This window comes from Ahaetulla prasina, chromosome 2 (genome assembly GCF_028640845.1).
Source record: "Ahaetulla prasina isolate Xishuangbanna chromosome 2, ASM2864084v1, whole genome shotgun sequence".
In the NCBI taxonomy this organism is placed as follows: domain Eukaryota; kingdom Metazoa; phylum Chordata; class Lepidosauria; order Squamata; family Colubridae; genus Ahaetulla; species Ahaetulla prasina.
The window spans coordinates 164,815,619-164,959,797 of NC_080540.1; the positions used below are offsets into that span (position 1 = coordinate 164,815,619).

At 42.8% G+C, this 144,179-nt stretch overlaps 4 protein-coding genes across 8 annotated transcripts in view; 2 read left to right on the forward strand and 2 right to left on the reverse strand.

Moving 5' to 3' along the window:
- Nucleotides 1-8,355: 8,355 nt before the first annotated feature.
- LOC131189914 (nuclear receptor subfamily 1 group D member 2-like) lies at nt 8,356-54,663 on the reverse strand. 2 transcript variants are annotated; one of them, XM_058166544.1, is made up of 8 exons: nt 54,071-54,663; nt 22,451-22,741; nt 21,344-21,432; nt 18,449-18,593; nt 16,659-17,179; nt 15,107-15,292; nt 14,119-14,329; nt 8,356-11,578 (listed from the first exon to the last, which is right to left on the reverse strand). In XM_058166544.1, exons 1-8 carry the CDS (start codon nt 54,084-54,086, stop codon nt 11,382-11,384), a joined length of 1,656 nt encoding a protein of 551 aa, XP_058022527.1. In that variant the 5' UTR covers nt 54,087-54,663; the 3' UTR covers nt 8,356-11,381. The 2 variants fall into 2 exon arrangements, with proteins under 2 accessions (XP_058022527.1, XP_058022525.1); XM_058166542.1 differs by lacking the exons at nt 21,344-21,432; nt 22,451-22,741; nt 54,071-54,663 and adding an exon at nt 20,443-20,577.
- Nucleotides 54,664-55,012: 349 nt separating this feature from the next.
- Nucleotides 55,013-114,054, forward strand: MFSD5 (major facilitator superfamily domain containing 5). Of its 4 annotated transcripts, none has more exons than XM_058166539.1 (2): nt 55,013-55,188; nt 112,125-114,054. In XM_058166539.1, the coding sequence occupies exon 2, from the start codon at nt 112,174-112,176 to the stop codon at nt 113,527-113,529; it is 1,356 nt and encodes a 451-aa protein (XP_058022522.1). In that variant the 5' UTR covers nt 55,013-55,188; nt 112,125-112,173; the 3' UTR covers nt 113,530-114,054. The 4 variants fall into 4 exon arrangements, with proteins under 4 accessions (XP_058022522.1, XP_058022524.1, XP_058022523.1 ...); XM_058166541.1 differs by lacking the exon at nt 55,013-55,188 and adding an exon at nt 78,150-78,431; XM_058166540.1 differs by lacking the exon at nt 55,013-55,188 and adding an exon at nt 99,102-99,182.
- A 4,909-nt stretch (nt 114,055-118,963) lies between these two features.
- Nucleotides 118,964-120,615, reverse strand: LOC131191723 (pseudouridine-5'-phosphatase-like). The gene has a single exon (XM_058170149.1). It carries the CDS (start codon nt 120,349-120,351, stop codon nt 119,419-119,421), a length of 933 nt encoding a protein of 310 aa, XP_058026132.1. The 5' UTR covers nt 120,352-120,615; the 3' UTR covers nt 118,964-119,418.
- Nucleotides 120,616-123,218: 2,603 nt separating this feature from the next.
- The window catches only part of ESPL1 (extra spindle pole bodies like 1, separase), a 57,201-nt gene continuing 36,240 nt past the window's right edge, over nt 123,219-144,179 (forward strand). Inside the window, exons 1-10 of the mRNA XM_058174163.1 lie at nt 123,219-123,320; nt 125,437-125,525; nt 129,853-130,968; nt 131,480-131,584; nt 132,916-133,036; nt 135,340-135,470; nt 137,552-137,739; nt 139,511-139,753; nt 140,411-140,555; nt 142,717-142,873. Of these exons, the coding sequence (XP_058030146.1) occupies nt 125,445-125,525; nt 129,853-130,968; nt 131,480-131,584; nt 132,916-133,036; nt 135,340-135,470; nt 137,552-137,739; nt 139,511-139,753; nt 140,411-140,555; nt 142,717-142,873 (2,287 nt within the window). The 5' untranslated portion in view covers nt 123,219-123,320; nt 125,437-125,444. The remainder of the gene's footprint in view (nt 123,321-125,436; nt 125,526-129,852; nt 130,969-131,479; nt 131,585-132,915; nt 133,037-135,339; nt 135,471-137,551; nt 137,740-139,510; nt 139,754-140,410; nt 140,556-142,716; nt 142,874-144,179) is intronic.

Sequence of the window (144,179 nt, forward strand, 5' to 3'; positions counted from 1 at the left end):
ATAGGAACCCAGGTCATACCTTAAGAGTATGTACTGCAATAACAGAAGGAAGAAAAACTGTTTTCTTTTAACTGTAAAAGGCACGGCTCAATTTCTAGGATGCCAATATTTCGTTCGCTCTTTGCAAGGATTCGAGACAACCTCACCCAACTTGGATTCCTCTATATGTTTTGGTCTGTGTTACAGATCACCCCAGTAATATGTCCAGTGAAGATGGGAGCTATAGGCCAGCACATCTGGAAGAAGGAAAGCAAAGCTAGTCCTAAGGCAAAAGCAAATTAGGAGTGTATTAGCACCTACCAAACAGAGTGTTAGTTCTGTGCAACTGCACGGCAAGTCCATTTAAACCAAGAAAGAAAATCAAGTTCTGAGTGTTTCTGATTCTATCCTCAATCTGAATTACAGGCTCCCTGCTGATTTTGCAGGACTATACTTTTTGTGGGGTCCTTGAGATGCTTCCTGAGCTTGGTTGTTTGCTTCCAGACATTTCATTACCAAACTAGGTAACTTCATCAACGCTGCATGAAACAAACTCAGAGAGCACCCAGACCCCACAATTCAACCTTGAGCAACAAATATTCTGTTCGATCAGCTATATTTATTCCTTGTTCTTATTATTTTAGAGGAGTGGACAGCACTGTTTTGTCTTTATTACCACCATTTTGTGTGCTATTTCCAGGACACACTTACTTGCTCCCTTATATCCTTTTTAAATTTGTAATATGTAGGAGCTGGAATGAATTGGATAAGGGCTTTTTCTGATTCTCCTTGTAGCTCAAGTGGATAAGAACAGAACCGAATAACCAAGTTGGAAGGAACCTCGGAGGTCTTCTAGTCCAACCTCCTGCTCAAGCAGGAAACCCTATAGCATTTCAGACAAATGGTTATCCAATCCCTATTTAAAAACCTCCAATGTTGGAACATCCACAACTTCTGGAGGCAAGTCATTCCACTGATTAATTGTTCTAACTGTCAGGAAATTTCTCCTTAGTTCTAGGTTACTTCTCTCCTTGATTAGTTTCCATCTACTGCACGGTTGTCAAACGTGCATCGTCACAGCATCGTCATGTGATGTATCGTGACTTTTTTCCCCTTGTCTAAACCGGGCATGGGCGTGGCCAGCACATGACGCATCCGGCCTGCGGACCACAAGTTTGACAGCCCTGATCTGTTGCTTCTTGTCCTGACTTCAGGTGCTTTGGAGAATAGCTTGACTCCCTCTTCTTTGTGGCAGCCCCTTAGAGTTTGGAACACTGATATCCTGTCACCCTTAGTCCTTCTTTTCATTAAACTAGACATTCCCAATTCCTGCAACCGTTCTTATATGTTTTAGCCTCCACCCCACTAATCATTCTTGTTGCTCTTCTCTGCACTCTTTCTAGAGTCTCAGCATCTTTTCTATATTACGGCAACCAAAACTGAATGCAATATTCCAAGTGTGGCCTTACCAAGGCATTATAAAGTGGTATTAATACTTCGTATGATCTTGATTCTGCACCGCTGTTAATGCAGCCTAGGATTGCATTGGCTTTTTTGGAAGAAGCAGCACACTTTGGCTGATAGTTAAGTGATTGTCCATTAGGACTCTAAGATCTCTTTTGCAGTTACTACTAATGTTAGGTTCGGGAAGTAATGAGGCTGGAGACCAGGGTAGTGACAACAGCTCTTTAATATAGGGTGAACCCAGCAACAGGCTGGGGGAAAAACCTCTCCTTTTATACAGTTCTGCTGGAGGCTTCGTCCAATCAGCAACGTGCTGATTTCCCGCTCAAATATTTAAAGGCACAACTGTTAATACATAACACTCCTCCCCTCCCAGAAAACACTTGGTCTTATTTACATATTTATTTACATGTTATTTTTCGACGTAGTCACGCAAATAACCTGGGCGTCTCCTAGTTCTTTCTGACCTGCGCGGTTCAGTTCTGGTGGTGTTTTGAGCTGGTCGGAGGGGCTGTTTTCCTCCCAGCTCTTTCTCTGGGCCATCGGGCTCTGGATTATTGGCCGACTCTTTTCTTGGCCATCCGCCTTGGATTAATTTTGGAATTTTCCTGCTGCTTCCCTCGGGACCTGATGGCGCCGCTGGAACTCTGGGACCTCAGCTAAGTCTTGCGCCTCCCGGTCATTGTCAGCTGTGGATTCAAAGTGGTATTGGTCATTACCTGTCTCTGTTGGTTTGGGTTGGTCAGTTATTCGCTTCCTTAACTGATCTATGTGGCGCCGCCACACTCGGTTGTCTGGTAGCTCTACCACGCACGATTTTGGCCCTGTTACTTTTGTTACTTGTCCGGCGACCCAACTCGGGCCGTCCCCATAGTTTCGGCCCACACCCGTCGCCTATGCTCATTTCCTTGTTTTTCTAGCTCCCCTTGTAACCCTCGGGTGTGTAATGGGGTTCAAACGTCAAGTGGGCACCGGAGTTTCCGTCCCATTAGCAATTCGCTGGGCTTTTTCCAGTGGCTGTGCTTGGGGTTCTGTGCTGGACGGCTAGGAAAGTCTATTTTGTTTGCCAGTCACCTGGCTTGAGCCTGGACAATGCCTCCTTAGCGCCCGGACGGAACGCCTGCAAGGCCATTCGACGCAGGGTGGAAAGGTGCAGAGAGGCATGTCGGATGCCTTCCTCTGCCAGGTATTCTTCAAACTGGGCTGCCGTGAATTGGGCTCATTGTCGGACACCAGAGTGTCCGCAACCCGTGAGTTGCGAATAGGTGGCGAGGGTTGCGATTACTGCTTCGGCTGTGGTGGACTTCATAAGTATGATCTCTAACCATTTGGAAAATGCGCCCACCACCACTAGGAACGTTTGGCCGTGGAAGGGCCAGCAAAATCAATATGGATTCTTGACCAAGGCCCTTGGGGCTTTTCCCATTCTCTGACTGGGGCTGTTGGGGGTAGCGGTCTGGACTCTTGGCAAGCTTGGCATTTCCCTACCCTCTCAGCAATCTCTGCGTCCATGAGTGGCCACCATACATAGCTTCTAGCTAACCCTTCATCCTTACGATGCCTGGGTGACCTCGTGGAGGAGGTCCAATACCTTGCCCCTTAACTTAACAGGAATTATTACACGATCACCCCATAACAGGCACCCCTTGAGCCGAGAGCTCATCACGTTTCTTAACAAATTCTTGAACCGCTCGCCGGCGCAGCGGCCACCCTCTCTGTACCCAACCGAGTACAGTCCTTAACACAATGTCCCGGTATGATGCCCGAGCCACTTCCTTTGATGTGACTGGGCCAGAGTCCAACGAGTCAATAAGGAGGATGGGTGTCCCCGGAGTGGGGTCTTCGGTCGCCCCCGGCAGTGGGCATCGGCTCAACGCGTCTGCATGCCCCACTTCTTTTCCCGGTCGATGCTGCAGCTTGTATGAGTAAGCGGCTAAAAATATAGTCCATCGAGTCAAACGTGGCGAAAGTGCCACAGGCGTTGGCCGGTCGCCAGCCAGTAATCCAAGTAACGGTCTGTGGTCAGTCACGATTTCAAAATTCCGCCCAAAGACATACTCATGGAATTTTTTGACCCCTGATACAATGGCTAATGCTTCTTTGTCTAATTGGCTGTAGTTCCTCTCTGGGGAGGACATCGTTCTAGAGTAGAACGCTATAGGGGCTTCTGTGCCGTTTGGAAGTCTATGGCTGAGTACAGCCCCCACCCCATAAGGGGACGCATCGCAAACCAGCACTAGGGGTAGTGAGTCGTGATATTGGATGAGCAGGCTATCACTTGAGAGCAGGTTCTTTACTGCTTCAAAAGCCCTATTTTCTGACTTTCCCAAGACCAAACAGTATTTTTCCTAAGAGCCTATGCAGCGGTTCCAAGAACGGTTGCTTTGTTCTTCAAAAGACCGCAGAAAATTAACCAATCCCAGGAATGCCTGCAGCTCTGCTTTGTTTTTGGGCGCTGGAGCCTTCCTAATTGCCTTAACTTTGCTCTCAGTAGGGTGAATTCCTTTCTTGTCTATCCGTAGCCCAAGAAATCGACCGATTCGACCCCTATCTGACATTTATTTGTCTTGACTTTTAATCCGCTGTCCGGAAAATGCTCAAGACCTTTCTTAACCGCCTCCCCAATTCCTCCATGTTTTCCCTGAAATTAGGACATCATCAAGTAGGAACTACCCTGGGAGCCCTTGCAGTAGTCGTTCCATCAGGTTTTGGAACAGCCCTGGTGCCACACTAACCCCAAATTGCAATCGGTGCACTTGAATGCCCCTGTGCGTCACAATCGTTTGGGCTTCGCTGTGCGGGCGCCTACTGGCAGTTGTTGGTAGGCTTGGGCCAAGTCTAACTTTGCAAAGACTTGCCCTTGCCCCAAGAGTGCAATAAATGTTGCACCACGGAACCGGCACGCTTTTCTGTAAGGCTTTGTTAAGCGCCGCCTTGTAGTCAGCGCAAATTCTAATTGACCCGTCCGATTTGATGGGGTGACGATTACGCCTCCCACTTTGCGTGATCGACTGGCACCAAAACCCCTGATTTATGAGCTTGTCCAGCTCCTTATCAATTTTTGGTTTTAGGGCAAAAGGGACTCTCTCGCCTTAAGCCTAATGGGGCTACCTGGGGTCTAAGTTGAAGGAAATAGGGGTCCCTTGTACTTGCCCAGGCAGTCCTTGAAGACATCTTGAACTCGTTAAAGAGAATGTCTTTCAAATTGCAGTCACTTCTGTAGATGCCAGTCACTCCCATGCCCAGGGCACGAAACCAGTCTAGTCCCAACAGACTGGGCAGAGTTCCTTCGACGATCGTGATGGGCAGGGTCTTTTGTGAGGGCCGTACTCGACTCGGACGGAGGTGGTCCTCGAACAGGGATGCGATTCCCTGGTAGTCGTGCACTGTAGCCGCTTGTGCTTGCAGATGGCGCTCATGACGGACGGCAGCGACTTCGCCAAAGTGTCCCAGGACATGATGGTGATCGCTGATCCCGTGTCTACTTCAAGCCTGCACCGTACTCTCGATCTTGGGCTTTGTGAAAATCTTCTTTCCACTTTGGTTGAGGCGCGCCTATAATGACAGTCGCTTGGTTAGACTTCGCGCCTTTCTTGTTTGAACCAATCGGGCCGCCTTTCCGGTTCCGCTTTGATTGGCCGATTTGAATTTTCGCGGAAGGTTGGGCCGCTCTGCAAACCTGAGCTAAGTGTCCTTTCTTCCCACACCGCCGCATGTTGCGTCTTTAAACCTGCAGCGTTGGCGCTGATGCTGCCCTCCGCAGCTTCCGCACTCGCCACGGTCCTCAGTGTCGCGTTTCTCGGTCCGGCAGACCCTTCCTCATCCTCGCCTCACCTTCAGATTCGGACTGAATCTCCTCCTGGTGTACTGGCGTTGGCTTTGCGCTCGCCTTGGATTGAAGAGGCTTTGCAGAGTCTCTGCTGCTTTAGTAGACATTTCGTGTGCTCTGGCCTCGCCCAGAGCGGTGGCTAGTGTCAGGTTGCTCCTGGCTAGCAGTCGCCGCCGAGGCGGATGTCCTTGACCTCGGATGAGTTGCTCGAGTAGCACTTCGCCTAAGTCTCGGTATCCGCAGTCCTTGGACGCCTTCTTAAAGCGGCCATGTAGTCACCGATGGACTCGCCCTCCATCTGTCTACGTTCTCCGAATTCAAACCGCTGCACGTATTTGGACGGCGTCGGTGCGAAATGGTTCTTCAGCAAAGTCTGCAGAGTCGGCCACGATACCGATTGTATCGGCGTTGGGTCTGGCCGGGCTTCCGCAATCTTGGTTACCTCCGGCCCGCAATGGCTTAGGAAGTAAGCCCGCTTGCGGTTATCAGGGATCCCCTGTAGTTCGTTGGCTTCTAGAAAGCTTTCGAAACGGGTCATATATGTTCCCCATTTCTCCTTGCCCGGGCTGTACGGTGCGGGTGGCGTGTTTGCCATTTCCGCGTTTCTGCCCTGAGTTTGCTGGGTTCGGGACTAGCGTGCTTCAGCTCGGTTCTGGTTCTCCTTAGCCTCGAGATCCCATCCTCGTCGCCAATGTTAGGTTCGGGAAGTAATGAGGCTGGAGACCAGGGTAGTGACAACAGCTCTTTAATATAGGGTGAACCCAGCAACAGGCTGGGGGAAAAACCTCTCCTTTTATACAGTTCTGCTGGAGGCTTCGTCCAATCAGCAACGTGCTGATTTCCCGCTCAAATATTTAAAGGCACAACTGTTAATACATAACAACTAATGAGCTAGGTACCATTCACAGCAACAGCAAAAGAACATAGGGCAAAGCAGGATGATGATTGTTCCTCTTCATACACCCCTAAATATCCAGTGACCTACCACTGAGAACCCACATGTATGAAGAGCCCACTTTTTTCTGATCAGGCGTGATCATGCATGATGTAGGAGGCGATGTCCAGGGAGGAAATAATAATCCGATCTCTCCAGCAGCCCAAGCCAAACTGGCCATGGAGGGCAGTTCTCCCGAAAATGGAAGGGATACTGTCTGTACTTTGGCATCATCAGTAGTTGCTGGGCAGGTTCTAGCCTAACCTTATCTTCACTAATGTCAGTGAGACACTGTAGATCAGGGGTCTCCAACCTTGGTCCCTTTAAGCAAAGCTGGCTGAGGAACTCTGGGAATTGAAGTCCACAAGTCTTAAAGGGACCAAGGTTGGAGACCCCTGCTGTAGATCATGTGCCTGGCAAAACATGTGCTGGGAGAAGTCTATGGAGATTCTCAGTCATCCAGGTCATGGTTGTCGCAATGGTGCTTTTTCAGGAGGCAACTGGACTTTGTTTTCTTTAAAGACGCCATAGACTCCATAGATTATTAGCATCCCCAACAGTCTGTGCCTGTCTTCAACAGTGAAGGGACACAGGGCAGAAAACATCCTGCAGCCAAGAAGGCTTCACACCCATTTGCGAAGGTGAGGACACAGATAAACCTCCAAATGGCCTCAATGATTCTCTTAAAAAATGCAAATGACCAAGCTGTCTGCAAGGAATATAAATCCTTCCATTCCACACCCTCCAGTCAGAGTTGAAGAAGCTTCTTGGATGAGAAGCAAAATGTCTTCAAAGAAAAAAAACAAGGAAGTCCAGCTGCCTCCTGAAAAAGCAGGAGAAGAGGGACATTAGTACTTTTCAGTCTGGACAGATGAAGACAAATATAAGTTGGCTGCGCTTCAGGCTGGAGTTGAGATAAAATGGTCAGGTCTCCATATCAGAGTTAATGGGACATGAAGATGAGCCTTCATTGTAACATGAGAACACAGCAGAAGTGGAGGCACACAGATAAGCTAGCCGTCGGTTAACAGTAGACAAGTGCCTGGGATCCACTGAAGTAGTCTGTGAATTTAGAGTGTTCTATTTGTGTATATTTACAAAAGCCCTTTAAAAGGAAAAGGAATATTATTGTGGCCTTCACTGGCCCCTAGTGGTGAACAGAGGCCATTACCGTTGCAAAAAAAAGCTCACTGCCAACCATAAACCACTTGCCTAAAATAAACGCCACTTTGGGACATTTTTAGAAATGAAAAAGAAAATAGGACAAAAACCTAATAAATACACTGTTTATATCATTCAAAAAAATATGGGAAGATCTTCAGAGAAGCAAAACCCCAGAGGAGCGAGGACTGAAGTAGATCAGCCTAATTCATTATTAACAATGTTAATTCTTCCACCTTAAGCAGTTCCTTCTGTTTAGCTCAGAAGAACAGCAGGCGCTGCATTTTTAGAATGTCCAGCAATACTTCTAATGCAACTCTTCTTAATACATGTTACAAATGAACATTCCAGAATGCTGGACAACAGGACCTGCTTTTCATAGGAAAGACAAGTACTGGGCCTCCGTCACTACTTTTCCTTGAAGCATCAGAATTTCTTTTGCCCCCTGCTCAAGCAGGAGACCCTTATACAAGCGGCTGTCCAGTCTCTTCTTAAAAACCTCGTGATGAAGAAGCACCCACAACTTCTGAAGGCAAAGCTGTTCCACTGGTTAAGTGTCCCCACCATTAGGAAGTTTCTCCTTAATCCTGAACGTCATCACTCTGCTAAACAAATAATTCCCTCAACACTCACTCAAACTATTTACTAAATTTGCACTACTGTTAATCTTCTCATCCTTCCCAGCACCCATCTCCTTCCACTTATGACTGTAACTTCGATGCTTGTATCCTTACGATTTTATATTGATATTGTTTCCTGATGGCTTATTTGTAGCCTATGACTATCTTTAAGTGTTGTATCATCAGATACCTTTGATGAAGGTATATTTTCTTTTATGTGCACTGAGAGCGTATGCACCAAGACAAATTCCTTATGTGTCCAATCACATTTGGCCAATAAAAAAATCTATCCTATTCTAATTCCAGGTCTCCTTTTTTTTTGACACAATCCAAACTCCTGAATGACAAGGACGACAGAAAGCTTGTACTGTTAGCAAATATTTATTTTATTTATCTTTTTCATGTATTTATTGCACTTCAATTTTAGACAAAAAATAAATTCTCTCTTTTCTCTGCCTTGCCAGCATCTTTAACGAGTCTTTTGGACTCCCAGCAGTAGCAGTAGCAGCAGCAGCAGCAGCAGCAAATAAACCCCTCTCCATTTTCCCATTGCAGCAAATATACTTCAATTTAGGGAGGGGACTCTTTGTTCCTACATACATCTCTAAGAAAAAGTGCAACGTTTGGTTTCATTTCAAAGCAGTGTTGAACAGCAGCAGCAAGTGTCCCTCCCACCCTGCAAAGAACACCAAATATTCCCCACATCATGCAACAGGAGGGTGATTCAAACATGCTATGAGAACTCCTGTAAATGGGATGGAAAACCTGTCATATATCAATGTAGAGAACCTGGCAGGGCTGACCACAACCAGACAGGGACACTGGGAGATCCTACTGGAGAGAAGAGGGAGTCCAGTATCCCCCCCCTTTTTTTTTTTTGGTCATCTCCAAGTCTTTTAAAAATATCCCAACGGGTCGGTTTCTTCTTTTGAATTTGTATTTCGATATGGGGAAAAATAGTTCCTAGGTTCTCAAGGGCTAGAGCTCTCAAGTCTATTAAATCCGTGCATCTGCAGTTCCATCTTGTTCTGAGCACAGAACTGGGGGTTAAGGAAGTTAGCATCCTGAATGTCTCCACTTTCATTCTGTTTTTTATTTGTCGCAGGAAAATAAGTTTTCTATTCTTTCAAAGTTGAGCTTCAGCAAACTCCAAAGCCCCAAATACACATCAGAGCCATTTCTCCAATGCTGTGTCACAATCGGGCATAAATAGTAATAAAAACAAACCCAGAGAGTGCAATTGAATCTACACACCCATGTGACCCTTTGGTGCTCCAAACCATATACATATTGCATGAGACACTGATGTGCCATTGTGATGTACAGTCTCAGAAATCCAGAAAAACCATAGAATTTTTAAGAGATCGAAGGATGAAACTTCAGTATTCAACATAGCTTCCAGTGCCACCTTCACCTTCACTGTCCATGACTAGTGGAAGCAGAATAAATTATGCAAAATAAACAAATACGGCATCTGTTTAAGTTGAATAATTTACTCAGGTCATAATTTACACATTGCTTGGCACAGAATCTGGTTGCTTAAAAGAAAAATAATATAAAGTGCAAAGAACACACCACTCCCCAAGGAAGGCAGTCTACTGATGAGTGGGTGAATTAGTCAAAAATCTCTGGGTTTATATGGGAAATCTATAATAAAAGACGGTGCTGGATAGAATAAGAAAGGCAGCTTGGGGAGGGCTTGGGATTCTTGGCCCCCTCCTTAAAAAGGAATGGGATTTGGAATTAAAATGAGAGGCCAAGGGTTTCTAGGATGAAATATCTCAAACTTCATCCTTTAAGGAGAACAGATAGAAAAGCACCAAAGCCCAGAAGTAAACCGAAAAGCTGAGCAGAAAAGTCTTCGGAGTGTTTGCTCTGCTTAGCCCCTTCCTTAGGGCTGAACCTTATAGAGATGGAAGGAAGACTGGCTAATCCAAATCTCTTTCAATAGAAGCAGTCCTCAATTTGCGACCAGGATTGAGCCCCAAATTTCTGCTGTTAAGTGAGACATTTGTTAAGTGAGTTTTGGCCCATTTTACGAACCTTTCTGGCTACGGTTGTTAAATTAGTCACGTTTGTTAAGGGACTCTGGCTTCCCCATTGACTTGGCGTGTCAAAAGGTCGCAAAAGGTGATTACAGGACCCGAGAACACTGCAATCATCATAAATATAAATCAATTGCCAAACATCTGGATTTGGATCATGTGACCATGGGGACGTTGCAACATCGTGTGAAACATGGTCATAAGTCACTTTTTTTCAGTGCCGTTCTAACTTCGGTCACTAAACTATTGTGAAGTCAAGGACTGCCTGTGGCTCTTTTGAATCATCCAACTACAATCAAGTTCCTATCACTTGCTGAGAAACTAGACTTCTGATCATCTGACAGGATCTCCTTAGCTTTCCTCCTCTTATGACCTCTCTTTAATTCGCTGTAGATGCAACCGAGAACGGACAGCCAATCTGCCACAAACTGGTGGTAGACCTTTTGTATTTTTGTTTGAGATCTTTATGAAATATGTATTACCTAGGCACTCATACCTGACAAGATGAGAGAGAATCGGGGCTTTGCTTAATCGGTTGCCGAGATGAGACGGGGGTGGAGGTGGAAAACTTGAGTAGTTCTATTTCCTGTTTGATGAGACCATCTACTTAATAAAATCTCTTTCGTATGTGTGTGTTTCTGTGTACACACTTTCTGCGAACAGCAGCAAAGAAACAGAGGCTAGCAAAGGAAAAGAAAAAAAAATTGAGTTTGGGGCTACACTAGCGTGCCGATTAAGGAAGCTAGGTTTGGAAATAACTGCCTTACCAGGTGGTCCTACCTTTGCCCCACCCTCAAGAGCTACCAAGGATTACTGTTATGTACAATGAAGCTGGTGCTTTTTTTATATACAGGGTAGAGCCTCAAAACAACACTGTATGGAAATATACGTGTGAATATATGCATGCGTGTGTATACACACCCACACCCGTTTAGAAACAACAGATGTGTCCAGTTTGTTTGCCTGATCTCCCTTGGCACGTAAATGATCTTCAGTCTGCATTGTGCTGTGGAGAGCGCTATCTGGGAAATGCATCCTTCCTCCTTTATCCCATCTCTCTCCTCACTGGATCTACTCCAACAAGCTGCCAGGGGCCGTGGGCTTCCTGCCTTTGTCTTGTCCTTTCTACACCTCTCATTTCATCATTACGGTCATTTCCCAAAGAGCAACATTTAGTCCGCTGCAGTAAATTTACTTGATGGTGGATTTTTTTTCTTTCTTTCTTTCTTTCTTTCTTTCTTTCTTTCTTTCTTTCTTTCTTTCTTTCTTTCTTTCTTTCTTTCTCTCTTTCTCTCTTTCTTTCTTTCTTTCCTAAAGTCTTAGGGGCTTATGAGATCGATGTGCTGGAATTAAGGGTTGATCCAGAAGGCAAGAGGTTTCTCTGAATGCTGCTTGTTGAGAGTTCTCAAGTCGGGGAGACGGAGAAGCAGCTTGGGAAAAAGCGTGGAATCATCCGGGTGCTTCTTGGTTACTAGAGTTCTCAAGGCCCGGATTAAAGTCTCCTGAAGAATTTCAACAGCATCCACATCGGAGATCCCAGACCGATCTGGGGAAACCAAAACAAACGTGATAAAAATGAAGACAAAGAAAAGGCACGGAAAAGAGGGGGTGGGTTTAGCTGCCTTGGAAAAATGACTACAGGTATAGTCCTCGACTTATGACCACAATTGAGCCCAAAATCTCTGTTGCTAAGCGCGACAGCTGTTGCAACGGTTGTTAAGTGAATCACTTAAGGGTTAAGTTAGTACCACCACAGTTAAATGAACCTGGCTTCGCCATTGACTTTGCTTGTCGAAAAGTTGCAAAAAGTGATCACATGATCCCAGGACACGGCAGCAGTCATAAATATGAGCCAGTTGCCAAGTGTCCTAATTTTGATCATGTGACCATGAAGATACTGCAATGGTCGTAAGTGTGAAAAATAGTCACAAGTCACTTTTTTCAGTGCTAAATGAACTGTTGTAAGTTGAGGACTACCTGTATTAAAAAGGTAAAGGTAAAGGTTCCCCTCGCACATACATGCTAGTCGTTCCCGACTCTAGAGGGTGGTGCTCATCTCCATTTCAAAGCCGAAGAGCCAGCGCTGTCCGAAGATATCTCCATGGTCATGTGGCCAGCATGACTCAATGCAGTTGTAAGTCGAGTTGCCACATGACTAAACTCAATTTTACAACCATTGTTACAATGTCATAAAGTGAATCATCATAGTCTTTAAGTAAATCATATGGTTGTTAAGCCAATCACATGGTCCTTAACTAAATCCTACATATGCAAGGGGCATTTTTTGTTAAAAACCAGCAAAAGTCAGAAATCACAGTCACATGACCATGGGCCCAACTGCAGCCAATTGTAATTTGCCTAAGCTCCCAAAATCTGATCACTTAACCAAGGAGGAGGAGGGGAGATGGCAACTGTAACTTTAAGAACAGGTTGTAAGCAGCTTTTTTGAAGTCTGTCATAACTTCGAATAGTCATTAATTGATCAGTCATAAGTCAAGGACTACTTGCACTATTTCACTAGATTGTCAATATGAAACGTAGTTATTGGAAACATCCTGCTATTATCAAATATATAAAATACAAAATGTGAAAGTGATCTGTGCTCTACATAAGATGATGTACAATGCAATGGAATATAACCGGAATTACACAGTACATCTAATTATATTATATTGCATTGCACCGTCTTTGACCCTTCATAACCTGTTTCTTCTAGATGCATAAAAAGGACAGAGTAGACTCTTCTGATAACCTTAATACTTGCTGGACTTCTGAAATTTCAACAGGTATTTCTCACACACTTTCTTGCTCACTGGATAGAGGAATTTTAGTGGAATTCTAAGAAATTTAATCTTGTACCCATTACCATAGCTTTAGCATAATCACAATTGCAACCACATTTCTAAATGGCAACGCATTAGAACCTGCCTGTAAGTCTCTACGTTGGGTTAAAACCTTTCTTTGTACGATTGATTTAAATACCTTCCTTCTCATCAGAAAATGTCAAAAAAGCAGCTCAACTGCCCGTTCCGCTAGGATGCACTGGGGGACTGCTTTTTTCTCCCCAGACTCCAGCTGGATTTATTTCTTAATTCATCCTTCCTTTTGCAGGCTTCTTCCATTATACCAAATTCGGTTCCATTCTGTTTTGGTTACAGAAATCATCTTGCTGGCAGACAGACTCCAACTAGGAGATCCTCTGTTAAGGCAGGTAGTCCTCGACTTACAACCAGTATTGAGCCCAAAATTTCCATTACAATGCAGGACAGTTGTTAAGGGAGATTTGCCCCGTTTTGCGATCATGTCTGCCATAGTTGTTTAAGTGAATCACTGCAATTGTTAAGTTAGTAACCCGATTGTCAAGTGAATCTGGCTTCCCCATTGCCTTTGCTTGTCAGAAGATTGCAGAAGGTGATCACATGACCCTGGGACGCTACACGCCAATTGCCAAGCATCCAAATTTTGATCATGTGAGCATGCAACTGTCGTAAGTGTGACAAATGGTCATAAGTCACTTTTTTCAATGCTGTTGTAACTCCGATCATTAAACAAATGGTTGTTAAGGCGAGGACTACCTATAGAGCCATATTGGTGGGCACACAAGCTCAGCTCCGGCACACGTGCTGATTTTCGGACCTTCTGGGCCTACCAGAAGTCGGCAAATGGGCTGTTTCCGGCCTCTGGAGGGCTTCCGGGGGAGAGAGGGGGGAGGCCGTTTTTACCCTCTCCCCAAGCTCCTAGAGATGCTCTGGAGCCTGGGGACAGCAAAAAAAAGGCCTACTGGGCCCACCGGGCCATCACGTGCCAAACACAAGGGGAGCACGGAGTGGTCGCGCGTGCATGCGCAGGGGGTGGGGCGCATAGAATTATGGGTGTGGGCGCACTCGTGACACACACCCCATGCTCCCCCCATTTTTGGCATGCAATGGCAAAAAGGTTATCCATCACTGCTATAGAGTCTTCATCACAGGATTACAGTAGAGAATGAAGGCCTTTAGCAAAAGCTACAAGAGCTCCTGCAACAAGTCTGTCTCACTACCCAAAGCCTTAGTCTGGTTGTATCACTACAAAGAAGCTCGCACCCACCTGCTGAGACAAGGACCACAGCCATGAAGAGGGCCATCTCCTGTGCATCTAAGCTCAAGGAACTGAGCTTCTCGCTGAACTCAAACATGGCATCCAGCAGAGAGCCCATGCCCATGGAACGCAGACTGCCGAGTGAATATGTTTCCCCACTCAGAAATGTTACTTTCTTCTCCTTGGGACTGAAGAGGGTGGAGAAGCGCACCATCAGCACCTAGGAAAGGACGAATGGTGGAACAGTGTCACTTTAAGCAAAGACACATCTTTCTGACAAACACATTCTTGACTGAATGGAGAAACAATGAGCAACTCATAATTTCCCAGAGTAAGCATGTTATCATCTGCATCTGAAGAACCACCAAGAAATTTGGCAAAAAAAAAAAAAAAAAGGTGCCCAATCTGGAAAAGTGAGGCGATATCTAACATGTGCACTGTTTACATCTTGGGAGCAAGCCAAAGGCCTAACCAGTAATCTAGTCCAAGTGTAAAATTGATAAAAGATTTGTGGGTACAACTTTCTTGTCCCTACTTGCGTGTTCCCCAGTTGGGCAATTCCTGGGACACAAGAATGCTAATTGGAAACGGTTCCAAATTCTGAGAGGAGAGCGCCTTAACTGTAAGAAAAATTCCCTGTTCCAATATTAACAGCAACAAGGGTGCAGTCTGCAGGGAGGTCTCAATTTCAGCTCCTGTGAAGCCTTGCCAACAAGAATTATGCTCTCCAGATGATAGCGAAACTATCTGACAATTAAAAAGCAATTCCATAACCCTCGAGACTGTGGAAAACAAACCCATCCCAAAAAGAGCCATATCTCTGCGCTTCCTCATTCTTGCTCTGTGCCCTCATGGCTTCTCTCCAAAGCAAAAAATTCCTGCTGAACACCGTTGCAATGCAGAAAAGAATTTGAGGCTAACTAAGGTTGCATCAATCATTTTTTGCACAGACTTGGGGGGGGGGGCTGTCCACAGGAAGAATGCACCCAGTGCTGACCTGGAAAGTGCCCGCTTTGAGGAGCATGACTTGATCCTGCTGGCAGAGCGACTGGAAGCCCGGGATGCTCTTGGCAAACTCGACCACCTCCTTGACAGCTGGTGTGAAGCATTGTAAGAACTCTTCCCACACTTGCTGACTGCTCTTGCCACTGCCACAATAAGGGGTGGCATTCAGAGGACAAGCCTACATTGCCACAAAGAGATTGACAGAAAGAGGTTACGTTTGGTCAAGCAAAGCTCAATGTAAATGATCCATTTTAACACTCAAATGGTATTATATCATACTTTTAAAAGTTGCTTGTTCTCGCAACACATAAACAGGGCGGCCTTGTGATCGGAATACATAGTAAACTACTAGTCTAACTACAAAGGTGCTTCCTGATGTAATGGAAGGATAGCATTGGTAAAAGGGTAGCAGGAAAGGGAGAAAGAAGGATAAAAAGGCAATTTGCCTCACTGCCAACCCCCCCCCCCCAAGTGGGATGAAAAGATTTTAAAAAGTATATTGGATTACTAGAAAGCATTGCTGGAAGGTAAAAGGGGTCAATTTGCCATTTTTCACTTGAAGGCCATTTCATATGCCACCATTTCAAACCGTCTTAGCAGTAAAATCTGTAGCTGGCCAACGTGGACCTGCCATCAACAACTAATTGTCATTTTTAAACTTTTATTTGAGAAGCGGCCAAAATGCTTTTATTAAAACAACGGATTGGCTCGAAACATTGTTCAAAAAAAGAAAACACTAGAATTTTTCATGAACTCCGATAGTTGACTTGAGAGAAAACACCAGACTTGCGATTTTATTTCTTACTTTCCCTTGGTAAAACTAAGAGCCACAAACGATTGCTTGATTTGCCAACACCAGGGGCTATTTTACATTTGTGGTGGCAACTGTTTGTGGTACACAGCTCTTTACCTTGTACCGTTTGATCCGGGCATCACCATTCCATCTGGAGGGCACCACTTTTACTATTCAATACAGTGGTTCATGGTTTTAAAAATTAAAGCAAGAGCCATTCCTGACTTAAAACAGGGGCAAGGATAGGAACTGGCGATGGGAACCACAGGTGCAATGCCAGCTTGTTCTGCCAATCCAAAAATACAAGGGAGAGCAAAGCCTACTTAGTTTGCTTTCTTATTTCCACTGCACTACCAACAATTTACAGCAGAGGGATGTCAAGGATTTGGAAATCCGTTTTCTATTGCCAACGGTGATCTTTTTAATCAGAGATCTAAGGCAGCAGACCCAAATCCTCACTCTGCAGGCTTTCCTCAATTGTAATATCCAAGATTTTAAACTTCTAGAAAGAAACACAGTGTGGCTCAAGCATAACCAGCAGAGACAGCTGCTTTTTGGCTGAGTCCTGATTGACCAGAAATTCTCTGGAAGAAGATGCCATCAGTCATCCTGTACTATTTCCCACAATCGTTTGCAGGAAATAGTCCCAAAGGGCGTGTGCAGAGCGATTATTTCAAGAAATCTGCCGATATGGGGTGGATATCTCCACATCCCCAGCCACCACTCCCCAGTATAAATCTGGCCTACTTACAATGCCTCTTCTGGTGGTTCCCCGCCATGGACAGCTCCTCTGGGCATTTCCCTCAGAATAGCCAAAATCAAAGGATGGGTAGCATCCAGCATTTTGCAGATAATTGGCCTGCTGGGTCTGGAAGATCTCATTGCCATAGCATGAGGGACTGTTGTCAACGTAACAGGATGGTTCTTGAGGGCTGTAGCTGGAGAGGCGAAGAGTGGCTGATTCGTATTGCCCATAGCCCAGGGAAGGATTCAGCTGCGCCTGTTCGTTGTAGTTGGTCAAAGGGGCAGCCTCAGCCCCTGGGGAGCTACTACGCCTGCCCAGACGGTCCTGCCCACTGAGGAAGATGTCATGGTAAGCCCTGGAGATGGCATTTATAGCCTCCTCTTCCTGGGTGTTAGGGCTGGGTGGAGCATCTGCCTCAGAGCTCAGGCCCACATCCATGGGGACCTCATTCAGGCTGTTCATGTAGCTCTGCATCTCATCCAACAGGCGCTGCTTCTCTCGCTTAGGGATGCGCCCAAAACGCACAGCTGTGGAAGGGAAGAAGGAGCGTGACAATCTGAGGGTCGAGGAGACATTAAGCTGTAACAAGCAGCAGTAAAGTAACTGAACAGGCGGAACTTTCTTCTGTGCCTTAGCCCTACAGGAAAAGAAGCTGCACCCTAACACAACTGTACCGAAGGTGGCATCTCTAGCTGGGGAAATAAGGAAAACTGCACGATTCGTAAACATCACATAATACGAACATGATGATGCTCAGGGAAGCCCACGCAAACTCTCAGGCACACACAAGTACAATATGGTTGTCTTCTCCAATTTAGGCGGTGGTGGCAAAGCACTTTGTCTTTGTTCATTCTTCTCCAGCAAAGAGAGAGGGAGGACCAGATGCAACCCTCCATCCCAAGCCAGCAGCGGCACCATAAAGCCAAAATTATAAGCAGATTCTCAGGCCTTTGGGTCATGTACTTGGGACAGCCACTGTGCCATTAATCAAAGGACACTGCTTGGTTTCTGCATACAAGTGGCTCTTCCCCATCCTTCTCTCCTGCTCTGCAAATTCTGACACGAAAGCATTAATCAGCCCAGGGTATCATTTATCAACCAAGCATTTGCTGACATTGTACCCTTGTGGGAGAGCGACTGCAGAGGCAGCACTACAGGCCAAAAGTTGGGAACAAGCTTTTATCCCTCTAAATACATTAACACCAAATCATGCCTTGGTATCAGCCCAGCCTTTGCTTGTTTCCCTACCGCTCTCTGCCATTTCCCAATCATTTTAAGCAACGGCAACCACCAAGTTATTGTTCTTTTAAAAAGGGGTGTACAGCCTTCCCAGAACTGGGGACCGCTGTGGTTTATAACACTGGGGAAAAGGAGGAGTAAGTATACGGGAGGCAAACTTCTCATTTCCATCACTGAAGAGCTTCAAAACAAATCGTTCTGCCAAAATTCAGTAGCTAAATTTGGGCAGTGCAATTTGGGGACACGGGAGGAGGGAGCTGAGCTGGTTTTCCATTCCAAGGATGGAAAAAATGGGAGCACGCTGCCTTCCAGAGGTTTTCCTGCTTCATGCCTTCTCTCTCTCGGAGCTGTTCAAGAAAAGAGAATCCACTTGAATGGCTCCCAGTGTTAGCCAATGAATTCTAATGTGCTTGGAAAATTGCCCAAAGCCTGATCATGAAGCAAACATTCATGACAATAGACTGTCATTCAAATGAATTCATCATAGTTGCCTTCAAGCCTTTAGTTACAGACCCACACTGCCGCAAAAGAGGGACCAACCCTACCCAGATGCTTACCATCTCTTGACATCCCCACCGCCAGGCATTTCTTGAAGCGGCAATGCTGGCAGCGGTTGCGATTCATACGCATGATCATGCAGTTTTCGTTCTTCACGCACATCTTGTAGTTGATGTTCTGCTGGATGCTCCGGCGGAAAAAACCCTGAGGGCCCCAGGAAAGAAGAGTGAGGAGAGGGGAAGGGAGCCAACAAACTGACAACGTGTAACATGGTAACAGTAACAGAGCTGGAAGGGACCTTGGAGGTCATCTAGTCCAACCCCCTGCTCACGCAGGAAACCTGTACTAGGGATTCGAACCGCCGAACTGCCGACCTTTCTTTCTTTTTCTTTTTTTGATTTTTTTTTTTCTAAACAGACATACGTAAAAACATCTTCAATCAAAATACAAACAGTGTGTCGGTTGGTTGGTTACAAAGCTTTTGTGCAATTTCACCATATTCATAAAATGTAAATTTATCTTATTTTACATTTTACCAATCTACTATACATCCAAATATTTTAATCAATTAATCTTTTGTTTAACTATGAATATTTCTTCCCTAGAATCATATAAAATGTACTAGATTTTACATTAATTATATTTGTGTCATTCATTTCTTTTTCTTAATTCAAACCAATGATATTACATTGTATTTTATATATTTCAACAGTTCTTACATTGTAAATAGCTCTATCAAATGTCATTAACCTATTTTTTTTATCTAGCCATTGATAAAATAATTCCCATATCTTACAGTATTGTTTATCTTCCTGTTCTCTAATTTCAAATGTCAATTTACTCATTTCTGCACATTCCATTATTTTCTTGGGAACTGCCGACCCTTCTGATTGACAAGCTCAGCGTCTTAGCCACTGAGCCACCTAGCCAGGTGTAAAATGAGCCTACTGGTTTTCAGCTTGCTACTCTGTTTGGTGTCAGCTCTGGAGTATCCCTCATGCCTTTTTTTCTGAATGTTGGCTGGCGGTATCTAAGAAGACAAAAGCTGGTTTATCCACCCTTGGATTCTAGAGAGTCAACTGAACAACTGGCAAGTGGATAGGCTCTAGCTTACTTGGAAGAAAAAACATGGCTAAAACATTCCTTGTTTTGTCCACTGAAGATACTGGACAGTGCTACTGGTTTACCAATGGAAATCCTGACCCCAGTTTTGGCCATAAATCAAGAATTATTGGTACTGTAGTTCTTATTTTAGAGAAATCAAACAGCCAATGGAGAATCCAACTTGTGGATTAATAATAAATTAATCCAATTTGTGTGTTAATGGAGAATCCATTAACTAAAGTAATTTCTCTTTAGCCTGGGATCAGAACCAGAACTCAGTTTCAATTCAAGCTGCACATGCCGCCAATAGGCCTGCCAGTGTAGGATTTTATATTAAGTATCCTAAATATTTTGGACTTTGAAAATAAAAAACCAGAATAATTGACTCTTTTGAACACTGGCGTTGGAAAGGCTCCTGAGACCATCAATGGACATCTAATAAAACAAGCAAGTGGATCGTCAAATAAAACAACCCAGAGTTTTCAGTGGAGACCGAAGTGACCAGATTCAAATGATCATACTTTGGAGATTTACAGTATATGCTGGGAAAGGTAGCAAGAAAGATAAGAAGAGGATGAGCAGCATTAAGGTTGATGGACTCAAATTATAATAGTAATGGGTACATTGGAAGACCTGAAGGACCAGATTAAGGAAAGATCATCCTGGAGAAAACTCATCTACATCAGGGGTCTCCAACCTTGGTCCCTTTAAGACTTGTGGACTTCAACTCCCAGAGTCCCTCAGCCAGCAAAGCTGAGGAACTCTGGGAGCTGAAGTCCACAAGTCTTAAAGGGACCAAGGTTGGAGACCCCTGATCTACAGGGTCACTAAAAACTGACACCACTGTCTTTAGGGCACATAATCAACCAATCCATCTTGAGCATTTCAACTTGAACTATTTATAAACAAAGATGTTTTTAAGAGGAAGAAAGCAAGAAGATGATCCTACCTTACATCCTTCACAAGCATGAACCCCATAGTGGAAGCCTGAAGCAATGTCTCCACAAACTTTGCAAAGCAACACCATCCCACCAGTCTCTGCAAAGAAAGAGAGGAACTGATCTTAATTCCCTGCCAGGCCCAGGTTTCTGATTCAATCTCCTTCTTCTCTGCCCCAGCTCACTGAAGTAACTTTCCCTAACTTGTCTATGGAGATTCTCCATCATCTAGGTCATGGTTGCCCCAAAGGTGTTTTTTCCAAAAGGCAGCTGGACTTTCTTCTTTGAAAATGTTTTGCATCTCATCCCAGAAACTTCTTCTTTTCAAAGAAAGAAAAAATAAGAAAGTCCAGTTGCCTTTAGGAAAAGGCACATTTGGGTTTCCCCAATTTGCTGTCCTCCAGAAATAATAAAGGTCAACTCCTATAATCCCAGTCAGCATCCCTTTATTACCATAGGATTATGGAAATGGAAGTTCAGCATACTTGGAGATTTACAGTATATGCTGGGAAAGGTAGCAAGAAAGATAAGAAGAGGATGAGCAGCATTAAGGTTGATGGACTCAAATTATAATAGTAATGGGTACATTGGAAGACCTGAAGGACCAGATTAAGGAAAGATCATCCTGGAGAAAACTCATCTACATCAGGGGTCTCCAACCTTGGTCCCTTTAAGACTTGTGGACTTCAACTCCCAGAGTCCCTCAGCCAGCAAAGCTGAGGAACTCTGGGAGCTGAAGTCCACAAGTCTTAAAGGGACCAAGGTTGGAGACCCCTGATCTACAGGGTCACTAAAAACTGACACCACTGTCTTTAGGGCACATAATCAACCAATCCATCTTGAGCATTTCAACTTGAACTATTTATAAACAAAGATGTTTTTAAGAGGAAGAAAGCAAGAAGATGATCCTACCTTACATCCTTCACAAGCATGAACCCCATAGTGGAAGCCTGAAGCAATGTCTCCACAAACTTTGCAAAGCAACACCATCCCACCAGTCTCTGCAAAGAAAGAGAGGAACTGATCTTAATTCCCTGCCAGGCCCAGGTTTCTGATTCAATCTCCTTCTTCTCTGCCCCAGCTCACTGAAGTAACTTTCCCTAACTTGTCTATGGAGATTCTCCATCATCTAGGTCATGGTTGCCCCAAAGGTGTTTTTTCCAAAAGGCAGCTGGACTTTCTTCTTTGAAAATGTTTTGCATCTCATCCCAGAAACTTCTTCTTTTCAAAGAAAGAAAAAATAAGAAAGTCCAGTTGCCTTTAGGAAAAGGCACATTTGGGTTTCCCCAATTTGCTGTCCTCCAGAAATAATAAAGGTCAACTCCTATAATCCCAGTCAGCATCCCTTTATTACCATAGGATTATGGAAATGGAAGTTCAGCATACTTGGAGGTTGAGAAAGGCTGACAGTGCCAGATTAGCTCCATCAGAATGGAAACCATCTGAACTTTATTTAAAATGGAAATGACATTGGTCACATGCACACCTGTACATAAAGGTTTTGCACATTTGGGACTACCACACATTTAAACATGTTTAATTGACTAACTCACTACTGACTAAATTCACCTCTCACATTCAGTAGAACCCAAAATTCAAAAGTCATGATTCACTATTGTAACTATCATGAGGGACCAAATCGCAATACAGCTTAGTACTGCACAGGGACCTTGTCAATATGCTTGCAAAAAACTACTGTAAATAAAACAGTGCTATGCTTCTAATAAGGAGGGTTTCAAAATTTCAAGGGACTGGGCAGAGATCTATACCCTCACTAATTGCTTCACTTTTTTGCTTGAAGCAAAAAGATTTTGAGCAATGGGTGATTTTCAACATTTGATTAAGTCAGAAAATGAGTGCACCCAAAAGAGCAGTAACAAGAGTTACCTTCAAGGAGAATTAACAGTTGTTGGTCTTTCTATCTGGATCCCAGGTCCGTAGAGACCCAATGGAATGATTATTACGTCACTCCACCTATACTAAACTGAGAAGAGGAGGTGTATGTAGAAAGTCACTTACTTGTGAAAGTGCTGGTAGCTCCATTCTGCTTGTTGGCAGGCACCTTATTTGGTGTTGGGGGGAGCTGGCCCTTGCTGGGGTAGCAGATCCCTTCAGGAAACTGGAAGGCTACCTTGGGTGAAGAGGGGGAGCTGGCCTGCTGTGGCTTGATGGCTCCAATCTCAGTGAGGGTCAGCTCTTCTAACGAGGATGGCAGCGAGTGTTGGGGTGAAGACACCAAGTATCCACTGGGAGGGCTGCCTGGAGTGGGGCTGGAGCCAGCTGTTGAACCCACATAGAGGATCACGCCACCTGGTGCATGAGAAGGGAGAGGGAAGTTGAACCCAGTGCAGACTAAGAAAGATGACTTCGGTGGAGATATGCAGGAACTATTTACCTAAGCAAAAGAGACTGAAACCTGTCCAGAACAATGAAATAGCATTTGGAAGCAGGTCAAGCAGAAAACTCCCTAATTTACTGAAGTATAAGGAGGAGGAGGAGGAGGTACAGCACAATCAGACTTGCAAGATTTTAGTTATTATAGCCAATCTCAGTAAAAGTAGTTTTATCCTTCCTGAAGAGTTGATTCCTGGTCTGGTCTAGCTGACAACCAGGAACTATGGATGGTACTGCAGAGGGAATAAGACTCTGCAAAAAAAAAAAAAAACCCCAAAAAAAACCATGGCTGCCTTCCAAATCAGCGTTCTGGCTGGAAATCTCTGCAAGAGCATACATTTGGGAAAGATAAAGAGCCACTGAACCCATATCCTGTCCAAAGATGATGCTACCCATACCCCACTGATTAACTCACACAATTCCGACCATGGTTTGCCTCAAGCATGTCACGTACTTCAAACAAAATAAAGGTAGACTGTGTATAGAGGGAGACGCTGCTACCATCAATCTGATCATCCCACTGGGTCAGGGCCTGTACAATTTATTTCTGACTAAAGCGAATACCTGTGAGGCACGTACTATAGCTGGCCTGCCAGAGGCCTCCCGGCCTTCATTGCAATTCCAAGCAAGCAGGCAAGCAAGTTGTTTCTGAAACAAGATGGATAGGTTGGTTTAACTGGATGGGTCATAAGCTATGCAAGTTTCCAGTAGACTGTTGAAAGAAATAAAACATACATTTCTAGGTCACTCGTTCAGGAAATACACGATCCTACATATGAAAGAGGGAAGGATATCTCCAAGCAGCAACAAACTACACCTTAACCTTCCTTTCCTAGCTTTGCATGCTGCATTTTCTTCTTCTTGATGGCCGCAGAAGAAGCAGGATCCAGGCACTTAGCAGCTCTCATTGTCTGTGAGTGAGCAGAGATAGAGGATGGAAGCAGTTTCTACAACTGCAGGCACTGCTGTGTTGCATTTCCACTGGCCTTAACAGCCTGCCTACACAAATGACATTCTTAGCTGGAACACGCAGAGGTCAAGAATCTGCATTCACATTATCAGAGTGCTTAAGGACAAGGCCTTGAGTAGGCAATTCCTGTGAGTTGTTCACAGCTCTTTTGTTGGGGAGGGGAGGGGGGAGATGGGAAGGTAAGCAGTCAAGCCACAGCGTCTTCTCACTTGCAACCTTATTGCATTTCCTAGTTTTTATTTTTTTAAAAAAATAAAGATAATTCAATAACAACTGCGTAGGGCAGCTACAAAGCAAACAGATCCTTCTTATTCCTCAGCTGCCGTTTGGAAATGGCAAACAAACAACAAACAACCCCCACCCCAAGCCTGGCACTGCTACAGAAACACAGAAAAACGATGACTCCATTTCTCCTACAAAGACGGTAGGCCACCAACAGAGTCCAGCCTTTATGCTGCCGAACTGCCACTCAGCCCTAGCAGGAACAAAAATAAGACACTGCTCTGTACCCAGATGGCAATCTTTTCTGCCCAAGAGGGACCCCCTGCCATACACTACAAGCTGTAGTACAGAAGATACACACAGTTGAACTGCAACATGAGCATTTATTCGGCACTCGTGATTTAAGCCCACCCTTCTTATTCTTGACCCTGGTAAAACACAGTAAACAAGTGTCTCATTTTTCCAGTCTTCTTTCTGCCAACAGGTTGACCTGCCAAACTATATATGGGATGTCAGAGAGGAGGAAGTTGGGAAACCTGATTTGAACTAGGTCACTGCCACCCAAAATCATCACCCCCCCCTCACTTTTTTTAACCCTGAAAAAAAAATCTCTTCGTGCATGGCTCTGATCTGTTCTGTGGTTGTTGCCAAGTACGTCTCAAGGTACAAAGCCAATGACCAGCTGAAAGCATGCAGGCTCCATGTGATTGCTGGACAAGGCCAGAGAAACAGCAGGAAGCGTGGCCCAAGAGGCCCACTCTGTAGAAAACTAGGGCAAACAAATGGCACATACAGGCAAACAACCAAACCCCAGAGCCATTCTAGAAAGCAACCCCTAAGCCAGCTTTGCTTTTGGTTCAGGGCAGAACTCTTCACCCTGGTTCCCAGGGAGTATTTAAAAACAGCAGGATTATCGCTCCGTATTTTTAGATAGCAATCTAAGACTATTGGATAACAAAGCAACAGCTTGTCATGAAGTTGCAAATAGAGGAATGTCAGGATGGAGCTCCAGCTTGCATACACATCCAGCCAAAACAAGGACTTAACTAGGGAAGGTCAACTCACAACCAAAATGGGCCAAGTCAGGTGATAGTCCCTTATCTGATAAAGGCTATTAGGTCAGATTTGCAGGCTAACCTGTGCTCCCAAGGCCTCTTCCTCAGTGCCACATAATTGTAACCTATCAAGCTCCAGTAACCACTTTGGGGGTGGGTGGGATGGGGATGCTTTTGTTTCATATCCAGTTCATTGAGGGAAGTACCTCAGTCACTCTTTAACTGCTCCAGTTTTAAAGTAGCATTTTCTCTCTTCTCCCAACACAATATTTAAGTTCACTGTTGATGCAGTTGTTGATATCAAAGCTAGGATGTGCCCAACTTTCAGGCCTTCACCCAGTGATGGGATTCAGCCAGTTCGCACCACTTCAGGGGAACCGGTTGTTAATTTTCTGAGCAGTTTGGCGAACTGGTTGTTGGAAGAAATCATTAGGGCAAAGAACCGGTTGTTAAATTATTTGAATCCCACCACTGCCTTCACCTCTTTAGGCTGCTGCAGGCCTCACTTTTCCTTTTTAATCATTGGATGTGACTTGGGCTACAGGCAAAGCCGAACATCTGGCTTCTGCTTGGGTAATGCTTAACCGGTATTTTTTATAACATTTGTCAAATCTTCTCCTTAAAAATAACGGGCTTAGTTAGTTCTTTTCTGAGAGCGTGTTGGATTTGTATTTTTAAAAATCTTGAGGCCTAGCCCTATTTATTTATTTATTTATTTATTTAATCACATTTTTATACCGCCCTATCTCCCTAAACCAACTCAGGGCGGTTTACAGCCTATTAAAACACAAATACACAAATATAAATACAAGATAAAACATTAATTAAAAAACTTATTAAATAAGGCCGAATTTAAAATTTATAAAACAAAATAATAAAACCCCATTAAAAACTAAATTAAAATTAAAATCCTAGCCCAGTCCTGCGCAAATAAATAGATGTGTCTTAAGCTCGCGGCGAAAGGTTCGAAGGTCGGAAAGTTAACGGAGTCCCGGGGGAAGTTCATTCCAGAGGGTGGGAGCCCCCACAGAAAAGGCCCTTCCCCTGGGTGTCGCCAGTCGGCACTGCCTGGCGGACGGCACCCCAAGGAGTCCCTCCCTGTGAGAGCACACGGGTCGGTGAGAGGCAGTCGGTGGCAGCAGACGGTCCCGTAAGTAACCCGGCCCTAAGCCATGGAGCGCTTTGAAGATGGTTACCAAAACCTTGAAGCGCACCCAGAAGGCCACAGGTAGCCAGTGCAGTCTGCGCAGGAGCGGTGTCACATGGGAGCCACGAGGGGCTCCCTCTATCACCCACGCAGCCGCATTCTGGACTAACTGGAGCCTCCGGGTGCTCCTCAAGGGAAGCCCCATGTAAAGAGCATTGCAGTAATCCAGGCAAGATGTCACGAGAGCATGAGTGACTGTGCATAGGGCATCCCGGTCTAAGAAGGGGCGCAACTGGAGAACCAGGCGGACTGGTAAAAAGCTCTCCTGGAGACGGCCGTCAAATGGTCTTCAAAAGACAGCCGTCCATCCAGGAGAATGCCCAAGTTGCGCACCCTTTCCATTGGGGCCAATGACTCGCCCCAACAGTCAGCCGTGGCTGCAGCTGACTGTACCGGGGTGCCGGCATCCACAGCCACTCTGTCTTGGAGGGATTGAGCTTGAGCCTGTTTCTCCCCATCCAGACCCGTACGGCCTCCAGACACCGGGACAGCATTTCGACAGCTTCGTTGGGGTGGCCCAGTGTGGAAAAGTACAGCTGAGTATCATCAGCGTACAGTTGATATCTCACACCGAAACTACTGATGATCTCACCCAGCGGCTTCATATAGATGTTGAACAGGAGGGGGCGAGAGAATCGACCCCTGCGGCACCCCACAAGTGAGGTGTCTCGGGGTCGACCTCTGCCCTCCTGTCAACACCGTCTGCGACCGGTCAGAGAGATAGGAGGAGAACCACTGATAAACAGTGCCTCCCACTCCCAGTCCCTCCAACCGGTGCAGCAGGATACCATGGTCGATGGTATCAAAAGCCGCTGAGAGGTCTAATAGGACCAAGGCAGAGGAGTAACCCCTATCCCTGGCCCTCCAGAGATCATCAACCAACGCGACCAAAGCCGTTTCCATGCTGTATCCGGGCCGGAAGCCGGACTGGAACGGGTCTAGATAGACAGTTTCATCCAGGTACTGGGGTAATTGACATGCCACCACACTCTCTACAACCTTCGCCACAAAGCGAAGGTTGGAGACCGGACGATAGTTACCTAAAATAGCTGGGTCCAGGGAAGGCTTCTTGAGGAGAGGCCTCACCACCGCCTCTTTCAAGGCGGCAGGGAAGACCCCCTCCAGCAAAGAAGCATTAGTAATCCCCTGGAGCCAGCCTCGTGTCACCTCCTGTGTGGCCAGTACCAGCCAGGAGGGGCACGGGTCCAGTAAACATGTGGTGGCATTCAACCTCCCCAATAACCTGTCCATGTCCTCGGGAGCCACAGGATCAAACTCATCCCAAACAGTCTCAACAAGACAGCTCTCTGACTTCTCACTTGGATCCACCCAATTTTGATCCAGACCATCCCGAAGCTGAACGATTTTATCGTATAGATGCATAGATGTATAGATGACCCTGCAATGGGTCATCCCGCTCCCCCTGTTGAAGGAGAGAGCGAGTCACCCGAAACAGGGCGGCCGGGCGGTTATCTGCCGACGCAATGAGGGAGGAGACGTAGCCACGTCTCGCTTCCCTCAATGCCACTAGGTAGGTCCTGGTATATGACCTAACTAGTGTCCGATCAGCCTCCGAACGACTGGATCTCCAAGAACTCTCTAGGCGTCTTCTCCGGCGTTTCATCTCCCTCAGCCCCTCGGAAAACCAAGGAGCTGATTGAGACCTTCGCCGGGTCAGAGGCCGCAAAGGCACGACACGGTCTAGAGCCCCAGCCGCGGCCAGTTCCCAAGCCGCGACTAGTTCTTCAGCCGTGCCGTGGGCCAGACCCTCAGGAAACGGCCCAAGCTCCGTTCGGAACCTCTCCGGGTCCATCAGGTGCCTGGGACGGAACCAACGTATTGGTCCTGTCTCCCTGCGGTGTTGAGTGGCGGTCAGAAAGTCTAGACGAAGGAGAAAGTGATCTGACCATGACAAAGGTTCAATGACTAAATCTCTCAAGTCCAGATCCTTCAACCACTGTCCAGAAAAAAAAATCAAGTCCAGCGTGCCACCCCCAATGTGAGTGGGACCATCGACTACTTGAGTCAGGTCCAAAGCCGTCATGGAAGCCATGAACTCCCGAGCTGCTGACGATGACATGCCGGTCGATGGCAGGATAAAGTCCCCCATAACCATGAGTCTCGGGGTCTCAACCGCCACTCCAGCAAGCACCTCCAGGAGCTCAGGCAGGGCTGCTGTCACGCAGCAAGGAGCCAGGTACGTGACCAGCAAGCCCATCTGACACCTATGACCCCACCTCACAAAGAGGGATTCACAGCCGGCAATCTGAGGTACAGGTATAATGTACAGTTACATTATACTGAGGTATAATGTACAGTTCAATTTAAACCAGGAAACAGACTTCGTTTTTGCTGTGTGCTGTCTGTTCTATCTACATTGGGTGGTGTATTACAGGTTTTCCACTACTTTGGCGAAAAAATAGGCTTTGCATGGCTGTGTTTTTAATGGTTTTCTCTCTTTTTGCTATTTGTGAGTCTTTCACATGAGCACCAGAACTGTTGCATTTAAGTTGTCCTAATTGGGTAGGAAGAAGGCACCTACTCCATTTTGCCTACTTCATTCTGGCTCGACAGCACTCAGTGCCATGGTGATAAATGTTATTTCATGGAGCCTTTCACAATTACATGTACTACCAGTTCTTTCCAGACACTGCCAGCCATGAGGTCAGAACTGCCCTCTTTGGCCATTCACTGCCAGCCAGCGCTACCATTCCTTGGCAGAACAAGTCAAGGAGTAAGCTCACTTGTTGACTGCTCCCTCCCACTTCACCTGCAACATGCCTGAGATCTATCCGATGGATTGTTTTTAAACACGGATTTTGCTCTCTTTGAGGTGTGCAGGAGGTACTGCACCAAGCAGGAGAACATCCACCTGCCTCAGCCTGCACCTGCCACCCAATTTTTGGGCATCGTGACAGGTGGTATAAGCCTATTATTCCCAGCATCTGGCTAGTTTGTCCTACATGCCTACTCAAAGGAGTGGTTAACAGCATGTTAAAGCAAGTCTTCTGAAAAGCCCTCAGATTTCAATCTGGCTGAACAGGAACAGGAACATTTCTCCATCCAGCCCAATATTGCGTGCTCTAGGGCTAGGCATTTCTTCAGGGTATAAGTCTGATAAGATCTTCCATATTAACTGCAACATGATCCTCCCTAACTAGGGAGATGCCAGGGAAACAAAACATATGCCCTTTCCACCGCAGTTTAACACTCCCCACAGACTGCTCTCTCTTTTGTTTCTTGGACCCCATCCCTTCCACTGCATATAAGTTGCCATATTCTTTTGTTATTCTTCTGCATACAATTTTTCCCATCCCCTATATGAAGTGGGTCACAGAGGTTTAGCAGAAGCCAATCTTCCCCTTACATCTGTGCCCAAGCTTAACACATCCCCAAGGAACCCACAGCAAAACTGGAAATGTACTTTCCATGTGAACCTCTCCACACTCATTTTCCCATTGACCCAAGGGATTTCAGCTGTCTCCACGACCAATTGTCGCCAGTCAACTCTGTCCTGCAAAACCTCTGACTTGAAAAACATGTGCCCAAAATAAACAGCCTTTCTTTTCCATTTTCACAGACATGGTGGGGCTTAAAAGGGCATCAGCCATTCACTCATGCCTCAGTGAGTGCTGCCAATTTTAAAACCATTCTGGCCTTGTATCCAATGTGAACATGCTCAAGAGGATGGCTGTGAGGCATCAGGAATCTTTCGGCTTTGGCCTCAATCCTATATGAACTCAGCCTCCCCTAGATTAGAAAGATGGCCCAACCATCTTCAAACACACAACAATAAACTCAAATAACATCTTCAAACACACAACAATAAACTCAAATAATGAAAAAGCTCAGCAATAACAAAGCTGACATACAGCTCTTTAAAGATCCCTTGATTTTATTGTCAGGTTTGCAATGATCAAAACAGCAAATTGTTCTTTATCCCGAGAAGGCTTAAGGATCAGTTTGGAAGCGCCAGAGATGCTAACACAAGAACAGAGACGTAATATTTTCTGTAATTTTGAAGCTATTAGATAAAACAAATTGGGGTATTTTTTTCACCTCAGAAAAAAAAACAGACAGGGAAACTTTAAAAACTTTATTTTTTGCCTCAAATGAAACTATAAGCTGCAGAATCCGAAGAAACCTCAGCTTTTTTTGATTTGGACAGTTTGCCAAACCTGAAAACAGCAACAATGAAGGCAGAAATAAACCATCCACATGTTAATAAAACAAAATTATGTCCTCTGAGGCAAGTCTCCAATCTTGATAACTTTAAGACTTGTGGACTTCAACTCCCAGAGTTCCTCAGCCAGCAAAGCTGAGAGTTGAAGTCCACAAGTCTTAAAGTTGCCAAGGTTTGATACCCTGCTCTGAGGCCTAATGGAGAACAGATCCAATGAGCTCCAAAATAAAGTATTATCAGCAGACAATCCCGTAAGCAACCTTGGGAGCAGAATCCTTGGAAGGGGGAAGAGTCTGAAATCAGATCATGCTTCAGCCTGAGAGCGGAATTGTCCTGCTTGTCCTCTATTTACAGAAAATTTAGCACTCTGGAATTTGAGATAAAACTTATTACAAATTAATAGAAAACATATGGAAGGAATAAAGGATAGCAATCCAGAAGCACTTTCCCACTATTTCACTATTCCAAAGAAATTTCATTGGTGGCTTTTTATTCTTGTCATTGTTTTTTTACCTATCCTTTAATTTTTTTAAAAAAGGTCTGGGGGGAAAATTTCCTCTTTTCTCAATTTTTTCCAGTTTTCTACTACCATTTGCACTTCTATACAAGAGAATAAATCTATTATCTCTGTCCTTGGAATAAGTCCAAGGTATTTTTTCCTCCCACACATTTATCACTTGATTTGATGAAGCACGCTAGAAATGCCCAGAAATTATCTCAAATTCTTTACTAAAGTAACGTTTGAAAGACTGTGGGCAAAGCATAGGCACCAACTGCTTAGGATTCTGCCATTGCAGAAAGGCAGGTAATCCTTGATTTACCAGTCCAATTGGGACCAAAATTTCCATTGCTAAGTAAGGCGGTTGTTAAGTAAATCATGCCCTCTTTTATAGCAATTTTTGCCACAACTGTTAAGCAAATCACTGCAGTGGAGTAAATCATGTGGTTGTTAAGCAAATCCAGCTTGCCCCCCCCCCAAATTGCTTTTCTGAAGCTGGCTGGAAAGATTGCAAGTGAAGATCACATGATCCCAGGACCCTGCAACTATCATAAACACATGCCAGTCGCCAAGCACCTGAATTATTCTGATACACATGACTGTGGGGATTCTGTAGAGGGCTGGTTGCAAGTCCTTTTTTTCAATGCCATTGTTAACTTTGAAAAGTTGCTAAATGAATGGTTGTAAGGGGAGGACTACCTATATCTGCTTACTTTAATAAAGGGCTAGTCTATATGCTATGGGTGTCGAACTCGCGGCGTCACTTTGCCATCATGTGACGTATCATGTTTTTCCTTCGTGGAGCTGGGGTGGGTGTGGCCTGCGCGTGACGCATCCGGCCCATGGGCCGCCAGTTTGACACTCATGCTCCATGCCTTTCTCCAATGGAATGCAACATCCTAAGTAGTAGATGGCTATGTGGTCTCACCGACTTTCAAAGATCATTGTGATCTCCTAAGCAAATCAGGATAGGCTAGACAAGTTTATAAAAATATCGGAAACCTTTTGTGGACTTTTTGCTGAGAAATAGATACAACTGAGTTAAAGGCTTTTGAATTTGCTAGTCGAAAAGGGCTGGCTATGGGAAGAAGTGATCTATGCAATATAAATTTAAGGAGGGAGTAATCTTATTTTTGTAAATGCTGTAAATATTATAAATTATTTCTTTAAATACCTTTTTATTTCTCTATTACTTTTTGCACATTTTTTCCTTTATGTTCCTTCTATCTTTTTTCTTTTAAACTCAGTTTGTATTAGCTTTTATTGTGTAAAAAATGCTTTTTAAAAAATTACCAAATTAAAAAAAAAATCTAGCCATAAAATTTAGTGAAGGTTGAGCCCTTATGAAATTCCATCCATTCTAGTAGGGAAATGAAGCATGTACAATACTAAATTAAGCCCTTAGTATGGAATGAATGATACTTAACCTTCATCCTGCTTTTCTTCAGAGGAAATAATACTGCATGAAAAAAGCATTTTAAATCACAGGAAACCACACAAAATACAAAAATGGCATGGGGGAACAGGGCAAGTTTACACTGAGCTCAGAGAAATTTGTGTGTATGTGTGCACAAGAGAGAAATATTGCTTCAGACTCAGCTCTCCTCCTGCTGATTATATATCTACGTAGGGTTTTTTTTAGCAGTGTGACCAAGTGGTTTGACCCCATCTTCTTTTGATAAGTTTTTTTTTCCCAACTTCCTACTCCAGTCTACATCTCTAGCTCTTTCCCATCAAAGGACTAACCCAGATTGAATCTTCCTTTTGGATAGTAGCCAAAGTTAGTTAAGTGCTGCCATCTGCTGAGGTGATGTCTACACCTTCAAAATAAAAGCAATGCCATTCTATTTGCATGCATGGTGTACACTTATTTATATTTAATTTCTAATTTCCAACCGGCCTCACATGGGTCAGACAAAGGGCAGAATGTGGCTCAGGTCTGCCCTTTAGTGACCAGAAGGTAAGCTTGGCTAGATAGCCCGACTAGATGGCTCATGGCTAAGACACTGAGCTTGTTGATCAGAAAGGTCCCAAGTTCGGTGGTTCGAATCCCCACTATAGGTCGCCTGCGTAAGCAGAGGGTTGGACTAGATCAGGGGTCTCCAACCTTGGCAACTTTAAGCCTTTAAACAAACTTTAAGCAAAGCTGGCTGGGGGATTCTGGGAGTTGAAGTCCACCAGGCTTAAAGTTGCCAAGGTTGGACACCCCTGGACTAGATGACTTCCAAGGTCCCTTCCAACTCTGTTACTGTTACAGATGGCATCTTCTTGAAAATAAACCTTCATCCACTGCCCTTTGGAGAGTTTATGCTGTCCAGGCATTCCAGGAGATGTCCAAGTAGGGGAAAGCTACCTTAATGGCTTGTGGGCTGTCTTGTATTTGGGACATGTTTTATTTGCAGCAAACAGCTGCTTCAAATCCATCTGGGTAGAGGAAATTTCTCAGATTTCTGTTCCTAACAGCAACTTGCCCAAGGCTCCTCAAAAAGGGAGAAGAAAAGCAAACACGATTCATTTTCTATCTTCAAAACAGCCCATATGGAGTCCCCCCCCCATCTTCTCTTAAGAGGAGTAAAAGCTCAGCAGCATCAAAGGCTGCGGTGACCTAGTTGAGATTTTAGCAGTTTTAACTTGCATGTCCTCAATTCCAGTTAACCCCTAGCCTGGGGATCCTCTGCATTTATTTATATATATATAAAAACATGGTAAACAAATCCCCATTCCATCCTAACCCCCCACCCCCACCCCACCCCTGGTCCTCAGCACTTGCTGCTCCCATTTTCAACCCTTACCCAATTCTGACCTATTAAAAGCTGCTCTTCCTCGCCCCCACCGCCCAAGCGACCACAGTACTGACCCGCTCCTATGCCAACAAGGGCTGGGCGCGGGGTTAATCAAGGCTAACGGCACCACTTAAAACCGTCCCAGTGTTTGCGGTGAGTCAGTGCCAAGGGAGAAGCTTTAAGTGCTGGTTATTTTTAGCCTCTGCCAATAGCCGGAGAAAAGTTTGGACTGCGGGTGAGGGCGCAGGTTGCAAAAAAATAAAATGAAAGGAAGAAAGGAAAAAAGGAAAGAAAAAGAGCTCCGGTTCCCAGCTCTTCTTTGCCTCCAAATTCGGGTCAGCGCCTCACGTGTCCTCCTCCTCTAGCTCTCGCTGAACGAGTGTCAGGAACAGGCAACGTGCTGGAGTCGAGCCAAAGCTGGGCGAGGAGACACCTGACTCGCGATTCACGTGGCTCGGCGGCGCAGGCCATTCCGATGGCAGGCGGGGGCTTTTTCGCCCGAATCGCTCGGGATGCAAAAGGAGGGAAGGGGAGGAGGGGAAACAAGAGAAAAAGAGAGCCCAGGCGCGCCTCGGGAGACCGACTTACACGTTAATTACGGCTAGGAAGGAACTCAAAAATATCACGGAAGGTGGAATCCCGGAATTAAATTGGGGGTGGGAGTGGGGGGAGTGAAATTCAGCAAAAGAAGAAGGCGCTTTTGCATTCGCTAACGGCTTCGTGATATCTTATGTAATCGATCAACTTGGTTAAAATGGGGTTGCCTCGTTTTGTGGTTCTGTATGTTGTGCAAACAGGGCCGAAGTATGGCATAGCAGCTGCAGAGAACTGCACGATCCCAAGAAAAGAAACAGATGCTTCCCCACGTTGTAGGCAGATGCCACGGTGTACACATACACACGCTGTTCATCGCTGTTCTATTGGCACCTTTATTGTTTCGCAAAATGGGCTCCTTAAAGCAACAGTATCTTCCCTCCAAGAAGAATTCGGCTTATTTTAATAAATACCGGAGAGGACCTGTGTGGTCCTGCCATGTCCAAAGCAGAGTTAATAGCTCCAGCTGCTTCCAGATGTTACAGAGGTGGAACTTTTTAATTGCAGCTGTCGCCTCCCATTTTCCCCACTGTTCTGCAATCCAGCTAAACTACCGGTAAGAATCCAAAATAGTAGGAAAAGTTCCTATATCACACTAGGCTATATATTGTAGCACATATTTGAAGTCGGAATGTAGTCATCTAAGGCTATAAGCCATGGTTTAACATATAAATTTGTTATTTGTATAGATTATGTGGCAATAAATGGTACTTTCTAGCCAAGCTTCCCTGATTCTTATTAAAAGTTAAATGGGATCAGTCCTCCTTACATTTGGATGGGATACCACTAGGAAATTCCTCACTATACGATACACTGGGAAGTTGGGGAACATATCTCAAAATGTTATGAAAAGTATTTGGAAGAACCATTTCAGATGTCACACAAGCACAGCTCTGGGTTTGTTACTCACTGAATCAGTCCAGCTTCAGGCCTGGAAAAAACGCAGCTGCATTAAGAAATCTGAAACTTTTAAAGCAACTTTTGAATTACACAGAAGCCTGAAAAACGGTGAGCCATTTTAATAAGTAACAGAGTACTAACTACTATGTTGACACAAGGGCTGAAGCACTTCCAAATCATCTTCAAAGCTTGTGTGGCTCTATATTGATGCCAAGAAAACTATTCATGTAATGATTAGGAGTCAAAACAAGCCTGAGATATCCTCAACATTTTACTAAATTTTTATACCATTATTTAATTATTAAAAACAATTCCCAAATCAGATTGTTGTTTAGCATTATTATTTAAATGATGCAACCAAAGATAGAAAAAGCAGGTAAATATTGGTAGGCTGACAATCTGGAAAAAATAATATGTGAAGAAACCCAATGCACAAGGAAGTGATAGCAACAGTGGACTTTTTTACCATAAATAATTCAAGATGGTGAACAATACTCCTTCCTTCTCTTCTTTTTCCCCAAAACAACCACCTTATGAGGTGAGTTGGGCTGCTAAGTCCAAAGTCAGCCAGCCAGCTTTCTTACCTATGGCAGGACTAGAACTCACAGTTCTCCTGGTTTATAAGCCATTGCCTTCACCACTACATCCAAGAGCAGGGGGTCTCCATAAGCAACTGTAAGACTTATGGACTTCAATTCCCAGAATTCCCCAGCCAGCATGGGTGGCTGAGGAATTCTGGGATTTGAAGTCCTAAAATTGCCAAGTTTGGAAATCCCTGCCCAAGAGGCTTGGAGACTGCAACTTTTTGCTAGTTTACAATCTCGGCTGTTAGCAGAGCAACCCATATCTAATTCTGAAAATGGGATTGAAGTTGCATTCTTCTCTGCCCATCTCCATGACAAAATATGATGAAAAATGCTTGTTGATTATAAAGATTGAGAATTAACCATCAAACCACACTCCACTTCCCAGCATTCCATTAGAGCAGGGTTTCCCAAAGTAGTCAATATCAATTCCCAAGGCTGGATGGGATTATCTGTTGCTGTTGTTATGTTATTATTTGGGGTACTATTAATTAAAGTATTATTTTCATACAATAACCGCTTCGGGGGTTGATAAACAATCCAAAACTTCATGAAAAGGTTGATGGGCTGAAAAGTTTAAGGACTCCTGCATTAAATTTAAAATGAGTGTACTAATTCCATATAAATCCAGTTCAATCAGGAAGGCTATTTTTACTTCACAACCCTGGTGGTGCAGTGATTAGAAGGCTGTATTGCAGGCAAACTCTGCCCACAGCCTAGAGTTTGATCCTGATCCGGCTCAAGGTTGATTCAGCCTTCCACCTTTCCAAGGTTGGTAAAATGAGGACCCAGATTGTTGCTTTAATCTGGGTTTTAAATGTGTGTATGAGTGAACCCCGGTTATAAAATGGCCTTGCCAACAAACCTACCAACTGAGCCTATATGTCATACCAAGCCAGAACTAAGTAAAACACATTATGGTTTAATATGAGGTAGAAATGCCCTTTTCTTCTAATAAATATATGTTTACAGTTCAACACAAAGCAGGACTTGTTTTTGCCCCATGTTGCACTACAAGTACAGGTGTCTTATGATGGTTTGTTTAATGGCCAAAGTTACAATAATGCTGAAAAAAGTGACTTATAACCAGTACACTTATGACCGCCACAGCATCTCTGAAATCAGATGATAAAAATTCAGGGCTTTGGCAACTGGTATATATTTATGGCGGTTGCAGCATTCCAGGGTGTGATGTAACTGCTATTTACAATCTTCCAAGGGGGCTTCAGACAAGCAGACAAATTGGGGGGCGGGGAGTCTGGTTCATTTATAACTGCATGATTCACTTAACAACTGTGCCTAAAACAGGTCACAGAATCAGGCAAAATTACTTAATGACATCCCCTAGCCATGGAAGTTGCAATCCCAACTATGGTCATAAGTTGAGGACAACCTGTAATGGGACACACTAGCGATACCCCTGGCTGGTGGCATTGTCAGGGAAGGACTTGGACACAAAGCTCTCCATTGAAGCTGAATAAGCATCCATTCCCTGCTAAGGAGGGGTCTCCGTAAGACCATTTTGTCCAGAGTCTTAAAATGTGGAATTCCATGGCTGTTTGCAACTTGTCAAAGTGAATTGCTAGACACAAGGTCAGTACATCTGGTCAGTGTATCTTTCACAGCTGTCAGCCATCCTAATTTCTACACTGACTCTTGCAAGGTTTTAAAACCTGCCTTAAAAAAAACAACATTGCAGCTTTTTGTAGCAAATGGCCCTCTCTGCAGAAGCAATCCCCTTGCTGCATTGCTCTTCTCTCAGTTGCGTGATTTTCAACTGTGTTGCATCTGCCTCATCCATCACCCACCATTACAGGGTCTGTGCTGCTGATACTGCAGTTTGTTTGTATGCAGCAGTGTGGAAGAAGGCAGCAGTGGCAGCCAAGGCGGACGATTTCCGAAACCTCCAGCAAGGAAAGAATAGGTATGGCACCTTACGTGTTTTAGCAAGAAGAATTGCTGTTGCAGGATACCCACAGAGATCAATCCTTGGCAACCTCCAGAACTACCATGCCAAAGATAGCTGCTGTGCTGCTTGTTTCTGGTGACCTGAATTTACCTGATAAAGGCAAATTGAGCTGTGCTCTGAATTGCCTTTGAAGCTAACAACAGCTGGGGGAGTCCTGCCTTATGTCAGAATGTAGGCCAAGAAGCTGCTGCTTTTTCCCTCCACCCACCTTTTTATTTTTTTTTAATCTTTTTCGAAAAAGAGCAAATCTGATTTCCCTTCTCTCTCTGCAGATATGAGCGATGGCCCTATTTTGAGCTCATATCGGAATCACTTTGAAGCTGACCTTTGCATATGTTATTTCCTTGGCTCTAAAGACTGCAGTCCAACAGGAAAGAAAAATTACTCAAATTTTGCTTACTTAGCTGAATAACAGAAAACAGCAACCCCAGTCAATTTTTAATAGGGAAATTCCTGGTCCGGATTCAGAAACTATCTCTCGCCCAAAATAACAAAAAAAGATTTCATTGACAGAACGGTACAAATGACATTTTTCGAGCATAACGACTTCACCACAGGATTGCCTGGTGGCAGATGAAATTAAAGAAAATCAAAAGGACCTGATAATAAGATGAGATTAAAAGCTTACTAAAATGCGGGGAAAATCTTCCTTGTAATCTATCAAAACTCCTTTTCCAACTTTTCAGGCTAGTTAAAAAAAAACTGACGGTGTTGTCACCTAAGTACCAAAGGCGAATGCATTCTTTTTTACTTTACCTTACTTGGTAAGCTAGGATAACATATACATGCACACGCACACACTCTCTCCCTTGAAGAGAATAATTTTATTTTTTTCTCCTAGTATAGTTCTTATTCCTTCCTTTGCAGCAAAGAGCCTTCAATGCAGATAGCTTTATTCTTCCCCATCCATCTCCTCTCCTATGTTCAACCCAGTGCTTTCTCCGTACAGAAGAAATGGCTTGCCATCCAAACTTTCACAAATCCTGCTTCTTTATTACCCAGTCATGAGAAGTCCCATGTAAAACAATAAATCAAGAATAATGACTCTTCCGTACAATTTAAGAAAGTAAAAGAGAGATTGGGCCTTATATGAGAGAAAACTCTCCCAAGCGTGCAGCCAAGGCTTTGACATATAGAAGGCAGAAATATCAGGGCAGAAATCAACACATCAAGTTTTGTCATCTGTCAGTTGTAACCAACCACCTGGAACTAAGTCAGCCAAGAAAAATGGGTATTTAGCTGGCGCTGAGTCTTTCCCTTGCTCATCCCATTCCCTCTGTCTTTAATCTAATATAGAAAGATGTGACAATTAGGGAGAAGGTGACAATGTTCTCTTTGTAAGATGGGACCAAGACTACATACAAATGGTGCGTGAGATCTCAGTTGAAGTGTGTCAGGAGACATCAACTCATTCAGATGTTTAATATGTCTATAACCTCCATCAGTGGAACAGGGATGGCTGGCATAAGAGCAGCAGCAGCTCAGCTTTTTTGGCTTTAAATAAATGTGATATTAAAGATACTTGTTTTCCGAACAGGGCCAGATATCCCTTCAGTAACATAGTTTAAATGAATCTAGGTTTCCAAAGTTCCAGTGTTTGCAATATTGTTTATGTATTTTACTCTAAAGGTCAGATTAAAGTTCCAAACAAGAGCTATCCTTGTATCCAACCTTATTCTACAAAGTGCTGAGAAGTTGGAACACTTTAGAAAGAGGAGTTTGTGGGAATTTATTCCATACTATGTTTGAACCTCTAGCCTAGTTTGTACTGGCAACCCTGACTAGTCGTGGATCTCCAGAATTGCAAGTATAAGGCTTTCCCAAGCCTACCTACAGAAGTCCCTATGGTCTTATGGCATGTGTAATATGTACGAAGTACTGCTACTATAGGACATCGTGGGAAAATCCATTCTCTAGCTTAGACATATTTGAGCTTCTCTGAAATCTGAAGGCAGCAGAATCAAGCTTGCTCCCAGTGCAATCAGAGAGGTTGTTCACTGGTAAAAATAAACTAGGGAAAATGATATAGGCAACAGTTTACTGCAAGAATCTTTGAATTGTTTTTTGTTTGATTTATTACATCATAGAATGCAAATAATCAAGTTGACTTTTTGATGGTTGGCTTCCAAAGAAGTTCAAGGTAAGAACTGGGACCAGAGAGACTGTGGCCAAGAACTCATACTTGGGCAAGATTCCCAGCAGATTCTAATAGTGAACACTTTATTACCTATTATTATGCATAAATTGCTGTAAAAAAAAACCCTGACAGATTATTCCAGTTCAGGAATTAGTTTTGTTGAGCTACAAACCCCAAACACTCTTAAGTCAACCTTGCTCTGAGAGAAAGATAGAAAAAATTGGTCAGCAATATCTGGAAAAGTATACAGGTTGCTCTCAACTTATGACCACAACTGAGCATTAAATTTCCGCTGCTAAGCAAGGGAGTTGTTAAGCAAGTTTTGCCGCACTTTACAATCTTTTGGCTGCAGTCGTTAAGCAAATCACTGCAATTGTTAAGTGAATTGTAAGGTTTGTTAAGTGAATCTAGCTTCCCACATTGACTTTGCTTGTTGGAAGCCAGCTGGGAAAGTTACAAATGTGATCATGGGACTCCCAGAACAGTGCAATTGCCATAAATATACGCCAGTTGCAAAGTGCCCGAATTTTGATCATGTGACCATGGGGATGCTGCCTACAATGGTCAAAAGTGTTAAAAAATAGCCATAAATCTTTTTTTTCCCCATTTCTGTAGTAACTTAAAAAGGTCACTCAGTTGTAAATCGGGAACAACCTGTAGTAAAGTAGACCATAACCTACTACTAGATAAAGTAGAAAAATGTGGGTTAGACAGCAGCACCACCAGATGGATTCGTAACTGGCTGACCAACCGCACTCAACGTGTAGTCCTCAATGGAACTACATCCACATGGAGGGAAGTATGCAGTGGAGTACCCCAAGGCTCTGTTTTAGGCCCAGTACTCTTCAACGTCTTCATCAATGACTTGGACAAGGGGATAGATGGGGAACTTATCAAATTTGCAGATGACACCAAGCTGGCAGGAATAGCCAACACTCCAGAAGATAGGCTCAAGTTACAGAAAGATCTTGACAGACTTGAACATTAGGCGCTATCTAACAAAATGAAATTCAATAGTGAAAAAGGAAGGTTCTACCTTTAGGCCAAAAAACCAAAATGCACAGGTACCATATATGTGGTACCTTGCTCAATAGTAGTACCTGTGAGAGGGATCTTGGAGTCCTAGTGGACAACCATTTAGATATGAGCCAGCAGTGTGCAGTAGCTGCTAAAAAAGCCAACACAGTTCTGGGCTGCATAAACAGAGGGATAGACTCAAGATCACGTGAAGTGTTAATGCCACTTTATAATGCTTTGGTAAGGCCACACTTGGAATACTGCATTCAGTTTTGGTCGCCGCGATGTAAAAAAGATGCTGAGACTCTAGAAAGAGTGCAGAGAAGAGCAACAAAGATGATTAGGGGACTGGAGGCTAAAACATATGAAGAACGGTTGCAGGAACTGGGTATGTCTAGTTTAATAAAAAGAAGGACTAAGGGAGACATGATAGCAGTGTTCTAATATCTCAGGGGTTGCCACAAAGAAGAGGGAGTCGAGCTGTTCTCCAAAGCACCTGAGGGTAGAACAAGAAGCAGTGGGTGGAAACTGATCTAGGAAAGAAGCAACTTAGAACTAAGGAGAAATTTCTGGACAGAACAATTAATAAGTGGAACGACTTGCCTGCAGAAGTTGTGAATTCTCCAACTTCTGGAAATTTTTCAGAAAATTGGATAACCATCTGTCTGAGATGGTGTAGGGTTTCCTGCCTGGGCAGGGGGTTGGACTAGAAGGCCTCCAAGGTCCCTTCCAACTCTGTTGTTGTTATTGTTATTGTACATCCCCCCACCATTGCTGTTCTAAGTGAAAGTCTTGTATCTGTAAATTAAATGTAACCTTGCATTTCTAGTCCTTGTTGCTCCACCAACCTCGCTGCTTCTAAATTAAGCTCTGAGGATATCACCTTTTCATACAAACACAGCATTGTACACCTGTCAAGTGCTGTTTACACGTGAGTCCAACTAGAAAGAACAAAAAAGAGGAATGGGCTCATCTGTTCCTTTCTTCCCTTCCCTTCCCTTCAGCTTCTCTAACACTCCAGCAAAGCTTTTTCCTGATGCTCAAATGCTACCAAAGCCCAAAACATTTCCTGCAAAGGTAAGCCACAAGCTGCTTTGCTGAATCAAAGACACTCCACACAGGTGGCAGGCCTCTGCCCAATCGGGGCTGGGTTGCCATATTGTTTTATGTATATTTTTGCTGGCACTTTAATCTTCCCTTTTGTCCCCTTTCCTTTCTTCCTTCCTTCAGCTTCTCTAACACTCCAGCAAAGCTTTTTCCTGATGCTCAAATGCTACCAAAGCCCAAAACATTTCCTGCAAAGGTAAGCCACAAGCTGCTTTGCTGAATCAAAGACACTCCACACAGGTGGCAGGCCTCTGCCCAATCGGGGCTGGGTTGCCATATCTTGCCTGCTGCAATGCATTATAACTTTGATCTCAGTCTCTCTGGCACCTGTGTAAGTGTTGTTGACTCCTGGCGTCAGCAAAGTAGGTCAAAGTCACCCACAATGGGAGAAAGGGCAGGATGAGGTGGCAGGGATCTAAGTTGGGAAGAAAAGAGCACTTTTGATATGCAAAACCAGCTCTCTGTAAGAGTCCGGTAGGAATAAGAAACTAAAGCAACTTTACACACTGTTGTTCATGTGAGAGAAGTAAGCATCAAACTCACTTGACAAGGCTCTACACCGAAGAGTATTGTCTAATAAACAACAAGCAGTTCTTTTCCGATTTATAAAACTTATTTGCTCGTCTGTGCTTGTTTGTCCAGAATTGATGCTAACTCACTATAGGTATACAAGCAGTCCTCGATTTACGACCATAATTGAGCCCAAAATTTCTGTTGCTCAGACATTTTTAAAGTGAGTTTTGCCCCATTTTATGACTTTTCTTGCCGCAGTTGTTAAATGAATCATTGCTAAATTAGTAACACGGTTGTTAAGTGAATCTGGCTTCCCCATTGACTTTGCTTATCAAAAGGTGATCACATCACTTCAGGACACTGCAACCATCATAAATATGAGTCAGTTGCCAAGCATCTGGATTTTGATCAGGCGACCATGGGGATGCTGTAACAGTTGTAAGTGTGAAAAACGGTCATAAGTCACCTTTTTCGGTGATGTTGTAACCTTGAATGGCCACAAAACGAATTGTTGGAAGTCAAGGACTACCTGTACAACTAATCACAAGGCTGGCTTGGATACATATCTATATCTAAGGCAGAGCTTCCTTTCTTTCCCTGGAAGTTTCTCTCCCTCCTTTTTCAGGCTGTCGTCATGCCTCAAATGCATAAAAACTTTGTGTAGGTGGAGTTTGTCAATTTAGTTATAAATCTGAACTCTGCATGTTCCCCAAGTGATGCTATTGATCACAGGCAACCTGTATTTGAGGTTGCCATTCTTGTGTAAGCATTGACACTATTTTATACTTGGGTAAAATGTCATGTCTACCTTTTTTTAAAAAAAATCTGCTGATATGCCCATAGTGCCTTAAAATCCTTCTCGTTTGAATCCAGTGGAGCTGTCAGAGTAGGATTCTGGGCTAGAAGACCAGAGGCCAACAGAATGGCCCAAAGGATCTTCAAATCCAGTTGTGTTGTTTTTTTGCCTATAAAAATGGCACAAATGTACATTGCCATCTAAAGAGACATGGCAACGAGACAGCTGGGTGATCAATACCACAGCACAGAAGTGCAAAGCAAACTGTTGTAACATTAACATCACTTAACAAGTGCCAGAAAAATATACATAAAACAAATAAAGAAGAGAGCGCCAACTTTTTTCAGTAGAGAACAATTATGAAATATCGCAATCTCTTAGTTTTGAGGTTGCCATATTGTTTTATGTATATTTTTGCTGGCACTTTTTAATCTTCCCCTTTTGTCCCCTTTCCTTTCTTCCATTTATGTTTGTTTGTATTTTATTGTTTTGTTGATTGTTAACAAAGCTCTTTGGAAAAAAAAACCTTAATAGTACCAACTAATTCCTGGCCCATAAATGGTATGTCTGTTGGCATGATTTATTTCATTTCATCACTCAACTTCTTGTTTCTTTTGTGTGCCCCCCACCTCACCCTGATCAAGAAAATGGGCTGTGGACTAATCAACGTAATATGTAACCAGTGCTGAAGTTTTCAAATTATTAGATAAATCCCATAAAGGATTTGCTTTCTCAGAGCATAAGAAGGTCTATATTCTTTTATACAAACTAATTCTGTGGGCCTGTGCTCTTCCTCTAAAGCAGAAAAGGTTCCTGGTGCTCTATCACAATAGCAGCATTGGGTGAACATGCAGACCCCAGTCTCATTCCCTTTTCAACTCCTCTACTGATATCCCTGTCCTGATTCCCACTCCCCAAGATCCTAAGGCCCAGAACTAGCCTTGAAAAGCAAGAGAGATACATGAGTCACATCCGCTCTTCTCTTTCATTGGCGTGGTGGTACAGTGGTTAGAATGCTGTATTGTAGGCTAACTCACTGCTCACTGCCAGGAGTTCAATTCTGTCCGGCTCAAGGTTGACTCAGCCTTCCATCCTTCATTTGGGAAAATGAAGAGTTGGATTGTTGGGGACAATACGCTGACTCTGTAAACCTCTTAAGAAAGGGCTGTATAGCACTCTGAAGTGATATATAAGTCTAAGTGCTATTGCTACTCTTCTGCTGTCTGCTAAGTATTTGGCTTAGCAGAGCCCAAGAGGTCACCGTAAACTCGGCACTGGCCTTGCTTAAGGGAAGGCAAAAAGAAAAGGAGGAATTCTTCTTGGAAATGATCATTTTGTATAGATTATAGAAAATGTACAAATCCCTAATTGACTGTCCTTATTTTCCAACAATCTCTTTCGGGTAACAATCCGTTTATATCCTTCTAACAATATGACGCTGGAGATGCAGCCAACACTTTCCCTGGGAATAATTCTCTGTGTGGGTGGGTGTCTTTAGCAATAGCACTTAGACTTAAATACCGCTTCATAGGGCTTTTACAGCCCTCTCTAAGCGGTTTACAGAGTCAGCATATTTCCCCCAACAATCTGGGTCCTCATTTTACTGACCTCGGAAGGATGGAAGGCTGAGTCAACCTTGAGCCAATGAGATCTGAACTGCCGAACAGCAGCTAGCAGTCAGCTGAAGTAGCCTGCAGGGCTGCACTCTAACCACTGCGCCGCCTCGGCTCTTTGTATCTCATGTAGCAGGGATGAAGTGGCTTACAGGTATCAAGATTCTCTCTTCCACATAACCATGAAATATGCTGGGACTCCATCTATTACTCCCTACCAACTGCAGTATCAGCTTCAGCAGTAAAATTAATTGCTGAGAAAAATTATCAACGCTCTTGACTGCCCAAATTCTGTAATTTACACAGAAGTCTAACAGTACATGCAATCCGAAGAGGGATGGGGGAGAAGCATTTGGTATTTGTGGATGTATGTACTGTGATGTGCTTTGTAGAACCACGAACTGAACGCACAGTGCATTTACTTCATTGTACTGAGACTATAGCGCTCTGAGAGAACATGTTATTTTGAGCATGCAGAGGGGTCAAGGATCTGTGGGGAAAGGACAAAGCACTAGTTAATTTTCTCCTTAAGAGGAAAGCTGCCCATGAAAACCACTGATTGTTAGAAATTGAATGGATTCTGGAAAAACAGGAGAAGATTCCAGGTTTGTGTACCCAAAATAAAACAGCCAATGGAAGAAAACATTGAACAATATCGAAAGCAGAAAACAATGTTTTGAACACACCTAGGCTCCACGGACAGTTTCTACTGAAAACACAGAGAACTCTTTGAAATGAATGGGGGTATGTGTATTGGCACAATAGGGTACTCTGTGCCAAAGTTTTGGTGCAAAAGATATTGGGGCCAGAAAGCTAGAAGTATTTCTTTGGCACCTGGAAACAGCAACACCAGCATATGAATAATATACCGTAGTTTATATAACATTGTGGTTCTAATTGATTACTTTTTTAAACAAAACTTCCTTGTTAAAAGGAAAAGTCACTTAAGGCTACAGATAATAGTCTGGCAGTTAACGGTGAGTGGAAAGAATAGTTTAATGAAACACAGGTTTCCTTTAATAGTTGCAATGGCTTCTGGCTAGCAAAAGGCCACATTTCACCATTCTATGGCTGAAAATATGTGCAGCTACTACATTCTCCAGACCTGTAGCCTGGAACCAAAAACATATTTTGAAGCATAACTCAGATACCATCTTTCTCCAAATATTTACAGCCCAAACTCCATCCACTGAGATCAAATACCCACGAAGAGATTAACATTATTTTAAATATATATTTACAGAATATACCTCTATTCAGGTAGTCCTCGACTTACAACCGTTCGTTTAGCACTGAAAAAAATGACTTATGACCATTTTCACACTTACAATAATGCAGCATCCCCATAGTCATGTGATCAAAATTCAGGTGCTGGGCAATTAGTTCAAATTTATAAAGGTTGCAGTGTCCTGGGGGGGGGAATCATGTGATCACCTTTTGCAACCTTCTGATAAGCAGAGTCAATGGGGAAGCCAGATTCACTTAACAATTGTGTTACTAACTTAACAACTGCAGTGATTCGCTTAAAAATTGTGGCAAGAAAGGTTGTAAAATGGGGCAAAATTCACTTAACATCTGTCTCACTTAGTAACAGAAATTTTGAACTCAATTGTGGTTGTAAGTTGAGGACTACCTGTATAAGACACTGTTCTGTATCTTAAATATCTGCAATTGCAATAGCGTAGAGCCAGCATGAAGAACAGAAAAAATTGCTTTTAATTCTGGAATTTACAGAATGGTATAAGGCCAGGATAAGCAAATGCCAACCCAAAAGAACAATCTGGTCCTAGATCCAGCCATTATTATATGTTCCGCCTAAACACACCTAGGGGGATTTAAGAGGAAGGCAAAAATTCTAGAATACACAGGCTTATTCATTTTCATATTCTACTCCCATTGTGTCTCCTTCCAAGGAAAAGAGAATCAAGCTTTGAAATGTTCATCTTCAGCGAGAACCAAAGGGAAGAGAAAGATTTGATTCTTTGCCTTTGAAATCTAATGTAAATCTGTTTGCAAACTGGTCTATTTGCCAACCACTGCCATCGCAGTGTTTCTGTGTCTCTCGCTTCTGAGTCTGTTCTACCTCTTAAAGTGGGAATTAATTTTGTGTGCTTCTTCATAGGACAGGCCATTTTCCAGGGCTACTAATATACAGGATGCTACACTAAGCACAGCATCCTTTGACACTTTGGGCAGCTTTAAAAGCCCACAGCTTCTATCCACTCCTGTGGGAGAAAAGGTGGCAACAATTCCTTTTACAATCATTATAAGTTTTCCTTTTTCACTCGATGTGTCAGGCGGTCCTCTAGGTTTGCCATATACGTGCAGAAAGCAGGGGCAAACAAAACATCATTTACACAATGTTCCCAAAGACAACCCAGAGCACACTCCTAAGATTCCTGCAATTTAGATGGGGGTGCTGAACTAAGCAAGAGTTGAAGCAGCAAAAGATGATACTCGAAGCCAAACTACCTGCTAAGTCCCACCTGAAAGCCGCTTCTAGAGCACTGGAAACAGCCCGCTTTTTCTATTTTTTGTCCTCACCAGCACCTTTTTCTTATTTATTATTTATATCCCATCTTTATTATTTTATCATAAACAACTCAAGACAGTGCATATATCTAATCCTCCTTCCTTCTCCTATTTTCCCAACAACAACCACCACCATGATAGGTGAGTTGGGCTGAGAGAGAGAGTGATAAGCCCAAGGTCACCCAGCTGGTTTTCATGGCTCTGGTAAGACTAGAACTCGCGATCTCCCAGTTTCTAGCCCGATGCCTTATCCACTAGAGCAAACTGGCTCTCTTCTGAAGCTCAGCCCCATAGCTAGTAAGGGTGAAGCCCAAAACTGGGGCAGGGAGCATGGAAGGCCATCTGTTTCTCCAACAAGAAAAGGAAGCAGAGGAGAAACCTGCTGGAATCCACATTCCACCAGATGGGGAAGCACAGGAGCGAGTGAAAAGAATTACTTCCCAAAGCTGCAGACAACCAAAGTTTTTTGTTCCCCCAAATTATCAACAGCTGCTTTGGAACCAGGACTATGCTTGATAACAAAGGTGGGGAAAACCCTTGTACAGAAGACATACAATTTTGTCCTTCAGGCACTGTGTGATTATTCCTGTATTACTTGAACAAGTATAGATAATCCTTGACTTACCACCACAATGAACCCAAAATTTCTATTGCTAAGCAAGACAGTTCATTGAGTTATGTCCCACTTTATATCATCTTTTTTTGCCACAGCGAATCTCTGCAGTTGTTAAGTGAATGTGGTTTCCCCAGTTGCCTTTGCTTGTCGGAAGCCAGCTGGGAAGATTACAAATGGTCACCCCAGACAGTGCAACTCTCATAAATACATGCCAGTGGTCAAGCGCCCGAATTTGGATCACGTGACCATGAGGATGCTGCAACTATGGTACGTTTGAAAAGGAGTCATAAGTCACCTTTGTCAGCACTGTTGTAACTTCAAATGGCCATTAAGTGAATGGCTGTAAGTTGTAAGCATGTCATGGGCCTGTAAGGTGTACAGGCCCATGACATGCTTCTACTCATGCAGAAATCAACAGGCAACGCCCGTTTTCCAAACATGAAAATGCGTGAGTTTTGCTTGCTGTTTCCTATCCCTAAAATCCCTCTAGATTTTTAAAGAATTTCACTGTCAAAAATATAGATGGATGCCTTATCCTAGTCTTATGTCTATCAAGACACAAACTTGTAACGTTACCCAATCCAAAATTTGTACCTAGTTCCCAATTCTTTTCAATTTTTGACCTATCATATCAAACACTGCTATCTTTGACATGCATGACATGTTTATCCACACGTTAACCTCGCGTTATCATCTCATACTTGAATTATAAAATATCCACCTAGTGACTGCATTATTTAGAAGGTCAGCAGACAGTTGAGTAGTTTGAATTCAGTGTGCTCTGCCAACACAGCCATCATAAATGCCACAGGAACTAGTATGTATAAAAGAATTTCAACTGCCTGAGCTGCCTGAGAAGGTTGGACTCATCAAAGGATCACCTGCTCCCAGCTGGAATCTCCATTGCAGATTCTTCTCTGGCAACAGAGTGGCTTTCTAGATCCTGTGGACTGCTCCCTCCATCCCATTAGCCAGGATGACTAAGGTTTTCAAATCCAACACAAGGTATCTGATTGTATATAGGCAGTAATACTGCCACAGAGGTTGGGATCCTTTATACAGAATTAGTTACCATATCCCAAATCTTTGCTTATCTGGGCCAAAGATGTCTACTCTGAGAAACATCCTCCTAAATAACCTACAGAAAACTGCAGCCCTTCCCCAAGGTATGAAAAACATATGAAGAACCGTTGCAGGAACTAGGTATGGCTGTCTAGTGAAAAGAAGGATTAAGGGTGATATGATAGCAGTATTCCAGTATTTATTTATTTATTTTATTTTATTTTTATTTTGTTGAATGCATATTAAATAATATATATAAGTATAAGCATGAATTGAATACATAAAATGAATACAATTAAATGGAACATTAGGACAGGGACGGTAGGCACGCTGGTGCTCTTATGCACGCTCCTTATCTGAGGGGATGCCACAAAGAAGAAGGGGTCAACCTATTTTCCAAAACAGCAGAAGGCAAGACAGGAAACCATGGATGGAAGGAGAGAAGCAACCTGGAATTAAGGAGAAACTTCCTAACAGTGAGAACAATTAACCAGTGGAACAATTTGCCTTCAGAAGTTGTGGGTGCTCCAACACTGAAGGTTTTCAAGAAGAGACTGGACAGCCACTTGTCTGAAATGGTATAGGGCAGGGGTATCAAACTCAAAACCCGGGGCCGAATCCAGCCCGCGGGCTGCTTAGATCTGACCCACAGTGCCTCTGCCACTGAAAACAGAGCTCGGGAAGGCTGCATACGACCCTTCTGAGTCCTGGCAGAGGGTTGCAGGAGGCCATCACAGCCAAAAATGGAGCTCGGAAGCCCATTTAGCTGGTAGAGTGCTTGGGCTACCACAGGCGCCCCCGACATAAATAATGTCAAACTGGCCACATCCACCCCAGCCCCTGCCCCCTGAGGTCAAACACAACCCTGATGCGGCCCTCAATGAAATCGAGATTGACATCTCTGGTATAGGGTCTCCTGCTTGAGCAAAGGGTTGGACTAGAAGACCTCCAAGGTTCCTTCCAGCTCTATTCTGATTGACGGTATATGGCCTTGCACTGAATTGTGGTCATTCTCCAGGACTGCCCCGAATGGTGGTAAAATGGGAGTTCTGTTGACTGTATCAGGGAACAACTTAATCCTTCCAAGGCCTATCTGACCATAAATATCTCCTACGACTTTCTTTTTTGGCTCAGCAGAAGGCTATCTCATACCTAAGCCAGCCAGGGAGCAAAGGAATCTGAGGAGTAAACTCTGAACTGCCCCTGAGCTGTAGTTGGATGTATCTGCCTTGAATAACCTCAGACCTTATAAATAGAATCCACCAAAGACTGTTTTGGTAAGTAAAACATTCCTGACCTGTTCTGCCAGCCTTCAAAAGATTGTTCCTGGCCCCTGAGGGCAGTTGTAACTATGTTTGGCCTCCTCTTTCTCAGTGAATCACTTTGTGATTAACTGGAGGAATTCTTGGGCACGTGCAGGTGCCAGGCTTGTGTTGTCAGAGGATTGCACTCAGGATTACTTGGTATAGAAACGTATTTTCAGCCCCCACCTATGCCCTGAAGAAAATCTTTCAAATACAAAAGCTGACCCACCTCAAGAAAAGGGAAGTCTGGCACCCATTCAGTTTCTAGTGATGACCGCCGCTCTTGCAAAATTCCTATTTGAGAACAGGGTCATTCCCAAAAGATTCAATATTGACTGACAGCCTTCCAACATAAACCTCAAAAACTAATGTGATCTGTCTGAGATACTTCGGTACTCATCCTGAATTGGTTCCGGGAGGTGCGATAAGCACTTAAAAAGATGTGTGTCGAACAATTTTTTCCCATAAGGAATAATGTAATGAGTCACAAGGCAGCTGACACCAACAAGTTCTAGCTTGAGTACCAAACAAACAATGAGTACCGGGCAAAATTTTCATGTCAAAATGTGTTGAGCATCAAATTTATGAGTTTCAAAACAGCTGATTATGAAGGTATCACTGTACCTGGCAAAGAATTTGAGTCCCACGTCAATGTGAAAAAAACAGAAATTTTCATAAATGGACCCCCTGGAATATCAAAGAGCTTAAAGAGGCTACATATAGTAGCAGGGCAGAACAAATAACTGGAAAAATTAAAATGTCTAGATTTTAGGAATAAAGGATTGTGTCCCATTATTTGGCTGGGTTCATACATCATGCAAACCATTGCATCCTTAACTGTGCTACTTAACCACCAAGTGGTTGGGAAGTTCACACACTTAAATCAAAACCAAACAAACCAAAGTATGGCTTAGCGCAGTGTACAAACTGGGTCATTCAGTGAAATCTCTTGCTCAATATTGTCAGCTCAGCACGCAATTACTGTTGCAGGGAACTCCAAAACTTCTGAGAACAATTTTTTTCCCAACCCTCCCTGGAGATGGAAGAAATGGGCTGCTAAATCTTCCTCCAGTAAAAGTGGTGCTCTACCATGAACACAGCTTCAAACAATTGCCCTTTGTAGCGGCTCAACTAAGATACAAGACAGAACACTGCAGATATCAAATCTCCTCTGAGAAGCAGTCTGAGTCCTCACATCTGTCCCTACCTCCTGTTCTGGAATAGGAATAGCAGCTTGGCTATTCCTATTGCCAGCATCTCTCTCTATAGGGACACCTTGCATTTGAGAGAGAGAAGGTTCTCCCAAACAGTACTTTTACCAATGTATACAATCAAGGTTGGGGAGTTAGAAGATGGAGCACTAGGAAGTCGCTGCATTCTAATGCTTTAAAAATTTCCCCATGTGGAACTGCAAAAGCAGCTTTAAGATATGAAGCAGCTTCAATTCAACCCCCAGAATCCCCCAGCAAAAGCATGCTGGATGGAGAATTTTGGGAAGTGAAGTCTACATATATTAATTGCCAAGAAACACTGGTCCAAAGGATCATTTACAAGGAAAGAGAAATACAGGTTTGCATCAAACCGCGAAAAGAGAGCAGAGCTGAGAACGTCTACCCCAGTTCTCCTGCACATTTCAAAACTTTACCGCAAATTTAAGAAACCCAGCAAGGAAGGCATCCTTACACGGAAGTTAATGCAATCTACAAGTTTGCATGCAAACTTCAGAAGTTGTGAATGCTCCAACACTGGAAATTTTTAAGAAAATGTTGGATAACCATCTGACTGAGATGGTGTAGGGTTTCCTGCCTGGGCAGGGGGTTGGACTAGAAGGCCTCCAAGGTCCCTTCCAACTCTGATGTTATGTTATGTTATGTTACATTAAACCGACAGATACACATACGAGGAACAAAATTAAGTGAAAATAGAATATTTTATTCTTTGGAATAATATGCCGAATCTCCAGCAGCAAAAGATAAATGTCACCTGCATGAAACCCCACACATATTTAATGTGTCTACCAACATTTGTATCTAGTGTTCTGCTTCTGAAAACTTAGCACCCAAAGTCGCTTTGCAGATCAACGAAGTGATGGCTCCTTTAAAATCTTGCTTAAATCACCCCCTTGCTGCAGAAATTTAATCAAAATCTATTTTCAGTGCAGTAAGGTAGGACCAAAAAGCCTGCTTTTTTTTTTTTAATCAGCAAAATATCTCCTTCTGCCCAGGCATTCCTTCCTTTCTCCCTTTTCTTTTCTCCGTGCTGGCTGGGGAATTCTGGGAATTGGAAGTCCACCCATCTTCAAGTGGCCACGGTTGAGAAAACACTCTTCTGGATGGTTTGGACTATGATTTTCACGATGTCTGAACTCAGCTTATGGGGGAGTTAAAATCAGCACCTGCTGCAGGGCATCAGATCATTTACCTGTGATATAGATATATATTTAAAAAACCGGGGGGGGGGGTGTTGGACAAGCCCAGCAACCTAGTTTTATCTGAAAACAGTGGCTTTCCTTTGCTTCAAACGCTTTCCCGGTTTTGTTTTGGACTATTGACTGCAAACTCTTCTCCTACATTCCACAACAGTCAAATCGCAGACTGACTGACCCCACCTAACCTCTCCCGCATCCATACAAAAGGCGGCTGTAGGGAGCCTTCCCTCCCCCCCCCTCCCCTCATTCTTCTAGCCGAGGATAACGCAAAAACAAGAAGCCGCTTTCCAGAATCATCCATCAAACAACAAACATCGCTTGGGTTTGTTTACCGAGAAAGCACAAATTGCAGCGGCACCCATGTGACCCCGTTTCATTGTACACAAATCGAAGCGGTTTGGAACAGCGATTCTCGGGGGGGGGAGAGTCCCCACCCCAAAGCCCCTGTCCCTCGCCCAGTCCCAGTAGTGAACGATCCGCAGTCTCCAAGAATTTGCATTGCACCAATAAAAGTCCCCTCTTTCTTTCTTTTCTTTGTATTGCATACATCTCCAATCGGCTGTTTGTAGCTCCTTTTCCTCTTCCACAACCATTTCGGTATCAACAAAAAAACTGTTTTGTTTTTTTTACCCTCCCTCCCGGACTCCCCTTCTGCCTTCGCTTTTGCTGTGGGATTCCCCCCAACCCAACCCCTCTTTTTTATGTGTGGTGTGCGAGCCCGTTTCCAAACATGTTGGAGACCCCAGAAAGGCTAACCATCTAAAGCAGAATGCCAAAAGAAGGCATTTCCCGGTGGCTGCTATTTTTTTCTTTAAAGGAAAATGAATTTTTTTAAAAAAAACCAGACTTAGGCGCTCCTTCCGGTGGTAGTGAGCTACAGTTATAGCGGGCAAGCTAAGGAGTGGGAAAACATAAAAGAAAAAGAAAAAAGGAAAAAAACCCGCCCGTGATGGCATGAAAATAAATTAAAAAAAACCCATTCAACGTCGTAGCGAGCTTCTTGGCTACTTCCTTTCCTCTCTTCTCGACCTCCCCTCGGTTCGCGCCCATCAGCCCACTTGCAATCCGGAGGAGAGGGATGGGAGAGGTGGGGGTGGGAGACAGAAAGGAGGATGAAAAAACAAAATTGCAGCAGAAAAAACCAATAGGCTTACCGGAATTGTTATCCATGCTGGGTCTCGCTTTTCTCTTTCCGACGTTCCCCCCCCTCCCGTTATTAGCGCAAAGCTGGTTCTCGGGGTGGCCCAAATATATATATATATATAAATAAAAAGAGGTAGGGAATCGCCTCGAGGAAGGCAACGAAGAGTTGCGCGTTGGCTTCGCTCGCTCGCTTTGGTGGGAAGCTCCGGGCTCTTCCCAAACCGAGCAGAAAAAATAAATAAATAAATAACTAGAAAGGGGGCGATGGGTAGCGAGCCGGTTGTGCGCGACGGGGGAATCCTCCCCACCGTTCCCCCCTTCTCCTGCCGGTGTGTGTGTGTGTGTGAGAGAGAGAGAAAGAAAGAGAGAGAGAGAGAGGGAGGGAGAGGAGTGTGTGTGTGTGTGAGAGAGAGAGAGAGAGAGAGAAAGAAGAGCGCGCGCGCGTGCTTGCCGACTCCCGAGCCGCCGCGCTCTGCAAAATGGGTTTGTGTGCTTCCAGGAGGCAGCAGTCGTGTTCTCGAGTGCGACTTCCACGTGCTTTTTGAAGCAAGACTCGGCAAGAGGCTGAAGCCCAGCCGTCGTCCCCCACCACCACCACCTCCCTCCCCAACCCAGTTCCCTGAATTCGAGGCTATGTGGGTGAGCGTCCCTGCTGGGCTTGGGTTGGGTTCTCTCCCTCCCTCTCTCTCTCTCTTTTGCTTATTCAACTCCCAAGATGAATCGCTCGCTCTTGTTTTGCAGCGCAGGCGAAGAGCGGGGGAGTTGGGTTGCTGGCGTACCTCAGCGGCTGGCTCATGTGTAGCCCGCATGTGACAGAATCAAAGGCTTGCCCCACTGACACACATTTCGGGCAGCCCAAGCGATGACATCAGCGCCGCGGCTTTGCACATGGGCAGGAGGCGGGGCGGGAGGAAGAGGTGGTGGAGGAGGAGGAGGGGAACGCGGCGGAGCTTGGGATAGAGAGGGGAAGAGGATGGGGAAGAAATGCGCCCAGACGCCCCGGCCCCGACCCTGGACCAGGTTGGACGTGGCTGAACAAGCAAGGCTCGGGCCTTTTTTGTTTTGCCCGCGTAGAAAACGGAAGCTGGTGAAGCAGGCGCTCGGAGCGAGGAGAAGGAAACGGGCAAAGGTGAGGCGCACCGCTTTGCCACTTCCGCTAAGTGTGTGGGTGTAAGGGGCGCTGCAAAAAAAAAAAAAAAGAGGGGGGGAGCAGAGATGCGCCTCTTGTATTACAATCAAAAAACTGCCAAAGAGCCGTCAGTAAACAGCCCAACCAAAGTATCCCTGACCATTACCCTCCCCTTCACATAGGCAAGACACCAGAAAATAAACTGACAGCAAACCGCACTCCTTACTAACACTGATGGTGTTACCTAGTTAGGGTAATCAAAGGTCTGCAAGAAAACAAGCTCAGAGCAAGAGCGCTTAAATTTATATACCGCTTTGCAGCCCTCTCTTAAGGAGTTTACAGAGTCGGCCTATTACCCCCAACAATCTGGGTCCTCATTTTTATCCACCTCAGAAGGATGGAAGGCTGAGTCAACCTTGAGCCTGGTGAGATTTGAAATGCCAAATTGCAGGTAGCCGGCAGTCAGCAGAAGTAGCCTGCAGTACTGCGTTATAACCAGGGGTGAAATGCTCCCGGTTCAGACCGGATCACTCGATCCGATAGCAGTGAGTGGCTTGGAGAACCGGTAGCAAAAATCCATTCCCCCACCCCCCATGCACAGCTGAGCCGCGCTATCATCAGAGGTTTTTTGTTTAATTTTAAAAGCATTTTTTCTTCGGCCAAAAAAATGCTTTTAAAAGTAAAAAAAAAAAGTTGGCCACACCCACCCAGTCACATTACACCCGCACCCCCACCACCAAGCATGCCCACAGAACTGGTAGTAAGAAATTTTACATTTCACCACTGATTATAACCATTATGCCACCGTGGCTCTCAGAGCGCACCAAGGACCCCTGAGCTACAAATATTCTCCTTCATTGGTCTTTGATTACCACATAAGAGGTTTTGGGTTCGCTCCCTTCCTCAGCCCCTTCGGGTACGGGGAGGCATAGCTTTCTACAGCAGTTTGTTGTAAACCACCCCTCAGTCTTACGAGAGTTGGCAGGCATACAAGTTTAATAAATTGTTACTTTATTGTGGTTGGTTGCACAGTCGGCCAGATGTTAAGACTCGATTTGGCATTTTTATCAACCGATCGAATCCTTCCCAAGGATCTGGGATAGGCAGATTGCTTTATTAATTTGGAAGAATGATGCACATATTGAATTTGTTATGGTACAGCTGTTTGGTGTGCCTTTCTGCATATGTTAGGAAAAGAGAGATAACATTCTTCTATAATCTGCAAGTTTTGCCCTATGGACATGATTCAGCTAAGTTATGGAAAAATAGTTGTACTAAGCATGATTTGTGGTTATTTTCCACAGAGAGGTTTAATTAGGTTAAAATTGCTCACATTTACCTGAATGCATGCTTCACTGCACCTAATTAGACTCAGTTTTGAGAAGATACATGAAGAATTTAATGGGAATTCCTGGCTTAAGAGAATTCCTTAGTTCTCTTAATTTCCCTGGGACTAAGGATGGATACCAACAGCTAAACTATCATAGGAACATCCATTAAAGATGAACTGATGCACAAGAAAAATTAAAGTCACTCCTATGCTTGCTCATTGTAACCTGAAATGATATCTGTATGCCCTAGGTTTGCTAAAATAAGGATGGGAAATGGGAAGCTCTCATCCTGATTTCTAAATCCAATCTAAACCACAATCTCTGTAATCACTGATAAAAAATCTGCCTAATCTTTCCTTTTAGGTTTGGGAAAAGAAAAAAGATGCCAAAAAAAGGTTTGTTTTTGTCTCTGATCCCGCTGTTCCTTTATTTCTCTCTTCTCTATCATTCAGCTGTAATACATTACAGCTGAAGGAAGGGGCCATCAGCAAAAAATGTTTCCTGTTATAATAAAAGACAGACTGAAGAGTGACCATTTTAAGAGCCCATGGAGCCTATTCCAAAAGAACAAGCATATTTAAATGCTTTAATGTTTAAATGTTCAGAATGGCAAGCAGTTCTCCACATAATCACTAGGAATAGAATCTAATGTTTCCTGTTAGTGAAATAAACTTGCTTTACATAAAAACAGCCACAGACATACTGATTATATGTGTATATGTATATATGTGTGTGCATTTATGTGTATCTGTGTATGTATATGTAGTCCTCGACTTATAATTAGGACCAGAATTTCCATTGCTAAGGTGGTTGTTAAGAGAGTTGCACTCAATTTTATGACCTTTTTTGCTTTGGTTGTTAAGCAAATCAGTGCAGTTATTAAGTGAATCATGTGGTCATTAGGCAAACCTGGCTTTCCCCATTGATTCTGCTTGTTGGAAGTCAGCTGGGAAGGTCGTAAATGGCAATCATGTGACCCTGGGATGCTGCACCCATTATAACCCCATGCCAGTTGCCAAGCACCCAAATTCTGATCACATGACCATGAGGATTCATAAGTGAGAGAACTGGTTTAAGTCACTTCTTTCTGTGCAATTATCACTTCAAATGGTTGCTAAATGAATGGTTATAAGTCAAGGACCACACACACACATATACATACACACACACACCAGTGGTGGGTTGCTACCGGTTCACCCTGGATTGGGCGAACTAGTAGTGGCGGCGGCAGGAGGCTCTGCCCATCTGCCGGGACGCTTCTGCGCATGTGCAGAAGTGTTGCGTGCACACCCACGAGAAAATCAGTAGCAACGAGATTTGAAATCCACTACTGACATACACACACACATTTATATACATATACATTTACATATACACACATACACACATATAAAATAGGACAGGCTAAATGTATTTTTCATGAACAGATAGACTACAGGAAATTGGCTAGCTCCATTTTTTTAGTCCACAGCACTTCACAAGATCATGCTACTGAAATTCAGTGGCTAAATATTGATTTTCAGCAGTGCAATTTTTCTTTTAATTAAAAAAGGCTGTAACTAGGTTTATAAGGCCTCTGTGAAGTTTAACATACTTATTTGATCTTATTTCCACCCCAAAAGCTGAACATGTCAATCCATTCACTCCAAGGACATGGTGTATCTTCCTGCGGTCCTTGGGAATGCTCTCCTAATTTTGTTTTGTTTTTTAAATCATGGTTTTGGTCACAAAAATATTTTATGTTCTCTGTAGTCCAATGTGCTCTTCTATTAGTAAGCATCCCCATACTTCTGGGAAACCCCCAAATCAGAGGTGGGTTTCAGCAGGTTCTGACCAGTCCTGGAGAACCGGTAGCGGAAATTTTGAGTAGTTCCGAGAACCAGCAAATACCATTCTGATTGGCCCCACCCCATCTATTCTCTGCCTCCCGAGTCCTAGCTGATCAGGAGGAAATGGGATTTTGCAGTATCCTTCCCCTGGAGTGGGGTGGGAATGGAGATTTTACAGTATCCTTCCCCTGCTATGCCCACCAAGCCACACTCACCAAGCCATGCCATGCCCCCAAGCCACGCTCACAGAACCGGTAGTAAAAAAAAATGAATCGCACCACTGCCCCAAATGTATACCAGTGGAATAGAAATTGAGCAACATAGGCTAACCTTCTCATCAGGAAGCAGGAGATGTTTGTTTGTCTCCCTATCTATATATTTATACACTCATTTTGTATGACTACCGCTCTCGCAGGAATGAATCTGGGAGATGACAAAGGGTTAAAACCGAGAAAAACCAAAAATAAAATTGAATAATAAATTAATTAAAAAAATAATAAAAATAAGCTCAAAACTACTAACACATAGGTGCCCTTGCCCTTGAAGAGCATTTAGAAGCTGTAATTAATCCAGAATGTAGCAGCAGTGTGGGCAGTTTGGGGCATTTCATGATATATAACATGACACGAGCTGTGGTGGCGCAGTGGTTAGAATGCAGTATTGCAGGCTAATTCTGCTGACTGCCAGCAGTTCGGCAGTTCGATCCTGACTGGCTCAAGGTTGACTCAGCTTTCCATCCTTCTGAGGTTGGTAAAATGAGGACTCACATTGTTTGGGGCAATATGGTGACAATGTAAACCGCTTAGGGCTGTAAAGCACTGTGAAGCAGTATATACTGTAAGTCTAAGTGCTATTGCTATTCCATAAGCTACTTGACTTCTAATTATCTTCTGAGTGCAATTCAAGATGCTGTTTATCATCTACAAAACAAGACATGCCTGAGATTTTTTTAAAAAATCATCCCATACTATAACCAATAAAAAGACAACCTCCAAATAATGCAGCCAACAGTTTGTTTAGCATTCCAGCCCAAGTGCCTGATCTTTAACACCAGATCTTTCACACTGTACAAAAGGACAACAGGACAGGGCTGTCCAAAACTAATGGGTGTGCTGTTCCAACGGGACAGATATTTTGACAGACATGACTCCTACATCCTGCTTAATTGAAGGAATGCAGAGCATGCCCACTTGGATGGGGCAAGCAGAAACAGAGACTAGTGGTTTCACAAATAACCTATTCCTGTGCCTTGGATTTTGTAGATAATAACCAAAATCTTGTATTGAACTCAGAAAATCACTAGAAACCAACTTGGCTTATGGAATAGTGGAATGTTATATGAGTGTTATGAAATGCCCCAAACTGCCTACCCCATGGATTAATTACAGCTTCTGAACACTCTTGAACAACACCCTATATACAGTAAGGTGAAGGTAAAGGTTCCCCTCGCACATATGTGCTAGTTGTTCCCGACTCTAGGGGGCGGTGCTCATCTCTGTTTCAAAGCCGAAGAGCCAGCACTGCCCAAAGATATCTCCGTGGTCATGTTGCTGGCATGACTAAACGCCAAAGGCTCACGGAACATTGTTACCTTCCCATCAAAGGTGGTCCCTATTTTTTCTACTTGCAGTTTTTATGTGCTTTCGAATTGCGAGGTTGGCAGAAGCTGGGACAAGTAATAGGAACTCACCCCGTTACGCAGCACTAGGGATTCGAACTGCTGAACTGCTGACCTTTCGATCGACAAGCTCAGCGTCTTAGCCACTGAGCTACCTAGTCTATATACAGTTGTTGTTGTTAGTTGCGAAGTCGTGTCCGACCCATTGCGACCCCATGGACAACATTCCTCCAGCCGTCCAGTCCTCTACCATCCTCTGGAGTCCATTTAAACTCATGCCTACTGCCTCAGTGACTCCATCCAGCCACCTCATTCTCTGTCGTCCCGTTCTTCTTTTGCCCTCAATCTTTCCCAGCATTAGGCTCTTCTCCAGTGAATCCTTCTTTCTCATTAGGTGGCCAAAGTATTTCAGTTTCATCTTCAGGATCTGACCTTCTAAAGAGCAGTCAGGGTTGATCTCCTCTAGGACTGACTTGTTCGCCTTGCAGTCCAAGGGACTCGCAAGAGTCTTCTTCAGCACCAGAATTCAAAGGCCTCAATTCTTTGGCGCTCAGCCTTTCTTATGGTCCAACCTTCACAGCCATACATTGCAACTGGGAAAACCATAGCTTTGACTATACACACTTTTGTTGGCAGGGTGATGTCTCTGCTTTTTAGTACGCTGTCTAGATTTGCCATAGCTTTCCTCCCCAGGAGCAAGCGTCTTTTAATTTCTTGGCTGCAGTCCCCATCTGCGGTGATCTTGGAGCCCAGGAAAATAAAATCTGTCACTACCTCCATTTCTTCACCATCTATCTGCCAGGAATTGAAAGGGACAGATGCCATGATTTTAGTTTTCTTAATGTTGAGTTTCAAGCCAACTTTTGCACTCTCCTCCTTCACCCGCATCAAGAGACTCTTTAGTTCCTCTTCGCTTTCTGCCATTAGAGTGGTATCATCTGCATATCTGAGGTTGTTGATATTTCTTCCAGCAATCTTAATTCCAATTTTTGATTTATCTAGCCCTGCCTTTCTCATGATGTGTTCTGCATACAAGTTAAATAGGCAGGGTGATAGTATACAGCCTTGCTGGACTCCTTTCCCAATTTTGAACCAATCAGTGGTTCCGTGTCCAGTTCTCACTGTGGCTTCTTGACCCGCATACAGGTTTCTCAAGAGACAAATAAGATGGTCTGGTACTCCCATCTCTTTAAGAACTTGCCACAATTTGTTGTGATCCACACAATCAAAGGCTTTAGCATAGTCAATGAAGCAGAAGTAGATGTTTTTCTGGAACTCCCTAGCTTTCTCCATGATCCAGCGTATGTTGGCAATTTGATCTCTAGTTCCTCTGCCTCTACGAAATCCTGCCTGTACTTCTGGTAGTTCTCGATCCACATACTGCTGGAGCCTAGCTTGTAGGATTTTAAGCATAACCTTACTAGCATGTGAAATGAGTGCAATGGTGCGATAGTTTGAACATTCTTTGGCATTGCCTTTCTTTGGAATTGGAATGTAAACTGACCTTTTCCAATCCTGTGGCCATTGTTGAGTTTTCCAAATTTGCTGGCAAATTGGGTGTAGCACTTTTACTGCGTTGTCTTTTAAGATTTTGAATAGCTCAGCTGGAATACTGTCTCCTCCACTAGCTTTGTTGTTGCTCAGATTTCCTAAGGCCCATTTGACTTCACATTCTAGGATGTCTGGCTCAAGGTTAGTGACCACCCCATCGTGGTTATCAGGGATGTTAAGCTCATTCTTGTATAGTTCTTCTGTGTAATTTTGCCACCTCTTCTTAATCTCTTCTGCCTCTGTTAGGTCCCTGCCATTTTGGTCCTTTATCATGCCCATCTTTGCATGAAACATTCCCTTCATATCTCCAATTTTCTTGAATAGATCTCTGGTCCTCCCTATTCTATTGTTTTCTTCTATTTCTTTGCACTGTTCATTTAAGAATGCATTCTTATCTCTTCTAGCTATTCTCTGGAATTCTGCATTCAACTGGGTGTATCTTTCTCTTTCTCCCTTGCTTTTCGCTTCCCTTCTTTCCTCAGCTATTTGCAGAACTTCCTCAGACAGCCATTTTGCTTTCTTGCATTTCTTTTTCTTTGGAATGGTTTTAGTTGCTACCTCTTGTACAATGTTGTGAACCTCCGTCCATAGTTCTTCAGGCACTCTGTCTATCAGATCTAATTCTTTAAATCTATTTGTCACCTCTACTGTATATTCATCAGGGATATGATTTAGTTCATACCTGAGTGGCCTGGTGCTTTTCCCTACTTTCTTTAGTTTAAGCCTAAATTTTGCAAGAAGAAGCTCATGATCTGAGCCACAGTCAGCTCCTGGTCTTGTTTTTACTGACTGTATAGAGCTTCTCCATCTTTGGCTGCAGAGCACATAGTCAATCTGATTTTTGTGTTGACCATCTGGTGATGTCCATGTGTAGAGTCGTCTCTTAGGTTGTTGGAAAAGAGTGTTTGCTATGACCATCGTGTTGTCTTGACAGAATTCTATCAGCCTGTGCCCTGCTTTATTTTGTACTCCAAGGCCATACTTGCCTGTTATTCCGGTTATCTTTTGGCTTCCTACTTTAGCATTCCAATCTCCCATGATGATAAGGACATCATTTTTTGGTGTTAATTCTATCAGGTGCTGTAGGGCTTCATAGAACTGGTTAATTTCATCTTCTTCAGCACCAGTGGTTGGGGCAGTACATTATGGTAATTCAAACAGGAGATGAGAAATGTGAATTACTGTGAGTTAGAGCATCCTGATCCAGAAATGGACAATTGGTGCACAACATGAACCTGGGCAAAGGCTTTCCTAGCTACAGCTGTCATTTGCTATAAAATGTAAATCCAAGGCATAACACTCCATCAGATCCTTCAACCACTGACCACTGCAGCATATTAAAAGATAAGGCCACCAATTCCAATGCAACACAGGGCATCTACAATAAAAGCATTAGTAAAAACACAAATAAAACCATAGGCACCAGGAGAGATTGTTCATTCTGTACACAATGCAACCCCAGGGATAAACCCCATCACCCAGTTTAACCCAAGGACTGCAGGAAGAGCCAGATGTAAGCGCTCTCATAATCATGGTCAGAATGGGGTCAGATCAGTCTCAGCAGGGATATTGTTCCAGAGAACGAGCCTGCGACAGATAAGGCATACTTCTTAGATCACAATAAGGGACACTGTTTAATGGATGGAACTCGGAGCATGCTCATTCTCCCAAATCAGACAGGATGAGCAGAAACTATGGAAGGTACTTTCTTAGATTTTAACTGCCCAATACCATTATGGGCTTTTTTTGGTTATAATTGGTACCTGAATTACTCAAATGGGGAATACTGTAGCCTACTAGTAATCAGTGCAACTCATAAAGCAAATATGTTACATGGGCGCAGGGGTGAAATGCTCCTGGTTCAGACCAGATTGCCCGATCCGGTAGCGATGGCGGTGGGTGGTTCAGAGAACCGGTAGCAAAAATCCCTGGGCAAGCCCCATGCCCAGGTGAGCCGCATGATCATCAGTCTTTTTTAACTTTTAAAAGCATTTTTTCTTCGGCTGAAAAAATGTTTTTAAAGTAAAAAAAAAGCCTCTGATGACCACACGGCTCAGCTGGGATCGTCAGAGCCTTTTAAAAGCATTTTTTAAAATGCTTTTAAAAGTAAAAAAAAAAAAAGTTGGCCATGCCAACCCAGTCACATTACTCCCCACCACCAAGCAACAGCCACAGAACCGGTAGTAACAAATTTTACATTTCCCCACTGCCTGTCATGTGGCATGCCTGTAATCAGTGGTCCCAACCTTTATGGCTTGGCGGCTTGGCAGGGGGAGGGAGAGAGGAACCAGCCCACTGCTCAGACAAGTCAAGCTGTGCGTGCACGTGTGTGTGTGTGCACCAGCCTGCCACTCACACAAGTTGAACTGCGCAGATGCGTGCATGTGCTGGCCAGCCACTCAAATGACCCATAATCCGGGAGTGGGCCGCTGCCCGGGGATTGGGGACCCCTATCTATAATTGTCTGTGTCAGCACAATCTGGATCAACTGTAGCTTCCAAGTGGTCTTCAAGGGCAGCCACCTGTAGAACTTATTTTATTTATTTATCATATTTAAGTAACTTGCATCTCCCACTCAAAGGGATTCTGGGCAGTGTAAAATATTGCAGTAGTCCAGGAATGAGGTGGTCAAAACATGAGCGACTGTCTGAAGGGGTTCAGGAAAGAACACAATTGGCACACAAGATGGATTTGTGCAAGGACCCTTTTAGCTTCAACTGCTACTTTACAGCAGAAGCAGTAAATCCAAAAAGACCTTCACTCTGTGTACTAATCCTGAAGAGGAAAGTGCAAACCCATTCATGACTAATATGGAAAATCACCAGTCCTGGAAAAACCTACAACTACTTAGTTTTGTTAAGGTTAAACTGGAGTCTGTTTTTCCACATCCAGGCTTCCACAGCCTCTGGATACTGAAGAAGATCATGACATCATCACCTAGTCAGCCTGGAGTTGAAATATACAATTTGGTATTATCATCATCATCATCATCATAACTGACCACAAATTGATAGATGATCTCATCCAGTGACTTCATATAGAAGCTAAACAGATTATAGAGCCCTGAAACATCCCACAAATTAGGGGCCTCAGATAATGCTTGAGCAATGGGAAAACATGTGAACGAAAGGATTAAAATTTACATTAAATTAAAAGAAAAAAAATTATAAGATGATATACTGTTGATATTTAACACTGGATAAATTATCAAGAATGTATAAAGATACCTCGAATAAATGTTGGAAATGTAAATGCAAAGAAGAAACTTTTTATCATTTATGGTGGACATATGACAAAGCAAAGAAATATTGGCGTAGGATTCACATCTTAATACATTAGATTCTTAAAGCAAGTATAAAGATAAAACCAGAAACTTTTATTGTAAGCTTAATGGTTAAAGAACTAAAAAAAATTGGAACCTTGAATGTTCTATGCACAAAAATGGAGATTCCCGCAATGGATGAATAGGATAGAAATAGCAGAGATGGCTAAATTGACTGCTTTGATTAAAGAAAATAATACAATTATTTTTGTTTCTACTTGGAAACCGCTTTTGGACATTTTGTGCTTGAGGTAGGAAAAAAAGGAAACTTTGAGTTTGAGTTTTGTCAATTAGATAGGTTTGTTGTGATAGAACTGCAAGTATGTATTTTTTTATAAAAGTAAAAAGTCAAGGTCTTATTTTATTACCTTATTTTATACTCCAAAGGGAATCAAAAGTCAATGTTATTCTTTTCCTTTTCACTTTTCCCCTACACATCTTTCCTTTTCTCTATTTCCCCATTATCTTTATTTTTCTTTGCATTTCTGTATTTTATTTTTTTATTAACAATTAAACATATTTAACCATAAAAATATGGGGGCCTCAGACTTGATTATTTCTTTTCTGTCACTACCACCTGGACCTAATGACAGAGAAAGGAGGAGAACCATTGGTTTGAGGGAACCAATTCCCTCAAAACAGGCTAGAACCGTGAGGGCGAACCTATGGCATGCGTGCCGCAGGTGGTATGTGGAACCATGTTGGTGGGCACGCAAGTGTTGCCCTAGTTCAGCTCCAACACGCATGTGTACGCCGGCCAGCTGATTTTTGGGCCTTCCGGCCCCACTGGAAGTCAGGAAACAGGCTGTTTCTGGCCTCCGGAGGGCCTCCAGGAAATGGGCCATTTCCAGCATCCGGAGGGCCTCTGGGGGAGTGGGGAAGGCCATTTTCGCCCTCCCCAAGCTCCTAGAAATCCTCTGGAGCCTGGGAAGAGCGAAAAAAAGGCCTACTGGGCCCACCGTGCCATTGCGTGCCAAAAGCGGGGGGAGTGTGGGGATCACATGTGCATGGATGGTGGGGGCAGGGCACATTGAATTATGGATGTGGGCATGCATGTGCTCCCCACGCTTTTGGCACGTGACGGCAAAAGGGTTAGCCATCACTGTGCTAGAACACCATGCTGGATGTTGTTGAAGGCCACTGAGGGATCAAGTAGAATCAGAATAGCAATAGAACTTAGACTTATAAACTGCTTCATAGTGCTTTACAGCCCTCTCTATGTGGTTTACAGAATCAGCATATTTCCCCCAACAATTTGGGTCCTCATTTTACCGACCTCGGAAGGATGGACGGCTGAGTCAACCTTGAGCCTGGTGAGATTTGAACTGCCAAATTGCAGGTAGCCGGCAGTCAGCAGAAGTAGCCTGCAGTACTGCACTCTAACCACTGCACCACCGTGGTTCATGGTTGGTGGATAGTTGCACTACTTCTTCCTGGCTCTGCCAGAGATTATTAATAAACTCAACCAATGTTCTCTCAATACCATGTCTTGGCCAAAAACCTGACCTGAAAGGAGTCTAGTAATAATCAGTATCCTCCAACATCTATTTCTGCAGTCCAGCAACCTTCTCAACCACCTTCCATAAAATAGAAAGGTTGAAGACTTGAAAATTGTCCAATATAGATGAGTCAAGTCAAGGCTCCTGGAAGAGGGATGTGGCACTACCTCCTTCAATGACAAAGACCATGGGAAACACCCTCTCCCTCAACAAAGCAGGCATTACCCTGTTACATGTCATCTCCCAGGCAACCTTCACCAACAAGGAAGGGCATAGATCTAATAAACAGGTGACTGAGTTAACAGACCTGAGGATCCTGTCCACCTTCTTGGGAGAGAATTACTACCACAATTGTCTCCAGGCTGTTCCTTCTGAATTCCCCAAGGGATTCCCTTATGTTCAAGAGACAAGCATTGAATATCACTCGGTTCTTTCTAAGGCCTCTGAAACAAAATCACTTTTGGGTGTTTTCAGGCAAGGTTAACAATGAATTTTTTGTGAATTTTGCCAGGAATTCCAATCTTATTAAACAAAGACCATTATGGAGAGAAAGAAAAATAGTTCCCTGATATATTTTGACAGGGACAGTACTTTTTTTAATAGTCTAGGAGACCTCTTTGTTCTCTCCTGGCCACTATTTATATTCTAGTACACCTAGAGGACCAGTTAGCTCTTCTAGGGGTGAAACGGTGTGAGCCAGAAGTAATATATATCTAGGGCACAGAGAAAGACCCTGCTGAATATGAAACTAGGACAACAGCTATTAATAGGACTCCTTTTCTACTTTGAAAAACTGGGACAGTGCAGTGCACTATTGACACATTGCCAGAACAAAAGATTACAGAGCAAGGCAATGTGCATATCCAATTTTAGTGACTTGGAAGGTGACTTCTTGTCCTCAGCTAGGTGGACAGACCTAGTTGACCTTAACTGATCTTGAAAAGCAAAATAAAGCCAGACCTGGTTAGTACTTGGGAGGGAAATTACCAGGGAAAGCTTGAGCTGTAGACTAGGATAGAAAGATTTTGTTCTTTAAATCATAGAAGAAAGCAGTGAAAATCTGCTTTCTTTATGTTATTGCAGGGAAACAATATGGACATGTCCATGCAGTTGCCAAGATTCAGGCCTGAATTAGAAGATTTACTAATTCTTTGATGCTGTTTGTTTTGCACTGGAAATCTTTGGATCAAAAGCTGCACCACAGAAGCACCAATCATTTGCATAGCTGAACATGCTGTTGGAAATGTCTGTACTTTCCCTCAAAAGACACTATGCAGTCTGTCATAACAGCCACAGGAATAGCAACATAAGGCAAGATGTCTTAGCAAAAGTTTTTTCCTGAGTGCTCTTCAGATCCCTGGAAGTTTTTCTACACAAGTTGTATTGAAATGAGTAATAGCTATACAGCAAAGAAACCCCTGTTAATTTCAAACATCGGGGGTCAAAAGCAGAGGAAAAGGAGCTAGTTTTGTGGCTCTTAAAAGAGGTTTGGCAAAGCAACGAAGGATAGATCTTTTTCTGCCAACTTGTACAAACCATATGCCGAACTTCCAAAGAAATACGCATCTTTACAAGAAACGGCCATCACCTTCCTTCCCTGCATGCATGTTTCCTCCTGTGTCATCTGTCTGCACTCAGGGAAGACAAGTTGCTGAACAACTTGGACCTTTTCATCTTCTCTTATGTCCTAGCCTGTCTTGCTGGATCTGATAGGAGTATGAAATTGCTTCTAATACAGTAATAGAAAAGACTATTATTTGTGCCTGGCATGGTTGTATCAAAGAAAACGGGCTTTAGCACACAAACCTATTTAGGTCTTCTACCATTAGCAGCAACTAAGTCTCTATGAGCTCAAAGTAGTTAGTTCTAGAACAGTGACTTGGAAACATGAAGTCTGATTGTAAGAACTCATCAGGTTCTGGTAAACATCTGAACATATGTCTGATTTTAATTCAGGCTTCGAAAATATCATTTACACCAGCGACTTCCAGTCTTTCTCTTACATCGGGTGTCACACTCGATTTCATCGAGGGCCGCATCAGGATTGTTTTTGACCTCAGGGGGCTGGGATGGGCGTAGCCAGGGTGGGTGTGGCCAGCTCGACGCCACTTATGTCGGGGGTGCCTGTGGGGGCCCGAGCACTCTGCCAGCAAAAATGGGCTCCCAAGCTCCATTTTGGCTGCGACAGCCTCCTGTGATAGCTTCCTGCAACCCACTGCCAGGAAAAACAGATCATGGGAGGGCCGCCACAAACTCCATTTTCCCTGGCAGAGGCACTGCAGGCTGGTCCTTTGCTGTTCCCCGCGGGCCAGATCTAAGCACCTGTGGGCCACATCTGGCCCAGGGGCTTTGAGTTTGACACCCATGTCTCATGTGAAGTACTACATTATAATTAAAGCTTGAGAGACCATCTCATAAGCTTGGCCCAAGCAGTGGGGCATTTCTGGTATATAGAACACATCCAGATAATATCTGTAGGACATAGAAGAGAATTATTATATATATTTTTACAGAATTACAGGTAGTCCTCGACTTAGGATCACAATTAACCCCCAATTTTCTGTTGCTAAGCAAGACAGTTGTTAAGTGTCTTTTGCCCCATTCTACAACTTTTCTGGCCACAACTGCTAAGTGAATCACTGCAGTTATTAAGACTTCTGTTGTTCCTTTGGCTCTGTGCATGGCGTCGTCACCAGCTCCCCACATATTTTCCTAATATTCCCTACTGCAGCTAAACGTATTCATTCATTCAAGAAAGAATTTTGCTCTCTGGAAAGAAACCCGATCACTGCAAAAGACCTCAGAGGAAAGAGAAAGGGGAGGGTTTAAGATATGGATAATGGCAATCCCTGGGCGAGCCCAGCCTGTCTTGGATGTTTGTGGCAGTTTGCAGAAACTGCACTCTGCACCAACACGGTCCAGAAATCTTGCCTTCCTACCCTCTTCAGGTGACCCAGATTCCAGCAGTAAAACTCTTCGTTTTGTCCTAAATAAAAAGAAGGCAAGAGTTTTTCAGATACAAACAAAAGAGACTGTTGGGCAGCGAGAAGAGACGCTTCCTTGATGTTTCAAGCGAACCTGTCATCGGGACAAAAGACCCGCTTGTCTCAAGAGATGCCAAGAACATAATGACAAGGGGAAAGATCATTCAGGCCTCATTCCTCTCAGAGAGAGAGGGCACAGCTTGCTTCCCTGGCCTTTCTGGTAGGAACGCTCTGCTCCAGTTCTTGCTTTCCTCACTCCCTTCCCTCATTTTTTCCCCTTTTGTATTCTATCTGGTTCTAAGCCTGGACATGCACTTTGTTTTGGGATTACTTAGAAATGCACAGTATACACCTTCTTTCCTGGCAGCCTAAGACAACAGAGAAAGTTCTCCCTTCTCATTTTTTCCATAACAACTCTGTGAGGGAGGTTGATCTAAAAGTGTAAACAGCAGAAAGACACTGAGGGATCTTCCATTGGCTGCTTCCAGGTGCCGGCATCTCTATATAGGTAGTCCTCGACGTACAACATTTACTGACCATTTTTATTTTTTATTTATTTATTTATTTGATTTTTATACCGCCCTTCTCCCGAAGGACTCAGGGCGGTGTACAGGCAAATAAAAACAGACAAGACAATATTATATAAAATGCAAGATTAAAAAACTTATTATAATTTGCCTAAAAATTTAAAATATATAGAAACTAAAACCCCATTTAAAATTAATAATAAAAACTATAAAATCCATAAAATTTAAGCCAGCCCCGCGCGAATAAAAAGATGTGTCTTCAGTTCGCGGCGAAAGGTCCGAAGGTCAGGTATTTGGCGCAAACCCAGGGGAAGTTCGTTCCAGAGTGTGGGAGCCCCCACAGAGAAGGCCCTTCCCCTGGGGGCCGCCAGCCGACATTGCTTGGCGGACGGCACCCTGAGAAGTCCCTCTCTGTGAGAGCGTACGGGTCGGTGGGAGGCATGTGGTAACAGCAGGCGGTCCCGTAAGTACCCAGGCCCTAAGCCATGGAGCGCTTTAAAGGTAGTAACCAACACCTTAAAGTGAAGTCACCAGGGCACTGAAGAAGGTGACTAATGACCATTTTTCACACTTATGACTGTTGCAGCATCCCCATGGTCACGTGATCAAAATTCAGATGCTTGGCAACTGATTCATATTTATGACAGTTGCAATGTCCTGGGGCCCCGTGATCACTTTTTGACCAGCAAAAGAAACCAATAGGGAAAGACAGATTCAGTTAACAACTGTATTACTGTCTTAACAACTGCAGTGACTCACTTAACAACTGGGGCAAGAATGGCCGTAAATTGGGGCAAAACTCACTTAACAAATGTCTTGCTTAGCAACATAAATTTTGGGCTCAATTGTGGTCATACAGTAAGACAAGGACTATCTCTTCAGCACTAGTCAAGGAGTGAGCTTACTAGTTATTAATTGGTCCCCTCTGTTCTACCTCACGTGATTTCTCCATGCCTGGCTGAACTCTTTGTGGACAGAGATTTAGCACTCTTTTAACAGATTAACAGAGTTGGAAGGGACCTTATAGGTCATCTAGTTCAATCCCCCCCACCCAAGCAGGAGACCCTACACCATTTCTGAGAGATGGCAGTCCAGTCTGTTCTTGAAAGCTTCCAGCGATGAAGCTCCCACAATTTCTGAAGGCTAGACTCTTTCAGAAGACCATTAGATCCATGTACAGAATTAGCCTGACCAGAGAAGTCACAGATGCGGTGCATGTCCACATCCGCAACTTGTTGGTTGGGCAACTTGGCAAGTGGTTAAATATGCTGCCCCAAGCATATGCTGCACCCACGCTTGCCCAACCCTTCCCTACCCTGGATTAGGGAAAGTGATTGCTGGTGGTTTTCTTGCCACCAGGCAAACTTTGTGGGAGGGAGAACTAATGTGAGACAGTCCACCAAACATTTTGCCTAACTTGGTCCTGCGTTAAAACAAACACAGCACCAGGGGCCAGACCCATTACTGTGGATAGATAGGGTACAGCAATCAGGACAGCAAAATATTTTGCCTGTGTATTTTTCTTAAGCTGGTTTAGCTTAGTTAGAAGAATGTCTGGAATGATGGTATTGAATGCTGAACTAAAGTCTACAAAAAGGACCCTTGCATAGGTCTTTGGAGACTCAAGATGTTGTAGGATGTAGTGCAGAGCCATATTAACAGCATCATCTGTTGATCTATTTGCTCGGTATGCAAATTGCAAGGGGTCTAAGAGCGGATTCGTGATGGTTTTCAGGTAGGAAAGCACTAGCCTTTCAAAGGTTTTCATGACTACAGATGTTAGAGCAACTGATCTGTAGTCATTCAGTTCCTTGATGGTGGGCTTCTTCGGCACTGGGATGATGGTAGAGCGTTTGAAGCAAGAAGGAACGTAGCACATCTCTAGTGATTTATTGAAAATATGGGTGAAGATGGGGGCCAATTGGTCAGCACAGACTTTTAAGCAAGAAGGAGTTATCTTGTCTGGGCCTGGAGCTTTTCCTGGCTTTTGTCTGTGAAATAGGTCCTGCATTTCCTTTTCTGTGATCACTAGGGGTTGTGAACCCAATGAAATGGGGTCAGTTGTAGGAGGCTTGGCTGTTGTTGGTGTGTCTGAGATGGGGGTTGTGGAGATAGGTGGCTGTAGTTTCCTTTCAAACCTGCAGTAAAACTCATTCAGGTCATCTGCCAGTTGTTGATTACCTTCAGCCTGGGAAGGAGGTTTGCCATAGCCGGTGATATTTTTAAGAGTTTTCCACATGTTTGCTGGTTCATTTGCTGAAAATTGATTCTTTAGCTTTTCAGAGTAGCTTCTTTTTGCTGCTCTTATCTCCCTTGTTAGTGCATTTCTGGCCTGATTGTACAGCATTTTATCACCTTTTCTGTAGGCTTCCTCTTTGGAATGTCGTAGCTGCTTAAGTTTAGGTGTAAACCAAGGTTTGTTATTAACTGTGTATTCGCAAGTTCCTTGTAGGTACACATAGGTCTTCACAAAAGCTGACATATGATGTTACAGTATCTGTGAGTTCATCCAGGTCTGCAGAGGTATCTTTAAAAATATTCCAATCAGTGCAGTCAAAACATGCCTGTAGCTTTAATTCTGATTATAATGCAGCCACTTGGTTGTACTCTCTGTCTGCAAACTCCATCTCAGAATCCAGAACACCTGGCCTAATTTCTGGACTTTCTGTTTCCCATAGCCTGTTTTTTTTTGGGGGGGGGGATTACCTCACCTGATGCACGTTTGTGGAGACCTCAATATTGCACATCCTTCTGTAGTACAGGTAGCCCTTGATTTACAATGAAAATTGAACCCAAAATTTATGGGTATGACAACAGCTCTTTACTTCTGCACCTAAGATGGCGCCGACGAAGGCTGCCTCGGTGAAATGCTCTCTAATTGTTTCTTTATTTCTAATTGTTCTCTGTGACTCACTACGGATTTCCTACTCACGAGACCATCTGCTAAAAATTAAGGAACATTTCTTTAAGGAGCAGCTTTCTTTAATCTCACCCCCGCCTGTCTTTACAAACACGGAGGAGATTCTAACACAGGAGGAGGCAATTCCCACGGAGCCATGGATTACTAAAAAAACCAAACGACGGAAACGAAGGAAATGAGGTAAACGATCTGGGATCTTAATCAAGCTAAGAACTCGCACTAAAACTCCTCTGCCTTCAATTTTCCTAACAAATATACGCTCACTTGCAAATAAGATGGATGAAATACTCCTCTTAAACAAATACTATTCTGATTTTCGCAATTCAGCAGTCCTATGCTTCTCTGAAACCTGGTTAAATGAATCAATTGAAAATAGCAGCCTGAACATTCCAGGATTTCAAATTGAACGATCAGACAGGGTTCCAGAAACATCTGGTAAAAAGAAAGGAGGAGGCTTATGCCTATATATTAATTCAACCTGGTGTCAAGATTTTAACATAATTTACAAATTCTGTGACAACAATTTAGAGACTCTAATTATCAACTGCAAACCTTACTATTCGCCTCGTGAATTTTCCTCATTTCTTCTAATTGCTGTTTATGTCCCACCACAAGCCTGTGTAAACGAGGCATTACGAACTCTAGCTGACCAAATCATGGAGGCTGAAGCCAAACACCCTGATTCACTGGCCATTGTTTTGGGAGATCTAAACAAGGCAAACTTAAGGAAAGAACTACCAAAATACTTTCAGCATGTCAATTGTCCCACCAGAGGCAAGAATACTCTAGACCACTGCTACACAACACTAAAAGATGCCTATCGGTCTTTACCACGTGCAGCTGTAGGACACTCTGATCATTGCATGATTCACCTTGTACCTGCTTACAGGCAAAGACTTAAAGCCATAAAACCAATAATTAAATCAGTGAAAACCTGGACGGAGGAATCAGAATTAAAGCTACAGGCATGTTTTGACTGCACTGATTGGAATATTTTAAAGATACCTCTGCAGACCTGGATGAACTCACAGATACTGTAACATCATATGTCAGCTTCTGTGAAGACCTATGTGTACCTACAAGGAACTTGCGAATACACAGTAATAACAAACCTTGGTTTACACCTAAACTTAAGCAGCTACGACATTCCAAAGAGGAAGCCTACAGAAAAGGTGATAAAATGCTGTACAATCAGGCCAGAAATGCACTAACAAGGGAGATAAGGGCAGCAAAAGAAGCTACTCTGAAAAGCTAAAGAATCAATTTTCAGCAAATGAACCAGCAAACATGTGGAAAACTCTTAAAAATATCACCGGCTATGGCAAACCTCCTTCCCAGGCTGAAGGTAATCAACAACTGGCAGATGACCTGAATGAGTTTTACTGCAGGTTTGAAAGGAAACTACAGCCACCTATCTCCACAACCCCATCTCAGACACACCAACAACAGCCAAGCCTCCTACAACTGACCCCATTTCATTGGGTTCACAACCCCTAGTGATCACAGAAAAGGAAGTGCAGGACCTATTTCACAGACAAAAGCCAGGAAAAGCTCCAGGCCCAGACAAGATAACTCCTTCTTGCTTAAAAGTCTGTGCTGACCAATTGGCCCCATCTTCACCCATATTTTCAATAAATCACTAGAGATGTGCTATGTTCCTTCTTGCTTCAAACGCTCTACCATCATCCCAGTGCCAAAGAAGCCCACCATCAAGGAACTGAATGACTACAGACCAGTTGCTCTAACATCTGTAGTCATGAAAACCTTTGAAAGGCTAGTGCTTTCCTACCTGAAAACCATCACGAATCCGCTTTTAGACCCCTTGCAATTTGCATACCGAGCAAATAGATCAACAGATGATGCTGTTAATATGGCTCTGCACTACATCCTACAACATCTTGAGTCTCCAAAGACCTATGGAAGGGCCCTTTTGTAGACTTTAGTTCAGCATTCAATACCATCATTCCAGACATTCTTCTAACTAAGCTAAACCAGCTACAGGTACCGGAACAGACTTGTAAGTGGATCACAAGCTTCCTAACAAACAGGAAGCAGCAGGTGAAGCTAAGCAAGATCACATCAAATACCTGTACAATTAGCACAGGGCCCCCCCAAGGCTGTGTGCTCTCCCCACTTCTCTTCTCTCTGTATACCAATGACTGCATCTCCAATGATCCATCTGTTAAGCTACTGAAGTTCGCAGATGACACAACAGTGATTGGTCTCATTCGAGACAATGACGAATCCGCATATAGACGAGAGGTCGAACGACTAGCCTTGTGGTGCAACCAAAACAATCTGGAACTGAACACACTCAAAACCGTAGAAATGGTGGTAGATTTTAGGAAATCTACTTCCACCTCTCACAATACTTGACAACACAGTATCAACAGTAGAAACCTTCAAATTTCTGGGTTCTATCATATCGCAAGATCTCAAATGGACAGCTAACATCAAAACATCATTAAAAAAGGACAACAAAGAATGTTCTTTCTGCGCCAACTCAGTAAGCTCAAACTGCCCAAGGAGCTGCTGATCCAATTCTACAGAGGAATTATTGAGTCTGTCATTTGCACCTCTATAACTGTCTGGTTCGGTTCTGCAACCCAACAAGAAAAACACAGACTTCAGAGGATAATTAGAACTGCAGAAAAAATAATTGCTACCAACTTGCCTTCCATTGAGGACCTGTATACTGCACGAATCAAGAAGAGGGCCGTGAAAATATTTGCAGATCCCTCGCATCCTGGACATAAACTGTTTCAACTCCTACCCTCAAAACGACGCTATAGAGCACTGCACACCAGAACAACTAGACACAAGAACCGTTTTTCCCGAAGGCCATCACTCTGCTAAACAAATAATTCCCTCAACACTGTCAGACTATTTACTGAATCTGCAGTAATTAATTTAATTTAATTAATTTAATTAATCGTTTCATAGTTCCCATCACCAATCTCTTTCCACTTATGACTGTATGACTATAACTTGTTGCTGGCAATCCTTATGATTTATATTGATATATTATCATCAATTGTGTTGTAAATGTTGTACCTTGATGAACGTATCTTTTCTTTTATGTACACTGAGAGCATATGCACCAAGACAAATTCCTTGTGTGTCCAATCACACTTGGCCAATAAAATTCTATTCTATTCTATTCTATTCTATGTTGCTAAGTGAGAAATTTGTTAAGTGAATCTTGCCCCATTTTACAACATTTCTTGCCACATTTGTTAAGTGAATCCCTACAGTTATTAAATTAGTAACACAGTAGTTAAGTGAATCTGGATTCCCCCTTGACTTGCTTGTCAGAAAGTCACAAAAGGGGATCATGTGACCCCGGGACACTGCAGCCATCATAAATGTGAATCAGTCATCAAGCATCTGAATGTAAATCACTTGACCATGGGGATGCTGCAACGGTCATAAGTCTGAAAAATGGTCATAAGTCACTTTTTTCAGTGCCATTGTGACTTCGGTTACTAAGTGAACTGTTGTAAATTGAGGACCACCTATATTCCGATGGGTCCTAAATACAGATTTTGCTCAGTGGTTTATTGTGTATTTTCATTTCACTGGTTGTGTTTTTAACAGAAGTATATGTTAGATATGTTCAAAATGCTAAATCATAATTGTCATGCTGTAATGCAAGACTGGGCACATTTGAGAGTAAATGCCACTCTCAAATACTGTGGGACTTGTTTCAAAGTTTGAACATCACTGTATAGTTTCTACCTGGGGATAAAGTTAGTGGAAATTTAGTGATGCAAAGAGTTGGCTGCAAAAACACTATAATTTCCCCAATAGAGATGCATGGCACGCGGAAAAGCATTGCATTGTAAAGTATGTGGTCTGTTTCCTAACTCATACTAAGTAGATTCATATGAGTGGTGAAACAGAAACTGCCTCCGGGATCATGTAAAATGCAATAGGGCGGATCCTTAACAACAGCACTGTTCTATAGGTATTCTTGGAGGTATATTGGCCTCATGCAGTAACTATGCCCTGCGCCAGGGATCTAACAGAATAACACAGCCTTCCCTGTTTAACAAATTGTATATTTCCACCTTCCATCCATCTCTTCTTTGGAACAAAGACTAGATTTAGCTAGATCCAGATCTTGCCAGCAATAAGACTCCATCATAAGACCCATTTTCAAGGACAAGCTGAAACCATAGAATCTAGTTCTCTGCATCTACACTGTAGACTTCCCATCCCAACAGAGTTTTCCAAATGAGAACAGTAGTGCTATGTTTTGCAGGGACTTGCGTTTGTGGGTGTTTGTTGCTCAGCTTTTGAACACAGGAAAGACTCTAATAAGCACATATTTACCAGGCTCTGTTATCAAGTCTGCGCATGTTGATTGCTTTAGTAAACAAGCCATCCGTGGCATCTAGTCAAGTGGAAAGAATTTTCTAAACAACCAGGTGCAGAGGGTCACCTGTATGTCTCCACTGCCTTAGCAGCTTTCCTCATTCCTCAAAGCAGATAAGACTCCACTGCTGATCTGCCATGGGATGTGCCGGTTAGCACATAAACAAAACTGCTTCTGAGTAAGTGGTGAGCAAATTCCCCTCATCACTGAGTCAAACTATGCATCAAACCTAATCCGTGCTCTGCACAGACATGTTATGATCAATACATCCATAGGAATAACAAAGTTATATTAAGAGGCTTAAATTTAGAACAGAACAGAATAGAATATAATTTTTATTGGCCAAATGTGATTGGACACACAAGGAATTTGTCTTGGTGCATACGCTCTGTGTACATAAAAGAAAATATACCTTCATCAAGATACAACACTTAATGATAGTCATAGGGTACAAATTTAACACTTAATATTATTTGTCATTATTTAATAATGACAGTTAATTTCATTTAAAAAAAAACAAAAAACCACCTCAGAATAGCTTGCAAAAAACTAACACAGGTTGAAACAATTAAAAACAGAATAATACTGTAGTGTAGTAAATAAAGGGATGCATGGTTTCTAAGCAAAACTGGGCTTGTGTCATTAAACTATACAGTTCCTATAGTATATGGAGCAAAACCAGATTTAGGATTTTCAAGAAGCGGGGGAGGGGAGGTGGGATCTAGTATTCATTAGATCGTTTGTCTTCCTCCCTCCTTTTCCTCGGTTTTCTATAGAAGTAGAGACTTTTGGCTGTTTTGAACTTCAGTTCGACATCCTCAGGGAAGGGAGCGATTAATAGGAGAGATTTAATTACTCTCAGGGGGAATCTATCTTCCTCCCCCCCATCCCTTCTCCAATTGATCCCGTCTGTTACGTGTCGCGACCTCCCAAGCCGGGATGAGTCCAGTCGCTGCAATCGCACTTAGTTGTGGGGGAGGGAACGCAAATACCCCTTTTCTTGAGAATCTGGGTCTAGTTCTGCCCACCGGATTCAGGAAGGACGGACCGGTTAAGCAGGCGTAACTAACTGTTGCAGCCGTTCCGGCCTTCTGGATCCAACTTCAGGCAAAGCGGGGCGATTATGCTAATTCCGCGAGAAGCTGTTGCCCGGATCTGGCAGAGCGCCGCGGGATTAAGGAGGCGAAGCCACATGCCGAAAGGGAGGCTGCAGCGTGACTTCTTTTGCCCGCACGTGGCTAGAGGACGGGGAAGCCCGCGAGTGGCACCCGGGGTTTGAATAGGGTAAGCGTTAAAGCGCGGTGTGTTCCGAAGGTATGGTACCAAGGTAACCTAAATGTGCTTTTTTTGGTCTTAGTGTGGTATGCAAACTATCCTAAAGGCCACTTCCACATTCAGGCGCAGAAATATTTCATCTTTTCTGTCCCTTCCCCTAACTGAGTAACAATAACAGAGTTGGAAGGGACCTTGGAGGTCTTCTAGTCAACCCCCCTGCTCAAGTAGGAAACCCCATACCATTTCAGACAAATGGTTGTCCGATCTCTTCTTAAAAACCTCCAGTGTTGGAACACCCACAACTTCTGGAGACAAGTTGTTAAAAAAAAAAATAAAGCATTGCAACAGCTCAAATGATGATGATGATATGCCAACTCCTAGCCACTACATAAACTGTCTCCAGGTGGATCTGTCCCCAGCCTGGTCCTTCAGATCTTTCAGTTGCTATGACTGAATCATCCACCTTGCTGCTGGCCGGGGTGGATTTGATTTAAATCACGATTTAAATCATGATTTAATAGTAAAAAGGCTTGATTTAAATCAACTTGATTTAAATCATAATTTTTAAAGAGCAACTGTCATCTCTGTCCCGCAGCAGCTCTAACCCGCTGTTGACTCATCGACAGTCTCATTCATGTTAATGGGGTGGCTGGTGATGCGGCAGTGACACAACAAGATGAGGGACGTGGCAGGCAGCAGGTGAGTGAATGCCCGTTGACAGGCGCTGCCATGATGGATCTGAAATGACAGGTGCTCTTTAATATTATATTTATAAGCTGCTTAGAAGGTTTCATTTTCATTTTTACTGCTTGCCCTTCCTCCTCACACTTAGAGCCTGGTGGTACAGATACATTTATCTTCAAACAATCATACAGTTTGTAGTGCACATAGATTTGCAAAACAATGGGATAAAGGAATATTCCTGAACTTTGTTTTATGATTTATCTCATGGTTACTGTGAAATTGTGTGAATGCATCAATGCAGTGCATGTTATCTCAGCTTTCAAAGCTTGGATTCATTGAATGAGTTTACCAAAAATGTAAATATTGCAGAATATACAGCCTCATGTTACATAACTAAGCTCCGTTTCATGCTGAATAAACTAAATTATTAATGTATCTTAAATAGAAAACTTTCTTTAGATTGATTTCTGCTTCAAAAGTATTTTATTAAAATAAATTTGATAAAATTAAAAAAATCCAATTTAAATTTTAAAAATCTGATTTTTTTAAACAAAATTTTTTTTACAAAACATCAATTTTTATCCACCCTGCTGCTGGCCATCTGTTCTTTAGTTCAGAGTTCCCCAACTTTTCCAGCTTTGTGGACTGATGGGGGAGAGGGGGAGGGAATAGTTCTGTGTGAATGGTGGGTAAGCTTATGCATGCAGCTTCATTGGCACAAGTGGTGAGCACAAGTGGTGAGTGCCTGCCGCTTGCACAAATGGAGCATGTGAGTGTGCACTCTTCCACTGCACCCATACATGGGTGCTTGCTCGCCGTTTTGGCCAGCCCAGTTGTGAACAGCTCACATCCTGGTAATGGGTTGTGGCCCAGGGGTTGGGGACCCCTGCTTTAGTGCATGGACATAATATATCTAGAAGTCCTCTACAAAATCTTTTCCCCCAGACCACTGGCTAAATTGATCAGCTGACTGCTTGTCTGAGTTCACACATCACACTAAACCACATTTGTTTAACCATGGTTTATTGGCTAAACCACATGTCAGCATGTACATGAAGACTTGGTTTTATAAACCACAGGGCTGTATTCATACCACCACATGCTATTTCAACTCCAAACCAGTAAAGGTGCGATGTAAGAAGTGATGGAAACTGCACAATGGGAAGCAGGCCTAGCCAGGATTCATCTGTTCTCATAAGTGGGTGGGGATGGGGGGGTATAGCCCATCTTCCCTCTTGGCATTCTAGGTAACAACTGGCAGCACTTTGCTTTGTGCTTAATTCCTGGACTTGTGGCTTCACTCTTCTAAATTCTATTGCCTGCCAGATCCCAGAGAGGGGTCCTCTCCATGAAAGCCTGAAGGGAAAGGATTTGTTACAGCTCACAGGCTACATAAAATGTTGGATTGCTGCTGCTTCTGCATAGGAAAAAATAATAATAACAACTAGTTTGTAGCAACCAACCTGAATCGGCTATTTAAGACTCCTGGTTTCTGGGTTTACATATCATGCTAAGCTACAATAAGGTTTATTTGATTTTGGATTAGCATGTGATATAAATCCAGCCATTGTCATGAAACACATTAACAAAATCACTGTAAAGTATGACGCATGAAAATAAGCTCTTAACTTCTATAACTATTTGTTTTTAATGTTATTTAATAGAGCTTTTCTCCTAGGTGGTGTATATACCAGTAGCATTCCCGCCTCCATTTTTTCCTCCACAGCAGGATAGAGATTGTGACTGACCAAAAGTCAGCCTGTGGACTTCCACAAGCTCTACTCTTCCAATCTTTGTTCTGGTATAAGTACAGCAGAGTAACATGGATGAGCTTCTTGCCATTCAGATATGTAGACTCTGACTCTCATCATGCCTCAGAAATAATCTAGAATCCCATTTGATTGAGGCAGTGTATACATTTCATAAATGTAGGAAGCCAGCTGGCTACTATGATGAAAATAAGAGCCCATCTGAAGGGCACTAGAATGAGGAAAGGCTATAACAAAAAGAATACTTCCACAATAACTACGCTCGTCAAGTTTCAAATGCTCCAAATATTTCATAACTAATCAGAGCAATTGATACTGCTCTGATATTGCTCTTCAAGGTAGGCCAATGTTTTAATTTCCCTGAAATGCAAGACTAACAGAAATACAGCCTGCCTCCAGGCACTGAAAGTGAAAATTTGAAAGAAAGGATTTCCTGGTTTATATTTATTTCAAAAATATGCACATGGAGTGCTAAATATTATAGTTATACAATACAAATGTGTGCCGTCGATATGTGTATATCTCTACGTAGCTCTCTCAATTTTTTTTTTAAATTGGAAAGCTGCTATGTGATAAAGTATAGCACCACCCTCCAGCATCCTGTTTATTTGTAGCAATGCTCTTGGCTCCAAATGGATCTCAAAATTTTTCTTAGAAAATAAAATACAGCCCAGTACTTTGTGTGGAAGTATGCCAATCTGCCCAGAAATAGAACAGAGATAACTTGGAATTGTAGGAAGTGCCTTACCGGAGATCAAGGCTATAATGAATAGCAAGAACATGCCATAAAAACAGGTTTTTTGTGAATGGTCCCAATGACAGCCATGTTATGAACAAACAAGCTCCTTTCGCTCAGAATCCAAAAAAACATTTTCAATATTTAAAATGTGCTTGGCGGCTCCCCAAAGTTTTAAGGATCCCTGCTGTCCACAGAGCTTATTCTGCTGAAATTTCCCCATCTACGCCTGTGCCGTTGCCTGCCTCCCTACTGATAAAAATTGCCTAAGCCACAATTTTGTTGCCTGCAACTCTGTTCTTCAGCTCCCTCCAACTCAGTGCCCTTTCTTCTTCCAAAACAATACATGAACTTGTGTGTGGGAGTCTCTGCTGGACACTGTGGTTGGAAAGCTCACAGCCCTGTGCTCCAGATCTGTCAGTTAACAAGTACTCACACTGAGATGCAAAGGATTTGACAAATGGTGTTCTTTCTCCTCATTGTCTGGGAATTAACTGGCAGGGGAATATTGTTTTGTTTGATTATAGGGAGGCAAGGGGGCCTGCAATGCTGGTTCTGCTTCTTGTCTCAGGGTCATTGGAGCAGGAGCCCTGGCCCTTTCAGCCCCTTTCTCCACAAACAACAAGCAAGCTTTCCTCATCCGGTCTTCCATGGCTGCCCTTCCTGTTCAAAACACTGGAAAGTTAAAGGGAGTCCTCCTTGGAGGGAAAGAAATGGGGTTTAGTCAGGGTTCTCCCAAGGCAGAACAATGTTGAAGTTGACCTTTGAGAAAGGCTAATGCTGAGGACCCAGAAGGGGTAGATAGAGTGAGGTTGGCTAGGTATTTACCACAGACCATACTACAGATTCTACGCGGCGATCTCCTACACACAGTAGTATCTCCAGTCCCGTAGAGTTCCTAGGGGAGTATTGTTTGCGAGGATTATTTTAAGGGTGATCAGGCAGTCTTTCAGAAATGCCAGAACCAAACCTTTCCACCACCTCCCAAGATTGTCGTTAGGCACTGGAGGCAACCAACTCTGAATCCTCCGGAGTTGCTCCCTATTACTGTAGGAAGATTCTCTAAGTAGGCTGCCCTCCCAGCCAATATGTTGGCACCGCCTCTCTTCCCCTCCCCACCAAAAAGAAAGCTAGGTGGTACTTTCCATGCCTCTAAGCTGGGGTGGCAAGTGGGTGGGAATGATGGGAGGTGGAGCCCAATAGTTGGATGGGGTGAATAGGTCACTACACAGAGATGAAGAGTACTTACTAGAGCCTGCGGTGTGTGGTAGCGGAGCTGCTTCTGTCATCAGGCCTGGGGGTTTCTTCCACATCAGAAGGAGAGAAGCACAAAAGGGCAGCTGGGCAGCTCATCTGGCGCTGAAGCGAGTCCCTGACCTCCGACAAGCTGGGCAGGCAGGGACATAAGAGCGAGAGGGCAGGCAGCAGCCTGGACAGGCTGGAGGAGGACAACAGGCAGGGCAAGGATAGCAGTAAGAGACAGGCAGGCAGAAGGTTTTGGGGCAACAATTGGAGTGGTAACAGGGAGATGGGCAGTAGCAGCAGCAAGGAAGACAGCAGCTGATGGAGTTGCAGGGACGAAGGGAACAAGTAGGGCAGGAGCCCCAGAAGCAGCTCGGGTAGCACCTGTTACAGGAGGGGGGACAACAGCCTGTGCTACACATGAGTCAGGCCGGCGTGGGAGGAGAGAGGTCCTCCAGATGCTGGTTACCTTAGCAAGGTGGGAAGTAATTTGCAGGATCTTTGCTACTGGAACATAATAAAGGCATCCAGTCAGGGAGCCTTGTGGCCTTCCTTCACTTCCAGAGCATTTGGGGCCATGCACAGGGCCAGCAGGACCATAGGAGGCAGCTGCCCGAGTGTATTTTTAGCTCCCTAAGGTCAAGAGTACTAACTTCTAAAGCCGGCTGAGCCAGCACATGGCCACAGCTCACCAGGCTGTTTTGCACCCAGCAATGAGAAGCACTCCTGTTTCTTGTTGCTTTTTTTCTTTTCCTAAGGATGTTCCTTGCCACAAAGGGCAAGGAAGGAGGAGGAGGAGGAGGAGGACATACCACACCTCTGAGACAAATGTTCCTAAGTTTTACTTGCACTGGGATTGCAATTCCTGGAATTCTCAACCAGGATGGCAACTTGGGAATCCTATAACATCAAAACACTTTGAAGCTGTCAGGTTGGGAAGACTAATCAAAGAACCACATGAGATAGGAATCTCTGGGTGGGCTTTTCCCAGCACTGCGTTACAGTGAAAAGATTGGTGTACAGAGATCCCTTCAAAGTTGAGATCATGCCCAGCCAGGCCTCGTTTCTTCTGGCTCCTAAATGTTTGTGACAGTTAATCTCAGATACTTTCTTCTGCGCACCTGAGGTCTGAAGGCAGGCTTCAGATTTAAATGCTTTTGTGTGTGAGCAACAAAAAAAACTGTTAAAAAAATAATTATCTCATACCATGGCAAACGTTTCTGGTGATCGACAAAAGAGAATAACAATCATTCTCTGAAATTTCTGCCAATTTAGGGTTGTTAAATTTTCCAACTTAATCTAGAGCAGTGATGGCGAAAGTTTTTTTCCTTGGGTGCCAAAAGCGCACATACGCGCACACATGCATGCCCACAGCCATAATTCAATGCCCCCCATCACCCGCCCCCTGCCCCCCTGCGCATGCGTGCAACCCCCCTATGGTCCCCCGCACATGCGCGCACAACCCCTCCCCCCACACCCCGTTTTGGGCCTAGCAGGCCTCCCTGAACCCTCCAGAAGCCAGAAAAGGCCCGTTTCCAGACTTCCAGTAGGCCCGGTAGGCCCATTTTTCGCCCTCCCTAGGCTCCAGAGGCTTTCTTGGAGCCTGAGAAGGGCAAAAATGGCCTCTCCCCACCCACCCAAGGCCGGAAATGCCCTCCCAGAGCCTCTGTGCAAGCCCTGTATTTACCTGGCATCCAAAATGGGCCATGTGAAGACTCCTTAAAAGGAAGGGGTGGTGTGGGCAGGGCCAACCAAAAATCAGCTGGCCAGCACGTGCATGCACACTGGAGCTGAGCTAGGTCAACGGCTTGCGTGCCCACAGATATGGCTCCGCGTGCCAGCTGTGGCACACTTGCCAAAGGTTCACCATCACAAATCTAGAGCATATTTATACCCCAATTATTGTTATGGAGAATAATTATAACTATCCACCACCAACTGTCCCACCACTGGACATCTACTCTATTGTACTCTATTGTTATTCAAAAAGATATTAAAAAGATATATTTCCTTAATGTGGCAATACTCTATTGTTATTCAGTTGTTAGTTACTCTTATTGTTATTCTGTTGCTACTCTATTGTTATTCAGAAAGGTATCAGAAAGATAAATTTCCTTAATGTGACAGTAAGCCATGTTGAAACACACATCACCCATTCACAGGACAGAAGATTAATTTATTTTTAGATAAATATATTTAGATAAGAAAAAAGATACAAATATTTGAAACTAGAATATCTTATATTACACAATTAAAGGTTTCAAGTTTTAAGAAATGCTTCTTATATTTCAAACAATTAGTAAAAGAATGTTTTTAGATATTTTTGCCCCCTCAATAGATATAATTAAAAGATTGTCAATTTGAAGAATCATTAGGATACCTTTTGGGCATATTCCCTGGTTGTTTCACAGTCATTAGGGGTGATTGCTGAAGTGAACCAAGCTGTAGGAAGGAAGCTAAAATTTAAAGATGAATGTGCTCTTAAATTCTATTTCTCCATTTGTATGAATATGTTTACGTATGGACAGTTCCAAATATACAGAATCATGCCTGGATAGTAGCAAGAAATGTCATTTTATAGTCTTTGAAAAATATGTGCATTAATACTGTAGATGTTAAAAGTTTGTTCAATTAAATTGCCAGTTCTGTTTTTAAAAAGGCTTTGTATTGACAGAGAGGAAAGGTTGGACAACATGTTTCTGTTTGGCCTACACTTAATGATTTGTTAAAAATTGTGTGGTATAACTGTATTGATAGGAAACCTATTATTAGAAAAGTATTTTTCTGCCTTTTTTCTTTTTAGTTGTCATTACTTTATTAATTTTTATTTTATAGCTTTGTGATCCTAGTCTGAATGAAATTTATCTGCAATTATTATATCTATTATCTTTATTATTGTATGTATTGATTGAAAAATCCATTAAAATAATATTTAAAATGATCATTTTATTCAGCTCAGGGTGGTTTTGTTTGTGTTTTGTTGTTGTTGTTGTTGCTTTGTAGGATCAATACGAAGAGCCGGTGTATGATGGGAAGACAGTTTGTTTCCACACAGCTGTTCTGTTTTAAGATTAAAGTTCGCTTGGGACCTGTGAATGCACAGATAAGCATAGTTGTAGGAGGGTGGGACTCACTATACAAAATCAGCCTGCCTGAGACTTTCCATTTTGGTCTCTTTTTTTTTTTATTTGCATTTATATCCCGCCCTTCTCCGAAGACTCAGGGTGGCTTACACTATGTCAAGCAATAGTCTTCATCCATTTGTATATTATATACAAAGTCAACTTATTGCCCCCAACAATCTGGGTCCTCATTTTACCTACCTTATAAAGGATGGAAGGCTGAGTCAACCTTGGGCCTGGTGGGGCTTGAACCTGCAGTAATTGCAAGCAGCTGCTGTTAATAACAGACTGTCTTACCAGTCTGAGCCACAGAGGCCCCTGAGCATCACATGTATGGTTGAGCAGCAAGGAATGCTTACTAGAGGTCAAGTAAGAAAGTCAGTCAAGCACTGATGATAGCTCAGCCTGACCCCAAAAAACTAGCCTGTATGTTGGTATGAGTGATAGATGAAAGCTGAAACTGAGACCAGAAAGCAATGTGCTAAACCCTGAGCAGCGGGATACCTTGGAGAGCTGCCACTGAAATGGTCGTTGTCCTCCTTGAGAGAGTCTGTCTCTCACAATGGAGGAAGCACACTTCAACAACAGGTAAACAAATAGGATGCGAGGTACCCAGCATGCTGTTGTGTGAGGAAAGCATATTAGCAAATGCTACATCATTGAAGTGGCTGCATCTTGTTACAGCATGGTAGACATCCAAAAGGTGCCTAATGCAGCCAGTGGTACTTAGAATAGATAACTCCGTCTTGACTCAAATGAAAATACAGGCAGTCCTTGACTTACAACCACAACTGAGGCCAGAATACATGTTGCTAAGTGAGATATTTGTTAAGTGGGTTTTGCCCCATTTTACGACTTTTCTTGCCACATTTGTTAAGAGAATCACTGCAGTTATACAATTAGTAACATGGTTGTTACATGAATCTGGCTTCCCCATTGACTTTGCTTGTCAGAAGATAGCAAAATATGACAACTCTGGGATACTGCAACTGTCATAATTATGAACCAGTTGTCAAGCATCTAAATGCATCTTATGACCAAGGGGATGCTGCAGTGGGGAAAAATGGGAAAAATGGTCATAACTCTCTTGGCCCAACTCACCTCACAGAGTTTTTGCAAAATGGAGGAGCACAAAACATTGTGTGTGTTCTCCATCTTGAGTTATTTATAAAAATAATAAAGGCAGGAAATAAATAAATAAAATATCTTCTTTCATTTCTTCTCCTTCTCTTGTTTCCAACCTCTGTGTTTCTGCAATGGGAACCTCTATCGACTAACGTAACACTGGGATGAAGGATACTTCCCCTACTCTACCATCCTTCAGAATCATAAAATAACAGGAATAGAAGTATTCATAACATCACCCACCCACAGCTGAAGTGATACCGGCCTATCCTCATTGTTGTTATTTTAATGCAACAGGACTGGATGTCTATAACCTGCTAGCAGGAAATTATCTTGGGGTTGCATAGGCATTCGGTCAAAAATGCCTCCTGTCCTAGCTTATACGTCTGGTATAATACAGCGAGGAAATGTAGGAAGGCTCAGAAGGAAAATGGGAGAATATAAAATGAGGCAGGTGCAGACATTGTTTCTGTTATTGCTCTCTGCAGAACTGGATGCAAGAGCTGTCATTTTTGATGAAAAGGAACCTTATCTCTAAGGCTGGAATTACAAATATTGTAGCCTGGCCATGACAGACCAAGGTTGATGTGATGAGCTGTATTCCGTGGCTTGTGGATGTGATCCATAGCATCATCCATCTTTAAACAGAGCAGCCATCACTGTGAAAGGCAGCTCATTTGGAACCAAGGCAGGTCCCTGACACCCGAATGATACCGAGTAGGCAGGTAACCAATGTCCCTTGTTAATCCTGAGGAATGAGGCAGGCAGGACAGCGTAAGGCCACAAATCCTGCCCTGATCCAAGAAGCACACTGCATGATGTTGCAGAGTGTTAATTTGCTGGCACACTAAAAGGGCAGCCTCCTTCAGCTCCAGGATTGAAACAAAGGGATGGAAAGAACAAAATTTCCAGTCCCTTTTTAATGGCTGTTTTTCACGACAGCTTTTTTTTTTTAATTGCATGGGTTCTTTTTTCCTCTCCCTCAAGTCCTTCAGATATTTTGATCCAAATGGTTAAGGGCATAACTTCCATCAACCCTAGCTGATCTTGGCATAGGCTATGCTACTAGGAAGTGATGGAAATTGTAGTGCAACACATCAGCAAGGCATCAGGATAGGAAATGTTGAGAGACTGGGAGCTCCTCATGAGAAAAGAAATGTGAGTTTTCTTTTCAACCCAACACTGAGTCTCCTTATCTTAAAAATGGAATTAAAAATAAGGGTCCTGGGGCACCGACGAAGACCGTTGGATTCCTTTAAAAAAATGACTCCCTATCCACCATTTTTAATTCTGTATCCAAGCTGTATAGGAATTTGTGTCCGTTGCCCATTGATAGAGGCATACAGTCAGCACACCTTGCTTTTCTGTTGCCTCTTTAGGACTCAGTAAACTCTGGTGTTCAAAACAATACCTGGCTTTCATCAAATTTTGACTGGTAGGACTGCCATAGAAACTTTAAAAAGCTAATGGGTATAGTGAGACCACTGGTCTATCCTAGCTGCCCCTCTGATTAGGTAAAGCATCTGCCTTGCCCCTGAGCCATGGATCTCTTCTTATCCCTGCCATTAACAGAATGACAGAGTTGGAAGGGACCTTGGAGGTCTTCTAGTCTAACCCCCTGCTCAAGCAGGAGACCTACACAAACAGTTACCAACTGGTGGTTTGTGAGAAAATTTTGGTGGTCCCCAGAAAAATTATTTGCATTTTTTTATATTGCACTAAATCAGGGGTCCTCAAACTCCGGCCCCTAGGACAGATACGTGCAATGAACATTTGTGTTGCTGCAGAGAGTCTCCCCTTCGGGATCTTTTTGTGTGGGTTAGAGGAGGGCAGAAATTCCGACTTGGGGTCTGCTTCAGCCTCCTGGTGTGGGGCTTTGGGCAAAGGCTGGAGGGAAGGGCTGCTAGTGGCAAAGAGCCGGAGGGCCTTGTTCCAGTCGGACTGCATCATGGCCTGGAACTGGCTGACCATCTCAGCCCACTGAGCCACCAGGCATGGGTACCTGGCCTTGCACTCCCGCAGGTCTTCTCTCTGTTTGGAAAGCCTATGCTTGTAGTCCTCAGTGAGGTGCTTCTGCTGAGCCTCCTTCTCGCTCAATCCAATTTGAACTGAGCTGTTTTGCCAACTCTCTCGTGGTGGCTGCTTAGCTCCAACAACTGCTTTCCATTGGGGCCCTAAAGAGCCCGGGCGGGCAGGCAAGTGGTAGCGAGAAGAGGCTGGCAAGGTGCCCCTCGACGTGAGTGACATTGAGTTGGCCACGCCCACCCAGGCACATGACTATCTTGCCATGCCCACCCAGCCGGTCATTAGGCAGATCATATTAGGGGTCCACGGGATTTAAAATTATAAATTTAATGGTCCCTGAGATCCAAAAGATTGGTGACCCCTGCCCTATCCTATCCCCGACAAATGGCCATCCAACCTCTTCTTAAAAACCTCCAGTGATGGAGCAGCCACAATCTCTGCAAGCAAGCTGTTCTACTGACTGTGTTTTTTTTCTCCTAATGGTGAATGGCAACTTTCCTTTGGAGCACAACGGAAGGCTGGGTTAGTGCTGCTATAGTGACTACATAGCCCTCCTTCATGTGTGAACCTGATGGTTCAAATGGGGATGGGGAAATCATGGACACTGCAGAATCCGTGTTTGGGGCTTGCTTGTCTTGTTGCACTCCACAGAGGATTCTAAATATAACCAGCCAACGGTGAAAAAAACTGGGTCAGACATCAACGCTAGAGGCTCTGCAGTACAACCTTATTTAACCCTTCCTCCCTTTGCTCTAGTGGCTTTTATAGACAGTTTGTGGCTAGGCTTTCCGCAGCTTTCTCAATCTTCCCTGTTGCTTCTTTACCATTTATTCCTTTCCTATCAGCCATGCAATATGTAGGATATATGGAATGGTGCAAGGAGCTCCTAGACTTTACCTAGGAGAATATATACATTAGAATGAAAGGAGACCTATGAACGGGGAGCAAAACCTGAGCTCTCGGGAAAAGAAGCACAGAAAATGAAGGTGATGCTAAAAAAAAAAAAAAACAACCCTCCACAAAAATTAATATTAAAGTTAGTAGAACTAAAAAGCCCCGACTGCTATTTCCTCCTCAAAAACTGGGGAACTGTGCTTGGTTTGAATCAATCAGTTCAACAGATGCAATCTCTATAAGTGGAAAGGAAAAGAATCCCTCTTGGAGCAATTTCTGCAGCCTGGAAGAGACACAAGGTACTGCTGGGGGGAGTGGGGGGAGGATTTTAATTCTACATGGGTCAAAAAACATCAGAAGGAGCCTGGTAGCACCTTTTCTGACTAACCAATTTTATTGAAAGCCATATATTTTTGTGATCTGTGGTTCCACTTCATTGGATGTACAAAATAGCTAGATTGATGTAGGGTTTAAATTGGAATGATCCTGACAGATGGAACAAGAATTGATTTGTTGGCCACAACCATGTAAGATACGTTTGAAGAATAAATGGTAAAGCAAACCTCGCAATCGATACAAAAGCGATGAGTAGCTCAAAGAGCCATGGAAACATACATGCTCCACATTATAAGACAAGATAGACCTGCACATGGATTAGAGAACAAACGAACGTATGTGATATCATCAAGAGAGTAAAAGAACTGAAATGGAAATGGGCTGGTCACATACCAAAAAGAACTGATGGTAGGTGGACCAAGGTAGCCATAAAATGGATTTTATCCCACTTGATAAAAAGGGTCCACAAAAGAGACCTAAAACAAGATGGATTGATGACATCAACAAGTATTGTGGGCCCAGTTGGCAAAAGAAAGCTCAGGACTGTATGGGTTGGAAACCTGCAGAAGAAGCCTTCATCCTGCAGGGGATAGACAGTGGCTAAAAGGATGATGATGGATGATGATCATGAAATGGTAAAGCATTTGGGAAAAACAACCTGCAAAGTGTTAAGTGCAGGGATCTGTTCAATTAAATTTTCAGGTTGTGTGGCAGCCTATGGCACAGGACATATTGTGCAGGGGAAAGGAAAAATAGGTTCAAGTAAATTTCAATCTATTCTAGGGGTAGTCAACCTATTTATACCCACCACCCACTTTTGTATCTCTGTTAGTAAAATTTTCTAACTGCCCACCGGTTCGGGGGGGGGGAGATGTGCGAGCTATTCTGGGACGAGGCTCTTTTGTTTGCGGTCACAGTATAGCGCCATTTAGTTTAACTTACATAAAGTGAACTAAACTTATGCACGGGTGATACAAATAGTATATTTTCAGAAATTTAAATTGTCACAGGGAATTTTATGAAAACCTAATGAAAATGTTTTTTAAAAAATGCTATGAATTTTTTTTAAAAAGTCAATTAAATTAAAAAAAAAAGGAAAGTGCTTCAGTGTCGGACAAAATCTCTACCGCCCACCATGAAAGCTGGAACACCCACTAGTGGGCGGCAGGGACCAGGTTGACTACCACTGATCTATTCTAAAGGCTAGACAGTGAAGAAAATGAAACTGCATACTACAGCAAAACAACATTAGTGTACAATAGGGATGTCCAACCCACAGCCCATGGGCTGCATGCAGCCTTGGACATCTAGCAGTGCGGCTCCACAAGATAATGAAAAATACTTTACAAAGTTTATTATTTATATATATTTATAATTGAGGGCTGTGAAAATATTTACGGATCCCTCACACCCTGGACACAAACTGTTTCAACTCCTACCCTCAAAATGACGTTATAGAGCACTGCACACCAGAACGACTAGACACAAGAACAGTTTTTTCCTGAACGCCATCACTCTGCTAAACAAATAATTCCCTCAACACCGTCAAACTATTTACTAAATCTGCACTACTATTAATCTTCTCATCGTTCCCATCACCCATCTCCTTCCACTTATGACTGTAACTTTGTTACCTGTATTCTTATGATTTATACTGATATTGTTTCCTGATTGCTTAATTGTAGCCTATGACTATCATTAAGTGAAAGTTAATGAAAGTGTTAAATTTGTATCCTATGATTATCATTAAGTGTTGTAAGTGTTGTACCTTGATGAAGGTATCTTTTCTTTTATGTACACTTATGTACACTTTTTTATGTACACTTATGTACACTTTTATGTACATTTACAATATACAATTCCAGGTATATTTGTAAAACAAAAAGCAGACATTCTGCGAGCTCTGGAACTAAAATAATTAAAATTTTATTCTACTAAGCTTTCATCAGCCATCTGCTGACATCGTCAGAGTATTAAACTACCATTGCAGAGATCTCTGCCTTTATATGCCAGTAATCAATGTGGCCATTGTGCGTGTAATAGGTCCCTCCAGCCTATTATATATAATGATGTGGCACAGTGGTTAGAATGTAGTATTGCAGGCTAACTAATTGCTCACTGCTGACTGTCAGGAGTTCGATCCTGACAGGGCTGTAATTTCAAGCAGCCCTTTTGAGGTGGGTAAAATAAGGGACCCAGATTGTTGGGAGCAATACGCTGACTCTGTAAACTGCTTAGAGAGGGCTGTAAAAGCATTGTGAAGCGGTATATAAGTCTAAATGTTATTGCTATTGCAAGACCCACTTCACTTAGTGTGTTCCAGGCAAGCCAAAAGGTTAGACAATCACAGTCTACAACAGCGGTCCCCAACTTTTTTAACTCCATGTACCAGCAGTAGCAGGTGGGGGATGATTTTGCACGTGCAACCGAATCACATGCATGTGCAAAATGAAACTTTGTACCCTTGCCCACTACTTATGCAGCCTGGTTCCCAATGCACCGCAGACCGGTACCAGTCTATGAACCAGGATTGGGGACCTCTCTACAACAAGCTTAAAATCAACCATGAATTATTTACAAGATAGAAAAATACAGTAAATGCTCTGGAATGGCCCTAGCCCCAAGATTTGAATTTTATTGAATATCTGTGTAGAAATTCAGATATACAATGCAAAAAAGCAGCCCAATAAAATATTTCTGAGGTAGAAAAGTTGAGCAATGAAGAATGGGGGAAAAACACTTCATTAGCATGAATAGACTTTTAGCTGGCTACATTTTTAGAAAAGTCTGGAAACTTTTCTACTGACTGAAAGGATGCACAAAATTCTATACCTGCCCTATTTACAGTGTTCGTATTTGTATACTGTATACATATAAATTGCATATAGTCAGCATCCAGAAAAGGTCTGAAGTGTAAACTACATCCACAATGGTATACTTCAAGCAACATTCATTTATAATAGAGCAGCTAAAAGTCTACATCCACTGTAGAGTTTTGGACCAAACTGGATACAGGTAGTCCTCAACTTACAACAATTCACTTAGTGACCATTTAAAGTTGCAATGGCACTGAAAAATGGGAGGACCATTTTTCACATTACCATTGCAGCAGCCCCGTGATCACATGATTAAAATGTGGCTGCTTGGGAACTGACTCACATTTATGATCGTTGCAGAGTCCCGGGATCATGTGATTACCCTTTTGCGATCCGACAAGCAAAATCAATGGGAAAGCCAGATTCACTTAACCATGTTACTAATTTAACAACTGCAGTGATTCACTTAACTACTCTGCCAAGAAAGGTCATAAATGGGGGCAAAATTCACTTAGCAAACACCTCACTTAGCAACAAAAAATTGAGGCTCAATCGTGGTCATAAGTCAAGGAGTACTTGTATTGCATTTCTCATGATCATAAATTACAGAGACAGCAATTAGAATACATGTCATACGCTAAATCAGGGATAGTCAACCTTTTTATACCTACCGCCCACTTTTGTATCTCTGTTAGTAGTAACATTTTCTAACCGCCCACCGGTTCCATAGTAATGGTGATTTATAAAGTAGGGAAGTAACTTTACTTTATAAAATGTATAAAGCAGAATTACAGCAAGTTAAAGCATATAATAATAATTACTTACCAAATACTTTATGTCGGACTTTTGCTAAGTTTGGCAGAATAAATCTTTATAAATCAACTTACTGTAGTTAAATCTATCTTTTTATTTATACTTTGCATACATAGAAGCATAAATTATGAAAGCCTAATGAAAATGTTTTTAAATAATGCTATGATATTTTTTTTAAAAAAAGTCAATTTAAAAAAAAGGAAAGTGCTTCAGTATCGGACAAAATCCCTACCGCCCACCATGAAAGCTGGAACGCCCACTAGTGGGCAGTAGGGACCAGGTTGATTACCACTGCACTAAATAAATAAGGTGTTCAGAAAAAAAACATTGTGATTAACTTTGCGCCATGTCAGGGGTGGGTTCTACTTACCTTTACTACTGGTTCGCAACGGGAGCGCACGCACGCTTCTGCACATGCGCAGTTTGCAAAATATGACATCAGGGCGGGTGGGGGGAGCCTCCCTCCGCTTTTACTACCGGTTCACAAGAACCAAAGAAAACCGGGAGAAACCCACCATTGCACCATATGGAAGCTATGCTAGTTTCCCCTTCAGTTAAAGATTTAGGGGTGCCTAATGCTTTGCCTGCAATTGCATAGGATAATCATTGGATAATCAAGATAATCTATTAACGTGTTTTTTTTAATATGAATATTTTTGTGCAATTAAAGAGTGAGATCACAATTAATACAAGTAATGAATTCCCAGATAGATTCATAAGACAGTACAAATTACGTATGTGCTGAAAGCACATCCAATCAGTATCAGTTCCCAAGTTTAGCCTATATAATTATAGACAAGGTAGCAAAAATACTTTTTATCTCATCAGATCATCAAAACACATTGCATTCTCTTCCAAATCAACCTAATTTTGTTGATCGGGTGTTTCCTGCCACCTAGTGGGCAAGAGTAAAATGTGAATTTTTGAAACCATGTTTAACTTAATTGATAGGAAACCCAGATTTGCAAATCATACTGATAAACCAAGGTGGTCTATGTGGAGTCACCAACTGAAGGACTGCGAACCCAGTCATTGCATTTAGATACTATAGTTTGTGAGGTATTTGGTGAACCCAACATGTGATTTATCCAATAAAACAAGCTCAAACCATACTTACCTAATCTAAAAGTGTGGCCTTCTATAAGTCAGGGGTCTCCAACCTTGGCAACTTTAAGATTTGTGGACTTCAACTCCCAGGGCTTTGCTGGCTGAGGAATTCTGGGAGTTGAAGTCCGCAAATCTTAAAGTTGCTAAGGTTGGAGACCCTTGCTATAGGTCAGGGGTCTCCAACGTTGGTGGCTGAGGAATTCTGGGAGTTGAAGTCCACAACTCTTAAAAGTCACCAAGGTTGGAGACCCCTGCTATAGGTGGTCTTGCATGACATGGCTGACCCCGAGTAAGGGCAGCCATCTTGAGCTGTCTCCCAGATATCTTAGCAGCTGCCACCAAGTGTTCATACTTTTAAAGACTGAGGTGGTCTTAAAGCTTTGCCTTCCCTATTTATTTTTTGTTTGTTTGTCCTGCAGCAGTTTATGTGTGTACGAGTGTGTGTATGTATAAATCCTGAAAACAAGCAGGTCAGCCGCATTTCCACAGTTGCTCCAACTCTCCATTTTAGTGCAAGAGACTGGACCTTTGTTTCAGAGGCCAAATTATTGCTTTTGATGATGGGGTTTGAGACACTTTAATGTGAAAAAGCTTAATCTCAGCACAGCATTAAGATCCTCTTTTGAATGTTGCCTGCTCCCTTGAGAAAGAAAACTGAGATTTCACAGCTGAAAGAAATCCCAGTGTGGTCACCTCCCAAGTATAGGACACCCACTGCAACTGGGAAGCTGAAAGCCAAAGTAATGTAAAAATCCCCTTCAGGTCAAGCTTGACTCCCTGTGACTTCATGGAAACGCTCATGTAATTTTCATAGTAACAATATTGTATGGAACTGGTTTGCCATAGCCTTTTTCAAGATTTATTTTAACTTCTCAGACTGATGAGAACAGCATCCACACATCATTTATTATAGGACAGTCTATTTCAGAAAGCTGCCCTTTCGATTTATCTTATTTAATACTTTATTTTCTTAGTTTCGCTCTTGCAGTTCCCTTTGTAAAGCGAAGTTATAAACATAAGCAATTTTTTTTTATCCTTAGGAACCTCTTTTAAATTTGCTCCTTTCTTGGATTTATTCTTCATTTTTTCCCCCCCGAGAAAATATGATCACTGTGCCTGTGAGGCCTGACTCCATTTGGGGTTTTTGATACTGGCCAAGTTTGTCAGGTATAGACTAGGAGGCAGGGCTTCTCAATGCCAGCTATCACACCACAACACAGCATTTCTTAATAGTTAAGTCACATGGATTTCAATTCCTAGAATTCCCTGGCTGGCTTTTATTCCTATTCTAATTCTGAATTTTATTATTTTATTCTTTAATTTTTGAAACATTGGTACGGGTATGTATACTTGGTCAGACTGGAGCAGTTTATGAATGATAATAAACAGATACATGAATAAAGTAACAATAACACATAATTATCAATGAAACATTACATATAATTGGCTCATAGTAACAGCTTGTTTTCAATCCTAATTTGCTACAGGTAGTCCTTGATTTACAACCATTTGTTTAGTGACTATTCAAAGTTACAGTGGCGCTGAAAATAAATGACCTATGACCGTTTTTCACACTTATGACCATTGCAGCATCCTCATGGTTACCTGGTCAAAATTTGGGCACTTGGCAACTGGAATTTATTTATGACAGTTATACTATCCCAGGGTTATTTGATCACCATATGTAACCTTCCCAGCCAGCTTCTGAGAAGCAGAGTCAATGGGGAAGCCCAAATCACTTAACAAACCTGTGATTCACTTAACAAATGTGGCATAAAGTTTGTAAAAACTCACAACAACGGCCTTGCTTAGCAACAAAAACTTTGGGCTCAGTTGTGGTCGTAAGTTGAGGACTAGCTGTATTATGTTCCAAATCTCATTATTCTGAATTATAATTATAAAATTATAAAATAGCAAATTTTCAGCTCACTAAATTTTGAGCTTCTCAGGGGTTGGGTTGCCACAAAGAAGAGGGAGTCAAGCTATTCTCCAAAGCATCTGAGAGCAGAACATTTCGTCATCCAACTAGGTAGCATGCACTGATGATGTTATCTATTTGGGCAATGAAATGTCCGCTAGCAAACAAAACTCAGAGAACACCAAGGACTCCAAATGAGTACAGGTAGTCCTCAATTTACGACCACAATTCAGCCCAAAATTTATGTTGTTAAGTGACAAACCTGTTAAGTGAATTTGTCCCATTTTACGACTTTTCTTGCCACATTTGTCAAGTGAATCGCTGCAGTTGTTAAATGAGGAACATGGTTGTTACGTGAATCTGGGTTCTCTATTGACTTTGCTTGTCGGAAGGTCGCAAAATGACTCCTGAACACTGCACCTGTCATAAATATGAGTCAGTTGCCAAGCACCTGAATTTTGATGTGACTATGGCGATGATGCAACGGTCATAAGTGTGAAAAATGGTCATAAGTCACTATTTTCAGTGTTGTAACTTTGAACAGTCACTAAAGGAACTGTTGTAAGTTGAGGACTACTTGTATTGCTATTACAATCACAGGACATAACAAAGATGCTGAATAGCAGGCTTTTTAAAAAAAAAAAAATTCAGGATCCTGATGCGTGTGATTGATTGATCATTTCTTTTTTTTTCTTTTTTCTTTTTTCTTTTTTTTCGCGTGATATGGCAGTTACGCCCCTTTCTGGATCGGGCTTCCTTATGCACGGTCGCTCATGCCCTTGTTACATCCTGCCTGGACTACTGTAATGCTCTCTACATGGGGCTCCCCTTGAAGGGTACCCGGAGACCCCAACTGGTCCAGAATGCGGCTGCGCGGGTGATAGAGGGAGCACCTTGTGGCTCCCGTGTAACACCTCTCCTGCGTAGTCTGCACTGGCTCCCGGTGGTCTTCCGGGTTCACTTCAAGGTACTTGTTATCACCTTTAAAGCGCTCCATGGCTTAGGGCCGGGATATTTACGGGACCGCCTACTGCCACCAGTAGCCTCTCACCGACCAGTGCGCTTTCACAGAGAGGGCCTCTTCCGGATACCGTCAGCTAAACAATGTCAGCTGGCGACCTCCAGGGGGAGGGCCTTCTCTGTAGGGGCTCCTACCCTCTGGAACGAGCTCCCTCTGGGGCTTCGTCAATTCCCCGACCTCAGGTCCTTCCGCCGCGAGCTGAAGACGTTGTTGTTTCGAAGAGCAGGACTAGCGTGAACGTAGTTTTAAATTGGGGTTTTAAATCAGGGGTTTTAAACGGGGTTTTAAATTTGTATTTAAAAGTTTTAGGCCATCAATTGAATAAGTTTTCTATTCTTTTTTGCTGTTTTATATGTATTATATGTTTTCTGTTGTTTTTATTGGCTGTGAACCGCCCTGAGTCCTTCGGGAGAAGGGCGGTATACAAATATAATAAATAAATAAATAAATAAATTTCAACTCTTAGAAACCACATACTTTTTCCAGAATGACTTGGCCCAATCTGGTATTTCATTCCCAGTATAATTAGGTCTATTCATCTTGCCTCTGTGCTCTTTTTCTCTATTCTTTCATTTTTGCAAGCACTATAAACCTCTCTAAAGAACTTGATGTTCAGATAATGTGTCCAAAATAAGATGAGTTTAGTCATTTATGCTTTGTGTCAGAATTCTGAACTGATCTAATGGATTCATTGCTTTCTTTCCTTGGCTATCCAGAGTTTTCTCAGAAAATTTTTCCAATTCTAAATTTAGTTCTTGTTTTTTATCGCAACTTTATTAAACATTTTATTTTTATTTATTCTTTCATTGTAATAGTTAGTACCTTCTAGCTGCCTCTTATCCAACCTTCAAAGTTCTATTCTATCAAATTTTTTAGAGAGTTCAGAATAATAGCATTTTCCCATGAGAAGGATTGTTGTGATTAATTTTAAAAATCTTATTTCAAATCCACTGGATCCTAAATCCATTTATACTTTTTCATAATCAATGTTCTAATCGTCCTTTTGCTCTTTATTAAAAAAAGGAACTTTTAAAAATCCTTAAACTTGCATTTAAAACTTCTTTCACTAAGGATTGAAGAAAACTCACCCAGTCTAAAGGTTCCTAACATCTGAGAAAAAGTTACAAGCAGTTTCCAAAAGTGATTAGAAAAGTAAGTATGAAAATCCTGTGTCCATAAAGACACCAACCACGGTTTGGGTGACGATGGGATTCCCTTATCTCCCAGAGCTGCAAACCCACCAGAGACCACTGTCTTGCAGTCCCCTTGCAAACATCAATTGTTCTGAAACACTGTGGGCAATCACTTGTCCTCTCCTTGTCTGGGGAGGAATACCAAAGAACTGATACACTCACCGGCAATTCATTCATTCATGATTGTCAGCTCTATTTTTTAGCAAAGCTGTCTTCATTTTACCATTTCTTCCCTGGAAGTCTCCAACTCTTAACGTTCAAAATGTCAATACTGTTTCTAAGCTGCTTATTCAAAGTTTACATTTTGCTTCCACAGAATGTCGCAGGAAAACCATCGCCTGCATGATTATGATCTGTCTAGCTATAGATACTTCACTGCCTCTGAATAACTTTTCCAAGGAGTTCATTGATACTCTCCCAAATGCTAGTCAGTGGTATATTTCTTATAGCTTGTTCCTTTACTTTGATTATCAATCCAAAAAGGTGGTGAAATAGTTAACTAATGGTAGCTAACTAAAATGCATAAGATTTCTACCATTTCAATATCTTCATTGTCAATCTTAAAATTAGTTCCTGTATCATTAGTTTGATCTTCTTTATATTTAATCTTAGTCTGATTTTTTTCACAGTACTTCGTTTCTAGAGTCTGCAGTTCAATTGCACTTTCAGCTATCAAATTAGTGTCATGAGTACAACTTTCTTCCTACAGTTTTAAAACCACATCCATCTTCCAATCTAGTCTCCCTTCATATATAACCAATATATAGATTCAATAAATCAGGAGAGAGTATTCAGCCTTGTCTGATTCCTTTGCTAGCTTGGAGCCATTGTTTTGCCATGTTCCTTCTCTGGCTTCCAATTTGATCAATGAGTTTTTCATGAAGAAAATGAGATGTTTTCCCCATTTACCTAAGGAGATCCCACCAGTTGACATGCTCAACACAATCAAGGTTCTTTGTATTTGGTCACCACAATGCAAAAAAGATATTGAGACTCTAGAAAGAGTGCAGAGAAGAGCAACTAAGATGATTAGGGGAGTGGAGGCTAAAACATATAAAGAATGATTGCTGGAACTGGGTATGCCTAGTTTAATGAAAAGAAGGACTAAGGGTGACATGATAGCAGCGTTCTAATATCTAAGTGGTTGCCACAAAGAAGAGGGTGTCAACCTGTTGTCCAAAGCACCTGAAGGCAGGAGAAGCAGCAATGGATGGAAATTAATCAAGCAACTGAGAAATTTCCTGACAGTTAGAACAATTAATCAGTGGAACAACTTGCCTCCAGAAGTTGTGAATGCTCCAACACAGGAAGTTTTTAAGAAGAGATTGGACAGCCATTTGTCTGAAATGGTATAGGACAGTGGTGAAATCTGAACCAATTTACTACCGGTTCGCTGGCTGCGCTTGCACCAAAGGCAGGTGCACGCAGTGCATGCCAAAAGGAGGCATGGGGTAAGTAGAACAGCACATGGGGGGTGATCAGCTGCGGCATGATCTTTTTTTTTTACTTTTAAAAACATTTTTTTACAACCTATTTGGCCGAATAGGTTGTAAAAAAATGCTTTTAAAAGTAAAAAAAAAAAACCTGACGATCATGTGGCTCAGCTGTGATCCTCAGAGCCTCTCTTTTTTTAACCTTTTAAAAGCATTTTTTTAAAAGAAGCGGTAAGCGGGGAAGCAGGCGACCAGGCATTGGGTGGGCATGAGCGGGGGGTGGGGGGGGCAGGGATTTTTGCTACCGGTTCTCCGAACCACCCGCCACCATTGCTACTGAATTGGCCCATCTGGTCCAAACCGGGAGCATTTCACCCCTGGTATAGAGTTTTCTGCCTGAGCAGGGGGTTGGACTAGAAGACCTCCAAGGTCTCTTCTACTCTATATTCTAAATCTCTTTGGATACATTTTTAAAAGAAAAGTAGCTGTGGGGATGGAATCTTGTGTGTATCTAAAAATATCTGCACTTTGTAAAGTCAAATGAAAGAACAGTTATCCAGATTAATTCTGATTTCATACCGCATTCTTCAGATGTCAGTCTCATAGTTTAGAATGTAGGCAATAGTGAACCATATTAGAGGTTACTGGTGGTGCCTCCACTGCTGGAGGCAACAATTCTGCTGCTCTAAATAGATATTCAATTTGCAAAAAGACTTAGTATTTAGTATTTATTGGATTTTTATACCTCCCTTCTCCTGAAGAACTCAGGGCGGTTCACAGCCACAATAAAACAATGACAATATACAAATAAAACAATAATTAAAAAACTTATCATAGGTATGGCCAAATTTAAAACATTTATACCTTAAAAACCCCATAAAATTTGTATCAAATATTAAATATTAAAATTAAAACTATTTAAAAAATTTAAAATTCCTAGGCCAGTCCTGCGCGAATAAACAGATACGTCTTCAGCTCACAGCGAAAGGTCCGAAGGTCAGGCAATTGACGAAGTCCAGGGGGAAGTTCATTCCAGAGGGTGGGAGCCCCCACAGAGAAGGACCTTCCCCTGGGGGCCGCCAGCCGACATTGCTTGGCGGACGGCACCCTGAGAAGACCCTCTCTGTGTGAGCGTACGGGTCGGTGGGAGGCATTCAGTAGCAGCAGGCGGTCCCGTAAGTACCCTGGCCCTAAGCCATGAAGCACTTTAAAGGTAGTAACCAAAACGTTGAAGTACACCCGAGAGACCACAGGTAGCCAGTGCAGCCTGCGCAGGAGTGGTGTTACATGGGAGCCACGTGCGGCTCCCTCTATCACCCGCGCAGCTGCATTCTGAACTAACTGGAGCCTCCGGGTGCTCTTCAAGGGGAGCCCCATGTAGACAGCATTGCAATAATCCAAGCGAGAGGTAACAAGAGCATAAGTGACCGTGCATAGGGCATCCCGGTCAAGGAAGGGGCGCAACTGGCGGATCAGGCGAACCTGATAAAAAGTTCTCCTGTAGACGGTCATCAAGTGATCTTCAAAAGACAACTGCCCATCCAGGAGAACACCCAAGTTGCACCCTTTCCATCGGGGCCAATGATTTGCTCCCAACAGTCAGCTGCGGCTGCAGCTGACCATACCGGGGTGCCGGCATCCACAGCCACTCCGTCTTGGAGGGATTGAGCTTGAGCCTGTTTCTCCCCATCCAGACCCGTACGGCTTCCAGGCACCGGGACAGTACTTTGAGAGCTTCGTTGGGGTGGCCTGGGGTGGAAAAGTACAGCTGCGTATCGTCAGCGTACAGTTGGTACCTCACCCCAAAGCCACTGATGATCTCACCCAGCGGCTTCATATAGATGTTGAACAGGAGAGGCGAGAGAATCGACCCCTGTGGCACCCCACAAGTGAGGCACCTCGCGGTGGATCTCTGCCCCCCTGTCAACACCGTCTGCGATCGGTCAGAGAGATAGGAGGAGAACCACTGATAAATGGTGCCTCCCACTCCCAAACTCCCCAACCGGTGAAGCAGGATACCATGGTCGATGGTATCAAAAGCCGCTGAGAGGTCTAATAGGACCAGGGCAAAGGAGCAACCCCTGTCCCTGGCCCTCCAGAAATCATCAACCAATGCGACCAAAGCCATCTCCGTACTATATCTGGGCCGAAAGCCGGACTGGAATGGGTCCAGATAGACAGTTTCATCCAGGTATTGGGGTAATTGACATGCCACCACACTCTCTACAACCTTCACCACAAAGCGAAGGTTGGAGACCGGATGATAATTTCCCAAAACAGCTGGGTCCAGGGAAGGCTTCTTGAGGAGGGGTCTCACCACCACCTCTTTCAAGGCGGCAGGGAAAACCCCTTCCAACAGAGAAGCATTAATAATCCCCCGGAGCCAGCCTCGTGTCATCTTCTGTGGCCAGCACCAGCCAGGAGGGGCACGGGTCCAGTAAACATGTGGTGGCATGCAACCTCCCCAACAACCTGTCCACGTCCTCGGGAGTCACAGGGTCAAATTCACCCCAAACAATCTCAACAAGACGAGTCTCCGCCCTCTCACCTGGATCCACCCAATTTTGATCCAGTCCATCCCAGAGCTGAACGATTTTATCGTATAGATAACCACTAAACTCCTCGGCCCGGCCCTGTAATGGGTCATCCCGCACCTCCTGGTGAAGGAGAGAGCGGGTTACCCGAAACAGAGCGGCCGGGTGGTTATCTGCCGATGCAATGAGGGAGGAAACGTAAGAACGCTTCACTTCCCTCAATGCCACTAGGTAGATCTTAGTATAAGACCTAACTAGTGTCCGGTCAGCTTCGGAATGGCTGGATCTCCAGGTACTTTCTAGGCGTCTTCTCCGGCGTTTCATCTCCCTCAGCTCCTTGGAGAACCAAGGGGCTGGTTGAGATCTACACCGGGTCAGAGGCCGCAAAGGCACGACACGGTCTAAAGCCCCAGCCGCGGCCTGTTCCCAGGCCGCAACTAGTTCTTCAGCCGTGCCGTGGGCTAAATCCTCAGAAACAGCCCAAGCTCTGTCAGGAACCTCTCCGGTTCCATCAGGCGCCTGGGACGGAACCAACGTATTGGTCCCGTCTCCCTGCAGTGTTGGGTGGCGGTCCAAAAGTCCAGACGAAGGAGAAAATGATCTGACCATGACAAAGGCTCTGTCACTAAATCTCCTAACTCCAGATCATTTAACCACTGTCCAGAGATATAAATCAGATCCAGTGTGCCTCCCCCAATGTGAGTAGGGCCATCAACTACTTGTATCAGGTCCAAGGCCGTCATGGAGGCCTTGAACTCCTAAGCCGCCGTCGATGACAAGCCAGTCGATGGCAAGTTGAAATCCCCCGTGACCAAAAGTCTGGGGGTCTCAACCGCCACCCCGGCAAGCACCTCCAACAGCTCGGGCAGGGCTGTAGTCACGCAGCAAGGAGCCAGGTACGTGATCAACAAGCCCATCTGACCCCTATGACCCCACCTCACAAAGAGGGATTCACAACCGGCTATCTGAGGCACAGTGGACTCCCTCGGCTCTAGACTTTCCCTAATAACAACCGCCACCCCTCCCACCCCTACCTTGGGCCCTCGGTTGATGGAATGCTCGGAAACCCGGAGGGCACAGTTCGACAAGGGGAACGCCCCCTTCCGTGCCCAACCAGGTCTCCGTAATGCCCATAAGGTCCGCGGACCCCACCCCGTCTAAGATCACAAATCAGGGGGGCTTTGTTAACCACGGACCGTGCATTGCACAGCATCAACCGAAAGCCCAAGCTCTGAGGATCCTGGCCGCCCGGGGAACGGGAAAAGTCTGAGGGGCCGGAGCACGCAATCGCTTTTAGCCAGCGAGCACGTGCCCCCGGGAATCGATACGGCCCCTCCCTTCCGCCATATCTGCCCCTCCCACTTACCGTACAGATGGAACGACCCTCACAACCAGGAACATACCCCTCCCCCTACCTTCGGACCAGATGAAATAATGCCACGAGCAGACACAGGAACTGGACCCCTCCCCGACGGGTTACTTGCATCAATCTCTTGGGCAAGCAAAGGACTGCCCAACTGAAACATGTGAATTGCACTGCACATCCAGTAAGAGGCAGTCCTTGACTTACGGCCACAATTGGGACCAGAATTTCTCTTGGTAAGTGAGTCATGTCTCATTTTACCTTTTTTGCCACAGTTGTTATTTGCTTAACATGGCAGTTATTAAGTGAATCAGGCTGTGATTAAGTGAATACAAATTCCCCCATTGATTTTGTTTGTTGTAAGCTGGCTGGAAATGTCACAAATGATGATCATATGACCCTGAAACACTGCAATCATCATAAATACATGGCTGGTTGCCAAGCACCCAAATTATGATCACATGATCGTGAGGATGCTCCAACAGTCATAATAGCAATAGCACTTACGTATATACTACTTTACCGCCCTCTCTAAGCAGTTTACAGAGTCAGCCTATTGCCCCCAACAATCTGGGTCCTCATTTCACCCACCTGGAAGGATGGAAGGCTGAGTCCACCTTGAGCCTGGTGAGATTCAATCTGCCAAATTGCAGGCAGCTGGCAGTCAGCAGAATTAGCCTGCAATACTGCAGTCCAGCCACTGTGCCACTGTGGCTCTTTTAATAGCAACAGCAATAGCACTTAGATGGAAAGCTGGGTCAGCCTTGAGTCGGTCAGGATCGAACTGTGGGCAGAGTCAGCCCACTGTACAAGATTGAATTCTAACCACTGTGCCATTAGGTCTCATAAGCTAGAGGACTGGTCATAAATCCCTTTTTTCAATACTATTGTAATTTCAAACTCTAAAGAAATGCAGGATCCAATCTGGGTCAGTCATGGAAACCAGAGGTTTTGTCTTCCAAGATGGAAAGATGGAGTTCATCTTCAGAGGACTTCTCTCTAGTCTAGCAGAGTGTGTGCTTTGGGTTGTTCTGTATATGGTGCCTGTTGTATGTGACTTTTCTGATGTGATTGGGGCAGTGATGGAATTCAATTTTTTTTACTACTGGTTCTGTGGGCATGGCTTGGTGGGAGTGGTGTGGTTTGGTGGGGGTGGCTTGGTGGGCGTGGCAGGGGAAGGATACTGCAAAATATCCATTCCCACCTCACCCTGGGGCCAGCCAGAGATGGTATTTGCCGGTTCTCCGAACTACTCAAAATTTCCGCTACCGGTTCTCCAGAACCCGTCAGAACCTGCTGGATCAGGGTGTTGCTGGCTGGCTATTATGTCATTGGTTATTGTCTCCTTCTGCTGCCAAGCCCTCACCTCTTATGTACTTGATAAGCTGGTGATAGATCAACACTCCTGTTGAATGACGGGCCTGTTTCCCAGGCTTCAATCACTTCCCTGGTTGTTTTTGTGCCTGCTCGCCAACAATCTTAGTAGCTGCATAATTGAATGTATATCCTTGTTCATTGTAGTGTGAGGCTACCAACGAGTTCAGATATCCCCATCTGACCATTAGCTTGTGTTCTTGCAATCTGGTGGATAGCTTCCTCCCCATCTGTCCTACATAATCACAGGAACAATCCATGAAGGGGATCCGGTAGATTACATTGGAAGTATTCCCTACCTGCGAGTGATTTTTACAATGAATAATTTGTCATCATATAGTGGCCTCAGGGCGATGTGCAATGCCCACTTGCAGATCCCAGAAGCTGTGTTCTACAGCTTCCGAAGTTTTTGATGTACAGCAATCATTTGTTACAAGATGTCTACGCACCACAGTGGGGAGAGAAAGGAAGAAACAAGGTACAAAACCAATCAAATGGCATATTCTGCTGTACATCAAAAACATTTTGGAATTTTGCAGCTACTAATACTGTTGAACAAGCAGGGACAAAAGCAGCCAAGGAAGTGATTGAAGCCTGGGAAACAGGCCTCTTGTCAGTCAACGAGAGAGAGGACCTATCACAGGCTTATCAAGCACTTAAAATACAAGAGCTTGGTAGCACAAGCAGGAAACAATTAACAATAGCAGCCAGACATCAACACCCCAATTAACCATTGATTAACCATTTAATCAATTAAATTAACCAATTTAATTAACCCCAATTAACCATTGATCCATCCCACCACTAAAAGAGTCTAACGGCAAAGAATATAATGATGAAACAGCTAAAGCAAACATCTCTTAACACATTCTTTGGCTCAGTCTTTGTTAACAGTAATGGCTCATACCCGAGATTCCCCTATCGTACCAACAATGAGTACAACGACCTAACACAAATAGATTTCATAGAAGATAATGTTGAAAAAGCTCTTTGGAAACTGAAACCATCCCTATCTATTGGACCTGATGGACTATGTGCATACTTCTTAAAAAAGCTTTCCACTAATATAGCAGAACCCCTAAGCATAATCTTTAAAAAGCTTTCACGACCAGATCCCTTCCTAAACTTGGTCACTTACCACAGTCATCCCTGTCTTCAAAAAAGGAGACCCCAGCCTAGTTGAAAATTACAGATCAATCTCTCTATGCTGCGTCACCGTAAAGTAATGGAATCTATCATCAACCAATCCATTACCCTCCACCTAGAAACAAACAACCTACTCTCTAATAAACAATTTGGTTTCAGAAAAAAATTATCATGTAATTTACAACTTCTTCACTGCAAAAACATATGGACTACTAATCTTGATCAAAACAAAGCAATAGATACAATTTACATAGACTTCTGCAAAGCTTTTGACTCAGTGGTACATGATAAACTTCTCCTAAAACTAAAATCCTACGGAATCTCAGGACCCCTCCACAATTGGATAACAGCTTTCCTGTCAAACAGACAAGTGGTCAAAATTGGCAGTGCTCTATCAAATCCTGTTCCTGTCAATAGCGGCGTTCCCCAAGGCAGTGTTCTTGGACCAACACTCTTCATATTATACATTAATGATCTCTGTGACCATATAATAAGTAATTGTGTTCTCTTTGCTGATGATGTCAAAATATTTAACACCACCACCAATACAGCTACCCTTCAAAAAGACCTTGACTTTGTGTCAGAATGGTCAAAAACTTGGCAACTCCAAATCTCAACCAGCAAATGCTCTGTTTTACACATTGGAAAAAAGAATCTAAACGCTAAATACAAGCTCGATGGACATTACCTTATAGATGACCCCCACCCTGTTAAAGACCTTGGAGTTTTCATATCAAATGATCTAAGTGCCAAAGCCCACTGCAACTACATCACAAAAAAGGCTTTAAGAGTTATAAACCTAATCTTGCATAGCTTCTTCTCCAGAAACATTACACTACTAACCAGAGCATATAAAACATTTGCTAGACCAATTCTTGATTACAGCTCGTCTGTCTGGAACCCATACCTCATTTCGGACATTAATACAATTGAGCGTGTCCAGAAATATTTTACAAGAAGAGTTCTCCAGTCCTCTGAATACAACAAAATACCTTATGCCACCAGACTTGAAATCCTGGGTTTAGAAAACTTAGAACTCCACCGCCTTCGACATGACCTGAGTTTAACTCATAGAATCATCCATTACAATGTCCTTCCTGTTGAAGACTACTTCAGCTTCAATTGCAACAACACACGAGCACACAATAGATTTAAACTTAATGTGAACCGCTCCAATCTTGATTGCAGAAAATATGACTTCAGTAACAGAGTTATTAATATTTGGAACACACTACCTGACTCTGTGGTCTCTTCCCAAAATCCCCAAAGCTTTAACCAAAAACAGTCTACTACCCCATTCCTAAGAGGTCTATAAGGGGCGAGCACAAACGTGTCTACCATTCCTGTCCTATTGTTTTCTTTCATTATATCCAATTAATATAATTATTACATACTTATGCTTATATATATGCTTATATATTGTATTGTTGTTTCATGCTTATGCTTATATATACTGTTGTGACAAAATAAATAAATAAATAAAATAAACTTTAAAAGCCACATACAATAGGTACCATATAAAGAACAGCCCAAAGCACACAATCTGCTGGAGAGATATTCCCTGAAGATGGGCTCCAGCACGAGTCCTCAAGCTCGGAAGAAAAATTTCTGGTTCCGGTGATCGACCCAGATTGGATCCTGCAACATTATCCTGGGACACCTATATTCACCTTCATTCGTGTTAAACAAATGGTTATAAGTCAAGGATACCTATACTGTAAAATCTCAAATTTTTCAAAATTATTGTATACTTTTAATATAACTACAATGAAAGATTAAATTACAAATTGCCAAATCCCCACTGGGCCTGATATACATGAAATGTGAATTGCAATAATGGATCTATAGATATCACATTACCTATACCTATTCTGGACATAATTCAATTTCATATTTACTTCGTGTATGGCTTTATTACTACATTCATGCTTCTGATTCATTTTAAAATGCAGTACATTAATAACTCTGAAAAGAGAAAGTCACTTCAGTAGAGAAAGAGCAACTCTGAAAATGAGAGGAAGTGATATCTTTATCCTGTAATAAAAGCCCATATTCAACCACTCCTTTCTTATACAAAAAAAAAAAGCTACTTGTAGCTAAAATTTGAGGGACGCGATGGCTCAGGGGCGAGGACGCTGAGCTTGTCAATTGAAAGGTTGGCAGCTCAGCGGTTCGAATCCCTAGTGCTGCCGTGTAACGGGGTGAGCCCCCATTACTTGTCCCAGCTTCTGCCAACCTAGTAGTTTCGATAGCACATAAAAATGCAAGTAGAAAAAATAGGGACCACCTTTGGTGGGAAGGTAACAGCGTGACACACTTTTCTGTGCTCAGTACCATTCACTGAGGACATAAACTGTACATATTGTCTTGGGCTTATCAGAGTAGCAAGTTTGAGACATGGGCAGCAGAACTCCCAGAATTCCCTAGCCAGGTTGCTGGGTGGGGAATTCTGGGAGTTGCAGTCCACCACACTTAAATTTGGCAAGCTTGAGAAACACTGTTCTAGAGAAACAAGTGAGCACATAAGTAGAAAATATTTGCAATTCTTTCAACTCCAACTGTCCCACCACCACCACCACCCCGCACCCAGCCAAAAGCGCTGAGATTCCCCCCTCCTCAGCGTTGAGATAACTGAAATCGCAACAAAACATGACCTGGAGGGGGTTTCCCCTCAAGTTTAAAAAAAAAAAACCCATGGAAAACGTGCACCAATGGGCGCCGCTCTTTCCCGGCTGCATACGACAGTCTCCCCCCTCCAGGCTCCAGCAGCGTTGACTGGCAGGCTTTTGTCACGTGACCAACCAGGATGGCAGCTCCTGGCGTAGGCCTGTTGCGCGGTCCACCACTCCAGGCGGAACCGGAAGTGCAGCGTGCGCTCGGCTAGGCTGGAGACGGCGCTGAGCTGTTCGCGCGAGTCGGGCAGGTGGGTTTTATGGGGGAAGATGCGTGTTTTTAAAGCACCCGTGTCAAATGCAGGGAGGCCTGCTATGGAAGGTTCCTAAAGGGGAAAGGGAACGGGAAAGGGAAAGGGAAAGGGTGGTGGAAACTGAGTAGGGAGGGAAAGAGGCGCATTGGTTTGGGGCAGGACTAACTTAATGCCCTCCAGATGCGAGTTTCCTATATTCCTAACTGGTGGCAACGCTACCTGGGTCTTGGGAATGGTGTAGTAGTTCAAACGTACCTGGAAGATCTTTGATCTGGAGCGGGGTGGGTGGATGGGAAGGCTTACAGTAGGAGAAGTAAGACTTAGAAGTGGAAAGAACATGTTGATTTCTCACGATCTGTATTGGATATTGATTTAAATGGCGAGGGTATTTCTCTGGGGGATAGTTATAATGACAATACAGTTGGGGAAGATCCTTTCCTTCATTCCTAACTGTACAATCCCTTTGCAGATTTTGGACACTCCGGCATGGATGTATCAAATACTGTATTTCTTTCTTTTCTGACAGGCAAACTTGTTATTTTGCTGAGTTGTCTTTGTTGGGCAACACGTATTGAAATTCCTCCTTTCAATATAGTATAAATCTGTATTTTAGATTGTGATTTTAGAATTGTATAGTGTTGAATCGTGTCATTCAACAGGGTGGGTTTCTGCAAGCAATAATTTCCTGTTTTAATATTAGAATTTTTTTCCCCAGAAAGTAAAATGTTAATATAGTTTATAGTTAATAAAATTGTAGCCAGCCCTTCTTTTTAAAAACTCATTGCAAAACCCAAGGATGCCCTCCTGGGTGTTATTTATGCCTAAATCTTGAGGTTTTTATTAATAACGGCAATTAATAGAAGTATTATTTGGAGTTTAGCAAGGCAGCTAAAAATGAAGTCCTGCATTGTAGTGAGTTTGGTGCAGAAATTGTGTTTCAAGATTGCTGAAATTATGTTACCTTAAACTTTAGTAGTTTAAGGTTTTAACATTTCCTTCTCTGCTATAGTTTTATTTGAGACATCCTAATCATAGCCTCAGTAAACTCTTCAGGAGACAGTATTGCAATCCAATGAATTATCTTACCAAACCGGTGGGGGAAGAGAGCTGGCTTGTCCAGCTGGTAGATCTTGTTTTCCACTGTTCATGTAGGAAGCGCTGAAACAACATAAGGAGTGTTTTAGTAATATCCGCTAGTAACCTCAATGTCATACACACTTTCCTTTCCATGGCAATTCTTGGCAGATGCGTGATGATTTCTTCATATTAGTTTGACAGCATTTTTCTTTCTAGCCGAACCTCATTTTGAGGCTAATCTTTTGGTGTGCCACATTTTAATGTACAGTAGATCCTTAAAAAAAGCTAAGCAAGATGAGACTTGGTTAGTAAGAAATTGTAGATATGAAGGCTATGCTTGGAAGTGGATTTATTAAATGTAATCCATGTAGTCATCAAATATTATTCAACTTCAAGTAGCCTTTACCTTTTATTTAACTGATCTGTTTTGCTCCTGTGATTGGAAATTATGAACAGAACTGTTACAACTCAACACAAAGATATATAACAGTGTGCTCTAAATGTGCAAATATTTGGAGGACAAACGTTTCAAAAACAGGAGTGGATTACCAGTCTCTTCCAAGTCTTCAGAAAAGCTTCCTTTTCACCAAATTGTGAAAAATATAGCGAAAATGAATGGGAGCAAAAGAAAAAAAACCTCTCAAAATACTGAGATGAGTCAGTAAAGCTACTGGAAGGAGATTTAGAATAACATAAAGTGCTTAGAATTACTTATCACATGATTTGGTGAAGGCTTGGGTGGCTTTGAAAGGGATTGGATCGCTTGGTGAAAGATGGGTCTCTCGAGGGCCATTAATCTTGAAGTCTAAATACTATCTCTAGATTAAAAGTAGCATGCTTATAAATATTAATTGCAGGAAGGAATGCCAGGAGAAGGGCAAGTCTCCCTTCTCCAGCTTGTGAGGTTTGCAGAGGAACTTGTTTGGCCATTATGAGAAATAAAACGCTGGATTAAAATGAGCCTTGGCTTTATTTAGCAACATGTTTTTTTTTAAATATTTACCTGTTTTAAATGTCCCTTGAATGTCTCTTTCTTTTTCTCTTTCAGCTGTGCTGGGAATAGATCTCCAGAGATGCACAGGATGATTTGAAGCACCATGCTGATTGCTGCCTATGTCGCTTTTGCTTTGCTCCTACTGATATGTTTGGGCTTGGAGTTCTCTGCCTGCCGCTCCAGGCTCACCAGCAGGTCTTGCTCCAACCCAGCCTTCTTGCGGTTCCAGCTAGATTATTATCAAGTCTATTTCTTGGCTCTCACAGCCGATTGGTTGCAAGGACCTTATCTTTACAAACTCTACCAGCATTATAACTTCTTGGAGGCCCAGATCACCATTATTTATGTTTGTGGCTTTGCCTCAAGTGTGTTGTTTGGACTGGTTTCCAATTCCTTGGTTGACCGCTTGGGCCGAAAAAAGTCTTGCATCCTCTTCTCCTTGACTTACTCTGTCTGCTGCCTCACAAAGCTCTCCTGGGATTATTTTGTTCTAATTGTAGGAAGAATATTAGGAGGGCTGTCCACTGCTCTCCTGTTCTCTGCCTTTGAGGCATGGTACGTGCATGAGCATGTGGAGCGCCACGATTTCCCAGCCGAGTGGATTCCTGCCACCTTCTCCAAGGCTGCCTTCTGGAATAGTATAATTGCTATTGGAGCTGGTGTAGTAGCCAATATCTTTGCTGAATGGTTGGGATTTGGCCCAGTAGCTCCCTTCATGGTCTCTATTCCCTTTCTTGTGTTGGCTGGTACCTTGGTTATGAAGAATTGGGATGAGAATTATGGAAAGAAGAGGGCACTGTCCAGAACTTGCACTGATGGCTTGAAATGCCTTCTCTCCGATCGCCGTGTCCTGCTTTTGGGGACTATTCAGGCCTTATTTGAAAGTGTCATCTATATCTTCATCTTCCTCTGGACTCCAGTCCTGGATCCCTACAACCCACCTCTAGGTATTGTCTTCTCCAGTTTCATGGCTGCCAGCATGGTTGGATCCTCACTCTACCGTGTGGCCACGTCCAAGAAATATCACCTCCAGCCCATGCACATCCTGTCTCTTTCAGTCCTAATGGTGTTTTTTTCACTCTTCATGCTGACTTTCTCAACCAATCCTGGGCAAGAGAACCCCTCGGAGTCCTTCTTGGCCTTCCTCCTCATTGAGCTCTCATGTGGGCTCTACTTCCCTTCCATGGGTTTTCTCAGGCAAAAAGTGATTCCTGAGAAGGATCAGGCAGGTGTGATGCATTGGTTCCGTGTGCCATTGAACCTACTGGCTTGCCTTGGGCTACTCATCCTCCATGATAGTGATTATAAGACAGGCACCAGGAATATGTTCACCATCTGCTCTGTCATGATGGTAATGGCCCTCTTGGCTGTTGTAAGCCTCTTTACTGTTGTCCGAAACAATGCAGAGCTCAGGCTGCCCAGTTCATCTAGTCAGGCTGAGACATCTCCTGAGCTCTGATTGAGAGTATGCCAATTGTCCATAATGTGTTACAGAGCCATTACTGTATATAACCAAGGAGTCTGCAAGGAGAACACTGAGCATCTGCCAAGTCCTATGTGGCTGTCTTCCACATAACCAGAGGAGTGAAGTGGATGCACATCTAATTTTCTTCTTTTCAACAATTATGGGCCACATTAAGAACTTGGTTACATCTATGTCAAGCATAGCTTTTTCCCCTTTCTCCCTTTTCCCCCACCTTGGGAGTTTGAATTCCAGTAGCTGCTTGGCTTCTGCTAGCCAAATGTGGAGGTTGCTGACTACTACTTCATCCTGAATTGATGGTGATAGACAATGGCTTACAAGACAAAGCAGGGTTTCTTTTTCTTTTTTTTTTAAAGCAACAGTGAAGTTGATAGACTGCTTGTCCAATATCAGTATTGAACTTGGTAGCCGGATCAGCTGTATTCTATAATCAGCAGTATCAGCCACGTTCTATGATCTTCTGCTTTTTAAAAAAAATAATAAACTGAAATTAAACATAAAGCTTATCTCGAGTCAATTTTAATTTTGACGGTATATAGCCAGGCTTGGTGAAATATTTCAAAATGAAGGTGGAATTTTTTGAAATTCTAAATTTAGACATCACAAGGTTTTTATCGCGTTTATATTGGTTTCACAATTTCCAGTATGGCAGTGATAAAGCACTGTTGTTCTAAATTCCTATTTTCCCCATTGTTTTAATTTCTGTTTCAGTTTATGGTAAAGAGTGTGTAAATTAAGCATCTGGTCAATATTTTAATCATATTTGTGAACAGTAGAATTTAAAAAAAAATACTGAGACTCAAAAAGGAAAAAGACTGATAGCCCTAGAGATTTTGTTTTATAGTACATTTTGTTTCATTGTCTATCCCAGCATTCAGCAACCAGTATTTGCTCCTGTTGATCTCAGCATGATCCATGGCAAAGGTATATGGCAATTGTAGTCATATCTGGAAAATTTACACAGAATTCATTTCACTAATAAATACGGTAGCAGTTATGAAACCCTGCACTTTATAATATTTAGATACCAACAATGTTTCTGCATTAGCTTGTAGATTTGTATCATTTAGCCAATAAGTTCCTTTGAATAATAATTATTTTTACCAAAAACTACAGGCAAGCAATACCTGCTACTTTAGAGAAAGATTGCCCCTTCTCTGCATTCGTTCGAAGTCGTTCTTGACAGTTGCATGCTGTATCTACGTGGGAAGTAAATGTATTTACTTTTCTCAGGATCATTACTAATGTGTCTTAATAACACATAATGCTAATATGGAAGCAGCTTTAACAGATACTGTATGGTATATTTTAATGGGTAGCACTTGAGACAGTACAGTAATTAGCATTTTTACTATTTACTGCTGATGATATTACCTAATTAGTTAATGGAACGTCTGCAGGATAACCACATCAAGGATCCCAAAATGATGTTGTAAAGCATGACATCATGTGATCACATTGCTTAGTAACAGCAATCCTGACAGTCCTAGTTACTGTTGTAACCTCAAGGACAGTGCAAATCATTACATAGGAACAGGTGGGAGTGGGATGGTGCTAGGGGCATAGGCTGCAGAATGCCATGGGACAGGGGATGTTGTGGGAAGGCATGGAATGCAGGTGGGCCAGCAGGTGCCACAAACAAGTGCTATGGAACACAGGTGGGCAGGATGTGTTATGGAGAATAAGATCCCTGGTATTTTGTACTCTTAACAGGGTTCCTCCTGCTGCTTTCCAATTGCAAAATTATTTTTTGAACCCTGGGAGTAAAATTCAGTCCATTCAGGAAAAAGTTCATCAAATATCTGTTAGGAACTTAATGGTTTTCAGTTGAAGTGTGGAAATTATAGAAATATCCAAACGGCAATTTAAGAGGAATTAAGATTATTGTTGCTATAAACATTTCTTTTGGGTGAAAATAGGCGGAAGAGACAATTGTCTTTATTCACAAGGGATAGAGATAAAGTTGGAGAAAAAAAAGTAAAGATTTAGTGTTGCTCCGTTTGGTAGCTGTTTTAGGTTCTAGAGGCCAGAAGACTGTTAATCACAGATTAATTACCGTATCTACCAGACAATATGAACAGCTAAAGTTAAGATGAGGTGGGGAATTCTTGACTTGGCTAAAGTGCTCCTCAGCACTGTCGACCTAAATTCTAGGTTTGTGATCGCGAACCTATGGTACGCGTGCCAGAAGTGGCACGCAGAGCCATTTTTCCGGGCACATGAGCTGTCGCCCAACTCACCTGTAGATGCACATGCAGGCACGCCCAGCTGGTGTTTGGGCCTCTGGTACGCATGCACGCAATTCAGGGGACCCAGCTGATCTTTGGAGCTCTCCTATGCATGCACGTGCATTTGCGCATGCGCATGAGTACTGGTGCACAGCACATGCATGTGCAGATTGTGTTTGCATGCATGCATTGCGCACATGAAAATCACATGCATGCATAGATGGTGCGATTACACATGCAGTGCACGGTGATATGCAAACGCAAAAGCTGTGCGCATGCGCATATAGTGTGTTTGCGTGCAGTGGGGGCACGTGCAAAAGCTGTGCATATCCAGATGGCACGGTTGCACGCACAGCACATGGGGGAGCCACATGTTAGCACAGATGGGACACGCAAGCACAAACCTGTTTGGCACTCGGTAAGTAAAAGGTTCATCACCACTGTTCTAGGTTCATTAGGCTTGTCAAAAATTAGCCCTTGGAATTATTTCAAGATGATGAATACCTATATAAGCAAATTCCAACTCTACAGCAGAACATTTAAAAAGCTTTGGTTCTGTTATATGGATCCCAGTAATAACAAGGCTCCAGAACATGTTTTTCAACAAGTTATTACCAAATCAGGAGCCATTCATCATTTACTTTAGATGGATGGGGTAATTTTGTCAAGAACTAGACAAAAGTTAAAACTTTTGTCTACTACAGTATAGTTAGTTATCTGTGGCACTTTCATAGCTAGAAAACGTAACAGTGACTACCTACTTGTCCAGTAGATAGTCTCCTATTCAGTTGCCTTGGGATAATTCTTAATCATAAGTAGACAATCAGTAGTAGTTTATAACTCTCAGAGTAATAATTATATTCTTAGAGACGTAAGAGTTACTGAACAAACTTTGCAAAGCCACTTGGAAGCTGTGTTTTCATGAAGTTTGATTAATTGTAACCTAGGTTAGACTTTTTGAGGCTTAGGGTATTCATACAAAACAACAGTTAATTTTTGGTTGAGTGTCATGGATAGATGATATGGCCAACTAAATTGTAACTACATTAGTCATGGATAATATTGCACCAACACTGCAATAGAAAAGCTGCTTTGATAAGAATCAGTAAACATGCTAGTTGTCACCATTCTGGTTTGACCCTTTGCGCCACTTGTACCTTGAGAAAGTCCTACAATATATGGAGATGATCTCAACAGAATCTTACATAACTTACATTGCCTGTCTTTCTAATATACCCAATTAACTTTATCTATATGCCAAGCAACTTATGAATATGTATAGAGTTGGGAGAAAAATAATACTTGATAAACTGGTCAGGCCACTTTCAGCCAAGTGGTTTTTGTTTTGCATTAACGTTAACACCCACAGATCATCACCCCATGTTAGTAGTGTTGGGATCTCTCTCTCTCTCTCCCTTTCTCTAATTCGTTCATTCCTTGCCTTTTACAGAGGCAACTGCTCTATTCAGCACTACTAAAGAAGCTCTCAACTGTTTTGCTTTCTTTGACACAGCTTCCTAAAGGAACAGTAGACATTTGAACTCCACAATTTCAAAATGTACAGTAAATAAGTGGGCTTAAAAACATACATTCAAAAGTGAAAAATATTGCAGTCAAGATCTGTTCTGCCTCTCTTGTAGCAGATTTGAAACCTTGTTTCATTTGAAAATATTGAAATAACTGTTCTCTTTATAATGAAAAAATCAACTTAGATCTACCCACAGTATCACTGAATATATCTAGATTTCTCACACCATAAAACATGATAGTTTTATGATAATCTTATGATAATCTGAATCTCAAAGAATCTCATCTTAAAGATCTTTGACATTCAGGTATTCTAATGATAGTAATTTTTCATATATTAAAATATTCAAATGTTGAAGGATGGCATTGTTCTTAGAATAAAGACATGAACAAGCTAGATTTTTAAAAATACCATAATGCTTTGACGTTAACTGCTATTTTATAAAATATCTAAATACTTTTTAGTGAAAGGGTATTTAAATATTTACACATGCACTACAGCATAAAACAATTAGTAAATTAAGATATCTGCCTAAATTCTGTTACTTACCCATAAGTACTTTTTTTGTTTTGAATCTTTTGCTTCTGTTTCATTTAATGGATGTACATACACTAGCACTTTTTCTTTCTATCTTAATCATCTTCTTTTGCAGGTTGTCAATTAAAGTATGGACAATCTAATTCTGAAGTCTTCAAAGCAGTCCCCAATGAGGCTATTAACATCTTCCTCCACTTCTGTTGGGGGACCGTCTATGTCCCACCTTTGGGATTATGATGGAATAACTGATGGACAGATCATGCATGAGACAAAGGACTGAACCATAAGTACTTAGGGGTGGACGGATGACAATACAAATAAATACGTTAAGCAGAAAAACTGAACATTCTAGACAAAAAAATAACCTATTTATCACTTCCTATGCTTATATCTACCTTTTTCACTCTCTCCACCCCTTTACTACCACTGCTCCAACTACCTTGGACTTTCTTCCCTTCCCTCCCTGTAAAGGTTTACTCAGTAGTGATTGTCCAAAAATGCAGATTTATAATTTACGGGACCGCCTACTGCCACCGACCCGTGCGTTCTCACAGACAGGGACTCCTTGGGGTGCCGTCCGCCAGGCAATGTCGGCTGGCGACCCCCAAGGGAAGGGCCTTCTCTGTGGGGGCTCCCACCCTCTGGAATGAACTTCCCCCAGGACTCCGCCAACTTCCTGACCTTCGAACCTTTCGCCGCAAGCTTAAGACATATCTATTTATTTGCGCAGGACTGGCGTAGGATTTTAGTTTTTAAATTGGGATTTTATTGTTTTAATATTTTAATTTGGGCCAATTTAATAAGTTTTTAAAATATGATTTTTATCTTGTATTTATTCTTGTTCTATTTTACCTGGCTGTGAACCGCCCTGAGTCCTTCGGGAGAAGGGCAGTATAAAAATCCAATTAATTAATTAATTAAATAAATAATTTGTGCTGCCTATTTTACCAGCTATTTTGTTAACAAAGATGACCTTTCAATGGAGCCATTTGGAATAGTGCCTATTTATTCCCCACCCCTAAATTTCACTAATCCAAAACTATTGATTCCTGTTACTTTTATTACAGAATATGGCATAGAATTCAGAAGTACTGTGTAAATCCAAGCAAGTGTGTGACTCATGCAATGTTATAGTTAACAGACCATGGTTAATCGTATTGGAATCAAATTAACATGAGCAGTAAGTGGATTGACTGCATCTTATTTTGGGAGGATAGGGTATCAGTTGGAGACAAGATTGCAGCATTCCCCAGCTAGAAATTTCGAATGTTGTAATGAATCACAAGCAAAGATAAGTGTTATTTTGTATGGAAAGCTACTGAGTAAGTTACATACACTCCCATGCAAGGCACCAGTGTATTCCTTGGCAGGGTATTTGTTAGCAACATAGGAATAATAAATACAACTCATCTTTTTCCACCTAGGAGTGGTGGATTGCAATAAGCGACTTATCCAGGAATAGAGAGCATGCTTTTATAGTACCACTTAGGAATTGTTGGAATGCTTTTAATACTGGAAGAAATGTCCTCCGGTCAGAAAATCTGAATCGGTAAGATCAACTGCTAGCAAATGTCAATCAAACTTCGGCAAGCCAAACATTTCTGGCTTGAAATCATTCATTGATTGTAGGACACGGGTGGCTTCTTTCGTCAGTTCTCTTGGCAAACCGCCGTCGGGGATCATGACCACTTGCATGCCGGCAGCCAGGGCGGCTTTGACCCCGGTCGAGGCGTCTTCGAAGACGAGGCACTTTGCCGGACTTACCGGCGGTTCGAACCTCTTGGCCGCAACCAAAAATATATCGGGCTCCGGCTTGCCGTTTTTAACTTCGGGGTCATCTCCCGTCACAATGTGATGGAACAACCCGAAAAAGGGCTTCAGTCGCTCCGTTTTCATCTCGAACGCATCGCGAACGGAGCTGGTGGCGACGGCGATGGGGATCTTGTGCCCGTGCAGATGGCGGACCAGCTTTTCCACGCCGGGCATTAAGGCAGAGGTGGGATATTGTTCTCGTTTCTTCGGGGCGATTTCGCGGAGGATTTCTTCGACGGTTAAGGGCAGGTCGAAAAGCTTTCGGAGAATCTCCAGGGCGTTCACTTCTCTCCTCCCCATGAGCTGGGATCTTTCCTTCCAAGTGTACGTCTTCCCATAGCGGCTGCAGAATTCTGTCATGATGGCGGTGAAGATATCCTCGGTGTTTATGAGGGTGCCATCCAGGTCAAAGATGACATGAGTGACGGGCTGTAGCGGCTTCACTCCGACGGAGGAAGCAGCCATCGCGGCCCCAGCCCTCGACGACCCGCTCCCCTCCCTGCTAAAACCAACAGCCGAGGCAAACCGCGGGAAACAAACTGCGCCTGCGCAATGCCATTTCTCCCCATTTCTGTAATGGACGCCTCGTGTCTGGAGCGTTCGAGGTTCGGCCGCCTGTTTCGAGCCTTTGCGAAGATTGTCGTTGGACTTGTATAGCGCGCGCGTCTTCTTCGGCAAAGACGTTCCATTCATTCGTAGGAAAGAAGAGCATCAATCTCTGCGGTCTCAGAAATTGGTTAAAATAAAATAAAGGCATTGATTAAATCGTTTGCTTGGGAGGGCAGATTTAAATTAACAAGCTACAAGCTCGGGCTGAAGATCGAATGGAGCCGTGCCCCTTGCTCGAATTGGTCTGAATGGATCCAGTGTGATATTCCCAGACTTTCTCAATGTGATGCAATAGAAATTGCAATTCCCATGCTTGGCTTGAGTGGTGGAAGGCAGTTTTCAACATACTTGAAAGGCACTGGGTTGGAAAGACTGGTATAGGTAGTCCTCAACTTACAACAGTTCATTTAGTGACCGAAGTTAAAACGGCACTGAAAAAAGTGACATGACCATTTTCCATACTTATGACCATTGCAACATCCCCAAGTTCATGTGGTTTTCATTCAAATGCTTGACAATTGGTTCATACTTATGATGGTTACAGTGTCCTGGATTTATGTGATCACCTTTTGTGACAAGCAAAGTCAATGGGAAAGCCAGTTTCACCTAACAACCGTATTACTAAATTAACAACTGCAGTGATTCATTTAACAAATGTGGCAAGTAAAGTCGTAAAATAGGGCAAAACTCACAACAAAATTTTCACCTAACAACATAAATTTTGGGCTCAGTTGTGGTTATAAGTTGAGGACCCACCTGTATTGTGTTTTATTCAAAATTGAGCTCTCACTATATAGACTCATTTTATTTATTTAGATTTTTATGCTGCCTTTATTTATTACTTCATGAGTAATTCAAGGTGGCAAACATACATGATACTCCCTCCTATTTTCCTCACAACAATCATCCTGTGACAGTGACTGGCCCAAAATCATTCAGTCAAGGCATAATGAGAACTCGTTCTGGTTTCTAGACCAACACACCGTCACACCAAACTGGCTCATATATATGCCATATACAGGTAGTTCTCAACTGAGTTAACAGTTCATTTAGTGACAATGGTACTGAAAAAAGTGAGTTATGGCCATTTTTTACAGTTAACAAATTTTGCAGCATCCCTATGATCAGGTGAGCAAAATTAAGATGCTTGGCAACGGGTTCATGTTTATGATCATGTCTTAGGATAATGCGAGTAAGACCACAATCAATCAAGCCCAAAATTTCTGTTAAGGGGACATTTGTTAAGTGAGTTTTGCCCCATTATATGACTTTTCTTGCTTCAGTGGTTACGTGAATCACTGCAGTTGATAAGTTAGTAACCTGGTTGTTAAGTGAATCTGGCTTCCCCATTTACTTTGCTTGTCAGAAGGTTCAAAAGGGGATCACATGATCCTAGGACACAGCAACAGTCATAAATATGAACCATTTGCCAAGCATCTTAATTTTGATCACATGATCATGGGGATGCTGCAAAGGTCATAAATGTGAAAAATGGTCATAAGTGTTCTGTCCCCTCCACCTCAGTCCGGGAGGCACGAGTGATGACTTAATTAGCCGGCAATTCAGTCCACGGCAGCTATCAGCTCTGGCAGCAAACTAGCGAGCGTCTGCCAAGTTTCTCTGTTATCTTTTCTTGATGCCGGTGAGTCAACCAGGAACAAACAGTACTTCAGCTCAAGTTCTCTCTAAGCAATTGATTTGTTCACCACGGAGTAGTATAGCAGCCCCTGCTGCTTTTATACCCTGTGGGGTGTGGCTCCGTGACTCAGCACTTCCTAGGCCTGCCCCGCCCCTGCTTCTGTTGTTCCCGCCTCTCCTGTCTACGAAACCTAGGGTCCAACCAGAACTGATTGTCCTCAGCTGGGTCTGGGAGCATTGCCTGGGGCGGGGTGGGTGGTGGGGAGATACAGGAGACAGAGGCCTCGTTATTTCTTCCACCTGGCCTGCCTCTGACTCCTGGAGCTGAGCCAGGGAAGCCGGCCCTGCAGAAGGGAGCCCTGACGGCCCTTCCCCCTCACTCTCTGAGTTACTCTCTGGCAGGGGGCCAGGCGGGGGGGGGCGGCTGGAGCCACCACAATAAGTCACTTTTTTCAGTGAGTGGTCACTAAGCAAGCTGTTGTAAGTCGAGGACTACCTGTACTCCATTTTACTTAGTGGGACTTTGTTTCAAGTGTGTGTAGATATTTATACATTAAATCAGTGCTTCACCTTGGCAAGGTGTGTGGACATTAACACTCAGAATTCTGGGCTTATTTTAAAGTTGCCAAGATTGAGAAGCACTGTACAGTATTAAATGCTTAATGGTATGTATGTATGTGTGTATACATATATATATATATATACACACACACACACATATATATAGTATTAAATGCTTAATTGTAGCCTATGACTATCATTAAGTGTTGTATCATTAAATGTTAAATTTGTACCCTATGACTATCATTAGAATAGAATAGAATAGAATAGAATAGAATTTTATTGGCCAAGTGTGATTGGACACACAAGGAGTTAAGTGTTGTAAGTGTTGTACCTTGATGAAGGTATCTTTTCTTTTATGTACACTGAGAGCATATGCACCAAGACAAATTTCTTGTGTGTCCAATCACACTTGGCCATTTAAAAATTCTATTCTATTCTATTCTAAATGTTAAGGGAAAGTTTGACAAACAGCTTGTAAAAAAGAAACGTATTTAAAACAAAATTATTAGCTATTTACTCAAGTCATACACGGTAGGAAAACCCAAATAAGTTAGACTGCGGGTGTATCGTGGGTCTACTTAAGAATGGCAATCGGAGGTAAGAATTACTAGCATTCAAACACTACGCGCCATCCTGAAGTTAATTAAAGGCTTGTCGCGGCGACTCCCGTGCGAATTCCCAGAAGGCAATGGGCGGGGAAAATGGGCGGAGCCACGCTGCCGCTTTTGTGATTGGCCGCTATTGTCGATTTGAACGGGGCGCGGGGCCGAGTCTATTCTTGTTTCAGCTGCCAGTCGTGGCAGCTTTAGAGAGGGAGAGGCCGGTTGCGAGGAAAGATTTTCTGGCGGCGGGTAGGCTGTTTTCGGGTTGTGGGGGGGAACGGTGGGCGGGTGGGTGCTCTTCGCACTGGGCGCTACGGAGGAGGAGTCAGAAATCGTGCGGTAGATCCCCGGAACAGCGACCGTGTATTGTATTTATCGCTCATATTTTCCCAATAAGTAGCCTTGGACCACAACTCCCATACAGTATTTCCTGTCGGCGTTATGCTAACGTTGAATTATCCCCACTCTTCTGAAGGAAACTGCAGACCAGTAATTCGAAATAGCAGTATCTGCCGCATCTTTTTTGGAAAAATGGGAGGGAAGCCTTAAAGGCTTTGGCGGGTCATGGGTTTGTTACAACCTCTAAATCCAAATTTTGCAGTGCGCTGAAATAAAGATGACATTTATTGTCATTTTTTTTACTGTGAGCACACTGGCACACATTAAAAATGAAATTGTTGCTCACTTTCAAAAAAAGGTATGTGTGTGTGTGTATGTATGTGTGTGTGTGTGTGTATATATCCATATATATGGATACATAACACACATACACATGCTATATACTATATACTATATGTATAGAGCACATACTATATACATATACATGCTGACACTTCCAATTTTACACGGGAGAAAACCCAAATAACCAAAGACCTATATACATGCTGTTATATACATAGACACATAAAACATGTTTTATGTGTGTCTCTATATAATATAATATGTATATAGCGTGTGTGTATACATATATATGTATACATATATACACACACAAATTTACATATATATATATTACAAATTGGTCAAGTCTGTATTTAATCTAGTAGACTAGAAGGTGTTTAAAGGAGCCAATAGATGCTTCTAAACTTTTCTTTAAGTTGAGATAGGTTCATTGGGCTTGGGACAAGTTTTGTATATGGAGAGAAAATGTCTTTAAGTGAATTTTCTAAGATTATTCATAAAATAGATGTTCTATGAGTTAACTCCTTCGCACTTTGTGGTTGGTATATTGGGCTCTATGTGTTGTACACATTCATCCTGTGTATTAACCCTGTTATCAGGAGATATGCAGAATAAGATAACTATCACAAGATAACCTTTTGAAGCTGAGTGAGAAGGCAACTCCCTGATTCAGTGAATTAGGAGGAGGTGGTGGTACAGGGTAGTAGTCAGACTTGCCACAACTATTTCTTATAGTCAATCTCAATAAAAGTTATATCATTTCTGTCAGTTGATTTCCTGGACAGTTCTATCTTGTAGCGCTAATAAGATGGTGGCCCAAATTGTACATTTGTAATTAACTGATTGTATGATACTTTACTAAAATATCTCATGTAATTTGCAATTTAGGGGGGGAAAGTCCAGAGTGACAGTGAAAGAAAATGCAATATTGATAGATTCCATACAAAATGAGATAAGCCTGAATCACTTTGTGAATTCTGAATACGGCAGTCTATTGAATGAAGCAGGACACAACAAAATGCATCCAAAAGTGTGAAATAAGCTTAAACTGATACATTTGCAGCTTTTTACAAAAGTATGGCACAACAATGCAATATGACAAATATAGTTTTACTTTATCTCCATATTCTAAAGTTTTTTCAAGCGTTCAAATTGTATAATAATTGCACTTTAAACTGTCCCTCATTCCAGGTTTTCTCCTAGAAGCTCAGGTGGGGAAGCTGGTTATTTGTGTTGAGAATAATAAGTGAGAATGTAGAAAATCTATGGGAAAGGGAACCAGATATGGGAATGTGTCTGTTAGATTTTTATACTTTTGACTTGCATAGGTTTTTATGACTTAAGAATTTACTACCATTCTACTTTTGGGGGGAAGATCCTCTGTTTTTTTACTCCTTCCTCAATAACCCAGACAGGTTGGGCTGAAAAAAATTGACTAGCCTAAGTCACCTAGTGAATTCCATGGTAAAAACCTCAACTGAACTTCTAATACAGTTATGGATATTGCAGTTGAATGTAAAGCTTGCTGCTATGGCCTGATGGGAAAAGATATAACACATAAAAGTTATAGCTACTGAAATTTGTGGTAAGGTACAGATGGGGGTGTATAGAGAAGCACTGAGAGGCCCAGTGAGGCTTGGCAGTGTCTATGGGCTAAATGTATTTACATATTTTCTTTTTTCAGGCAGCAAAATGAAGTTCCTCAAAAATGAGGATTTTGTGGCACAGACTAATACTCCGCAAGAAACTCTGACTTTGTTATCATTGCTGAAGGTAAGAAATCTGCATGGAATGTTGCTGTCCAATTATTTTTTAAAAAAAAGATTAAATGCATTCAGAAATGGCATATCTGAAATGCCTGTTAATAATAACTAAATTTTATTGTATTGTATTTGATTCTGCTTAGAATAGTTAAAACATTTTGAATCTTGACCATTCACTGTGGACCCAGAAATCTTATGTCCTGCCTTCTGGAATGGACTGTTCCTTCAATTACATCTGTCGATTGCTTGAAATTTTAGAAGGCCTTAAAACACTTCAAAGGACCTTTAGGAAATATTTATTTGTCGTTTATACAGTATGCTTCTTTTATGTTATGTTTTATATTGATTGTATATTGTTGCTGTTATCAGCATTGCACTGCATTGCTTTCCTTGTAGTAAACATTTACCGTATATACTCGAGTATAAGCCGACCCGAATATAAGCCGAGGCACCTAATTTTACCACAAAAAACTGGGAAAAACTATTGACTCGAGTATAAGCCGAGGGTGGGAAATGAGGCAGCTACTGGTCAATGTAAAAAATAAAGATAGAGCCAAGTAAAATAACATGAATATTTATTTGAACGAAAAACAATAAAAGTGCAAAAGGGGGAAGGAGGATTCCCAGCTCTAAACAAAGGGAAATCCCGGAATGCCAGCGCGGAAGGCGGTGCTCGCTCCTCCTCCCTTGCTCAAAAGCCCCAACATGATATTGGAATTGGATGCCATTATATACCTGCTGAGGGATAATTTGAATAACTTGAAAGATATAAAAGCTCTAAACATATTTGTTTAAAAATCTAAAATCTATACTTAAAATAAATGAATATAAAGTAATAAAGTTCTTTAAAGTTGTAATTCACTTTGCTGCTGAAAAAGAAAGGAAGCTTAACACCTTAAATGGTATTTATTAACTGAAATATCATCAAATCAAATATATAATGAGGTATATTATAATGACCTTTGTTTTCAGAAAGAAGCATGATGGAAGTTTTTCAATAAAGGGGGAAATATAGAAAAAACTTAGTGTCATGCTCATATATCATCTTTACAGATGTTGTTAACACTATACTATGGCAGCATATGATGGTACAATGTTTCAATCAATTTCAGGATGAAAAACTCATCAATGAGGAGGAGGAGTATAATTTATTAACCTTGTATGATATCAGTTTCTCAAGGACTCTAGAAGGACCCGAGGAAGAAATCTCTGCCCCCTCCCCACTTTCCCTTTCCAACCCAGCCTTCCAAGGGGACCCGAGAGGAAGAAATCTCTGCCCCTCCCACTTTCCCTTTCCAACCCAGCCTTCCAAGGGGACCTTGAGGAGAAATCTCTGCCCCTCCCACTTTCCCTTTCCAAGGCAGCCTTCCAAGAGGACCTCTCGAAAAGAGCGAAAGCTTTCTCCTGGTCGCTTTACCACCACCATACCCTCCACGCCGCCATCCTAGGCTGGGTTAGAAACAAGGAGGGGAAGTTCAAGGACCACATCGATGGCACGAGCTCAGATTGCCGGCTGGGGATGATGGGCGCTGCAGTGCGATCTCGGGAGAGACTAGGGGAAGAAAGAATGACTGTTTCCCACACCCTAGGATTGGGGAAAACATTGACCCCCTTAGTTGCGGGAGAAGGGTTGCGCTCAAAGCGGTCGCCCATCCATCAATCCATCCTTCCTTCCTTCCTTCCATCCATCCATCCTTTTTTTTCCCAGCGAGCGGTGCGTGTGTGTGACATGCAAGCAAGACGCCTCACGGGCATGTGAACTGGGTATGTCTAGTTTAGGGGTGACATGATAGGAACATTCCAATATCTCAGGGCTGCCACAAAGAAGGGGAATCAAACTATTCTCCAAAGCACCTGAGGGCAGGACAAGAAGCATGGGTGGAAACTAATCAAGGAGAGAAGCAACCTAGAACTAAGGAGAAATTTCCTGACAGTTAGAACAATTAACCAGTGGAACAACTTGCCTCCAGAAGTTGTGAATGCTCTAACACTGGAAGTTTTAAGAAGATATTGGATAAGCATTTGAAGTGGTATAAGGTTTCATGTAAGCAGGGTTAGACTAGAAGACCTCCAAGGTCCCTTCCAACTCTATTATTCTGTTTTTTGTTCTGTTTTCTTTCTAATCTATCTATCTATCTATCATCTATCTATCATCTATCTATCTATCTATCTATCTATCTATCTATCTATCTATCTATCTATCTATCTATCTAATTAGCTAGCTAGCTAGCTATCATTATCTCGCTCAAAAGACAAAACCTAAACACGAAGTTGTAGCTGAATAGCCCTACATAATTTAGCTTTTTCCAAGCTGGTGATTTCCAAAGGCTTTGAAATGCGACTTTCCTCATCCTCTGCCAGGATAAGCTGATGTGCTCAGAAGGCTGGGAATGGTGGCATTTCACATTTCTTGTGGGCAGAAGGTGGACCCCTATGTTTCCTTGAAAACACCTCCCAATATTTATTAGAGTGACTTCTCTCCCCAGAAGAAAGGTGCGAGCGCTGTTTAACAATCCCGTCAGCTAAATCCTATCGAGTCAAAGGCCAGTCAATGGGGCTAGGATGAATTCTGGGTCACCAGGGACCCTTTTTGTGCCGTTCCCCAACCAGGGCGGGCCAAGCAGCCGCTCTTTAGCGGCTCTGGAATGGATGTTGAGGTAACCCAAGAGGCAGCCTCTTTTCAACTCCCCGCCTTTTTAAACGCGTCCTGCCGGGCGGCGACAGGGACGCGGACACCAAAAGCGGCGCCTGCTCTTCTCCGCTCTTTTATTTTATTTTAGTATTCAATCGGCAGCAGAGGCTCGAGCCTTCTGGGGCGCCGGGAAAAGGAGCCGAGGAGCTGCAGCAACGCTTGCAAGAGAGCAGAAAAGAGGGGTGGGGGAGAGAAGCAAAAAGAAGAAGAAGCAGCAAGCTTTCCAGCCGACTTCGTGTGGCGCGAGAATCCGATCCACCGCCTCCTTCCCCGGCCGACAGGGCTGAACTGCCGCTGCACCACCACTTCCCAAAACAGATTTCCAGACTTGGAAGCAGCCCGCCACGAAAGGAGGAGGAGGAGGAGGAGGAAGCGGCGGCGCGGCTGCTCCTGCTGCTGTTTCGGCCTCCGCCCCCTTCCAGCGCCTTGACGCAGAGCGAGAGAGAGAGAAAGGAACCGCGCCGTCCGACCGGCTGTGTGTGTGTTTGTGGTGGGGTCTCGCCCCAGCCACCCACCCACTCGCTCCCTTTCCTCTTCGGAGCGTGGGCTGATCTTAGAAGCCGCGCTGTCTCAGCGGGCCGCCGCCTCCTCCTCTTCCTCCACGCCGCCTCTTGCACGCCTCAACCCCCATCCCCACCCTCTCCGCGTGAAGGTCACCTCCTCCTCTTCCAGGCGGCGGCGGCGGCGGCTCCGAGCGGAGCGCCACAGCCGGCAGCTCCGCCTCCCACCTTCCTCCTTGCTAAAGGGCCAAAGTCGGCTCCCCGCCGCTGGGACCGAGTGCCGGTCCCAGTCCAGCCGAACGGTGAAAGCGACATGCCGAGCGCCGCCCGCCACCGCTCGCTGACTGGGACCGCTTGCTCGGTCTCAGTAACTCCCGCCAGGCTGTGCCGCCAAGAAACCATTTAAAAGCCCCGCCAGGGCTTTCTCTTCTCCTCCGTGCTTCAGAAGTTGGGCTTTTAAATGGTTTCTTCGCGGCACAGCCTGGCGGGAGTTATTGCGACCGAGAAGCGGTCCCAGTCCAGCCGAACGGTGAAAGCGAGCGCGCCGCATGTCGCCACCGCTCGCTGACTGGGACCGCTTGGCTCAGGTCCGCGCGAACTGCTCAGCCTTGGGCAAATCCCGCCGACGATCTCGCCGCCTCTGGCGCCTCCCAGCGGGGTTCCCGGCACATCGAGATGACTCGAGTATAAGCCGAGGGGGCGCTTTTCAGCACAAAAAACGTGCTGAAAAACTCGGCTTATACTCGAGTATATACGGTACTCCTATCTGTGAGCATCAGTTACTAGTTTTCTTGCAGGCGTCTTACAAACTGCTTGCTCAACACTGCTGGAAATAGACATCTGAGTAAATTTTATAGGGCAGGAATAGAAAATTGGATTGTAGGCTGTTAATCTTTCCTACAACTGGGGTATATGGTTGTTGGCAATTCCCAGAGTTCTCAATCAACGTAAGCATTGTATGGGAATGATGTTGGTTGTGGTATAATTGGAGGTTTCTAGGCTTCCCATACCTGGCTTACAGGCTGTAGGTTTTGCCAAATAATAGGAGGACATCTGGAGGTCAACAAGGTAGGAAAGATGGTCTGGATGATTTTTTTTAAAAAAAAGAAGGCTGCCTTATTAGATATAAGCTTTTCTAATTACAGCAATACCTCGTATGTGGGCCTAAAAATGCAGACTGTTCAAAAGAAGCTTCCATGCAAACATCAGCATGTGATCGGGTCCTTCGGGCTTGCATCTACAGGTTCGGAGAAGGCTTGGACTGCCCTGGTCATTTAAAAAGCCTTCAGGCCCTAGCTGACATGGCTTATCATGGCTACGTATCTGCAAGACTTCAATATGTTCCTCTCTATTTGGAAAGGCTACTCTACCACTTGCTGCGGGGAGCAGCTGCTAACGGCCCATCTGATACTTGCCTGAGGTTTGCTGACCTTCTCTATGCTGATCTGTTGAAGCACCAGCCTCCCCAAGTGCCTGTTGATGACTATACCTCTATTGCCAAAAGTGCATTTAGTGTACTGTGGAAGGCCACAGACACTGTGGCCAAAATGGAAAAAATGCCTGCTGAGTTTAAGCTTGAACTCTCCACCCAGCTACAAGCAGTGAGGTTCTTAATGCTCTTGGAGCATAACTCTCCTACCCTTTTGCTCCATGAACCTCCATTCTTCACCTCCATAGTGGCCCGGCATGCTTCGGCTGCCACTGTTTCTTTTGAGGCCCGGTGCAGCCCTCTGAAGAAGGAAGAAGCCTGTTTTCTCAATGAGCAGCTTTTCCATCACTTGGTGGCAGCCATTTTGGAAAAGAATGGTGTTAGTGAACCTTTGCCCTTCCAGGACTGCCTCTGTATCTTTGAGCTTATGGTGTTAAGAGTACGTTACCTCTGCAAAACCGGCTGTTTCAGACAGAGCAAAGAAGTTATTCAGCAGTCTAAAGTCTTCTTGAGAAAATCCAACAACGAGTCCCATTGCTTAAGACTCACTTTAGACATTCTCTTGGCTGGTATTGAACTGAATAAAGCACTGTTAGTTGGCAAAAGTCCTATAGGTCCTTTTTTCAGCCAAGCTGCAGAAGCTCTAAACTATTCTGTGGGTGCTCAAGAACCCCTCCTTAAAGTGCTGGCTGAAAGTGGCCAGTTGCTTGTAACTCCTTTATATGAGCGTGCAAAAAAAGATAAACAGGCACCTTTTGATTTGGATGATATCCTGAGGGTTTCTACATTCATGGAAAGTTATTTCAGGCTGCTCTGCAAGCTGCTAGATATGGTAAGTAAAGCCGTTTTTTAATTCTTTTGGTTGAAATTCATGCTACTTCGCTCTGGAAATTTATGTGATTTAGATAAAAGCCACTTTTTCAAAATGGCTTTATTTTCGAATGGATGGATCTGGAATGCTACTAGGTTACAGGTGTAGTGGTGATGGAGAGGAAAAAGTGTTGACTCTTTATTAATCTCTTATCTTGAGGTCTAGAAAGTTAGCTTTAAAAACAGAACCTATTGCAGTTTGTGTATACACCTGAGATTCACTCATAACTGCATTCTTCATATATAAGCTTTTTTCCCCAAAAAGACATAATTTGGCAAATGTCATATTGAGCAAAAATAGGGAAGAATGGGAGATAAATCAGTGACCAGTACTTTTTCTGGATTAAAAGCTCAGGAAATCGAGTAATTAGAGTACCAGGTTTTTTTTAAAAAAATTCATATAATATTTATGGATGGGGGATTCTGTTAATTAAAATATGAATTGTCTTTTTTATCTCCTTTTACTTCCACAGGTTCCAAGAGACAGTGTGAAAAAGCAGCAAGTTCTGGTGAAGCTACTATATTATTACTTCCAATTATACACAACTGTGGTGTATGATTCTTTTCAGATGCTTCCGGTAAGGGAAATTCAGGAGTTGCCTTGGTCTAGTCTAGTGAAATCTTAAATTGCAAATTTCCAGCCTGGGTGGGTTTTTCACCTTTGGGGAAAATACCTTCGCGCAGAAAAAATAGAGGCATGACACTATAAAGCCACCAAATTGGCTAATACAGTGCAAAACACAGGTATGCAATTTACAGTTTTGGATTTGAAAGAATAACCAATTTAGAGACAGGTTGGCTGGCAGGAACCTGCTGTCCGCCCATTTACTTAACAGTATGCATTTTTGGTAACATCTAGTGTTCCTATTTTGATGTGGAAAATGTAGTTCTGTGATTCCAATTAAAAATTAATGACAATAGTATATCTATTGTTACCACTGGCCTCCCACCCTTTAACAATGGTTTTCTTTTACCCTGATATGCCTGATTCAGCTCTTTTCAAGTGGTATTTGTTACATTATCTAGGTTTTGAAAACAACAGATTCTATATTTAAGTAAAGGTTCCCCTCGCACATATATACTAGACATTCCCGACTCTAGGGGGCGATGCTCATCTCCATTTCAAAGCCCAAGAAGCCAGTGCTGTCTGAAGATGTCTCTGTGGTCATGTGGCCAGCATGATTAAATGCCAAAGGCACATGGAACACTGTTAACTTCCCTCCAAAAGTGGTCCCTATTTTTCTACTTGCATTTTTTATGTGCTTTCGAACTGCTAGGTTGGCAGAAGCTGGGACAAGTAACAGGAGCTTTACACGGCACTAGGGATTCGAACCGCTGAACTGCCGACCTTTCGATCGACAAGCTCAGCCACTAAGCCACTGCGTCCCTCATATTTAATTACTGTACCTTATTACAGCTCTTTGGCAAGAAACCAGCATGCATAATCATTAGAGCATCCATGTTTATATCTGAGTAAATATAACACCACAACATCCCACTGCAGTTTTGCTTACAGTTTGTTTGGAATGAGAACAAATCAGTTTTAAATAAGGCTAACCCAATCACAGAATAAAAACAGAATGGAATTGGCCTAAGAGTGAAAGGAGGAAAGTCTGAATCTATTACATACATACTCAGTGTTCTTAATCATAACACACGCAAGAAGTTAGTGTTCTAATGTGATTTCCTTTCCTTTTCCTTCCTCTTCTCCCTTTTTAATTTTCTAATGATAATAGTAAAATTCAGGCTAAAATTTACATTTGATTCCATGCTAACTCCCCTTGGATACTCAGTCTGATTGCAAAGATAATTGAGATAGCAGTCCACAATTAGTCATAAATGTTCTGCACTTCAGTTTTGGAAGTTTTACTCTTGTTTCTTATCCAAAAATTTATGTATTAACTCACAGGGATTGGATTTTTGTGGCCTGCCACAGTTATTAGCATCTTTTCAAAAGATTGTTACCCGAATGCTAGAAATGCTGGAAGGACTCCCTAAGACAGACCAGGCCGAATATCTGGATCTCTCAGGTTGGTGTTTGGAGTAAGTCGCTTATATTTCCGGTTGTCAGTAAATAGGAGGCAGATAGGGCATTGTATTGCTTTTTTTAGTAGACATAAATATAAAATAATAAAAGTGTTCTAAATTAATTTTTCCTCAATTATATTGCTGGAAGAAATAGCCATCTGATTCAGCTCCAAGTGGGGAAACAGACACTGGAAACATGGAGGCTGATTAGAAAGATGGTTTATTGGTGGACAGGACCACATGGATTTGAGGTCCTGGGCAGCTGAATACATGGAGTAAAGAATGAGGGTTATTCATATCCTCTTGGGCCTTGCCCTTGAGCTTCCTGTGCCTGTGGCAAGGGCATGTATTCTATTGGTTGCTGTCAGACTCCCATGGGCCTTTTTTTGGTCATGTTTGGTTGAAGTGTGCTGATGCAATGAAGGAGCTGAGGGCTAATCCTACCTTTGTTCAGACCAGGGGTCACCAACCTTTCAGACCTCAGGACCCACTAAATTCATAATTTTAAATCCCACGGACCACTAATAGGATCTGCCTAATGACTGGCTGGGTGGGCGTGGCTAGGTGGTCATGTGACCGGGTGGGTGCGGTCAACTCAATGTCACTCATATTGAGGGGCATCTTGCCAGCTTCTACTCACCCCTCCCCTCCCAGCCCCTACTTGCCTGCCTGCCCAGTTCCTTAGTGCCCCAACAGAAAGCATTTGTTGGAGCTAAGCAGCCACCATGAGAAAGAGTTAGCAAAAGAGCTCAGTTCAAATTGGATCTGGCCGAGAAGGAGGCTCAGCAGAAGCACCTCACTGAGGACTAGGAGCATAGGCTTTCCAAGCAGAGGGAAGACTTGTGGGAGTGCAAGGACAGGTACCGGCGTCTGGACGCTTAGTGGGGCTGAGATGGTCAGCCAGTTCCAGGCCATGATGCAGTCCCACTGGAATAAGGCCCTCCGGCTCTTTGCCACCAGCGGCACTTCCCTCCAGCCTTCACCCAAAGCCCCACAGCAAGAGACTGAAGCAGATCCCAAGTTGAAATTTCTGCCCCCCTCCAACCCACATAAAAAGACCTCAAAGGGGGAGATTCTCTGCAGCAAGACAACTGTTAATTGCACATATCCGGCCAAGGGACTGTAGTTTGAGGACCCCTAATTTAGTGCAATATTTAAAATGCAAATAATTTTTCTACGGACCACCAACATTTTCTCACGGACCACCAGTTGGTGACCGCTGGTTCAGACCTTGTTGCTGGGAGTAATGGATTACCAAATCTGCATTTCTAAAGGCTAGCCTCAGCTTACTATCTGCATGGAGGCAGGTGGCTGAAGCTCTGAGTTTCTGTCTTTAGAAACATGTTTACCCTTTAGGGAAAATATAATAATCTGCCTTTTTAATATTTCCTAAAATATTTCATTCTTCCAAGAGGGGTGGGCCTTATCTTTCTGCAATATGTTACCCTGATTATTTTATAACTAGAAAAAAAAATATCTTGCTCTTAATTATTACAAGAATTATTACAAGCATAACAAGATAGATGTTGTAACTAGGAAACGTATTTTATTCTCTCTTCCCCAAACTTACAATATTTCATTATAAAATGCAAGCTGTTCACTCCCTACCAACAGACTTATCTTGGCACCTCAGCTCTTAATTTCATGCCCTTGTCCCCTTGCAAGCAAATAATAATAAGCAATCTAGATCCTTAGAGAACTGTATAAATTACTGTTGAGGATGAATAGCATCTTGAGTTGGTCAATGATTTAGTTCATGCATGGGCTACAATATAACTATTAATAATCATATTCATTATGCAAACTGTTTTCAGAGCCAGTTTCGGTAGTCAGAAGTAATAGTCACAAGTTAAAGTAATAACCACTTTAGTTATTACTAAAAAATAAAAAAAAACAGTTGACAATTTTATTCTTCTGAGGATGCTGGAACAGCCGTAACTGAAAAATGGTCATAAGTCACTTTTTTCAGTGCTGTTGTAACTTTGGATGGTCACTAAACAAACTGTTGTTAATTGAGGACTACCTGTACAGATTACTTGATTTATTTATTTAGAAACTGCTTGAGATCTGTCGATTAGCATGATATATGAACCTTCTTAGAAAGAACAAATGTTAGTCTTCTTGTCTTGGTTAAATATATATATTGCTTTCATACAAATCTTATTTTCACCCAGGGAACAGGAAATGACTTATTGTTTGTTTAACGAGATTTATTGCAACATACAGTTTTCTTGAGGAAATACTAGCCAAAGCAGGTTTATTAGTCATTACGGATGACTTACAAATGTTTTTGTTCTTCTTTCAGCATATTGTGTATCCCGGCTGGCCTATAGATTCTATTCTCATAAAATGTATGTAGAATCTAACTCCACAATGGGGCAATTCTGCGGATGGCTAGTCAGAAAGGCCAGATGTACAGACTTGTCCACAGAAAAGGTAATTAAGTTTCCTTATAGTCTGAATGAAGGCTATAGCATGAAATGGGAATGGTGCGTTGGCACAGGAATTATGAAATAAGACAGTTGATTTGTTGTTTTTGAGACAGGCTCTAATTTTATACGACAAAGGTCTTAAGCCTACTATTTTACTAATGAAATGAAGGCCTTGTTTTCAACTTGGTGACAAGTTTTGGCAAATCACTCTTTTCTAGACAGAACCTGTGAATGTTTACTTTAAAAGGTAAAAAAAAAAAAATCTCCCTACCCCCATATTCCAAACAAATTCATATTAATTTATTTAGAGAATTTTTAATTTTATCTTAGCTATGATATTTATCTTAAATATCTCTTGGTGGCTAACAAGCAAATGTTTTACAACCATTCTTACTGAGGCTGTTAAGTGAATAATCACCGGTCGCTAAGCAAATCCAGCTTTCTCCACTGATATCACTTGTTGGAAGCTGGCTGAGGGGGTTACAAATTGCAGTCACATGAGAACAACTGCAACCATTATAACTATGAGTCAGATGCAGAGGTGGGATTCACATACTGTAGCAACTGGTTCGCCCAGCACCGGAAATGTGAGTGTGCACGCTCACTTCGCTCATACGTGTGCTGTCTCTGCATGCATGTGCCTGTGTCTGTGCATCACAAAACTCGGCAATTTGCTTGTGCACGCCATCCACAGATGTGTGAGGCATCAAAAACACAGCGATACAGGATGGGATTGCACCCGGTGGGTGGACAGGCTACCCGCTGGCAGTTAAGAAGCAAGAAAGAAAATTGCCTTCCAAAACTGGGACAACTGGGTCCTTGGAACCCCGACACCCGCCGGTTGCCATTATCAAGTTTGCCCGAACCAGCTGAATACCACCTCTGGTCAGGTGCCAAACAACAGAATTGTGATCATGTGATTGTGGAGGGTGGTACAGCAGTTGTAATTTTGAGGACCATTCATAAATCACTTTTTCTGAAGCTGTTGTAACCTTGGGCCATTGTTAAATGAATGGTCGTAAGTTGAGGACTAGTACTGAGGTAAAATGCTTCCAGGAGATTTCTGATTATTTGCCAGTCATAATCAGTTTGGTTAACCATATGCCTCTTCAATACAGCTAGTCCTCAACTTATGACCACAATGGAGCCCAAAATTTCTGTTGCTAAGTGAGAAATTTGCCCAGTGAGTTTTGCCCGATTTTACGACTTTTCTTGCCTCGTTTGTTAAGTGAATCATTGCAGTTAACATGGTTGTTAAGTGAATCTAGCTTCTCTTGACTGCTTGTCAGAAGGTCACAAAAGGAGATCACATCACACACACACACACACGGACCCTGGAACCCACATAAATATGAACCACTTGGCAGGCATCCAAATGCAAATCACGTGACCATAGGGATATTGCAACGGTCATAAGTGTGAAAAACAGTCATATGTCACTTTTTTCAGTGCTGTTGTAACTTCGAATGGTCACTAGGCGAACTGTGGTAAGTCATGGACTACCTGTATACTGTCCATTACTTTCTTGAATAATTTCTTGATCTCATTTCCCTGGACCATGCAATTTTATAAAAACTAATTTCGTAGCTCTGCTGTTATGTTATACCTACCGGTATATGTAGTCATTCCCTTCATTCTTACTTTAGATTCCTCTGCTTGCCTGGAATTCAGTGGTTTAACTAATACGGTAGTATCCAAAGATCTTTTGGACAAGACAGTAAATCTCTGACACAGTTGCTTAAAAAGAGCCTGAAATTCCTTAGGGCGTCTTCATTTTTTGGTCTTTTTAGTAGGGTTAAATGATTTTGGTTATGTTTTTAGTTATTTTGTTTTATTATGTTTTTATATTAACTTTGTGCACCGCTCAGAATCGTGAGGTCAGTTATGTAAATTTACCAAATAAACACATGAAAATCGGGATAACTACTTCTGCCTGACCTTCCATTATTTTCATTGAACGGTGAACTCCTAGAATAGCAAATGTTTATAATTCACAGTTGTTTGATATGGGAGGAGCTTCTAAACTTCTGGATAATTGAAGGAGTCTCTCTTTGCCACCATGAATGTTTATCTCTCTCTTTCCAGCTAAACAACTGCTTTAAGCTGCAAGTAGAAAACTACAGGAAGCTGGGCTTGCTAGAGGAGGGTCTCCAAACTGTAGTCCTCTGGTTGACTTCTCATCACAGCAAGTTCACAGAACAGATGGTAGAGCCCGTCAGCTCTTGGGTCAAAGTCAAGATGGACACCAATAAAAATGATAATTTGAGATTGAAGTAAGAAATGAATTAAAAATTGAATCTCCTGTTCAAAACTGTCAACGTTGGAATTGTTTCTATATTTTTTTAATTAGGAATTGTTGTTTTGTTTTATTTTGTTTCCTGCCATCATAGTAAAGTAGAAATAACAAGGCTGACATTTCTCCTTCTTGCCATTTAAAATTTTCTTCTGTAGGAAGAATCTGTTGTTTTTCTTTTTAAGAAGTAAATATTTACTTTACGTTACTTTACTTGGTTTGTTTATTCATTTAATTTTTCACACTTCTCTGCCACCCATCTCTCTCAAAGAGAGGAATATTTTTTTTTTTAACCATTCAAAATTGGCCATGAGATGTGTGCAAAATAGAGGATACATTAAGATACGTTTTGTTTTCAAACCCAAAATATATCACTCTGTTTTGAAAGTTCAGCAGACCTTTTTCAAGTCCATCATGTTTTCCTGAAATAAACCTAGGGAATGTTTTGGTGGTTCCAGAGACTTAAGAAAACTTCGAGGAATCTTGGAATGATTTTAAAGGTCAAATAGAGCAAGCCTAATATGTGTTTCCCTTCCTCCTTTCAGCAGCTTCCAGTGTAACAAATTCCACAGATTTAGCAGCTTCTTAATTTTCCCAGCAGTTTCCCTCCCTTGTCTCCCCTTAACTGCTGGCATTCCAACATGGCATATTCCAGATTATCCATCCCCAAATCTTCCTATATCTATTCTTCCTTCCTCCTCCATGCTGCTACTTTCAATGTCCCAGCATAGTACAGCTGACTGGCCTGTCCCCATAATTTTCTCACTGCTGCCCCATCTCCCTTCAATTGCAAATAATATCTTTGTTTCCCCCACCCTCTCTTTTTCCCCATCCCCAAAAGCATGTCTGTCAAAATAACAATTTTTTTGATCCAGAGTGCCAATAAAACATCCTTGTTTTGTTCTATGTATGAACCCCACACATTCAAAATATATGTGCCCAGACCACCTGAAACTAATGTTCCATGTTTGGGATGTTTTGCATTTTTACAAGGGGTCATCCTCCTATTCAGGGATTATCCAGAATAAGAGGGCTTCTCTTTCCATAAGGCTGAGGAACTTGTGGTACTTGAAGGATCCCAGATTCCAGTGTCCTTCAGCACTGGCCACGTCAATTAAGGCAAATGTGAGCTGGCAAGATAAATTGGGAAAGAATGCTGTTTGGTGCCTTAATCAGCCAGATATTTTTTTACGATGGATTGCTGTTTAATAAAGCTGTTTGGCTTTTTCAAGCTCTGGCAAGATTGGCTGGACACTGCCACCTTTTATTACTATAGGATCATTTGAGGGGGCGGGGAACGACCCTACACCTAAAAGGTTTTGTTAGTAGAAAAAGCTGATACTGAAAAGTATCAATTTTAAAGCACTCTTTTGAAGAAGATAACTTGCATCTTAAAAATGCTGTTATATTAAAAAAAATCCATAAAACCATTCAAACACACAAAAAATGCTTTACAGTGAAACAAGTATCTCTGCCCATTTATATGAAACAAGGCCCTCAAAATACTGTATAAAGCACGGGTCTCCAATCTTGGCAACTTTAAGACTTGTGGACTTCAACTTCCAGAATTCCTCAGCCAGCAAAACTGGCTGAGGAATTCTTGGAGTTGAAATCCACAAGTCTTCAAGTTGCCAAGGTTGGAGACCCCTGGTATAAAGCATGGTGTAACACTGTAGTTGATAGAAGATGCATGTCTTTGTTTTACCTCTTTTCTAATTTCTATTTTTGTTTGCCTTTGATATTGATTACAGGACTTTGAAGGAAGGTCTTGAAGAGTATCACTTAGACGACGAGATCCTTGTGAAAGTGCTGTTGGAGGAGCTGAAGGCATACAAAGCTGTGCGACTTGACACTGGCCAAGAGCGTTTCAATGTGATCTGTGACCTCCTAGATATATGTTCAGAAGGCAGCCAATGGGTCCACGAAAGAGCTTTTATCCTGGTAGAATTGGCCCAGGTGCTGTGCTATCATGATTATAGTGAGCAAACAGAATGGTGAGTGTGTATTTAGTATAATTTGATGACAGCTGTATGATTTACCTCAAGTCCTACTTTGGATACCATGCCATTGTAGTGATGCTCAGTATTAAAAAAAGAACTTGAAGTGGAAACTGCCAGAGCTGCAGTGTCTTGTTTCTAGTATCCTCATTTCCTTCTCTTAGTTTTGTCTTTTCACTGGTTTGAGAATGGACTTTTCAGTGTAGAACTGGAGATGAATTGGGAGAGACTCAAACTTGCTTGCTAACAAAGGCTTGCTGCCAAATGCTACAAAATTGATACATGTAAGGATCAGTTGCCACTTCAAAAATACTAATACTAATAATTAGGATATTGGACCTTTGCATATTTTAAGTGCTGCTGTTGCCATATTTTCTGATTAAAGTACTTGTAGCTCTTATCCAAAAAAGAGAAGGATCTTATCAGTTATTTATACAGGGATTGAATGTACTTAGACATAATAATCTAGAACTGATGACAATGCTGGCTAAACTAACTAGAAATGAATAAGCAATCTTCTGACCGTAGCATTTATGTTTTCTGAATATACTAAATACTAAAACATATTTATGTTTTCTGAATTACAAAAACAATTCTCTCAGCAACTGTCTGTAATCATGACTGAAATGATTGTTTAGGTCTTCTCTCTTGTAGTTCTGCTCTGGACTCTATAAACGAAGCCCTGAGGTTGTTAGAATCTGTGCCAAAGACTCCACAGAATGAGGAACAGCTCCAGGATGATAAGGCCCAGGCTTTACTCTGGCTTTATATATGCACAGTTGAGGAAAAAATGCATGAGGTACGTGTCTTAAAGCAAAATAACACAAAACTCAATCAGCTAAATTCTGATTTGTGTATATTCAAAATTCCAGAGAGCAGGGGGACTAAAATGACTAAGAAGGCCACTGGAAGGAACATAATCTTAGTTTATTTTAAGTAAAAATGAGAAAAGAATGCAGAAATATTTATTTCACTCTATTCCTAGTATTAAATGACATTATAATTTAAGGTTATCCCAAAATGTACAAATCTAGTATAGATTATATAACAGGAAATAAGGAGAATCTTTTAGAAGTAACTACAGTGACTTAGTAACCATTCAAAGTTTCTCAGAGTTACTTATGACTGGCTTTGATCTTTCTCGTTCTGACCACCACCATCCCAACAATCATGTGATCATAGTTTGGGTGCATGGCAACTAGCCTGCATTTATGACTATTTGAAGTGTCCTGTGATCACAGAACCATAATTTGTATCTTGCACACACATTGGAAACTGGCATTTACTTCTGGTTTCTGGCAAAAAATGCCCATTGGCTAAAAGGGTTTGCTTAACAACCTCAGTGTTTGTTTAATGACTGCAGCATTCACTGAATGGCCTCCGCAAAAAAGATTGTTCAAATTGGGCAATGACTGCCTAATGAAAAGCATGATTTATGACCCTAATTCTGAGCTCAGTTACAGTCCTAAGTCAAGGACTACCAGTATAAGAAATCATAAAGCAAGCAGTCCAGTGAGATTAAACTGAGACATTTAAAGGCCTGGCAACTTACGTTGATTGACTAGCTTTCAAATTAGCACAGTTCTCCAAGGACTTCAGCAAAGGTTTTTCACATCACTTCTTAGCCTTTTGTGACTGGAAATGTTGATTACAGTAATAAGTACATGCTCCTTGCATGGGATATACACTGTCCCAGAGTTCTTTTCCATCTTCTTTAAACATTGAATTGTTCCAATAGACTGGTCAATGTAAGAACTTGTTTCCATGGCACAAAGTCGTATATAATAATGATGTGCTCTAAAAGTTTGTTAAAGGATGAAAAGAATCACTTGGGTGTAGTGGGTTCAGGTGCTGGCCTTGAAAGCTGAAGACTGAGATCCTATGACATCTGCCTATCCCAGGTCCTTTGGAAGGACTCAATAGGTATATTAAAATGCCAGCTCCAGACTAAACATCTAGCTGGCCATGTGACCATAATAACGATAACCACCAGCATCAAAAGGAGACTGACTGCCACATTGTTATTTTGTATGACTAGATAGTAGGAAATGATATGTCTCGAGAGTTCATTCACAGATGGTTATTGTCGTAACCCAGGCCCAAGTAGGTATTAGTAAACGCAATCAGTTCAAAAACAAACAGACTTTATTAGAACAGCTGAGAATTAAACTCATTCTCAGCGTAGTCCAAACTAATTCAGAACAAATTCTTTGTAACACAATTCTTCAGTCTTATCACCAACCTTGGTCTAATTAGGCAAACTGCCAAAGGCTTTTCTTGGCAAAAGTTCAAAAGCAGAAGACGCCGACAAGAAATAAATGCAGCAAGACAAGAAACAAGTCTATCAACGTTGTTTTCCGACAAAGAGCCCAAGAGCTCTTGCTGGTCTTTTAAGCCTTAAGGGAGGGGCTAATCATTTCTTGGCCCAACTCCCGAGTCATCCTCTTTGCTTTAGTTGCTTCTGGCAGCTCTTCTCATGTGTGCACTTGGAACAGGCTCCTCCTGTTCCTCTACCTCTCTATTGTCAGCCTCTGGAGGCTCTGGAGTCCTCACATCACTTCCCGATGGCCCTGGCCCCATCTCTGCCTCCGATGCAGAGTCTTCATCCGGGCCTTCCCCAGGCTCCAGGACTGGCCCATGATTTTCTTCAGCCTCATCGCTGTTCGACTCTGCTGCCAGCTCTGCAGGCTGTTGGTGGACCACAACAGTTAAGTTGAATTTAAAAAAAACATCTCCACTAGCATATAATATAATGCATCTTGCAGGAGGGGCTCAATGAAATCTCTCTCTGGTAGCTTTGAAGTTCTCTTATCCAAAGTTGTGGCATATGCGGCATAGAAGAATGGGTAGAGACATCAAGAACACCTTATGGCTTGCATACTTGTCTGGCTTACTTACATACCAAGTGTGCTCTTTGCAATACTTGGTGGGTTTAATGTCAGTTCTCCTCTCTCCAACAGAGTATCAAGCAAGAGCAGAGAACCAGAAATACTCAGGGACAAAAAGACACAGATGTTCTTCAGAGCTTTGAAACCAACGATCTCACTTACGAGGATAAATCCCACGATGACAAGTTCCTGTATCTTGGCATTGCATTTAATCTATGTGCAGATTCTGGTGAGGAAATTTATATTGCTATTAGATGAAGGGAACTGTTAATTCAAAGAGGCAGTAGATTAAATAAAAAGAGTAATAAATAATAAGACTAATAAGGTAGAGTCCTGTACCTTGATGGGAATAAGCAGCAGACATGGGTATTATTAGTGGTATTATGCAGGGATAGGAGACAGGAGACATGTTTAGAAGTTGTGATATGCTGGTAGAAATGAGAGGATATTTCTTTACTGCTAAGGCATTCCTTTTAATGTTTCAACATTCAACTTTCCTCTCCTTGGACTATTTTACCAAATAAAATTTTCTGTTTTAGTTTGAAAACAATGTCATAAAGCAGGGGTCCCCAGTCCCTGGTTCATGGCCCGGTCCCAGTTCATGGCCTGTTGTGAACCAGGCCACGCAAACTGCGGCCGAACACATGAAACCATCCCCTTGGTTTATTTGTTCAAGGTTAAAATAAGACATTATTTTGTAATAGTCTGGCAACCCTTTATGGACTTTTTGCTGATAGCAGGAATGAAAAGTTGATATGTTATGGATTTGCTTATAGATAAAGGATAAAATATTGAATCAAGAGATACCTGTTTAATTTTATAAGGGAAGAAGTTAAATTGTATATATTTGTTGTGATGAAGATTAGAAGTCACTTCTTTATAAATTTCTTTTTTCTTCTGTTTTTTTCCTTTTCTTTAGTTCTTTTTTCCATTCTCTTATTTCTCTAGTTTGTATAATTTTTACAACTGTAATTAAAACTCTTAATAAAAATTACATTGGAAAAACAAACTTCCATATCCAAACAGTTAAAATCAATGATGCTTTTTAGATCATCTCAGTCCAATATCATTCTGAACCTTTGTAACTAAGCAAAATAGTTAATCTTGCTTGGAAATTTTCTACTGGAAACACTCCAATAGAAAACAGGAAGTCTAAATCTAGGCTCCATAACCAGTTTACGCAAGAAAACAAATATTTCTTAATTTCAGTTTTTGTTCTTTATAGGAGTGCTTTTGTTGGAAAGTATTAAAAACAAATGAGCATAATATAAAAGCATGTAACGTGTAGCAACAATAAACACATTTTTTTTTTTAAAGAAAAGGTATTTGATACTGCAGATTCAGGGGGTTTGCCAAGGAGCAGCATTCCATGCCGTAATTAAGTACATTGCTTCAATTGTTAACCCTGTTACCTTATACAAGGGTAGTAAAGGAGAGTATTACTACCCCAATGTTTTTATCCATATAGGAGGCAACAGGCTGGGAAAAAAGCAAAATAATTGAATTTAAAGCTGTATATAGTGGGCATATGTATT

Coding starts and splice junctions, on each gene's coding strand:
- LOC131189914 (XM_058166544.1), bottom strand. Junction 21,433..22,450: donor AGCTACCAGCACTTTCACAA/GTAAGTGACTTT, acceptor CTTTCTTTGCAG/AGACTGGTGGGATGGTGTTG. Junction 18,594..21,343: donor ATGCTTGTGAAGGATGTAAG/GTAGGATCATCT, acceptor TGGGGCCCTCAG/GGTTTTTTCCGCCGGAGCAT.
- MFSD5 (XM_058166539.1), top strand. CDS start 112,174: ATGCTGATTGCTGCCTATGTCGCTTTTGCTTTGCTCCTACTGATATGT.
- LOC131191723 (XM_058170149.1), bottom strand. CDS start 120,351: ATGAATGGAACGTCTTTGCCGAAGAAGACGCGCGCGCTATACAAGTCC.